Source organism: Oncorhynchus keta, chromosome 29 (assembly GCF_023373465.1).
Source record: "Oncorhynchus keta strain PuntledgeMale-10-30-2019 chromosome 29, Oket_V2, whole genome shotgun sequence".
Classification (NCBI taxonomy): domain Eukaryota; kingdom Metazoa; phylum Chordata; class Actinopteri; order Salmoniformes; family Salmonidae; genus Oncorhynchus; species Oncorhynchus keta.
Window position 1 is genome coordinate 29,029,907 of NC_068449.1, and position 121,599 is coordinate 29,151,505.

A 121,599-nucleotide genomic window follows, 5' to 3' on the forward strand; every position below is an offset into this window, starting at 1 on the left:
TGCATACCTAAGCTTGTCGCCTGCATTCCCGCTTTTGGTTCCCCTACATGCATTTCAGCCTGCCTCAGCCTCAACACTGAGCACCACATCACTGTCTGGCTCAGTAGTCTACTCTTTGTAAAGCAAAGTTATTATGAGAACTTAGTCGCACATTTGATTTGCTCTCGCTGAGGTAGGCTCCGTTTAACGTTAGCTTGTTACTTCATTCATCCTTCTAGCTGGCTAAGTAATGCTAGCTCTTCAACATTACTGCAATAGAAGTCTCTGCTGGCAGCTAGCCATGGTACCTGACTGACATATCTATAAGCAACTATTTACCAATTGTGCCATCATTTTCTCCGAGCAGGGGTGGATTGGCCATCTGGCAGTTCTGGCAAATCCCAGATGGGTTGCAAATGACTTGCATACAGACCAATTCTTTAATTTCTTCTTTAAGTAGCACTTTATGTATCTAGTCCCCCCATTTGAAGGTGTCATAAGTATTTGGACAAATTCCCTTATAGTGTATATATTTTTTATTTAACTTCTTTTTAACTAGGCAAGTCAGTTAAGAACAAATTCTTATTTAAAATGACGGCCTACCCCGGCCAAACTGTAACGACGCTGAGGCAATTGTGTGCCGCCCTGTGGGACTCCCAATCACAGCAGGTTGTGATACAGCCTGGAATCGAAACAGGGTTTGTAGTGACACCTCTAGCACTGAGATGCAGTGCCTTAGACCGCTGCGCCACTCGGGAGCCCAAAGTCAACAAAAGTTTAGTATTTGGTCCCATATACCTAGCACGCAATGACTACATCAAGCATGTGACTACAAACTTGTTGGATGCATTTTGACTTCAAAACATGCTAACCTCTCACCATTACCAATAAGGGGAGGTGATCATTTTTTTGGGGGGGGTGATATTTATGCTTCTGTAACCTTCTCACTCATCATTGTTGAAGATTCATTCATGATTATCCATAATCATGGTAGCATCCACATTAATGTAGAGGTGTTCAAAAACATTATATTCTGATTTACAAGAAACGTAACTCCAAAATGACACAATACAATATTTTCCATTCACTTCTATTGGGCACAACATAATCCGAAGACCAAAACACAACCATAGCATACTGCAAATGCATCCAACAAGTTGGTAGAGTCACAAGCTTGATGTAGTTACTGCATGCTAGGAATATGGGACCAAATACAAAACTTTTGACTACTTTACTACACTATAAGTGAATTTGTCCAAATACTTATGATCCCTTCAAATGAGGGGACTAAATACACAGTGCTTTCATTTCTAAACGGTAAAACAGATATGTATGAAAATACCCTCAAGTAAAACGTGACATTCTGTACTGCCAACTCATATCAAACATTTGATCTCAAATCAAAATGCTGGAGTATAGGACCAAATTAAAAGTTTGCGCGTCACTGTCCAAATAAATATGCCTGACGACTCCAGCTGAATTCTTCCACTACTCTATGTTCGCTACGTACTTCAGTCTAAGATTGGTTTGTGGTGATGTCAAAATTTGGGTTTTTGTATTGAACAAAGTCATCAGCGATTGGCTCATCTCTAAACAATCAGTGTCATTGTGAATTTCCAAAACGGCGCTTTACCCATTTGTGTTCTGGCTTTGGCCCAACCCATGGTTTCTGGCACTAATCAGATTGGTTAGAATGTGTTTATGTTCTAGATATCATAGGGGAGGTAACCAGACTTACTGCGGAGAATAAACTAATGTCCGTTGGCGTGGCGTAGCTTTTGGTTGGAGCAAGGAGTTTGGTTAGCCAGGCAACAAATACAGTGCCTTTGGAAAGTATTCAGACCCCTTGACTTTTTCCACATTTTGTTATGTTACAGCCTTATTCTAAAATGGATTACAACATTTTTACTCATACATCTACACACAATACCCCACACAATACACACAATGACAAAGTGAAAAACAGGGTTCTAGAAATAAAAACAGAAATACCTATTTACATAAGTATTCAGACCCTTTGCTATGAGACTCAAAATTCAGTAAGGAAGGTGACCAAGAACCATATGGTCACTCTGACAGAGCTCCAGAGTTCCTCTTTAGGGATGGGAGAACCTTCCAGAAGGATAACCATCTCTGCAGCACTCCACCAATCAGACCTTTACGGTAGGGTGGCCAGACGGAAGCCAGTCCTCAGTAAAAGGCACATGATAGCCCGCTTAGTTTGCCAAAAGGCACATAAAGACTCTCAGACCATGAGAAACAAGATTCCCTGGTCTGATGAAACCAAGACTGAACTCTTTGGCCTGAATGCCACGTCTGTAGGAAACCTGGCACCATCCCTATGGTGAAGCATGGTGGCGGCAGCATCATGCTGTGGGGATTTTTTTCACCAGGAGGGATTGGGAGACTAGTAAGGATCAAGGAAAAGATGAACGGAGCAAAGTACAGAGAGATCCTTGATGAAAACCTGCTCCAGAGGGCTCAGGACCTCAGCCTGGTGTGAAGGTTCACCTTGCAACAGGACAGCGACCCTAAACACACATCCAAGACAACGCACCAAAGCACCAAATACAGGTGTGCCAAGCGTGTAGCGTCAACTAAGTACTGAGTAAAGGGTCTGAATACTTATGTATATGTAATAAATCAGATTTTTTTATATACATTTGCAAATAATCTAAAAAACAGTTTTCGCTTTGTGACTATGGGGTATTGTAATCAATTTTAGAATAAGGCTGTAACGTAACTAAATGTGGAATAATTAATGGGGTCTGAAAACTTTCCGAGGGCACTGTACATACGAAAGGGTAGTGTATTTTGTATCAAATGATGTTGACACCCAAGAATCCTGTTCATGAATGCTGGTTAAGAGACAGAGTACAGGAAAATTACATAGGGTTAAGACACATGGGATTGTGAAACATTAGGGAGTGCAGTAGTGCAGAAGTGATAGTGAGTCCATTTATAGCCAGGTGTAAGGTGGATGGATTGCAGGTTATCACAGCCAGGGTGGATGAAGAATGGATGGAGTATGGTTGCTTGATGAAAGGGGAAGCAGCCGGTCAGGTGGGCAGGTCTGTGGGTGGACAGGTATCTGGATCCGGGCCGGGATGGGTGGCTTCACGGGCCGCCAAGAGGAGGAAAGGGAGAGAAGCAGGGAGTTAGAAAAGAAGACGAAGGCATAAAGGATCCAGACATAAACATATTTGGAAAGTTAAAAAAACAACTAAATGTAACAAAGGTTAAAAAGGTGTGTTTTCTGCATATTCTTCAACACTTAGACTGAATCTGCTGCCCAGACAGAGGGATATTGCACTGTAGGAGAAAGCATGCACCTAGCTGTGTTTTCTGATATATGTGGAATAATGAGAAGGCCGGCTTCCTGTGATCTGAGGGATCTGATGGCTTAGTATTGTATTAATATGTCCTTAAGGTAGGTGGTAGCGTGTCTATTTAAGGCTTTATACTTGTGTTAAGAGTTAGACTGTAGGTTGTACCGAACTGGGGAGCCAGTGCAGTTGGGCAAGAATTGGGGTGATGTATTCAGATTTGTTGGTTCCTGTTAGGAATCTGGCAACAACATTCTGTATGAGATGTTTTTATGTCATTTTTCTGTGGCGGTACAGCCTGATAAAAAGGTGATACATTAATCTAGACGGTATGTAATGAAGGCATCAGTAAATGAATGTTTCGACTCATGTTAAGAGTCTTACTGTGTTGCATAACAAACATACTTGCTTTGTTGTATTGATATAATATTATGTCAAAGTAAAATTGTTCAAAAAGAAAAATTCACACATTATTACATTGAAGACGTGAGTCTAATAGGAGTTCAACTCTTCTCCTTGTTTTCTATTTTATTGCCAATTCATAACACTGACTGTTAACCAAGTGGCATACCTTTTGCTGTCGGGTTGTTCTATATGATTTGAATCACTTTCTGACAGCACCCCTTTTGATTTGAATAAAACCTTCCATACATGTTTGCCCAACGTAGAAGTGGTCAGAAAGTGACTTTCCGGACTTGAATTTCATTCAGGAGATAGAGGTGCTCAAAGTTCTGCATTCCCATACTGCCATGAGAATTCCATGTCTTCCTCACTGACAAATATGAACTATTGAGTTTTAGATCATGTGAAGCTTGCAAACAGGTTTGTCAAACTGTTTATGATTTATTGAGAAAACTAAAAAAATGTATGTCATTTTTTAAATCTTGAAGGTCAATTATCTAAAACATACAGTTCATTATCTGTATGTTGTACCTTAGACATGATTCTACATCATCTGAATTGTTTGTGTTGTGCCTGCCATGGATTGAGACACAGCTTACTCTTGAATGCAGGGTGGATATTAGAATAGCCATTCCAATTAAAGTTGGCATTCGACAAGTTAAAGTTTCAATTCAATTTTTAATGTCTATTGTGTACGAGCTAAATTGCAGGGGTCTGAAGGGATAGGTCCATTCTATGAATTATATTTCTATGGTTGAAATGACACCCACTCTGTATTCAAGAGTATGCTGTGTCAATTGATGATGCGCACAACGCAAGTTATTCAGATGATGAAAAATAGGTTCTGAGATACAACAGTTGTGAAAATGAAACAAATCTGAGTTGAAACGTTTTTAGATATTTTATTTCAATAAATCATACAACAGTTTGACAACCCTGCTTGTAAGCTTTCAAATGATATCAAACTCAACTGTTATCTTTTTTTCAGTGATGAAAAAATGGACGTCTTATGTGGGTTATGCGAAATGGGTCAACTTTGGTCACCTCTATATCCTGAATGTTTTGCCATTCAGGTCCAAAAAGTCACTTTCTGACCACTTCCACAATGTGCAAGCGAGCATGTATGAAAGGTTTCGTTCAAATCATAAGGGGTGTAGTCAGAAAGGGATTGAAATATTATGGAATGACCCTGTGTTCAAACTAGGTGACATTTTAACCTCTGGGCAGTAGGTGGTACAGCGAGCTGCATATTAGCACCACAGACAGTTTTGGACACCACAATAAAAGTACAGCAACGCTTCCTATTGGACTATAGTAGGGAGACTGTACTGAACTATGGTTTTATAGACACACAATATATATTTATTTTTCTCCTAAAATATTATCTATTTGGAAAAGATTGAAAGTTTTCAAAATATGTTTTTTGGAGACTGTTATGTAACTAAAATAATTGTGTCTCCTTAATTTGTGATCAGTGGTAAAAATATTTTGAAGTATTATATACTTAAGTAGTTTTGGGGGGTATCTGTACTTTATATTTTTGACATATTTTACTTTTACTCCACTACATTGAAAATAAAATACTCCCATACATTTTCCCTGACACCTAAAAGTACTGGTAATGTTTTGACTGCTTAGCAGGACAGGAAAAGGATCTAATTCACACACCTATCAAGAGAACACGTTTGCCATCCCTAACCCAAATGCTTCTTCTGAACATGATATCTGAATGCTTCAGTATAACCATGGCAACCCATTAATAAATTATTTTTTATGGTGTTGTCTTGTTTTTTTTTTTTTACTACACAAGTCAGTTAAGAACAAATTCTTATTTTCAATGACAGCCTAGGAACAGTGGGTTAACTGCCTGTTCAGGGGCAGAATGACAGATTTGTACCGTGTCAGCTCGGGGGTTGAACTTGCAACCTTCCGGTTACTAGTCCAACGCTCTAATAACTAGGCTACCTTTGTTTGCTTAAAGAATATGAAATTATTTATATATTTTACTTTTGATGCTTAAGTACACTACATGGCCAAAAGTATGTGGACACCTGCTAGAACATCTCATTCCAGAATCAAGGACATTAATGTGGAGTTGGTCCCACCTTTGCTGCTATAACAGCCTCCACTCTTCCACTAGATGTTGGAACATTGCTGCGGGAACTTGCTTCCATTCAGCAAAAAGATCTTTAGTGAGGTCAGGCACTGATGTTGGGCGATAAGTCTTGGCTCACAGTCGGTGTTCCAATTCATCCCAAAGGTATTTGATGGGGTCGAGTTAAGGGCTCTGTGCAGACCAGTCAAGTTCTTCCACACCGATCTCAACAAACCATTTCTGTATGGACCTCGCTTTGTGCACGGGGGCATTGTCATGCTGGAACAGGAAAGGGCCTTCCCCAAACTGTTGCCACAAATTTGGAAGCACAGAATAATCTAGAATGACATTGTATGCTGTAGCGTTAAGATTTTCCTTCAATGGAACTAAGGGGCCTAGTCCGAACCATGAAAAACAGCCCCAGACCATTATTGCTCCTCTCCCAAACTGTACAGTTGGCACTATGCATTCTGGCAGATAGCGTTCTCCTGGCATCGTCCAAACACAGATTTGTCCGTCGGGACTGCCAGATGGTGAGGCGTGATTCATCACTCCAGGGAACGTGTTTCCAATTCTCCGGAGTCCAATGGTGGCGAGCTTTACACCAATCCAGCCGACGCTTGACATTACGCATGGTGATCTTAGGCTTGTGTGCGGCTGCTCAGCCATGGAAACTCATTTCATGAAGCTCCCTATGAACAGACTGGGCAGATCTAGCAGGTAAGACATTTGACAAACTGACTTGTGGCACCGTCATAGGTGGAATCCTATGACGGTGCCACGTTGAAAGTCATTCTACTGCCAATGTTTGTCTATGGAGGTTGCATGGCTGTGTGTTGATTGTAAACACCTGTCAGCAACGGGTATGGCTGAAATAGCCAAATCCAGTCATTTGAAGGGGTGTCCACATACTTTTATATATAGTGTATATTTATTAAACCGGATACTTTTAGACTTTTACTCAAGTGGTATTTTACTGGGTGTTTTTCACTTTTACATTAGTCCTTTTCTATTAAAGGATGACAATTGGGTACTTTCCACCACTACTTGTGATGGTTGAAGACACACCTACATTTTGGGTAAATGTGTGACCAATTCCCATAGGCAACAACTGCAGCTATTGGTTCTAGACAGTGGATGGTGTGTAATTTAAAATATGTAATTTGTATTTCATATTTTTTTCTCTAATTACGTAATCTTGATTTAAACTCAGTTTTCTGGGGTCGTGCATTGGCTGTTCTTTGTTAAGTTTGAGGTCTGATACCAGATTTGATAGGCTATCCACGCTGTCACTCAAGAGCGCTATTGAAGCGGTTACAGGTTGTATGATGCTGTGTGTGAAATAAATAATGTGCGGCAGAGGCAGGCCATGGAGGTGTACAGAACTTGTCGTCGCCGGAAGCATCTGTAACTTTTCTCTTCATGGCCGCGGCAACAATGTTTCTTTTTTGATTACTCTTCTTTTTCGATGTTCTTCCAGTCAGTTTACATGGGCAATGTAGCTTGAACATGTGAACGCGTTTACTTTGTTCTGCTCTTATGGAAGTTTTAGATTAATTTAGTCTAAAACTGCAGTCTGAACGCTATAATAATTACCCCTCAAAAATTGAATCCCTGTGACCTGCACTGGATTTAAATTTTGTCAAATATAAAAGGCACTTTTTTTTTGCGTCTTCGGAATCTATATCGACGTGAAGATTTGTTTTCGCTAGATCCCCAACAACGTGCGGTTTTATGTTCGATGCCTCACGGCATTGTTCTGTCTCGACCAGGCATGTAAGGTCCCTCGAGCTGAGGAATGAGTGGCCGCGAGCAATCGGGCGGTGAACACTATTTTCGGATTTAAGAACTGGGTGGAATATCTGAAGTTTCTGAACATGGATATTACAGTGTCAGAGTTGATGGGAAACTTCATGGATACGCCGCTGGTGGTGTGGGTAAGTGAATGTGCACTCAGCAAGTGCCATGGCGGATAATAATGTAACTCGTTGTCCTGCTAACCTGCTCTTGGCCACTTTCATTTTTTTAAATATCCTTGTCCATCTCCTACTCCTAATGACATTTAAAAAAAAAAATAACGTTTTTTTTTCTTCTTTCAAACATACAGTAGCAGACTGGTAGACCTGTTCGTTTACATGATTTATTTACTGTTTGTTGTTAATCTTTGCTGTAAAGCCAGGATGTCTGACATTTTCCCAACAAGCCAACATATTTTATTGTGTTTTATTCCTATGGTCTGGGTTTGATTGGCATGACCTACTATTATTCCCTAAAACTTGGAACGGACCTTTCATGAAACTGAGCAAGAGCCATGCCAGCTGTTAACACAACCTCTAGCCTGAATGTTGTATCTAGTCCATGAGTGTCAATATTGGTCTATCACAGAGCCATGCCTAGGTCATTGTACTTTGGCTCCATTTTTATCATCACATAAGATGTAAGCTATGCCACAGGGTTTCAGAAGACTAGCCCGATGGTATAACTTTTGACAACTCTCTGTATGTGTATTGCCATACCATGAATGCAATGCAAGGCTACATGGATATATGGCATGACAATGGTAGAAGTTGGCTACAGCACATAGACTGGTGACACTGTATGAAGGCCTATGACTAAAGCACATACAGTATGGCATGAGGCAATGGCTACAACATTGCACAGTGTGTCACCAGTCTATGGATACACTTACACACCATGGTACCAGGCTATGCCTTAAGCACATACAGTATGGCACCAGGCTATGGTGGGGGGGCTGATCCCCTCATCCTGCCCTGATGTCCTGTTTGGCCAGTCGGCTGGACCTCAGCTGCTGGCTGCTTGTTCCGCTCTAACAACTCTCTACCCTCCGGCCTTTGTTTCGGTCACTGGGATTCGTCCTCTCTGCTCGCCCTGACTCACCTCTAGGAGGACCTCCTGGTTCCTCGATCTAGAGCCTAAATATCTTGACATGCTCACAAAGTCATAGACAGTATTAATTGAGAGTGTAAAACTTGCATTGACATCTGTCAGAGCAGGAAACGTCTGTGTATTCTTGGAAACCGAAAGCACTAACACCCAGGTGTGGCCAATCTCTTCATAGGTGAGCTGAGCACTTTAGAGTAATCCAATCTTCTCTGCCCATTTCTCCTCCCTTTTCTCCCTCTCCCCCTCTCTCTTCAGGTGAAGACCTTTGGACCCCTGGGCTCTGGCTCAGAGGACAAACTCTCCATGTTCATGGATCTGGTGGATGGTGTCTTCCTGCACAAGATCATGACACACATGTGAGTGGACATACATGTGTGTGTGTGTGTGTGTGTGTGCGTGCATGTTAATCTGGCAGCTGTTTTGTGGCCTCAATCTATCTCCTTTCGTAACCACATCCTGGCATGGTTTCCCCTACTGGTATCCAACTGTGTTTAGACATCCTCCCCATGCCTTCATGGCTCACTGATTGGACTCTCACTCACTCTTTCAGCTCATTTTCTGGCCCTCATGAGTCAATGTGATCTGACACAGAAAGTCTCTCTTGCTCCTTCCCTCTCACTCGCTTTTTCTCGCGCTCTTGCCTGCCTTTCATGAGTCAATGTGATCCTAAGGCTGCGATTATATCTGCACAATGTGGCTGTCTGTTTGGTTAGTACTGGGAGGCCTCTCAGAGCTCTTGAGCTCAGAGATGCAATTCAGTCTATCTACTGAAAACAGTGAACACAGCCATTATCTCACTGCTGAAAGTTATGTATGTGAAAATATTAAAGAAGTGTATATATTATTTTTTCCATAATGATTGTGATAGTTTGCTCTGACACAGAAAGGGCTGCTCGTCTCACAAAACTAGTGCTCAGAAATCTGACGTGGCTCAGGCTAGGTCTTTCTCTAAACCGTCTCAAGTTTCTGAACCATTTCCTGTGCTCTGTCACTTCAAAGGAAAGTCATGTGCCCTGAATGGCAGGCAATGCAGTCGCAGTCAGTGACTTCTTTTAAGAAACTCCCTGTAATGCTGTGACTTGTTTCTGAAATCAGCTACCAGTTTTCTCTCTCATCTCTTGCACTCCTTCAATTACACTCTTCTCTCCCTCACTCTCTAACTGTGCCTAGCGTCTGTCCCTTTGTGTTGCCCCCAGCTGTGCTAACCATACAGTCCCCTCCCGCTCCCTCCTCCTGCCCCCTCCCTCTCCCAACCCCCTCCTAAGTCCTGTATTTTAACCTACTTCCCCCTGACTAGCTGCTCCTGCTTCCCCTGGCCTATCTGTCTTAATGAGGGGCTTTAAATGCTGTATGCTCCTCCTCAAACAAAGACAATATTATTATGCACACGACAAGGGGACAGAAAACAACCCCCACCAGGACAATGAGGGGTGTAACTCTGCTATGCAGGATTTAGCCATGTAAATAAGTCCATGTGACATCACTGGTATGTCTAGTAATTATCATACGCAATATATAATAAAGTATGTAGACACCACTTCACATTAGTGGATTTGGCTATTTCTGCCACACCCGTTGCTGACAGGTGTATAAAATAGAGCACACAGCCATGCAATCTCAACAGACACACATTGGCATTGGAATGGCCTTACTGAAGAGCTCAGGTACTTTTCAATGTCTCACCGTCATAAAATGTGGCGTTTCCAATAAGTCAGTTTGTCAAATTTCTGCCCTGCTAGAGCTTCCCCGGGTCAAGTGCTGTTATTATGAAGTGGAAAGGAGCAACAACGGAAGTGGTAGGTCACACAAGCTCACAGAACTGGACTGCCGTGTGCTGAAGCGTGTACAGAATCTTCTGTCCTCGGTTGCAACGTCAGCACAAGAACTGTTCGTCGGGAGCTTCATGAAATGGTTTTCCATGACTGAGCAGCCGCACACAAGCCTAAGATCACCATGCGCAATGTCAAGCGTCGGCTGGAGAGGTGTAAAGCTCGCCGCCATTGGACTCTGGAGCAGTGGAAACATGTTCTCTGGAATGATGAATCCCACTTTACCATCTGGCAGTACGACGGCAGAATCTGGGTTTGGTGAATGCCAGGAGCACGCTACCTGCCCGACTGCTTAGTGCCAAATGTAAAGTTAGGGAGAGGAGGAATAATGGTCTGGGGCTGGTTTTCATGGTACGGACCAGGCCCCTTAGTTCCATTGAAGGGAAATCTTAACGCTACAGCATGCAATGGCATTCTAGACGATTCTGTGCTTCCAACTTTGTGGCAACAGTTTGGGGAATGGCCTTTCCTGTTTCTGCATGACAACGCCCCCGTGCACAACGCAAGGTCCATACAGAAATGGTTTGTTTCCGACATCCAATGGAAAGCTTTCCCAGAAGAGTGGAGGCTGTTATAGCTGCAAAGGTGGGACCAACTCCATGTTAATCTCCATGATTTTTGGAATGAAATGTTCGAGCAGTTGTCCACATACTTTTGGTCATGGCATACATGACATGGCATACATGTAGACTGGTGTCATTGTTTTGGCCTTCTTTCATATGGCATAGTTTAAACGTTATTAACTTTGTATTTTTCTTGTTGAGAAAATACACTGGAGTATTTGGAGCTTTTTGGTTACAATCATATAGCCTAGGTCGACTTCTGGCACCTTCTGGCACATGCGCACGCACAGGTGTCTGAGCTGTTTATGTTAAACCTCTACCACAGATGAGTGGATGGCTGAAATCCTCCAGGCCATTAGTGCCAGCAGCAGAAGTCTTTCTCTCTCTCTCTCTCTGTGTCTCTCTCTCTGTGTGTCTCTCTCTTTGAGGGTACACACTGTGGTTAGAGACCCCCCTTCTGCTGTTCTAGATACCCTTTATTATTTTCATGGAAATGTTTCTCTAATACTCAAGCCTGGGCCTGCTTTAGGCATGTATTCTAGTAGTACTGATATAGGATCAGGCTTGACCTTTTTAGATACAGTACATTTGGAAAGTACTCAAACTCCTTGACTTTTTCCACATTTGGTTACGTTACAGCTAGAGGTCGACCAATTTTTAATAGGAATGGATGATTAATTAGGGCCGATTTCTGAATTTTTGGTCACCGATTTGGCCTATTTATTTTATTTTAAAAAAAGAAGAAAAAAAAATATTTTCACACCTTTTTATTTATCCTTTATTTAACTAGGCAAGTCAGTTAACACTTTCTTATTTTCAATGATGGCCTAGGAATGGTGGGTTAACTGCCTCGTTCAGGGCCAGAACAACATATTTTTACCTTGTCCGCTCGGGGGGGATTCAATCTTGCAACCTTACTGTTAACTTGTCCAACGCTTTAACCACCTGGTTACATTACACTCCAGTCTGGAGACTTCCTGTTTTACCTGAATGTTAGCATTAAACTTATCTTATAAAAAACATTCAATCATAATCACTAGTTAACTACACATGGTTGATGATATTACTAGTTTATCTAGCGTGTCCTGCGTTGCATATAATCAATGCGGTGCGTATCGTTGCTCCAATGTGTACCTAACCACAAACATCAATGCCTTTCTTAAAATCAATACACAGTAGTGTATATATTTTTAAACTTGCATATTTAACCTGGATTTATTTTAGCTATCAGGCAATATTAACCATGTGACATTGTCACTTCTCTTGCGTTCATTGCACGCAGAGTCAGTGTATATGCAACAGTTTGGGCTGCCTAATTTGCCAGAATTTTAAGTAATTATGACATAACATTGAAGGTTATGCAATGTAACAGTAATATTGAGACCCAGGTAGGAGCGAGGAGAGGGACGGAAGCTATACTGTTACACTGGCAATACTAAAGTGCCTATAAGAACATCCAATAGTCAAAGGTTAATGAAATACAAATGGTATAGAGAGAAATAGTCCTATAATAACTACAACCTAAAACTTCTTACCTGGGAATATTGAAGATTCATGTTAAAAGGAACCACCAGCTTTCATATGTACTCATGTTCTGAGCAAGGAACTTAAACGTTAGGTTTCTTACATGGCACATATTGCACTTTTACTTCTCCAACACTTTGTTTTTGCATTATTTAAACAAAATTGAAAATTTCATTATTTATTTGAGGCTAAATTGATTTTATTGATGTATTATATTAAGTTAAAATACGTTTTCATTCAGTATTGTTGTAATTGTCATTATTACAAAAACAAAAAAATACCAAAAAAATGTCTGCACCATTTGAAGGTCCCCAAGAACACAGTGGCCTTCATCATTCTTAAATGGAAGATGTTTGGAACCATCAAGACTCTTCCTAGAGCTGGCTGCCCGGCCAAAATGAGCAATTGGGGGAGAAGAGCCTTGGTCAGGGAGGTGGCCAACAACCCGATGATCACTCTGACAGAGCTCCAGAGTTCCTCTAGAGATGGGAGAAACTTCTAGAATGGCAACCATCTCTGCAGCACTCCACCAATCATCCCTAAGTTGAAGCATGGTGGTGGCATCATCATGCTGTGGGGATGTTTTTCAGCGGGAGGGACTGGGAGACTAGTCCGGATCAAAGGAAAGATGAACGGAGCAAAGTACAGAGATAGGTACTTGATGAAAACCTGGTCCATAGCGTTCAGGAGTGGTCCAGCCAGAGCTTGGACTTGAACCCGATCAAACATTTCTGTAGAGATCTGACATTAGATGTGCAGCGACTCTCCCCATCCAACCTGACAGAGCTTGAGAGGATCTACATAGAAGAATGGGAGAAATGCCCCAAATACAGGTGTGCCAAACTTGTAGTGTCATACTCAAGAAGACTCAATGCTGTAATCTCTGCCAAAGGTGCTTCAACAAAGTACTGAGTGAAGGGTCTGAATACTGGAGTATTGTGTCTAGATTGAGGGGGAATAAAATATATATAAAATATATATTTTAACATTTTAGAATAAGGCTGTAATGTAACAATGTGATAGTCAAGGGGTCTGAATACATTCTGAATGCACTGTAATAATGTACCTAGATAATGTACCTAGTTGAACCTAGATCAGCCCTCCTACTCTGAAAGGCTTTTTGGATGCACTCTGCTTTATCAGCCAGCCAGTGAGAACTGGGAATTGCCATGTCAGAAAGCTGTACATTTAGAAACTAAAGGCAGCTAGTACACAAGTTTACTTGAATAAAAAAAACAAACTATTCCTTGTTTCCAAACTAAAGCCCTTTTCACAGACTTACTGAAATACTGGCCCAAGCTTGGCAGCATTTGCATGGTGTGCCCACAAAACATATGTAAATGAGGTTAGCACAAACAACACTTATCCAGACCAGGTCCTCAAAACAGCCAAGGTCTATTTTTGAATTCTGGCTGTAACACAAGAAAATGTGGACTAAGTCAGAGTATGGATACTTTCAGAAGGCAAATGGGGTGTCATTTCAGACGACAACCCGGTCTCAATGCTAACACTCTGGACTCTAGTCAGACTATTACTAGTCAATGTCCACTGACTGTTTACCTAACAAGTACAGCAGTTCTGTGACCAGCATATTTAAATGGCATCCTGTTGATCAGCTCTATGTATTTCAAGCGTGTTTTCACATTTCTGGTTGGCTTTGTAGCTTGAACCCTCTCCTGTGGAGACCTGTGTGTGTGTGTGTGTGCGCTTCCAGCTTGTGTAGGGGGACAATGCTGTTCCTGAAAGCCATTCGCATCCATAATACATCTGTCAACCAAACAATTGGGTGTTCTTGGCCTACTTGTTTGGAGGAAAGAAGGACATTGCGTCTGTGTGTTCTGAATAAGCACCATATTCTATATGCCGTTCCCCTCTAACGTTTAGGCTAATCCCCAACAGTAATCTGTTTTCCTTTTTTTGTGTGTGGATATTTGGTAAAAGCAACTCTTTCACTAGAGTTGGTGTACAGTACATACCAATTTAGCCTAAAATAGGAATTTACAGGATTATGTACATTATAGTTGTATGTCTTGCATGCCAGACTAAACGCTTCCCAACTGAAACAGTTCCTTAGAGTTCATGCATATATTATGTTATCATTTTGTGGTGTTTTGGACTTCGTTGAGTTTTTTTTTTCCGGCTGTATTCGATGAATTATTAGATGAATTATGACTTTTGAGGAATAGGCTACAAAGTCTCAAAATGGACAAACGGTACTATTGCTCCTTTTTTTCCCTCATTTTTCAAGCGACGGTCTTGTAAGGGAGTATACAAGCGCGCTCCTTCGGTCCGGCTAGCAGAGATTGGCTAGGTGCCAGCCGAACTGAAGCATGCTGACACCTTAAGCAGCTGTTCAAAGAAAATATAGTCAATATAATACTCAGTAAAGGAAAAGGCTGCTGTTTCTTAATTTTTTTTTGTAGTTTAGTACTTTACTACAAAAATATATTTTCATGTTATGTCTTTTGTTATCCAGAGACCCCAGCCCCACAAATCAGAGAGTGAATAAGAATGTGAACAATGATGTGAACCTACGAATCCAGAACCTCAACATTGTGATCAGGCACATCAAGAACTACTACCAGGTGAGCTCAGTTCTGTCTATCCACTTCCTGCTCACTCACCTCACGTACTTTTTATATTTAAAATTTACTAACCACTTTTAATGCTGCTCACCATATCAAATTATAGCTACTTACTAATGCACACCTCATACTCATTTACACCCCCTTCACGTGTAGAGCCAGGAGATGTGTGTAGTCTCTGATCTTGGTGATCAGACAGCAGCTGGTGTGTGTGAGCATCCAGAGCATCCTGGGGATTAGACCTGGCTGCTTGGGTGTGGTGGTTATCCCTGGAGTAATGTCTCATTGTTTTGTCTGCTGTCCTTACACTGACATCTTGATTATAAAACAATTACTAATACATGATGTCCTCTGTTTTAATGAGAAATGTTGTGGTGATAATTCTGTCACGATATTTTTGGTAGAGGTAGGTCAGTCATGAATGACAATTGGCCTATATCAGAAACCAACAGTAGTCTTATATTTTCTAGGTTGCTGTAGGTTTCATCTCACAACCTGTAATTATAGTAATCTGGGCAAATGAATGCTTCCCCACAAAAAAACACTATTTTTAAATGGAGCGGGCTAGTAGTCTTTCATTATGAATCATGATCGCTAGTCCTCACGTGGAAAGCTTTAGGAGAAACTATGCCGACCTTGTTATTCCACTGTAATTGAGTTGGTGAAATCCACTACACACACGGTGAGACAGTGGAGAGCGACCCAACTGTTCTGGCTGACCTCTCTCAACACATTCCTTCTCTGTTTCCTCGGTTTCCCAACTACAGACGTCACACACTCCATTCAAATACCGCCCTTGGCTGTAACACACACACAGACACACACTCCATTCAAACACTTCCCGACCCTGCCACTGGCTACCCCGCCAGGTCCAAAGTTTCAAATCTGTGCCCGCTTTGTATGTTTATGGTGTCGCCCGCTTCAGTTGATCACACCGAACTAAGCAGTGTTATCACCCCAAATACTGTATGGAAGTTAGCCTAGTCTCCCTCTTTCAGTTTTACTTTCACACTCTGAATGTAAGAAGCTTTTCCCATTTTGAAGAGCGTTCAATTCACATTAGCAATGGGAATGTCACGAGCTGAGAGACTGTCTTGCTTCGCTGTTAAAATGTACCGTAAATGTCACAATAGCCACTAGCCAGTAGGCTAGCTAAGCATGCAAACTATTAAACTAGCTAACGTTATGCAAGCAACCTTTCATGCATCTACCGTATTCAACTCTTGATTAATGGGACAAAACCATATTACACTCTTCAATAATGCAACAATTCACAAGCACGTGCTAACATTTCAATGGATTATTTTCTCATCCATGCATATTTAATTTAGCTGCAAGGCAAATAGCCAATGGCACAGCTGCTAGCTAGCTAAAGTTAGCTAACATCAAGTAGGCCTAACTTCAGCATGGCAAAAATGTACGTTTACATCTCTGATACGAATATAAAAGTACAGTAACTGTATCGGTGTCATTCATATTATACAGAGCTAGGTAGCAAGATTAACAAAATGTCTACATTCTCCTCACACATAGCTGCACTGTGTTATGCAAGACAGTTTGTTTCCATACTCAATGTTACAGGGTAGCTTATACAAAACGCTGTCATAGTTGAAAAATCCAACCTGCTCTTGGCTATACTTTCTTTTGTTCTCGATTTGTGTAAAAAGCAAATGATGCAACACATTTGAGGTGGCGTTCAAGGTGTTTGAACTTTGCAAGTATTTTAAACTAAGTTGATTTGAAAAGAGCCTCATTCTCTAATTCTTCTGTTTGAAAGTAGATTTTGTTAGCTTAGTGGTTGGTTATAGTTGATAAAGCAATGGGGAAATGTAGATGATGCCTCTGATGCAGTGTTTTTAATTAGTGTGTGTGTTGTGTGACTGAAGAAATTCTAGCCCTCGTGAAGTGCACACATCCATGGCACTGGCAGGGAGGCCCCTTTCATTAGGTAGATAGGCTAGGTCTGAGCCTTGGATACACACAGGGCCAGGAGACGATGCCAGTATCGCATTATTCATTAGTACCGTGGCAAGGAAACAAAACACGACGCAGATTTAACTTCTTTAGGAAAAACGACCTTAATGTTGGAAACAAACATGTTTCCATCCAGAGTCTTATTTATTTCCCAAGCGAAATCATGCACTGTTTGACATACAGCAGGTTTGTAAATAACCAAAGAGTTTGGTCTGCTTCGTGTTTAAATTTTTACACACACACACACACACACACACACACTAGGCTAATGATTAACAGATCTGTGTCTGTTCAGACCTGGGACTGGTCTTCAATGTGAGTAGACTCACCAAGCCACATGGCAACTCAAAGGTTTCCTGTGTAGTTTTGCCATTTTCAGTTAACTTTTTTGCTTTGTATTGAATGTTTAGAGCCAAATCCACGTGGTTGAGTCAACACTATAGGGCTTGATGGAATAGGGTTCATATCTCTCTCCCCTGCTTTCTAGAGGTTTCTATCTGATCTAATAAACGATGTCCAGTGGAGGGGTAGAGAGATGTCTTCCCAGGTCCTGCTCCAACCCTGCTGTGGGAGTCGACAGAGATGGGAGAAAGAGGGAGGCGGGTGGGGAGTTTCACTCTTCACCCCTCCTCTCTCTCCCTTTCCTCCTGATCAAGAACAGATGTGTTGTCTTTGCCTGGCCTGCCCTGTGGTCATCTGCCTCCCCTGTAGCCTACATATGTATAGTGGGGGAGGGGAGGTGGCTGGTGGTGTTTCATACTATAAAGCCCCTCCAGGCGCCTGCTCCCTGAAGGCCTGTTTCACGATTTCCGGCCCGTGCTTACAGAAACAGTTAGCTTTGGTAATGCATTAGGCCTCTCACTTTAGATTAGCCTCGTCTGGTGTTTTGTTTTCTAACTAAGTCACTCCAGTCCTGTCCTGGTTCACTAACCCCTCGGCCCTCTGACCGCTAATGTCTAATTTCCCGTCAATCAGGCAGTTCTTGTTTTAACACAGATATCACTGTCTGTGTGTGTGTGCTCGTAATGAATCTACTCTCCATTTGTTTCAGACGACTGATCGTATTAGTCCCAGTTGTGTTCTGTCCTTAACTCTGTGTGAAAGCAGTTAGCTAAAGAGTAAACTCACTTTGTCAAGCTGGATGGATGGATGGTTGTGTTCTGTTCCTGCCCCCAGGCCAGTAGTGTTGTTTGGTTGTCTTCTGATGCGTTTATTATAGTTTGGTTGATTTGCTATGCAGTATGCGGATTACCATTTTATATTAATGTAGATCGATCAATGTCGTTGACATTTAACCTCAGGTTCCCATCAACCATTGCACAGATCGGTTTGTACTTTACCATGATTCAATTTTGGCCCTGACGTTTGATCTAGATTAATCCATGGCAATCCGCAAACCAACCAAACACTCTTTAGCTACCATTGAATGATCACGCAGCTCTCTGGTTGTAGGTGTCTCCCTCCTTCCCTACCAACCGTTTACCCCCTCAGGGCGCGCATGTTAGTGCAGTAAGGGCTGGACGATGTGATATGATCACACAATTGACCATTGAAAAGAAGTTATGATCACACAAACATGCTCAAAGGCCTGGCTAGATAAGATATGGTGAGCGTTGCAGACTGGCCTGTTGTATGTGTGAGCCACCATCTGAGAGAAACACTATGTAGGGAATAGTGTGCCATTTGAGGCAATGAAGTTGTAGTTAGATCAATCCTCAGCAGGATGTTGCTGTAGGAGGGCAGTAATGGAGCACCCCACAGCTTGGGAACCACTAATCTAAGGCACCAATCGTGTGTGTGTTCGTCACACAGGCAATTAATTTGATATGGAGTTAAACTGAAAACAGTTTCACCACTTTGCTAAACACAGCTCAAAACTGACATGCTTACAGAAAGCATGGCCTAGAAGGCAGTGTTACAGTCCCCCACACCAACCCCCAACTATACAGTACAACCTGGCAACTGGACCAAAACGTCTTCTTTCCTTACCTTTCATCTGGACCCTATGCTGTTATAAAATATTTGAGTTTTGTACCTTAAGGATTGATAATACGTTTAAAACACCAGTTTACAAGTGAAGAGACCAGCCATTTTGTGTGTTTGTAGAACGAATGTGGTGAGACTATTTCTGCGTGTCACAAGGGATGGGGTACTCCTGGTGGCATCCCAACCAGGATTAACAATAACTGCCAAATCTAATACTGGTTTAATACATATACCAGCTTAGCCTGGTTTTCAGTCTAAACCTAAAGCATGTCTCATATTTGCTTGCTTAAGCCACCCAGACTGTTCTGGCAGTGCCCCAATTTCATCCAGGAATGGGAGACTGACGTGACGATATTATGATGACTCGCATCCATCCCATTGAGCCCCAAACACAGAACTACACACTGTAGATCAGAGACAGCAGGCAGGGCCCCTATTCACTCACAGGGATCATCTGTGTCTGCATCCCCCGACTCCCCCCTTATATACTCTCCCCAAATTAGATTAGCTCCCAAATAACAATCTCTGTGCGCTGCACCATAAAGAGCCCCACCAAAACGTGGACAATGGGGACATGGGGGTGACATTTTTTGGTTCCCTCATCCTCACCCCGGCTATTGTCTGGAGAGTCGTGGCACTCCACCCCACCCCCACCTCACTGTAACATGACTCCTTCAGTCTCCGATGTGTTACAGGAGAACTGTGTTGTCAGTCAGCTCTCAGGTCCTGCTGTATTATGCCTCAAGTACTTAAATCCAGAACCTGTGCTTTGTGTAGTTTGGTGTATGTGTGATGCTCTTATCACCCTGCAATTGGACCTATGTATGTCTGTGCCATATCTTTTGAATGCAGCCTAGTCTTGCTTGCAAAGGCATTAAGCAGATGGTTTTTGACTTGGGTCTGTCTGTAGTTTGGGCAGTGTGGAGTCTCTTGCACGGCATTGCAGCTGAAGCTGGGGTACTCTGATTTGGCCTCCTGGCTCTCATTTTTTCTCAGAGGTATTCAGTTTCTTCAATGTTCACTGTTGGCTATGGTATTCAGCTGTAATGCTCTAGAGACCAGCACAAGAGCCACAGGCATTCCCATTCTCCTTTCTTTTATGTTCTCTCATCTCTCCTTTCGTCCTATTCCTTTTCCTACCTAGCACACTTGTATCCTACATAGCACACTCTTGCTCGCTCTCACTCTCCCTGTCCAAGTATGTTCCTCTTTTGTTGTTACCTCTGAAGCCTAGATGTGTGGCTCCCCACCCCCCAGTGCAGGAAACCCCCTCCTGAGACCGCTGCCATGGGAAACAAAAACAAGCCCTCTGACTTATTTAATGTTGAACTCTTGACATTCTCTCTCTGATGCCTGTGCCCTAGATGAGGAGCACCATTCCCAGTCCTAGTGTTTTGGCCATTCTGACCTTTGGCTGGCATGTCGTTTACCTGTATGTGATGGTTGCCCTGTGGTTCAGTGGCTTATGAGCAGAGGAAAGGCTGACCATTGTATATGCTGACCCTCAACACAGAGGCCCCTCAGGGATCTGTGCTTAGTTCCCTCCTGTACTCCCTGTTTACCCACAACTGCGTGGCTGCGCACGACTCCAACACCAACTTTGCTGATGACACGACGCTGTTGGGCCTGATCACCAACTAGACCTGGCAGTGTGGTGCCAGGACAACATCTCCCTCAATGTGGGCAAGACAAATGAGCTTAATGCAGGCCACAGGAAACTGAGGGCCATTCACATCAACAGTGCTGTAGTGGAGTGGGTCGAGAGCTTCACGTTCCTCGTTGTCCACATCGCTAATGACCAATAATGATCCAAACACACCAAGACAGTTGTGAAGAGAGCACAATAGTGGAGAGTCAGGGCACTCCATCTCACCCCCACCTCACTGTAACATGACTCCTTCAGTCTCAGATGTGTTACAGGAGAACTGTGTTGTCTGTCAGGACTCAGCTCTCAGGTCTTGCTGTATTATGCCTCAAGTACCTTCTATCCAGGACCTGTGCTTTGTGTAGTTTGGTGTATGTGTGATGCTCCCATCACCCTGCAAATAGACCCATATATGGCACAGGCATACATATTTTGAATGCAGCCTAGTCTAGCTTGCAAAGGCATTAAGCAGATGGTTTTTGACTTGGGTCTGTCTGTAGATTGGGCAGCCCCCCTCAGGAGGCTGGAAAGATTTGGCATGGGCCCTCAGATCCTCAAAGTTCTACAGCTGCACCATTGAGAGCATCTTTACTGGCTGCATCACCGCTTGGTTTGGTGTCCAACCGCAAGACGCTACAGAGGGTAGTGCGTATAGGTTGACTAATTAATCGCAATGGCAGATTAATTAGGGCCGATTTGTATTTTTTTATTTTTTTAAATGTTTTTTTCCAAGTTTTCATAACAATGGGTAATCTGCATTTTTTGACACCGATTATGGCCGATTAAATTGCACTCCACAAGGAGACTGCGTGGCAGGCTGACTACCTGTTATGAAAGTGCAGCAAGGAGCCAAGGTAAGGTGCTAGCTAGCATCAAACTTATCTTATAAAAACAATCAATCTTAACATAGTCACTAGTTAACTACACATGGTTGATATTACTAGTTTATAACCTCTTTGGGATAGGGGGCTGCCCAATCTACAGACAGACCCAAGTCAAAAATCTGTTCTGCCCCTGAACAGGCAGTTAACCCACTGTTCCTAGGCCATCATTGAAAATAAGAGTGTGTTCTTAACTGACTTGCCTAGTTAAATAATGTGGCATGCGAAACCTGGATGTTTGCCCTCGGGGTTTTCTTTTTTTTGAAGTGACTGTTTTCTATTGGTTTATTATAGGAATCTGCACCTGGTTGCAGTTCCTATGACTTCCACTAGGTGTGAACAGTCTTTAGAAATTGGTTGATGTTTCTCCTTTGAGAAATACGGCTGTTCAGAATGAGTGTCAAGCCAAGTGTACTCTTTTGTTTGGTGCGCGCTCCAGGTCATGCGCTCCACGTTGATTTTTATCAGCTATTGAACACAGTATATTCAGTCTTAAATTTAATCGATTAAAAAAATATGTTTTAGGATACCTAGGGATGGATTAGGAAAGTTTGAAATGTTTGGACCAAGTTTACAGGTAACTTATTAGATAATTTGTAGTCAAGTTGGGCGAGTTGGAACCAGTGTTTTTCTGAATCAAATACGCCAAATAAATGGACACTTTGGGGCTATAAAAAGGAGTTTATCAAACAAAAGGACAATTTTGTGATATTTCTGGGACATTGGAGTGCCAACAAAAGATCTTCAAAGGTAAGGCATTAATTATATCTGTTATTTCTGACTCATGTCGCACCTGCTTGGTTGAAATTGGATTTTCATGTGTTTGCATGGTGGGGTGCTATCCTCAGATAATCGCATGGTTTGCTTTTGCCGTAAAGCCTTTTTGAAATCTGACTGGATTAACAAGAAGTTTAGCTTTAATTTGGTGTATTGCACTTGTGATTTTTATGAAAGTTAAATATTTCTAATAATTGAATCTGAATTTCGCGCTCTGCAATTTCACCGGATGTTGCGGAACGTCTACCCATAACAGATTCTTGCTTGTCCTGCGTTGCATATAATCGATGTGGTGCCTGTTCATTTGTCACAGCCTACTTCGCCAAACAGTATTCGCGAACAAAGCACTGTCGTTGCACCGACGTGTACCTAACCATAAACATCAAGGCCTTTCTTAAAATCAATACATAAGTATATATTTTTAAACCTGCATATTTAGTTAATATTGCCCGCTAACATGAATTTCTTTTAAAAAGGGAAATTGTGTCGTCACTTGCATTCACGTGTAACAACACCGGCACATGATCCGTACATCCGAACATCACCTGCGGGACAGGTACAGGATGGCGGCCCCAACAGCTGCCCGAGTTAGCCCAGGAATGCACAATCCCACCATCAGTGCTCAGACTGTCCGCAACAGGCTGAGAGAGGCTGGACTGAAGGCTTGTAGGCCTGTTGTAAGGCAGATCCTCACCAGATATCACCCGCAACAATGTCGCCTATGGGCACAAACCCACCGTCGCTGGACCAGACAGGACTGGCAAAAAGTGCTCTTCACTGATGATTTGCGTTTGTCGTCGAAGGAATGAGCATTACGCCGAGGCCTGTACACTGGAGGGGGATCAATTTGGAGATGGAGGGTCCGTCATGGTCTGGGGCGGTGTGTCACAGCATCATCAGACTGCGCTTGTTGTCATTGCAGGCAATGACAACTGTGTGCGTTACAGGGAAGACATCCTCATCCCTCATGTGGTACCCTTTCTGATGGCTCATCCTGACATGACCCTCCTGCATGACAATGCCACCAGCCATACTGTTCGTTCTCTGCGTGATTTCCTGCAATACAGGAATGTCAGTTCTCTGCCATGGCCAGCGAAGAGCCCCGATCGCAATCCCATTGAGCACATCTGGGACCTGTTGGATCGGCGGGTGAGTGCTAGGGCCATTCCCCCAGAAGTTTCTGGGAATTAACCACCCTTTGTTCAGGGACACAATTCCATTTCTGTTTGTCACATGTCTGTGGAACTTGTTCAGTTTGTCTGTTGTTGAATCCTATATCTGTACAAATATTTACACATGTTTGCTGAAAATAAATGCAGTTGACAGTGAGGATTTTTTTTTTTTTTTTTTTTTTTTTTTTTTTTTTTGCGGAGTTTACTTACTCAAGAGCACTGGGCCGTGTGCAACAGTGTGTCTCTAAAACACTAATCTGACTTATTCGTGATGGCCTCAGTAAGGAGGCCCCAAGAGCGGTCTGAGACCTGATGTACCCTCTCTAATCTAGATAGTTATGGCTGATCTGACATGTATGAAGAACCCCAGGTCTGACTGTGGCGAACCCTCTCTAGTCTAGATCCAGTCCACATCCTGATTTGGCTGAGTTATTTCACGCCATAGGCAGCCAGTGTGTGTGGGTTTTCTGTTTTTTGGTATTGATTTCAGATTGCTAAAGGTGTCAGCATGCTTCCGTTCAGCTGGTGGCTAGCCAACCCGAACGTGTGTGTGTTCACACACACCCTTGAAAGACCTTCGCTTGAAAAAAATTGAGATGCTGTGTACAGTGCTTCAAATAAAATTTTATTTGTCACATACACATGGTTAACAGATGTTAATGCGAGTGTAGTGAAATGCTTGTGCTTCTAGTTCCAACACTGCAGTAATAACCAATGAGTAACCTAACAATTCCACAACTACTACCTTATACACACAAGTGTAAAGGGATAAAGAATACGTACATAAAGATATATGAGTGATGGTACAGAACGGCATAGGCAAGATGCAGTAGATGGTATAGAGTACAGTATATACATATACATATGAGATGGGTAATGTAGGGTAAGTAAACATATTAAGTGGCATTGTTTAAAGTGGCTAGTTATACACTTTTACATCAATTTCCATTATTAAAGTGGCTGGAGTTGAGTCAGTATGTTGGCAGCAGCCACTCAATGTTAGTGATGGCTGTTTAACAGTCTGATGGCCTTGAGATAGAAGCTGTTTTTCAGTCTCTCTGTCCCTGCTTTGATGCACCTGTACTGACCTCGCCTTCTGGATGATAGCGGGGTCAACAGGCAGTGGCTCGGGTGGTTGTTGTCCTTGATGATCTTTATGGCCTTCCTGTGACATCGGGTGGTGTAGATGTCCTGGAGGGCAGGTAGTTTGCCCCCGGTGATGCGTTGTACAGACCTCACTACCCTCTGGAGAGCCTTACGGTTGTGGGCGGAGCAGTTGCCGTACCAGGCGGTGATACAGCCCGACAGGATGCTCTCGATTGTGCATCTGTAGAAGTTTGAGTGTTTTTGGTGACAAGCTGAATTTCTTCAGCATCCTGAGGTTGAAGTGGCGCTGCTGCGCCTTCTTCACAACGCTGTCTTTATGGGTGGACCAATTCAGTTTGTCCGTGATGTGTACGCCGAGGAACTTAACTTACTACCCTCTCCACTACTGTCCCATCGATGTGGATAGGGGGGTGCTCCCTCTGCTGTTTCCTGAAGTCCACAATCATCTCCTTTGTTTTGTTGACCTTGAGTGTGAGATTAATTTCCTGACACCACACTCCGAGGGCCCTCACCTCCTCCCTGTAGGCCGTCTCAGTGTTGTTGGTAATCAAGCATACAACTGTAGTGTCGTCCGCGAACTTGATGATTGAGTTGGAGGCGTGCATGGCCACGCAGTCGTGGGTGAACAGGGAGTACAGGAGAGGGCTCAGAACGCACCCTTGTGGGTCCCCAGTGTTGAGGCTCAGCAGGGTGATGTTTTTTTTACCTACCCTCACCACCTGGGGGCGGCCCGTCAGGAAGTCCAGTACCCAGTTGCACAGGGCGGGGTCGAGACCCAGGGTCTCGAGCTTGATGACGAGTTTGGAGGGTGCTGTGTTGTAGTTGAACAGCATTCTCACGTAGGTATTCCTCTTGTCCAGACAGGTTAGGGCAGTGTGCAGTGTGGTAGCGATTGCGTCGTCTGTGGGGTGGTAAGCAAATTGGATTGGGTCTAGGGTGCCAGGTAGGGTGGAGGTGATATGGTCCTTGACTAGTCTCTCAAAGCACTTCATGATGACGGAAGTGAGTGCTACGGGGCGGTAGTCGTTTAGCTCCGTTACCTTAGCTTTCTTGGGAACAGGAACAATGGTGGCCCTCTTGAAGCATGTGGGAACAGCAGACTGGGATAGGGATTGATTGAATATGTCCGTAAACACACCAGCCAGCTGTCTGCGCATGCTCTGAGGACGCGTCTGGGCCTGCAGCCTTGCGAGGGTTAACACGTTTAAATGTTTTACTCACGTCGGCTGCAGTGAAGGAGAGCCCGCAGGTTTTGGTAGCGGGCCGTGTCAGTGGCACTGTGTTGTCCTCAAAGCAAGAAAAAAAAGTTTAGTCTATCTGGGAGCATACTTCCTCAAAGTAGTCTCAATTTATCTGAACTTGAGTTCTGTCATTAATTTTGATGTTTTGTCGGAGATCTTAGTTGCGCAATTTTTCATCTAAGATGTTTGATGCAGTATTTCTCCAAAGAATGTGCATGATAACGAGTCGAAGAATCCCTACTGCTGACCAATCACCGACGAAGTGGTGTGAACTTTGGCTACTGATTTCGGCTTGCCTTAAGAAAAACATTTGTTTGCCCGAAGAGCTGAGAAAACCCTCACCAAAGTACAAAATGTCACTAAATGATGTCATAATATATGCACGAACTGTTTCTGCTGAAAAGCATGTGGGCAATGTCTGTCTGCATTTAATTGCCATATGGGCCATTTCTGCCATGCCTATCAAAATACAGTTAACAAACATAGTCATCTGTTTTACTTTAACACAACATTTGCTGCCAACCTGTCCTCTGTGGCACTGGGCCCAAACATTAGAGCAACAAAATCAGGGTCATACACCCTATGGATGGGTGACTTGGCTTCCTCTGTTCATAGCTTCAGGGGTCTGCTGCCACTGGGCTATAGAAGCAACGATGCAGGCACTGACTGGTTGCCAGCAGCCAGGTTGCCCTAGGCTGTAGAGACAGGTGTACTGTACTCTGTAAAGGCACTAGACTAGCATCAGCTCGAGCCCTGCTTGTAGCCCATAGGGGCTTGGTCATCAAGTCATCCCATCCCGGTCAACCCATGACTTATCACACCGACATCCAGACCTCTACACTCTCCACTCATAGGGACAGGATCATGTCAACCAGCTCTGGCCCTCAGACCTTCACAGCACACTCAGCAGAGGAGAATGGAACAGCTGGGGAGGGTTCCACAAGACTGCGTCCCCTCAATGGACACTGGGGGAGGGGGTAGGGGACTTCAGGGGAGGTGTCATTGTACTCGGTCAATAAAGGCGAGCAGGAGTGGGGGGCAGGGTTATCATGGTGGCAGGAATGCCTCTTTCCAGCCTGCTGTTGCATTCACACTGAATGAGGAGTTAGTAGGTGGGTGTATTGGCTCTGAGAGAGAGACGCACACAGTGGGATTTATCAAGTGTGGGGTCTCGGACATTGCTTCAGTCTTATTGTTTGTGTGTCTTTCTTTTCAACTGGGGTGTCCTTGTCCCAGGTCTTTTGACAAGAAGCCTTAATGCAGTCTGGGCTATGAAATATGGCAGACGGCCCAAAATAGTATTTTTTATGTTTATGAATGATTTCTCATTCATTTGTTACAGAGAAAAGTCTTTGAAATGTGAACAGCGGCGAACCTCCCAGTCAACCTAGTGTTTGTTGCTGTCATGTGTCTGGGAAGACTAGGTACCCTATTTACTCACTCTGTCAAGTTTGAGCGTTTCTTTAATCCAGTGTTGAATAAGTTCTATACCAGCTCTGTTCCTTCACTCTGTCGTCTGTTTTCTGTACAGTATATTTGTATCTGCACGGACACTTATTCCCCATCTCTCCGTCTGTACGGTTTTACAAAGTGTATGTGATACTCTGTGGTTAGTGACTTAACTGTAGACTAGACGCCCAGGTGAGAAATAATTCACCACCCTGTGATTAGAATTCTGAAGCTCTGATTGCAGCCACTGAAGCTCGGCTGATGCAATCATCAGTGCAGAGGGAAGCGTTCTGTATTATTTCAGAAGCGTTCACAGAATGACAATGTTAAAATGTATAGATATGAGTGCTTACAGATGTAGTCAGTGCTGTGAGGAAGGCTGTCTTCCCCACAGGGAATATGGTGCAGGGGGTCAATTAGCAAGGGAGATGGGCTGCGTACATTGTGGGAATTTAATTGACAAGTTGTTTCTCTCTCATGTGTGCGTACACACACACACACACACACACACACACACACAAGAGTGTGCTTAGCTGTGTTATTGATCATAGCCTGGGTGAGTGGTCAGACCAAGGGGGGCATAGGGTGTGCACTTTTTAAATAGGTTGCTGGTACATTATGAAATTCTCACTCACCAGGCTGTAATATTCAACAATGGCTATTGATCCACTCTCTGGGATTTTTACTGCACATCCACTCAACCAAATTTGAGATGGAAAAAAAGATTGACATAACATTCTTTATTTGGTATGGAAATGGTATACACATTACTGCACCTTTTTTATACACTATTACACATCCTTTAAAAGTACATCTGAATGATATTGAAGGACCTTTTAAAAAAAAAGAAGCATTTTTCATTCACTGTAATGTGACAACCAACCAAGATAGCCAGTGTGTACCCTGTGACGGAGGCAGGTCCTAATCTGTTTCCGGTGCCGCCTGGTAATATCTTCAGTTATTTTGCTGTTTGTTTAGGTAGGTATGGTGCCAGGTGGCAGCAGTTGGGTGCAGGGTGTTTTGTCACACTGCCAGACTGTTCCTAGTTGTGACACCCTCGAGGGTCTCCGGCTAGTTGATTGTGTCCCTAGGCTATTGCAGAGTTCTGGTGCACAACATTACCAGTTAGCTGCTAGCATACACCTAAAATAAACGTCCCTTTTTCAGGACCCTGTATCAGAGATCATTTGTAAAAATTCAAAACTTCACAGCTCTTCACTGTAAAGTATTTAAATACGGTTTCTCATGCCTTTTCAATGAACCATAAACAATTAATGAACATGCACCTGTGGAACGGTCGTTAAGACACTAACAGATTAGCCGGTAGGCAATTAAGGTCACAGTTATGAAAACTTAGGACACTGAAGAGGCCTTTCAACTGACTGGAAAAATACCAAAAGAAAGATGCCTAGGGTCCATGCTCATCTGCGTGAATGTGCCTTAGGCATGCTGCAAGGAGGCATGAGGACTGCAGATGTGGCCTGGGCAGTAAATTGCAATGTACGTACTGTGAGATGCTTAAGACAGCGAGACAGGACGGACAGCTGATCATCCTCGCTGTGGCAGACCACGTGTAATACATGCACAGGATCTGTACATCCGAACATCACCTGTGGGACAGGTACAGGATGGCAACAACAACTGCCCGAGTTAGCCCACGAACGCACAATCCCTCCATCAGTGCTCAGATTGTCCGCAATAGGCTGAGAGAGGCTGGACTGAGGGCTTGTAGGCCTGATGTAAGGCAGATAGATCCTCACCAGACATCACCGGCAACAACGTCACATGTTCACAAACCCACCTTTGCTGGACCAGACAGGACTGGCAAAAAGTGCTCTTCACTGACGAGTTGCGGTTTTGTCTCACCAGGGGTGATGGTCAGTCGCCTTTATCATCAAAGGAACGAGTGTTACACGGAGGCCTGTACACTGGAGCGAGATCGATTTGGAGATGGGCTGTCATGGTCTTGGGTGGTGTGTCACAGTATCATCGGACTGAGCTTATTGTCATTGCAGGCAATCGCAACGCTGTGCGTTACAGGGAAGACCTCCTCCCTCATGTGGTACCCTTCCTGCAGGCTCATCCTGACATGACCTTCCAGCATGGCAATGCCACCAGCCATACTGCTCGTTCTGTGTGTGTTTTCTGCCATGGCCAACGACGAGGCCGGATCTCAATCGCATTGAGCACGTCTGGGACCTTATGGATAGGAGGGTGAGGGCTAGGGCCAGATACTGACTGTTACTTTTCACCTCCCCCCTAATGTTCAGGGACACATTATTCAATTTCTGTTAGTCACATGCCTGTGGAATTTGTTCAGTTTGTCTGTTGATTCTTATGTTCATACAAATATTTACACATGTTATGTTTGCTGAAAATAAATACAGTTGACAGTTAGAGGATGTTTTTTTTGTTGCTGAGTTTATAATGTGCTTGTGCGGCCTCACCATAGTACAAGAGCTGCACACTTACTGTAGGGCTTCCCTAACGCAGCAGCAGCACTGTTTATAGACTAGTGTCGTCTTCTCCTCAGGAAAACTGTTTTGGGTGTGGTCCCTTCCTCTTATAGTAACCTGGTCATGGAGCTCTGTCTATACCTCCTATTGTTTACAGTGTACAAATACAATACAATACATTGTTTACGGTGTACAACTAAAATACAGTACATTGGAATAGAATGGGGGAAGGGAATTTATTTTAAGTGCTATACCTAAATGTCTCTAAATGTCAACTGAAGGTGTACCTGTGAATGTATTTCAAGGCCTACCTTCAAACTCTGCCTCTTTGCTTGACATCATGGGAAAATCAAAAGACATCAGCCAAGACCTCAGGAGAAAAAAAGAAATTGTAGACCTCCACAAGTCTGGTTCATCCTTGGGAGCAATTTCCAAACGCCTGAAGGTACCATGTTCATCTGTACAAACAGCAGTACGTAAGTATAAACACCATGGTACCACTTAGCCGTCATTCTGCTCAGGAAGGAGATGCGTTCTGTCTCCTAGAGATTAACGTACTTTGGAGCAAAAAGTGCAAATCAATCCCAGAACAGCAACAAAGGACCATGTGACGATGCTGGAGGAAACGGATACAAAAGTATCTATATCCACAATAAAAAGAGTCCTATATCGACATAACCTGAAAGGCCGCTCAGCAAGGAAGAAGCCACTGCTCCAAACCGCCATTAAAAAAAAAAAAAAAAAAAAAAGCCAGCCTACGGTTTGCAGAAATGTCGTCTGATTAAAACAAAAATAGAACTGTTTGGCCATAGTGACCATCGTTATATTTGGAGGAAAAATGGGGAGGCTTGCAAGCCGAAGAACACCATCCCAAGCGTGAAGCACGGGGGTGGCAGCATCATGTTGTGGGGGTGCTTTGCTGCAGGAGGGACTGGTGTACTTCCCAAAATAGATGGCGTCATGAGGTAGGAAAATGATGTGGATATATTGAAGCAACATCTCAAGACGTCTGCCAGGAAGCGAAAGCTTGTTCGTAAATTGTTCTTCCAAATGGACCCAAATGACCCCAAGCATACTACCAACGTTGTGGTAAAATGGCTGAAGGACAACAAAGTCAATGGATTGGAGTGGCCATCACAAAGCCCTGACTTCAATCCTATAGAAAATGTGCTGGCAGAACTGAAAAATCGTGTGTGAGCAAGGAGGCCTACAAACCTGACTCAGTTACACCAGCTCTGTCAGGAGGAATGGGCCAAAATTCACCCAACTTCTTGTGGGAAGCTACCCTAAACATTTGGCCCACGTTAAACAATTGTAAAGGCAAATACTACCAAATACTAATTGAGTGTATGTAAACTTCTGACCCACTGGGAATGTGATGAAATAAAAAAAAAAGCTGAAATAAATCACTATTATTGACATTTCACATTCTTAAAATAGTGATGATCCTAAGACGGGGAATGTTTACTAGGATTTAATGTCAGGAATTGTGAAACTGAGTTAAAATGTATTCGGCTACGGTGTATGTAAACTTCCGACTTCAACTGTGGCAAAGTGAATGGATGCAGTAGTCCTGCTGTTCTCATGGGCTGTCTGTGCTGAGGGGGAGAGTCTTCGTGATTAGGAGAGAGCGAGGCCTGGGGGAACATTCTCTGACTGAAGTTACTGTGTCGAGCCCAGCACTGGTGCGGAGCTACCGAGCCTGCCTCTGCTGTCTCCTTGATCTTGGTTGGTTGGGGAGGAGGAGAGGAGGCTGAAGCTCTCCTCTCTGCTTTTGTCTCAACCTTTCACTTGTGCTTGCTTTCACTTGCTGACTCGTCTCACTCCTAATGACGTACATGTAGAATTTGAAACACTTGGTTTACAGCTCCTTCATCAGCTTTATGTGAACAGGCTAATCGGTCTCCAATGAACCATCTCATTTATGTATAAAGCCCTTCTTACATCAGCTGATATCTCAAAGTGCTGTACAGAAACCCAGCCTAAAACCCTAAACAGCAAGCAATGCAAGTGCAGAAGCACCATCAAGCCAAAGGTCCAGAAAAACAAACAAAAACGCGTGGCCTATGGATATCCTAGATTGCAGAGCTCTGTATTGTTCTGCATAGCAACAGAGGAACAGGAAATGGGGCCCAGGCATTGATTTTCATTTTATTTTAATGTATACTTTTTTTTACCCAACATTTCTGGCTGTTGATCTTTCTTTGACCCTCCCAACACATCTTCAAAGCCATTCCTCCCAATGATGGTTCCATAATGTTACTGAGCTGTAGATGATGATCATGAAGTCCTTTTCTTTCTCCTCCCCACTTCCCTGTTTAAACAAAGGTAGATTTTACAGTGGAGGAGAGGGCTGTTGTCAAGGGACACGTCTACCTATTGCACAATACACACCTGCGCACACGAAGGGATGAGGTCAGCCAAAAACTATTTTCGTTATTGTACTGAAGGAGTTATCATTGTTAGGTGGGTAATGGAGAGAGGGTAGGAGAGGAGAGATTTGACTCCAGTACCTGAACATGACCTCACCTGTTCCCGCAGGCTGAAATCGATCTGCACTTATCAATAATGTAAACCAGACCTCTTTTTGTTAGTGTGTCCCAGCCTGTTTTCCACTAACATGGCTGATAAACCAGCTTTGTGTTCAGTTGGGCCTACCATAGCATCTCCATCACTTTTTTAAACGGTTAACCTGAAAATATAAGTCCATGTAGTCTCTCTCTCCCTATTTGTCATTTCAATTATACACTTTTTTTTTTATTTGTGCCTAATGATTATGACCCAGTACTGGAAAAACAAGGCAAATATCTCCATCAATAAGGTCTAGTTAGAGCCTTGAAGGCACCATCTGCCTGGCTGTTGTCATGTTTAATTTACACTGGTTTGGTTTCTCTTATGCTGATTGAGATGATTTGGACTAGCTGACAGCAGGAGTTGACCAGGCAAAGAGAATATGCTTTCTAAATGACCCTATTCTCTTTATAGTGTGCTACATTTGACCAGAGCCTCGTCAAAAGTAGTGCACTATAAAGGGAATATGGTGCCATTTGGGTCGTAGACCGAGATAGCTAGGGAACTCTATTTAGCTATGCATCATAGCCAACACCTGCAGCTACTGTTAGTGTTCTCACTGGCCCATCCTCCAGAGGGTAAACCGGTAGGCAGCCGGTCTGAGCTGCCGTTCTCCCTCAGGTTCCTCTCGATGATCACCTGCCTGCTGAAACATGATGGCTTGAGCCTGTAACACACTGTAACACCTCTTCAAAGCCCCAGTGCTAGCCATATTATACTAATCTTGTAATGGGACATTGTTTAATGGTGTTGCTTCCCTAAATTGATCTATTTTAAGTAGCCATTCAATTAAGAGGTTTTCTAAAAAGGCCTGAGGGTGTGTGACGGATAGAACGTAAGCCTGTGTTTGAATATTGATGAGGTGTAACAGAATAACAGCCATATGGGGCCCTCTAGTCAGACAGTCTTGTTTTTATGGCCATAAGAGGCTCCAGTCCAGATGCACCATGCTTATTTACTAATGTTTCCCCCAAACCCAAGCATCTGTTAATAACAGAGGTAGTGAAGTGTTATTTAATCGACATCTTTATTGAGCAAGGTAGAGTTCCCACAGTTACGAAACATGCTAGAGTGATCCCTATCCACAAGAAGGGCAGAAACGCCAACAAGGGCAACTATAGATGTGTCTATTTTGAGTGTGCTGGAAAAAGTAATTTATGAATAGAGCAAGACTAATATTCTTTGTCTTGGTCCGGGTTTAGAAAGTCCCACTCCCACTTCACATACTTTGTTAGGGGAGGCGTGAGAGAGAGTGCAAGTGAGGGGGTCAGAACAGCAGTTCTTGGACAAGATGGCACGACCTGTGAACAGGTTAGTGTTCCATAGCCGCAGGCAAAACACCAGAAACTGGATCAGCAGCACAAGAAGGTAGCACGATCGGTGAACAGTTCAGGGTTCCATAGCTGCAGGCAAAACCTCAGACACTGGATCAGCAGCACAACCTGATGGACTGGGGACAGGAACAGCCAGGAGTCATCAGGCCATGTTGTTCTGAGGCATGGTCCTAGGGCTCAGATCCTCCGGGAGGGGGGAGAGTGCCTAAGATTACACAGGACAGACAAGACATGAGAATTGCACCAGATATGACAGACTGATTCTAGCCCCCCCCGGCATATAGACTATTGCAGCATAGATACTGGAGACGGGAGATCGGGGAACACTGTGGCCCTGTCCAATGTTAGCCCCGGACAGGGCCAACCAGGCAAGATAAAAACCCAACCACTTTGCCAAATCACTTTCTCCACACCACTAAAGGGATATCAACAGACCACTAACTTACTACCCTGAGACGAGGCTGAGTATAGACTTGAGTCTGCGTCTCTCACGTGGATCGGCAAGTTGGTGAGATGGGTAGGAGCAAGTCCATAATTTATACTTTAGCAGTAAAACCTTAATCAGCCCTAGCCTTGTTAACAGGAAGCCAGTGTAGAGGCTAGCGCTGAAGTAATGTGATAACATTTTGGGGTTCTAGTCAAGATTCTAGCAGCCATATTGAGCACTAGCTGAAGTTTCAGTGCCTTGTCTGGGTAGCCAGTTATCTAATCTTGATGTCACAAAACTATGGATTAGCTTTAAAAAAAAAAAGTTAGATTTTTGAAATGTTAAAGATGAAATATTTGTTGTTTGTCAAAAGGGAGATCAGGGTCCAGAGTAATGCCCAAGTCCTTCATTTTTATTAGAGATGACTGTACAACCATTGAGATTCATTGTCAGGTCTGACAGCAGATCTTTGTTTCTCGGCACCTAGAACTAGCGTCACTGTTTTGTTTTGAGTTTTACTTTTAAACATTTGCTGTCATCCACTTCCTTATGTCTGGAACACAGGGTAGGCAATTTTGGGGCTTCACCATGTTTGATCGAAATGCACTGCTTGTGTGTCATCTGCATAGCAGTGAATGTTGACATTGTGTTTCCGAATGACATTACCAAGCGGTAAAATGGAGAACAGTAGTGGTCTTAGAAGGGAACCTTGAGGAACACCGAATCATCCACAGAGACTAACTGATATATTTCTGACAGATCAGATCTGAACTTGTCTGCGTAAATCAAATGTGGTTTCCAATCCCTCAAAGAATGTTGGGCTTGAATTGGTGTCGAATGCAGGACTAAGGTCAAGGAGCATGAAGATACACACGTTAACGATATGAGATCAGCCTGCTCTCGTATTTGATTTTGTATGCAGATGACTCTGCTCTACTGGTATCCCATAAGAACAAAGCCTCAGTGGAAAAGATCCTCAGTGGTTACACAAAAAAGCCTCGGTCAGCTACCTTGGGTGTGAATTGAATGGGTACTTGACTGGTGACACTATGGTCGTGAAGGTTTTAATAAAGATAAACCACAAAATTGCATTTCTATCTCGGACCTCAAAATATCTTGATGGTGACAGCCTAAAGACTGGCAGGTGCGCTAGTGCACGCATAATCAAAGTGATACTGAACATCATGGTTCACCAGCATCCCTAAACGGCTAAAAAACAAGCTACAGACCAGCCAAAACAAGCTGGTGGAAACTGTACTTAACTCCCTCCCTTGTACTCATCGAAAGTCGAGCATTTTAAACAGCTAGTCTGGCTATATGTAGAGTATCTGGTAAGATCACCTTTTTTTATATACTGGCAAGGTTGAGTGGAACAAACTACCACAGCAACTCAAAGCAATGCCGAGCATAATAATGTAAAAATCTGGCTAATCAAGGAATAGAACAATTGTTTCAAGTCTGGATCTATGTTATGTATCTATGTTTATGTATTTGCGCCATGGAATTTATGGACTACCAAGGGAACTAAGGACAAGCAACACCTGGTGACATTTTCACTGAGCTGCTGCTAGTGTAAGATGAGGAGCCCAGCAGGCAGTGAGACTCTGCTCTGTTCTGCTGTTTCTTAACCGATCTTGTGCTCTGACTTTCTAGTTCAGTGCATTTGAAACCGAGAAGTGGGGGGTGTTTTTTGGTGTTCGAGGTTTCTCAGGATGACTTGGTTAACAAATAGAATGCCCAACGGTTTTTACCTGACAATAGAGCTGTAGCTAGGCTGGGGCCTCTGCCAAGGGTCTGCTGCAATGTAATGGAGGGAGAGTGAAAGTGGTCATTACCCCACACCACCACCATCCAGCCCCTCTATACAGAAGGCCCCTCCCTTGTAGTGGCGGCTGGCCCTTTGATTCTCCCCCAGGCCGGTCTGATCTAATTCCTCCAGAGTCCAGTGAAACCTCTATGGGAAGGAAAAGGAGTAAAGATGTCATAGTAACTTCGGTGCCAATGCTCTCTTGCTATCGCTCTCACTCTTTTTCTCTCGCTCTCTCTCTCTCACATTGAGGCTAACCTGACCCTAATCTTTCAGTTTTCCATTTTTACATATCCTGCAGTATTACCTGAAGACTGTTTTTAATTCAAGCAGACTTCAGTTAAATTCTCCAACAAGAGTCAAGTTGTTCACTTTACTACAATGAGTTGTTTGAAGCACGTGCCTGGGGTTTACGGCTATAACCATTACAGGTGACCTACCAGTGTCAAGTTGTGCGGGTGTAAATGTTTTCTATGTAGGTGTGTGTTTGAACGAGGAGCTAAGGTCATTTGGACGTGTTGGGTCTGGTTTACTGTGTCTGTGTGAGGTGTTATAGCTTGTTACCAAGGTGTCCATTGTTCTTCTGGTCCATTCTCACACAGACCGACATTGAGCATTTCATTTGTTACCCATGTGACTGTGACAAACGAGAGAACAAACAGTACGTATATGCAAGCACATGTATGTATGCGATTGTGTTCCTTCCTGATTCCAAACATGTACCCTTCTGTGATTTAAAAAAATAATAATTTGTAAATATTTTTTTTGTATGTTATTACAACCCTGCCCATATTCTTTCTCACTAGGAGATTGTTACAGCTAGGCACTGCATTGGTTACCATATGAACTCCCCTCCTCCCCAAACGTGTTCTCTACAAACTGAAAATGGTCCTTCTTTCCATCAATATTTCCTGTCTGTGTTTAATACGTTTCCCTTTCCCACCTTGCTGTTCAAGCTCTGTTAGCGACTTCACCCTTCAAATTCATGCTGGTGGAAGCTTCCTGTTCTGTTCTAGCTGGAGTCTGTGGCTTTATTAGTTAGCCTAGTTAACCCCTGCACTGCGTTACAAGTCAATACAGGACTTCTGCTGCAATGTTTTCCTTCCTCTGGTCCTGCTCTTACTTAATCCGGTATGTTCTCCTCTGTGTTTTCAGGACTGTCTCCAGCAGCTCATCCTGATGACCCTGCCTAATGTGCTGACCATCGCGAAGGACCCCCTCTCAGGTACTGTGGTGCTCATTCTCTTGTTCACAAACTCACAACAATCCTCAGGTAGCTATGCCTCTAAATCCAGTTGGCCAACTGGCTAGTGCAATATTTAAGGTAGGGGTCCCCATCTCTTGTTCACACTCACAATAAGTGCTTACAAATGCCTTAAGTATTCCCTTGTAAATCTCGGTCCAGATACTGTACTGTATGAGGGCGTGTTGGGGTGGAAAGGATGCACATGTTGTGGCCTTTTACTGGGGTCAGTCAGGAAGTGGGAAAGGCAGGAAAAGTCTGCTGGAGCCCTTCTATCTGTAGGAGGATAATCAGGCTATGGAGAGTGCTGAGTGTGTGGGCTCTCCGGTCTGGTGTCGACAACCTCGCCAGGATAGACCTGATGTGGCTATGGAGACAGTCAGACCTTATATAGTGGTGTGGAAAGGTCAGAGGCCTGCTGTCTGCAAGATACAGGTATAGCTGGGGATAGTTCACCTAAGGCTACTATGGTATATTGAGCCTTGATGGGACCAACTAATCTTTTATGAGAAGGAAGAGTTGTTTTTGTTTCCTCATCTAATTTTAATCTCTGAACCCAGAACCGTATATTGTGTACACTACTGTCATGAGAGTTTAAATCTAGCTAGTGTGGTTCATGCCGTCTCTGTCCCTTGTGACTTTTTTGAAACTCTACCTAGCTAGATGACTCCATAAAGCAAGTTCACACATACTGTATGTAGTTCACACACATACTGAATGTAGTTCATGCATGTACTTGCAGTGCGCTACTGTATGCATGACTGAATAAAAGGAGCACCAGACCAGTTATTTCTATGGCTTTTGTAACGGCTGGCGTGAGAGTAGAGTATCTTCAGGATAATGACGTCATGTTTGAAGTGTTCAGCTTCACCGCCAGACATTGTTGTTCCTTCTCCTCCCGGTGGCGAGGCCTTTCATGGGCTGGGCCACTACCATGCCGCTCGCACGCTTGTTTTGCATGTTGGTTCCTGCAACTGTCTGTCAGACACACAAATAACTTATCAGGACCCATGTGGCTTGTTTTTTTTTTTTTCTTCTCTTCCTGCCGGGAGCAAAGTTATCTAGATCTAGGCCTCTTGATTGGTTCCGTATGAAAACGTGTTTAGCAATCAAGGACAATAGTGATCTAACATTGAGTGGATGGAGTTGTAGGGAGGCTTTAGCTGTAAGCCAGCCTCTGTATGTGAACTGAATCTCAATATTGCTTAATGGGGTATGTGTTAATATTATTGTGTGGATTGATGTGGACTATCTTATGGAATGGCCTCAGGAAGTTAGGAAGTCACGGAAAAGCTATGTTAAGTGTAGATTAGAAACAGTGAAAAGCTTCTCTCAGGGTTACACCACTGCCTGCCCTGTGTACCTCCTTTGTCTTTTTAGTTGGTCTCAATGGAATAAGGGCAGAGCTGGGTTGCAGACAGGGTCTCCATGGCAACAGTGTTGCCCTTTCCCCAGAGTGTTGATCAAGCTTTTTTGAAGTCCCTTCCAGGCCCAAGGACACACACACACACACACACACAGCTGATCCCAGACAAACCCTGCACAAAACAACATGGTAAATCGTTTTTTTTACAATCATATGAGTCTTTTAAAAAGGAAGGGCTTGCTAGATCCACAAAAACACCCAAACCTAATCCTGAGCTGTGGCAGATTTTAATGATTGACCCACTAACTGATGGCTCCTAACCATCAGTGATGGGAGAGATCTTCCAGCCCACTGGTGTAAGAACTGGGGGGGATGGGAGAGGTCCACAACTCTCATTTGGGATTTGCTGCCTGCCTGGCAGGTTGACATTTATTGGGATGACGCTTGTCATTTCCCTTATGATTGGGGACCTTCATATTGCAAATGGACGGTCCCTTACTGGACGTCTGCAAGTGTTATTAAAATAGGCCAAAGTCCTCAGGTCGTCCCCCTGGGCCCGGTGTTCCGGGAAGTAAAAAAGAAAAATGCGTTTCCTGGACAATTGGTTTCAGCAATATCAAATTGTCATAAAAAATAATTCTGCCCTTCTGGAAAATTCCACCAGCTGGCTGTATATGGCAAATGGACATTTCCTCACCAAATGGACATGGCCGTTTCTCGTAAACAACAGACTTCAAACGAAACTATGTGAGCACAGAGGTGGCCAAATGTACTTTTAGCCCAGAAACAATATGGCATCGAGGCACTCTGAGTTAATGGACATTTTGTAGGATTAAATATTGAAGACAGTGCAAGTTTGACCGCTTCACGTCAAAGTATATACACCTACGGTGTAAGGAAAAATACAGTTGAAGTCGGAAGTTTACATACACCTTATCCAAATATATTTAAACTCAGTTTTACAAAATGCTGACATTTAATCCTTGTAAAAAATTCCTGTCTTAGGTCAGATACGATCACTACTTTATTTTAAGAATGTGAAATGTCAGAATAATAGTGGAGTGATGTATTTCAGCTGTTATTTCTTCCATCACATTCCCAGTGGGTCAGAAGTTTACATACACTCTTAGTATTTGGTAGGATTGCCTTTAAATTGTTTAACTTGAGTCAAATGTTTTGGGTAGCCTTCCACAAGCTTCCCACAAGAGGTTGGGTGAATTTTGGCCCATTCCCCCGGAAGTGCTGGTGTAACTGAGTCAGGTTTGTAGGCCTCCTTGGTCGCACAAGAAACATGTTGGTATTACAGACTCCGACAGGTTGAAAATGTCAGTGAAGACATTTGCCAGTTGGTCAGCGCATGCTCGGAGCACACGTCCTGGTAATCCATCTGGTTGGGGTTTGTACGTACGGTGACATCATCTTTGCCAGTGACTGGTGTGGTGTACTTCTCAATGCCATCAGAAGAATCCCTGAACATTTTCCAGTCTGTGCTAGCAAAACAGTTCTGTAGCTTAGCATCTGCTTCATCTGACCACTTTCTTATTGACCGAGTCGCTGGTGCTTCTTGCTTTAGTTTTTGCTTGTAAGCAGGAATCGGGAGGATATAATTGTGGTCAGATTTGCCAAATGGAGGGCGAGGGAGAGCTTTGCATGAGTCTGTGGAGTAAAGGTGGTCGAGTTTATTTTTATAAAAAATAAATCAATTCTTCCTCTGGTTGCACATGTAAAGTGCTGGTAGAAATTCGGTGAAACTGATTTAAGTTTCCCGGCGTTAGTCACTGGCCACTAGGAGCGCCGCCTCCTGGGTGAGAGTTTTCTTGCTTATGGCCTTATACCGCTAATTGAATGCTGTCTTAGTGCCAGCATCGGTTTGTGGTAGTAAATAGACAGCTACGAAGAATATAGATGAAAATGCTCTTTGTAAATAGTGTGGTCTACAGCGAAGGTAAAAAAATGTAATAAAAATGGGACCTATGGTAAAGTGAGATTACCCACTTGCCGTCGGATCCTTACAAGGCACCCAGACCTTCGCCTTCGATGTCTCTTTCTCCTGCAAATTACTTGTCGGGCATCTGAAGTAAATCCTTTCCGCCCGACTCGCTAAAGAAAAAGTATTCCTCCAGTACGGGGTGAGTAATCGCTGTCTTGTTATCTAGAAGCTATTTTCGGTCATACGATATTGTACAAAATAAGTTACAAATAACGTGAAAAAACACACAATAGCACTTGGTGAGGGGATCGTAAAACGCCAGCCATCTCCTCTGGCTCCATCGTAGTGTTAAATTAGACTGGGGTGCCACTAAGGTTAGGGAAAGGGTTAGATTTAAAATGATCAGAGTGTGTCAGATAGTGACTGACCTGCAGAGTTGTGGGATGTAAACCAAAATCGAATCTGAGATCAAAATCAATTGGCTATAAGGAAAGGGTGTTTTAATCAGTTATATCTTCATCTTCAACAGGCAAGGGCATGGAGGAGGTGAAGAGACTGCTGCTGTTGATCCTAGGCTGTGCTGTACAGGTAACATAGCCTTTTCTAACATATTAAACAGATTTTAAACAGATTTTCTTTCTTGCAAAATTGATTTGATCTCAATGATAATCTGAATGAATAAAGTTAAAATTACAAAACATTAACAAACCCTTTTAATTGAGCCAATCAGTTAGGCCTACTTTAGAATTAGATTCTCATTTGAAGACTGAGTCGGTATAGAAGCAGTCAGTCATATCCTTTTATTATACTGTAAACTATCGGCTTTGGCAAACTTTATACATATTGTGTGTGTTCAGTACCAGTCAAAAGTTTGGACACAACTACTCATTCAAGGGTTTTTCTTTATTTGTACTATTTTCTACATTGTAGAATAATAGTGAAGACAACTACACATATGGAATCATTGTTGTAACCAAAAAAAGTGTTAAACAAATCAAAATATATTTGAGATTTTTCAAAGTAGCCACCCTTTGCCACGATGACAGCTTTGCACACTCTTGGTATTCTCTCAACCAGCTTCATGAGGAATGCTTTTCTAATGGTCTTGAAGGAATTCTCACATGCTGAGCACTTGTTGGCTGATTTTCCTTCACTCTGCGGTCTAACTAATCCCAAACCATCTCATTTGGGTTGAGGTCGGGGGTTTGTGGCCAGGTCATCTGATGCAGCACTCCTCACTCTCCTTTTTGGTCAAATTGCCCTTACATAACTTGGAGATGTGTTTTGGGTCATTGTTCTGTTGGAAAATAAATTATAGTCCCACTAAGCGCAAACCAGATGGGATGGCGTATATCTGCAGAATGCTGTGGTAGCCATGCTGGTTAAGTGTGCCTTGAATTCTAAATAAATCCGTGTCAACAGCAAAGAACCATCACACCACTTCCTCCATGCTTCAGACCAAAGGACATATTTCCACTGGTCTAATGTGTTTCTTGGCTCGTGTTTCTTGGCTCGTGTTTTCTTTGCAGCAATTCGACCATGAAGGCCTGAATCACGCAGTCTCATCTGAACAGTTGATGTTGAATTGTCTGTTACTTGAACTCTGATGCATTTATTTGGGCTAAAATTTCTGAGGCTGGTAACTCCTAATGAACTTATCCTCTGCAGCAGAGGTAACTCTGGGTCTTTCTTTCCTGTGGTGGTCCTCATGAGAGCCAGTTTCATAATAGCGCTTGATGATTTTTGCAAATGCACTTGAAGAAACTGTCAAAGTTCTTGAAATGTTCCAGATTGACTGACCCTTAATGTCTTAAAGTAATAATGGACTATTGTTTCTCTTTGCTTTTTTGAGCTGTTCTTGCCATAATATGGACTTGGCCTTTTACCAAATAGAGCTATCTTCTGTATACTACCCCTATCTTGTCACAACACAACTGATTGTCTCAAACGCATTAAGAAAGCAAATCCACAATTTAACTTTTAACACTGCACACCTGTTAATTGAAATGCATTCCAGATAACTACCCCATGAAGCTGGTTGAGAGTGTGCAACGGGTGGCTACTTTGAAGAATTTCAAATATATTTTGATTTTCTGAACACTTTTTTTTGGTTACTACATGATTCCATGTGTTATTTCATAGTTCTGATGTCTTCACTATTATTCTACAATGTAGAAAATAGTCAAAATAAAGAAACCCTGGAATGAGCTGCTGTCCAAACTTTTGACTGGTACTGAATGTGTATAAATGTATACGTTTTGTCACATATACCGGATGTGAAATGTGCTGTTTTACAGGGTCAGCCATAGTAGTATGGTGCCCCATCAGGCAAATTAGGGTTAAGTGCCTATATTTATTTTCACGTTGTTGACTCAGGTATTTGAACCAGCTACATTTCGGTTGGCCCAGCGCTCTAACTGCTCGTCTACCTGGTGCCCCACCTTGCACCTGATCACACCAGGAAGTAAAGCTGCATTGGCATAACTTTACATGTTAGAACGCATCCCTGTATTAACTGAAACAGATAACATTAAACATTAGTGCAACAGCAACGGCCTGTTATCTTATCAGCATTTTAGAAATCAATTCAAAATGGCCCTCAAAAGTTTTGAGATTAATTTCTCTTTTGAAGTCAACATGTCCAATGTAGCACCAGTATACCAGAGCATGTAAGAGGCTCATAGAGATAAAGGGTTAAATAGTGCAGGGCCCACCCACCTGTACCTATACCAGAGGCTGTACTGTTCCATTCCCTTGGCTCTATCTCTCTACCTTCAGTTCTGTACACTATTGTTTTCATTCCCTCCAATCACCTGGCCTCTCCCCCTCTTTTTTTTTCTCTTTGTTACACTGCCCTGGTTTTTCTTGTTCCTGGGGAAAAAGCAGGATAGAGATGAAGTGTTGAATAGTTGTTGACTTTTCCTCAGTTATTTTTCCGAAAAAAATGTCAACGTCATGCATAGATGTAATACATTTTCAAAGTTCATGTATCATCTATACCTTTTTAATTGTTTTCTCCCCTTTGAATGGTAATTACTCAAGTCTGTGCTTCCTCAAGTCCTCCACATTAACTGTATTTCTATACGATTTAGAACATTCTTTTCAAATGGCTTATTCATATTTATGACCATTCAAACACCCATTCCTTTGTGTTCAATAGAGAATGTGAAAACCTGATTTTAGTTTATAGTCGCGACCTATAGGTATCTAATAGAAATGCCTGCCATTGTTACTTCCTCTGCAGTGTGAGAGGAAAGAAGAGATCATTGAGAAAATCAAACTGCTCGACATCGAGAAGCAGGCAGCCATCGTCTCCCACATTCAAGAGGTGAGTAGTGCAGGTGTTCAAGTCAAAGCAGGCACACATGTTCATGTGCATCAGCCCTTTTTTTGTAGTGAATTTTTCTTCTCATGTTATCTTCAGGTACGCATCTGGCTAAATCTGGCACATTTACAGAGACCTTGATTGATGTGCACTGTCCCTGTCAAATAAATCTAATGATGTAAAGACATATTCAGGTTTTACTCCTAGGCCTACACTTTAACAGTATGGCATTTCCTTTGACATTTCATGTTCATGCGTGCCTGTCAATTTGATTATTGAGAATATTTTATCACATCTACTTTACATCTTCACATAGACACATTAAAGTCTTATTCCCAGGCCTACAGTAATATATTTCTTTTGACAATATTGTTATTTTTTTGCTTCACAGACACAGAAATACAAGGGAGGGGGCACTGTTACTACACATGTATTGGGTTTCAATGTAGAACTAATGGCATTCCTGTTTACATTTGTTATATTGTCTGTCTACCCCTTCAGGTGACCCATAACCAGGAGAATGTGTTGGACATGCAGTGGCTGGAGCTGCCAGACATGCCCCCTGAGGAGCTCAACCCCCTGTCCCGTAACATGGCGCTGCACCTCCGCAAACTCATAGATGAACGAGATGAATGTGCAGAGGTTGGCATCTAAGACGGAACAAGTCTGAAACGTGTCCAAATCGACTGTATTACCCACAATAAATGTACTGTCATTCAGACATGATTTGTGCCCTTTCTATACACGGTCAATAGACTGACAGAATTATTCTCCACCATCCTCCAGGTGATCGTGGAGCTGACCCAGGAGAAGGACTACCTCCAGTCCCAGCAGCCCTCCAATCACATGGGTTACCCCTGTCCTGAGAGGAATGTGTTGGGCCTGGACGGACCCGTCTCACTGCTGTCCAAAGAGGACCGGCAGCACCTGGCTGTGGAGCTGGCCGACACTAAAGCCAAACTGAGACGCTCACGGCAGGAACTGTGAGTCAGAATAGGGGAGAGGATAGTCGGGGATAACATTTTAGTACATTTTAGACAAATATTCCCAAAGATGTTAACTTCAGAAACACTGCAAGCCCTCAGAAAATATATTGACTCTAAATAAGCTACACTTAACATGATTACAAAAATGTATATATGTCTGAATAAATGTATTTGCCAACCTAATGTGTGCTGTCCCTCTCCCAGGGAGGAGAAGACTGAGCATCTGATGGATACCAAACATGAGGTGGAGAGGCTGGACCTGGAGATGCAGAAACTCAAGCAAGAGGTGTGGATTTCCTCTTAGATTTAGAACCCCCCCCCCTTTTCTCTCCCTGTTTCTCAGTTTCCTCCAAATCTTGACCACAAATGACATGTTAGAAAAGTTTTGAAATTCCATCTTCAGAAGTTTCACAGTAGTGAACATTTTAGCTGATGTCACATTCTCAAAGCCATTACAATTTTTGGATATTCATATGAGACTAGGAAATTCTGAAATGGAAAGATCTGTTATTTTGCCGTAACCTCCAGTCCATCTAGTTTGTTGTATAATTCATGTGCCTTTACTTTGTAACAACCAAACAGAGGCAGTATACAATTACTGCAATTATAACCTCCAGACCAGATCCATAGTGTGCTTTTATGCCCTGTGCAGAACATGCAGGTGCTGGCGGAGGCACGGTCGGTGCGTGCCTACAGGGATGAGGTGGATGCTCTGAGGGAGAAGGCAGCCAAGGTGGACAGACTGGACACAGAGCTGTCACGCTGCAAGGAGAGGCTACACGACGTCCACTTCTACAAGACACGAGTCGAGGTGAGAGACACTGAGCATTGAATTTAATTGATTTAAACTCGCCAACATCAATTTCATGAAAGCTAGAATAAAATACAATACTGTACATTGACAACACATGTAAAAGGAAAATACCTTTGTTTGCTCCACTGTTCACGCACCTTTGTTTGAAAGTGAGGTAGGGACAGCATTTATTTTTCTCATTATCAACACACATCCGCATGTATAGCCCATCTCATCTGTCAAGACAAATTAATATTGGTTGTGCATATTAAGACCCATAATCCTTAGCAGCACGTCTTTCATGTCTCTGGGTCAAATCAGTTCCACTTCATTGACTAGAACCCCTGCTGTCTCTGTCACAGGGGAACAATGGCACCTCCTGATCAGCAGAATTGAGTTTGTCCAGGAAAGGAGCTCCACAGCTGTTAGTGGCAGGCCTTTGAATCACTATTTCCTATTGTCTCCATCTATGCCTCATTTATATTTCACTGTCTCCTTACTGAGATTTAAACATCTATGGATGTATTTGCTACATTGCAGTCCGACTGAACAGAATTACAAATCACCTTGTTTCCCAAATAACTACTCATTATGTGATCATGATTAGAAAACCTGCACAGCGTCTCAGGCCAATCCCCTTCAACACGCTGTATATGTCCCTCTGTTTTAGGGCTGTCCCTAAAATCTCCAACCAATCAATTGGTCAAAAATTGTAAACATGTATTTTCCATATATAGACACACCCTGTGTGTTTAATAAAATAAACTATATATACTGAACTTGTCTGATGCTTTAAGCATGCTGTCAACAGAAATAAGAAATAGCATTATAAATATTCACTTTGATCTTCATCAGAATGCACTCCCAGGAATCCCAGTTCCACAATAAATGTTTGTTTTGTTCGATAAAGTCCATAATTTATGTCCAAATACCTCCTTTTTGTTCGCGTACACAATCCAAACTCACGAGGCGCGGGCAAGGCCAGGCGAAAGTTCAGACGGTCATATTACAGTTCGTAGAAACATGTCAAACGAAGTATAGAATCAATCTTTAGGATGTTTTTATCAATAATCTTCAATAATGATACTGGTAATAGGGTATGTTAGCGGTCGGCAACCTTTTCGATTTGGAGTACCAATTTACTCTTACCATTTCTACCGATCTGCTTGCCAGTTATGATTTTCGTGTAAAGGTTTCATTTAATTTATAATAGTCTCAATCATTGTCATGTGTTTAATCTGAATTATATCAAAATTTAAATTATACATCTAAAAGCAGGTAGAAAATATCCCGATTTTAAAAATGTATATAAATCGCATTGACTATCATGGCCTGTCTGCAATGAACTTGTATCAACTATCGACTGTGTCCGGCCCGACGCTCACGCTAGCAAACATCCAACATTGTATCAAATATTCTGGGCCCTCAGTTTCCTGCGCAAGTGAGCTCAGGACAGACAGCTGTAGGCTATTTGTGCAAGGAATAAGAAGTAATTGGGTGTTTTTATGTTTTCACTGGATCTGAGCATTACATCTTTCCCATTCATGCCGAGTGGTTATCGATAAGGGAGAGAGCTGGAAAATGTTTCAAATAGTTTGAGGAACTCATTCTCATTGGATAATAAAAATACTTTGTTTACTTGCTGTTTTAGGTGAAGAAAAAATAATTCTATGCGTAATCAGGTGTGCGTACTTACTCAACGTTGACAGGAGGGCTCCAAACAAGAGGCGATTTAATAAATTGGCAAAACTCGTAAATGGAATGAAATAAACCAAAACTTGTTTCTCACAGGTGTTGTGAGCATTGCAAACATGTCCATGGTGATATAAGTAATGGGGAATTGATAGACGCAAACAATTGACACAATTAAGTTATGAAACCATGAATTTGCAAGAGAGAGCACATTCTGGAGAGATGCTGTAAGTGCCTTTTGCATCTTAGCCACACACCCCTTTTTCTTGGACTGCGGCATCTCCGCGACCTCAATGGATTAGTCCACTGAGATGGCCGTGAATCAGACGGGTGTCTCGTGTGCCATTAAGGATTTAAAAAAAAAATGTAGATATTAAACTAAAAACTAAAAAAATCTTAGTCAACCAACAGCCTATCGACCAAACAATCGACCAGTCGACTAAATGGGGTTAACGCTACTTTGTTTCCATCTGACAGTTTGTCTGTTTTTCTTCTGTGTGTATTTCCAGGAGCTGAGAGAGGACAACGTGACTCTGATTGATACCAAAGCCATGCTGGAAGAGCAGCTGGGGGCTGCCAGGGGGCGCTGTGACAAACTACATGAGTTGGAGAAGGAGAACCTGCAGCTGCGCTCCAAACTCCATGACATGGAGATGGTAAGAAATGCAGTAGGGATTGGTCCATCTGTCTGTTTGCCTGTCCATCTGTGTGTGCTATATGTCAGTGTATGTTATGTCAATGCAGTGTTTGTGTATACAGTGCATCTGGAAATTATTCAGACCCCTTAACCTTTTCCACATTTTATGTTAGCCTTTTTCTATTTTTATTTTTAAAATTCCCTCATCAATCTACACACAATGCCCAATAATGACAAAGCAAAAACAGGTTTTTAGAAATTTCTGAAAATATATTTTGAGTTTCTCCCATTTTTCTCTGCAGATCCTCTCAAGCTCTGTCAGGTTGGATGGGAAGTGTTGTTGCACAGCTGTTTTCAGGTCTCTCCAGTTCAAGTCCAGGCTCTGGCTGGGCCACTCAAGGATATTCAGAGACTTGTCCCAAGCCTCTCCTGCATTGTCTTGGCTGTGTGCTTAAGGTCATTGCCCTGTTGGAAGGTGAACCTTCGCCCCAGTCTGAGGTCTTGAGATCTCTGGAGCAGGTTTTCATCAAGCATCAGGTTTCTTCCAGACATGACACTTGGCATTCAGGCCAAAGATATCAGTCTTGGTTTCATCAGACCAGAGAATCTTGTTTCTCATTGGCTGAAGTGTCCTTTAGGTGCCTTTTGTCAAACTCCAAGCGGGCTGTCATGTGCATTTTATTGAGGATAAGCTTTCGTCTGGCCACTCTACAATAAAGGCCTGATTGGTGGAGTGCTGCAGAGATGGTTGTCCTTCTGGAAGGTTCTCCCATCTCCACAGAGGAACTCTGGAGCTCTCTGAGTGACCATATGGTTGTTGGTCACCTCCCTGACCAAGGCCCTTCTCCCACGATTGCTCCGTTTGGCTGGAAGGCCAGCTCTAGGAATAGTCTTGGTGGTTCCCAAACTTCTTCCATTTAAGAATGATGAGGCCAATATGTTCTTGGGGACATTCAATGCTGCAAGACATTTTTTGGTACCCTTCCCCAGATCTGTGCCTCGACACTATCCTGCCTCTGAGCTCTACAGACATTCCTTTGACCTCATTGCTTGGTTTTTGCTCTTACATACAATGTCAACGGTGGGACCTTATATAGACAAGTGTGTGCCTTTCTAAATCATGTCCAATCAATTGAATTTACCACAGGTGGACTATAATCAAGTTGAAAAACATCTCAAGGATGATCAATGGAAACAGGATGCACATGAGCTACATTTTGAGTCTCATAGCAAATAAATGTGATACCATTTCTAAATCTTTTTTAGCTTTGTTATTATGGGGCATTGTGTGTAGATTGACGAGGGGAACAAATTAATTGAATCCGTTTTAGAATAAGGCTGTAATGTAACAAAATGTGGGGAAAAAATCAAGGGGTCCGAATGCTCTGTTAACTGTGTATATGTTGGTGTGTGTGTCTGACTCACCCTGCTGTCCCTCTCAGGACCGGGTCACAGATAAGAAGCGCCTGGAGGAGTTGATAGAGGAGAACATGCTGCTGGAGATCTCTCAGAAACAGAGCATGAACGAGTCTACCCACCTTGGCTGGGAGCTGGAGCAGCTTGCTAAGAACAATGACAACAGCGACAGTAAAGGCGCACACACATGCTTTTTCACTCACTCACTCACTCACTCACTCACTCACTCACTCACTCACTCACTCACTCACTCACTCACTCACTCACTCACTCTAAACATGTGTAGGTTTTTTCCCCAGCTACATCACTGAGTAGTGGGCCTGTACTGTTCAGTTCATAGGTTTGTTTTCCGGGGCCACACATACGTAACATGTCTGCACGCATGTAGTCACTGTAGGGTCTGCTAAATGGCACGTATATTATTCTGCTGACAGCCAACATGTATAAATCAGCTTTGATTAGTGGCTGATGGAGATTTTGGTTGAAAAATGCTGAAAATCAAAGATTCTCAGTGAATCCTGCCAGAACTTGTGGCGCAACCTAAAATAAAAAATTAAGTTCAGACACTATGCTGTTGATACTTGAATTAGACAATTGAATTGTATCATAATTTCAGTTTTTTTATTAGAGAGGTTGAACATCACTGTAGATTTACACAACATGTCTTTGCAGTGGTGTGTGTGAGGGGTTCTATTTTGGCCTCTGTTGAAGTTAATATTTAACTCTGTATTGTCAGAAAGGTAATCTAGTAACTCAGCAGCTGGCTCAGCTGTTTCCCTCGGCCCCACATGTATCACTGTGCCTGGTCCTCTAACTGTCAACACATACAGATGTGCTCATATTTGTTGGTACCCCTCCACAAAAAAAACGAAGAATGCACACTTTTCTCTGAAATAACTTGAAACTGACAAGCAATTGGCATCCACCATTGTTTATTCCATATTTAATAGAAATCAGTCTTTGCTTTAGATTTTTATTCAACATAATATTGTGAATAAGAAAACAAATGAAAATGGCATGGACAAAATTATGGGACCCGTAACCTAATATTTTGTTGCACAACCTTTCGAGGCAATCAAATGTTTTCTGTAGTTCTCAACGAGACTTCTGCACCTGTTAACAGGTAGCTTGGCCCACACTTCCTGAGAGAACTGCTCCAGCTGTCTCCGGTTTGGTGGGTGCCTTCTCCAGACTGCAAGTTTCATCTCTTTCCATAGATGTTCGATAGGATTGCGATCAGGACTCATAGAAGGCCACTTCAGAATTGTCCTATGTTTTGTTCTTATCCGTCATTGGGTGCTTTTAGCTGTGTGTTTTGGGTCATTATCCTGTTGGAGGACCCATGACCTGCGATTGAGACCGAGCTTTCTGACACCGGGCAGAACATTTAGCTCCAGAATGCCTTGATAGTCTTGATTTCATTGTGCCCTACACAGATTCAAGGCACCCTGTGTCAGGCGCAGCAAAGCAGCCCCGAAACAGAACCGAGCCTCCATGTTTCACTGTCCGTATGGTGTTCTTTTCTTAAAAAGTTTCATTTTTTCCATCTGTGAACAGAGAGCTGATGTGACTTGCCAAAAAGCTCCAGTTTTGACTCATTTGTCCGAAAGGCATACTCCCAGAAGGATTGTGGCTTGTCAATGTGCATTTTAGCAAATTCCTTTCTGGCTTTTATGTTTTTCTTTCAAAAGTGGAGTCCTCTTGGGTCTTCTTCCATGGAGCCTGTTTTCGCTCAAAACGCGACAGATGGTGCGTTCTGAAACTGACGTACCTTCACCTTGGAGTTCAGCTTGTATCTCTTTGGCAGTTATCCTTGGTTCTTTTCCAACCATTTGCACTCTCCTTCTGTTCAATCTGGGGTCGATGTTCCTCTTGCGGCCGCACCCAGGGAGGTTGGCTACAGTTCCACGGACCTTAAACTTCTTAATAATATTTGCAACTGTTGTCACAGCAACATCAAGCTGCTAGGAGATAGTCATGTTCAGTGTGGTGCACACAATGATCCCAAACAGCTCAGTGACTACTTTCCTCTGGTCCATGTTCAGTGTGGTGTACACAATGATCCCAAACAGCTCAGTGACTACTTTACTCTGGTCCATGTTCAGTGTGGTGTACACAATGATCCCAAACAGCTCAGTGACTACTTTCCTCTGGTCCATGTTCAGTGTGGTGCACACAATGATCCCAAACAGCTCAGTGACTACTTTACTCTGGTCCATGTTCAGTGTGGTGTACACAATGATCCCAAACAGCTCAGTGACTACTTTACTCTGGTCCATGTTCAGTGTGGTGCACACAATGATCCCAAACAGCTCAGTGACTACTTTACTCTGGTCCATGTTCAGTGTGGTGCACACAATGATACCAAACAGCTCAGTGACTACTTTACTCTGGTCCATGTTCAGTGTGGTGCACACAATGATCCCAAACAGCTCAGTGACTACTTTACTCTGGTCCATGTTCAGTGTGGTGCACACAATGATCCCAAACAGCTCAGTGACTACTTTACTCTGGTCCATGTTCAGTGTGGTGCACACAATGATACCAAACAGCTCAGTGACTACTTTACTCTGGTCCATGTTCAGTGTGGTGCACACAATGATACCAAACAGCTCAGTGACTACTTTACTCTGGTCCATGTTCAGTGTGGTGTACACAATGATCCCAAACAGCTCAGTGACTACTTTCCTCTGGTCCATGTTCAGTGTGGTGCACACAATGATCCCAAACAGCTCAGTGACTACTTTACTCTATTTAAATAGGCTGAATGACTGATTACAAGATTGGAGACGTGTGATACTAATTAAACAAATTGGGTTGAAATATCACTATAATCCAATGATTTATCTTTTCTAGAGGGTACCAACATGTCCAGGACATTTTAGAATATCTTTGTAGAATAAGCAATAAATGAATCTTTTCACAGCTTCTTTGCTTTATTCTATGACATACCTAAGGCATGCAAGTATACATGATAAAATAGCTTTTAATTTCATCACTTCTTTCATGACGAATGAAGCATTATTTCAATGAGCTGTGAGGGTACCAACAAATTTGAGCACGACTGTATGTATTCTGTAAATCTACACGCAATACTTATAATATAGAAATCCACAGTGTGCTATAAATGTGGTTGACTCAAACTTCCCACACTGATTCAGTCAAAACAAAAAAATATCCATTATGCAAGCAACCAAAGCTGCTCTCTCAATCACTTCCACACACTATTCTAAATAAATAGACATGCATATGATCCCAATGTCATACTGTACAGTACACAAATGCATTGGATTAATCAACACCCCTCTTGTGCAGCGCGCAAATCGTTTGTGTTTGAGCTGAACGAGTCTACGTCGAGCCGTCTGCTGAAGCTGGAGAAAGAGAACCAGGTTCTACAGACCACCATACAGGAGCTCAGAGAGGCTTCCCTAAGTCTAGAGGAGGGCCAGCTACATACCTTGGAGCTGGAGAGTGAGAACCAGGGCCTCTGCAAGAAGGTACTGTACAGACACACACTGATCGCGCAAAGACACACACATACTAGAGACAGACTTGCGTACATGCACGTTCAGCCACTCTTGTGCACAGAGATGGAGGCCACACACCTTGAATACAGAAAAGAAGCATGCAGAAGGTAATGTATGCGGGTCCCACATTCTTTTATAGATTGACAGTCTGTGTGTTGTGGGATACTGTATGCTGGTCCCACATTTCCTATAAAGTTGGTCTGCAGTATGCATTGCAGTATGTTTTGTGGTGCAGTTAAAGCATGCGGGTGGGAGCAGAGCAGCATGTACCGGATTAATGCAATATTTCTCGATTCTTTGGCTTTGGCCCAGCACCGGTGTGGATGTTTTTAATGTACAGGGCATTCGGGAAAGTATTCGGACCCCTTGACTTTTTCCATGTGTTGTCACTGTCACGTTGGTCTTATTTTCTAAAATGGATTCAATTGTTTTTTCCCCCCCTCATCAATCTACACCCAATACCCCACATAATAACATAATAACGAAGTGAAATATCACAATTACACAAGTATTCAGATCCTTTTACTCAGTACTTTGTTGAAGCTTATTTGGCAGATATTACAGCCTCAAGTCTTCTTGGGTATGACCCTACAAGCTTGGAACGCCTGTATTTGGAGAGTTTCTCCCATTCTTCACTGCAGATCCTCTCAATCGCTGTCAGGTTGGATGGGGATTGTTGCTGCACAACTATTTTCAGGTCTCTCCGTAGATGTTCAAGTCCAGGCTCTCTCTGGGCCACTCAAGGACATTGAGACTTGTCCCAAAGCCACTCCTGCGTTGTCTTGGCTGTGTGCTTAGGGTCATTGTCCTGTTGGAAGGTGAACATTCGCCACAGTCTGAGGTTCTGAGCACTCTGGAGCATGTTATCATCAAGGATTTCTCTGTACTTTTCTCTGTTCATCTTTCCCTCAGTCCTGACTGGTCTCCCAGTCCCTGCCGCTGAAAAACATGCCCAAAACATGATGCTACCACCCACCATGCTTCACCATAGGGATGGTGCCAGGTTTCCTCCAGACGTGTGACACTTGGCATTCAGGCCAAAGAGTTCAATCTTGGTTTCATCAGACCAGAGAATCTTGTTTCTCATGGTCTGAGTGTCCTTTAGGTGCCATTTGGCAAACTCCAAGCGGCATGTCATGTGCCTTTTGTACTACCATTTAAGGCCTGATTTGTGAGGTGCTGAAGAGATGGTTGTCCTTCTGGAAGGTTCTTCCATCTCCACAGAGAACTCTGGAGCTCTGTCAGTGACCATTGGGTTCTTGGTCCCGTCTCAGACCAAGGCCCTTCTCCCACGATTGCTCATTTTGGCCGGCCGGCCAGCTCTAGGAAGAGTCTTGGTGGTTCCAAACTTCTTCCATGGAGTTGACTGTGTTCTTGGGCATCTTCAATAGATCGATTTTTGGTACCCTTCCCCAGATCTGTGCCTCGAAACAATCCTGTCTCGGATCTCTACAGACAATTGCTTTGACCTCATTGTTATGACCTCTTTGCTCTGGCTTGATGAATTTGTTTGTGCTTTCTATCATGATTGTCATCCATCATCCATTCCTTCCCTAGCTGGAGCATCTGCAGACCCTGCTGGACCAGGAGAAGCAGACAACCCAGGACATGGAGGGTCTCGGGGAAGATCTACTCAAAGACAAGCAGAAACTGGATAAGGCTCTGGAGACACTGCAGGAAGACAAGGACAGACAGGTACACACTACTTCTAACCTTGCGCATGCTAAATGCACCACTGATTGTGTATGTCATCTGGTCCCGCTTATGTCACTGTTGTCCCACCTGACTGTCTTTGTGTGTTCTCCAGATCTCTGAGCTGGAGCAGGAGAAGGAGCACCTGAGCCAGGCGGTGAGCTCCCTACGTCAGCGCGCCCAAGCCAACAGTGAGGCTCGGGTCAGGGAGGTGGAGACGGAGAACCGCGTCCTCCACCAGACCATCACGGACACCGGGTCCAAGCTGGCCCGACTAGAGGCCCAGGGCAAGCAGTCGACTAAGGAGCTGGAGACACTGAGGGAGAGGGGGGAGCGCTGTGAGGAGCTGGAGAGGGAGACTGCACATCTTGGGAGGAGCAAAGAGCAGCTTCAGAGGGAGGTGAGAGAGGTCATTCTTGTGCTCACACTTGTTTTGCCATATCTGCAGAGGTCTTTGAAGAATGCGATCCACAATCACTGCAAGTAAAACAATCAGTGTATTCAACTTAGGTAAAACAATCACATATCACAATGATTTCAACATGACTACTGTAACTGTAAACATAGGTGGCGTCGCTGATTATTACGTGTGACCGGGCCGAGGCCCTGGAGAGAGACAATGCCAGCCTGGAGCAGGACAACCGGAGGCTGAAGAAGCAGGCGGACACGGCCCAGAACACCAGCCTGCGCCTGACTACTCTGGAGAAGGACCACAGCCTCCTGGACCAGGAGAACCTGGAGCTCCGCCGCACTGTGGAATCTCTTCGGCCGGCCGCCGCGCGCCTGGCCCAGCTCCAGCAGGAGAATGGGGAGCTAGAGCGGGACAGGGAGGAGCTGGCCCGGTCTGTGGAGGAGCTGAGGTCCCAGGGGAAAAGGGCAGAGAGGCTGGAGATGAGCATCAGCAGCCTGGGTCAGGAGAACCAGAGGCTCCAGCAGAGCCTGGACAACAGCTCCACAAAGATCCAGGGGCTGGAAAGGGAGCTAAGGCAGGCCGAGGCTGAGACAGGGGGGCTAAGAAGGGAGCTGGAGGAGGTGTGCCTGGTGGCGAAACGCCTGGAGGCAGTGGAGAAGGAGAAGAGGGGGCTGGAGCAAGAACTGGGCCAGTCAGAGAAGGTATGTCTGTGTGTTATGTGTAAACTGTAGTTGCTTTGTCTTAAGTACTCCTGATTTCAATTAAATTAAATTGCAGGAGAGTAAGCAGCTGGAGAAGGAGGCACGGAGGCTGTGGCAGCAGCTGGAGGTGAAGGAGAGGGTGCTGGAGGAGAGTGCTCTGAGGCTGGCCTCCCTGGAGAAGGAGGGCATCACCAAGGAGAAAGAGCTGGAGAGGTTAAAGGAGGCGACTGGGAAGGTCAAAGAGCTAGAGCGGGAGAGCAAGGAGCTGCAGAAACAGGCCACGATTGACAAGAGGACCCTGGCCACACTCCGAGAGGTATGTATGGGGAAGGTCTGAGGGTAATATAGGCTACAGTAGATTGTAGAGAAGTATGTGTACTATGCAGTATATAATGTGCCTTCGGAAAGTATTCAGACCCCTTGACTTTTTCCACATTCTGTCACGTTACAGCCTTATTATAAAATTGATTAAAACATTTTTTCAGCAATCTGAAAATACCCCATAATGACAAAGCGAAAACATGTTTTAGAAATCTTTGCAAATGTATTAAAAATGAACTAAACAGATACTGTTTCCATTGATCATCCTTGATGTTACTTCAACTTGATTGAAGTCCACCTGTGGTGAATTCTATTGATTGGACATGATTTGGAAAGGCACACACTTGTCTATGTAAGGTCTCACAGTTGACAATGCCAGAGCAAAAACCATGCTATGAGGTCGAAGGAATTGTCCGTAGAGCTCCGAGACAGGATTGTGTCGAATCACAGATCTGGGGAAGGGTACCAAAAAAATTCTGCAGCATTGAATGTCCCCAAGAACACAGTGGCCTCATCATTCTTAAATGGAAGAAGTTTGGGACCACCAAGATTCTTCCTAGAGCTGGCCAAACGGCGCAATCGTGGGAGAAGGGCCTTGGTCAGGGAGGTGACCAGGAACCCGATGGTCACTCTGACAGAGCTCCAGAGTTCCTCTGTGTAGATAGGAGAACCTTCCAGAAAGACAACCATCTCTATAGCACTCCACCAATCAGGCCATTATGGTACAGTGGCTAGACTGAAGCCACTCCTCAATAAAAGGCATATAACAGCCCGCTTGGAGTTTGCCAAAAGGCACCTTAAAGACCCTCAGCCTGAATGCCAAGCGTTGCATCTGGAGGAATCCTGGCACCATCCCTATGGTTAAGTATATTGGTGGCATTATCATGCTGTGGGGATGTTTTTTGGCTGCAGGGACAAGGAGACCAGTCAGGATCGAGACAAAGAGCAACGGTGCAATGTACATAGAAATCCTTGATGAAAACCTGCTCCCGAGCGTTCAGGACCTGACTGGGGTGAAGGGTCACCTTCCAACAGTACAACGACCCTAAAAACACAGCCAAGACAATGCAGGAGTGGCTTTGGGACACATCTCTGAATGTCCTTGAGTAGCCCAGCCAGAGCCCCGACTGGAACCTGATCGAACATCTCTGGAGAAAAAGAATAGCTGTGTAGCTCCCCATCCAATGTGACAGAGCTTGAGAGGATCTGCAGAGAAGAATGTGAGAAACTCTCCAAATACAGGTGTGCCAAGCTTGTAGCGTCATACCAAAGAAGACTCGAGACTGTAATCGCTGCCAAAGGTGCTTCAGCAAAGTACAGAGTAAAGGGTCTGAATACTTATGTAAATGTAATATTTCAGTTTTTTAATTTTTATAAATTATCAAAAATGTCTAAACCAGTTTTTGCTTTGTCATTGTCAAATTGATGATAGGGGAAAAAAATAATATAATCAATTTTAGAATAAGGCTGTAACGTAACAAAAGGTGGAAAAGGTCAAAGGGTATACTGTATACTGAACACAAATCTAAATGCAACATGTAAAGTTTTGGTCCCATGTTTCATGAGCTGAAATAACAGATCCAAGAAATGGTCAATCTGCACAAAATGCTTATTTCTCTCAAATCCTGTTCACAAATTTGTTTACATCCCTGTTAGTGATAATTTTTCCTTTGGCAAGATAATCCATCCACCTGACATGTGTGGCAAATTAAGAAGCTGATTAAACAGCATAATCATTAGAGGTACACCTACTCAGGGCAATAAAAGGCCACTCTCTAAAATGTGCAATCTTCACACAACACAATGCCACAGATGTCTGAAGTGATGAGGGGGCGTTAAATTGCTGACTGCAAGAATGTCCACCAAAAGTGTTTCCAGATAATTGAATGTTCATTTCTCTACTATAAGCCGCATCCAATGTCGTTTTAGAAAATGTGGCAGTACGTCCAACCGGCCTCACATGAGGCAAATGGTGGTCACACCAGATATTGACTGGCTTTCTGATCCTCGCCCTTACCTTTTCTTGTAAGGTATTAGTGACCAACCGATGCATATCTGTATTCCAAGCCATGTGAAATCCATAGATTTGGGCCTAATGAATTCATTTGAATTGACAGAATTTCTTATATGAACTGTAACTCAGTAAAATCTTTGAAATTGTTAAATTTTGCCTTTCATATTTTTGTTCGGTGTAGATGTACCATACAGCACATAGAGTTCAAGTAGAAAAAGAAATGCAGGGTGCCGATGAATGGATAAAGATTTAGTTTTTTATATATAAATTATGTATCACACCATGAGAGATTAGTATTCTGTGCATACTCTGCTTATGTCAATGCGCCTCTAAAACTGCAGTAAGGGTTACAGTAGCCTCTCTGTAAACTGAATGTGCAGCGTGTTTCAAGTCTGTTTCTAGATCTGCATTTCTGCTACAACTGCCTCTCTAAAACTGTTTGGTGGACAGCTCAGTAGAATCAGCGTTATATTGTGTGTGTTCTGTCCAGGACCTGGTGAATGAGAAGCTAAAGGTGCAGCAGCAATGGAACGAGTTGGAGACACTGAGCCATGAGCTGGAGAAGATTGGCCTGAACAGAGAGAAACTACTGCAGGAGGAGCACAGCTGTGAAGACAAGTAAGAGGCTTTTCACTGTCTACTAGCATGCATCACACTAACTACATCTACACTGTACCAACATGCCATCACACTACCGGTGTCTCAGACCCATGTCTCAGACTCAATACCTTACCCTCATAATACTGCAGCCATTTTTTGTATTAAAAAAGGGAGTGTACTAATATTTTGTAACTGGTATTTATAGCATTTGTGTGTGCTGAAGTGCTTGTGAAAATGTGTGCCCAATGTCTACTTTAATATAATAATAATATATAATATAATAATATATGCCATTTAGCAGACGCTTTTATCCAAAGCGACTTACAGACTTACAGTCATGTGTGCATACATTCTACGTATGGGTGGTCCCGGGGATTGAACCCACTGCCCTGGCGTTACAAGCGCCATGCTCTACCAACTGAGCTACAGAAGGACCACAGAGGGTACAGGGGACATGTTGGTTTTGAGTTGTAAAGGGGCTTTTCATGTTTAACAAGTTATTTGCTTTAATGGATTCTGCCCTACCTCCTGTGCCAGGTATAGTGGGTGAGTCCTGGTTTCTGTTCAAACCTGTGTTGAAAGCGTTTAATTTCTTTCTCTACAGATTTAATGTGACATTTTGTTTAGGCTCTTTTTTAAAAAATTGTTTGGTGCAGTTGGTGGCATGAACACGTGTTTCACTCAAAAGTGTATGTGTTTGAGTGATCTCCAGCAGCAGGTGTGCAATGTTCTATTACAACCAATTTCAAAAGACTGTATGGGAAAATTACAGGGGAAAGATTGTTTCCTTTCCTCTGTGTCTTGCAACAGTTTAATTTTCTCTGGAATTTTCCCTGGAGAGCGAAGGTGTTCTAGAATCTAGTCCTGCTGGGTGAGGTAATGTACAGTGACCGGGAGCACCTTACCTGGGTTCAAATATGTTCAAATATTTCCTTCAAATATTTTGAGTATTTGAGCCTGCCTGCCTGGGGTGCCAGATGAGTGAGGTTTTGGGACAATTCCATTGGTTCAATTGTATCAGACAAGTTTAAAAAAAAACTAAAGTATTTGAAAGAAAAAAACAAATACTATTTGAACCCCAGGTCCGGTGAGGCAAGCAGCAGGACAGCGCTGTGGGAATAGCTGAACTGTACACTCCTGAACTCCAGCCTTTCTGAAGGGAAAATATATGAAATAAGACACTTTGGAAAAACTTGTATTGCCTGAAAGGGGAGGGCCTCTACTTGAGGGGTTTTTCTTCATTCTCTGAGGATGTGTTAAGAGGCACCTCTCAGGGTAAGACTTAGAGACACAGCTGGGTGTCACCCAGGGTGATTGGATTAAAAACAAAGACATTCCTTCCCCAGCTATTTGTGCTCAATGAAACCCAAGCTGCCAGTAATCAGTTAATGTCAAATAAATTCACCACCCAGAGTTACATTTCTACAGCACTTAGTAATCTCGTGTGCTCTGCACTCTGATATTTATTTTTATTTAACTATTAGGTTCAACTGCTTGTGGCTATGGTTTTTCATATTCTTCCGTCATAGTTGTCTTCGTGCAAAGCTAATACAGGGACTCCTTAGTACAGATGAAAGTCATATGGTTGGAAAACTTTTCAGATTACCTCAGCAAGCAAACCTCTGTCTCAAACTTGATATCCTGTAGTATTACTCTAGTCTGTCCTAAGTGAAGGCTTGATATCTGCCACACATGCGGTCTCCCTCTTGGTTTTACAAATAAGGTACAATAAATAGCACATTCAGCCTCAAACATAGATGAGTAAATGCACATCGTTCTACAGGAATTTCCATTATGTTTGCTCATCATCGGACTTAAATAAAAGCCCCACGTTGCTGATAAATTTGAATCCCAATGAATTCATTCTTCTGGGACTTTCTATTGGCCTTCATGACATTTAGACATATTGTTTGCCTGTCTCTTTGCCCCCTCAGTAAGTTCAAGATCTTGGAGAGTAAGATCGAGTCAACACTGAAGAAGACTCTGGAGATCCGTGAGGAGAAGATTCAGGGGCTGGAGTCCCGGCTGGAGGAGTCTAGTAGTCTCAACCAGCAGCTACGCACTGAACTCAGCACCGTACGTACCTATCCTCCTCTCTCATTCATTCACACACACAGACGTGTGTGTGTGTACACACACAGTCTACTAATCATACTCTTGCACATACTCAATCTTTCTCACACAAACACTTTCACTCTTATTTCTACTCTTATGTAACTTATTCACTTACAATCCTTTTTACTCACACTGTTGCCCTCTTGTGTTGCGGTGATTAGGTGAAGAAGACTCTAGAGGCTCTGCGACAGAGGCAGGAGGAAGAGGATGCCCACTCCCAGACCCAGAGCTCCACACTGCAGGCTGTAGGTCAGGGCCAGGGCAGGCCTGGCCAGAAGGAGAAGTGGGAGACGGAGACTAGAGAGGCCACCGCGGAGCTCCTCAAACTCAAGGACCGCCTCATCGACATAGAGAAGAATGTGAGTGGGGATGGAATTTTAAAAGTGTTGAAAGTTTAGTTGACCATTGACAAGGACTTCTTCCTGTAGAGCCCTCAACCCTTGCTGTGAATGCTTAGAACATACATAGCAAAACAGCTACTACAGTAACGGTCACAACATACTGGCCAATACAAGTATCAGGCAATTGTTATACAAATGGTATATTGTGCATGTTTAATCTTACCTGGATGCCTTTCCCTTCAGAATGCAACCCTGCAGACAGAGAAGCACCTTCTGAAGGAGCAGCTGAGACAGCTGGACACCCAGAACAGTCAGCTGAATGCCCAGACTGTGGCCGTACAGAGGCAGTCTGCAGTACTGCAAGAGCACAACACGGCCCTGCACACACAGACAGCCAAGCTACAGGTACGACAATACATACTACAGTGGCTCTGCTCCACCATGTTCACACAGCTACTGTGCTTCTCTCTCTCTGAGCTTGGTTGTGTGTCGGTCTGGCAGTTGTTCCTCACCCCCTTGTTTCCTTTTTAGTTACTCACCCCCTTGTTTGCATTCCTAGTAGGGCTGTCCCTGACTAAAAAAGATCTTGGTCAACCGACAGTCCTCTGTTCATTCGTCCAATCGATCGGTCCAAATTTTTAAACATGTATTTTTCCATATAGACACCCTATGTCCCACTGACTCTGACTTTATAAGTCATCAATATATCTACAGAAATAAGATAGTCAGTTGCCTGTTTGAGTGTTTGTTTACAATTTTTTCATGAGAACAGCCTCTTTGGTATTATAATTTATTTGGTGTTTACACTTCCAAATTGTCCGAGACATTGTATTTCGAATAACAAATCAAATTTATTTATATAGCCCTTACATCAGCTGATATCTTAAAGTGCTGTATAGAAACCCAGTCTAAAACCCCAAACAGCAAGCAATGCAGGTGTAGACTCACAGTGGCTAGGAAGAACTGCCTAGAAAGTTCAAAACCTAGGAAGAAACCAGGCTATGAGGGGTGGCCAGTCCTCTGGCTGTGCCGGATGGAGATTATAACAGAACATGGTCAAGATGTTCAAATGTTCATAAGTGACCAGTATGGTCTCATAATAATAATCACAGTAGTTGTCGAGGGTGCAACAAGTCAGCACCTCAGGAGTAAATGTCAGTTGGCTTTTCATAGCCGATCATAAAAAGTATCTCTACCGCTCCTGCTGTCTCTAGAGAGTTGAAAACAGCAGGTCAGGGACAGGTAGCACGTCTGGTGAACAGGTCAGGGTTCCATAGCAGCAGGCAGAACAGTTGAAACTGCAGCAAGGCCAGGTCCTCCGAGAGAGAGAAAGAGAGAGCATACTTAAATTCACACAGGACACCGGATAAGACAGGAGAAGTACTCCAGATATAACAGACTGACCCTAGCTCCCCGACACATAAACTACTGCAGCATAAATACTGGAGGCTGAGACAGGAGGGGTCAGGATAATGCTCCTTTTTCTTGATCTCCTTCTTATTGGTGTTATTATTATGATCATAAGTAATGTCATTATCATTAGTAGGCTTAGTATAGCAGCCTTGTATAGCCACCATTTTGAGATTCAGGCATAAAAGCACATCTGTTTTACTTTGGCCTATATTTCAATACTTTTTTAGACTACTGTATCAATCAATTGTTCATGTCATCACACAGTGTTCATGATTTGAAATGCAGTCAAGCATTTTAGTTGTAAAAAAATATATAAAATTAAGCAAGCCTTGAATAATTACCTTAAACAATAAATAAACCGGTGTAATATTTGGTCTCACCTGTGCCGGCAGAAAGGCGAGGACCAACCCTGTCTATAGGTCAGGCCCTATTCGGACAGTATTAGTTTTACTGGGGAGGTCGGGGAAATGTGGCGTTTTGTGCTCAGGCACATAATTACATCTGTAATATTAGTCCTGGCCATGTCAGTCATTTTTACATTGCAGGAGAGTAACAATTCCAGCCAGAATAACATACTGTTTTTTGGCAAACTCCAAGGTCCTCTGATAATTCTAGTCCCGTGCAAAATCGACATCCCTGTGTTTTGAGGGAAATGTCTGCGTTTGACCTTCATAACTGTGTAAATGTATATAAAATTGCAGGGGGCAGTTTGGGGAAAACATTATCCCATCCAAACCGTCCTCTGGAATAACGGGCATTCTGGAGTAATAATTACATTACATAACCAACGTTCTCCAGTAATACTTGTCCTGTGCGAACAGGTCTTTGCTCATGTGCATGTGAAGCATACATGTGTCACGTAAAGAGCGCAAAGGCTGAGGGAATATGAGGTTTTTCCTAAACAAATGATGGATTCCGGTAACAGCTCTTTTCAGTCAGAAATGGCTGTAATTATGTTGCAGCTTCAGCAACACAGACCGCTCGATAAACACTTTGATGTTCTGTGGTAGACGATGCATCCGGGAGGAGAGACAGACAACGTCGCTGTCTTTTTTGTTGTTCACACAGAGCAGCAAGTCTGAGTCGGCCCCGGCACAATCAAATCAATTGCTGGTCAGACTCCCTCTGGTCATTTCTGTGTCCTAATTATTTCATCAGACTGTGTGCTTAAAGCATCAGACAAGCTAATATAGTGGATTTGATTAAAACACATAGGATGTGTCAATATGGAAAAATACACATTTAAAAATGTCAACTAATTGAGTGGTTTAAAGAACAGACAACACTTTTTTTGTCTGTCAGCCCTAGACATGTGCCATGGAAAAAATATATGTATATTTGTGACCTCGACAACAAAAAATCCTCTGTCGACCAACAGCCTATCGACCAAACAATCGACCAATTGACTAAATGGGGTCAGCCCTAATTCCTAGTTAGACTAGCTGTGTCAGTTGTTGCCAACATATAGATGTTGTAAAACAAAAGAAATGTCTCCCTCTTTTAGGTGGAGAACTCCACCCTCAACTCCCAGAGTGCATCTCTCATGGCCCAGAATGCTGTGCTACAGGGCCAGGTGGGGGCGCTGGAGAGTGAGTCAGAGGCGTGGCAGCGGCAGCGGGAGGAGGCGCGGGTGGGTAGGGAGAGCGTGCTGCAGGATCACGAGCGCCTGCTGAGTGTGCATGAGAGACAGGCAGCGGAGTACGAGCAGCTCATCGCCCAACACGCCACCCTGAAGGGCAACCAGAGAGCTCTGGAGCAAGAGCACCGCACACTGGAGAACAAGTGGGTAACACACATGGGGCACACGCACAGGGGTTACACAAACCACCTGGCACACACACACCAAGTGGTAATACCCTAAGGCAGGGCTATTCAACTATATTTTTACTGGGGACATATGTAAAAAAAAAAAAAAAAAAATGTTTTAAGTTCATTGCAGGGGTGCTGGATATTTTCCACATTATTCTTCAGAAGAACTGACTCTCTCTCCAGCACAACTGCCAATAAATCACTTTTCTTAAAATGGAATGTTGCTTAAAGTAATTATTAAAGAAGTGGAGTACACTCAACTTGTGTGAGTCAAAGTGCAACCAAAAAATGTTAGCATCGTTGAAAAGGCTCAACGCTATTAAAATCACACCACCATTTCCTGGTTGCTAAAATTAGAATAGTTTGCCTAATTTCAGTTTGACAAAACAAGCAAGTATAGTGTAGTCATTGTAATCAAATCACATTTTATTTGTCACATGCCAAATACAACAGGTGCCGAATACAACATGCTTACTTACAAGCCCTTAAGCAACAATGCAGTTTTAAGAAAATATTTACTATGTCAACAAAAGTTTAAAAAAATAAAAGAGCAACAATAAAATAACTAAGGCTATTTCTATGTGAATTTGGTCAGGTTGCCCAAAAAGTTACATATTGCGTCTTTAAAAGAAATTAGGTATTTTTTTTAAATCGTCTGAAAACTAGGCATCTCAATAAATGACAATCAGCTAATGCCAAATTCCAGTCTGAATGAGGTATGCTTTGAATTAATTTCCCTCAGTCATTAGGTGTGTTTTTTTTGTCATACACAATGAGTCCTTGTGAGTATCAGAGAGGGAAACAGGAGGCATGCACTTGTTCCTTGGTCTTAACTTTCAGGAATGGGGTCATAATATTTTGTGGCTTAAACGCTAGAGCCAAAGTCATAGGAAAAAAAAATAAAAATCAACATGGCGCTAGAAATCACACTATAGACAACCACCATAGTACTTGTCATTTTGACTGATGATTTCTGAACATTAATAAAAGGTCTGTAAAAAAATCACAAAGGGCGCGGGATAAATAAAGTGACTATGGTCACACATACATGTCATAATCCACAGGTTCACACCTAAATATAATAATAATAATAATAATATATGCCATTTAGCTGACGCTTTTATCCAAAGCGACTTACAGTCATGTGTGCATACATTCTACGTATGGGTGGTCCCGGGAATCGAACCCACTACCCTGGCGTTACAAGCGCCATGCTCTACCAACTGAGCCACACACACACACACACACACCAAGTGATTGAACACACATGGAAGAGTCTGCAATGGGTCATACACACCAAGCGGTCAACTACCATGGTCACAAATACACTCACCAAGATGTTACACTGAGAAGGTGTAATATAAAAGGTCAGATTCGTTTAAAATAAATGTATATCATTATTATTATTATTACAGAGTGGTCATATTCCATGGTTGTTCATGTCCATGTCATGTGTATTGACATCGGTGAGTCTGCGTAAAATATGAGTTGTTTACATGTCATCAAGAGAACTGTGTTAATATATTTCTCTGAAGTTAATTTTCCAATAACAGACTTCCTCATTTGATAAGACACATATAAACAGCCATAGGCTAGAGAAAGTATGTCCTTCCAGACTGGCTTGGCACTGGGACATTGAGAGACCGCCCTAAGGAAGTGACCTAGGGGATGTGTTGCGTACCCTTCCTGCCTCTCCCCTTCTCTCTCCTGACCACTCCATGCCACGGGGCTGGAACAGTACAGCAGTAACAGACTGGGTGTGATTTCACTCAGACACCCTGGCTGGAGCTGGGAGAAACTGCTGACACCGAAACGGTCGGGTTGGGTGGAGACAGGTAGCCTATCACTAGGGCTAGGGAGGGACTGGACAACAAGTTAACATCAGGCCAGAACTATGACTGGTCAATAACTCTGGGAGACTAATTTCATTCAGTTGGTGTTCAGATAGGGTTTTTGGATGTCAGTGGAGCTCTTCTAGTCTGCTGCTTTTATTGTTTTACAGTGGAACCTTATAACCTGTACTGCTTCAGGCAGGTCACTCCTGAGGGGAGGGCTGGAGGGTGACACGTGTCACAAGTACATCACTCCTCTACCTATGGCGACTGTTCTCTTTGTTTGTTTGCTGTGGTTATATTTGTACTTGGTTAGATTATGTACGTATATCTCATAGGGCTGAGCGGTATACCTTATTTTATGACATGTATTGATGCAGGGACCATTTAGTTTTTTACTTCTATACCATTATTTTAATGTTTGGTTTGTTTTAAATGTGATATGCCATCTGTAATGTTTACTTTACTTCGCTACTTGAGTCATCTCTGTCCACTCTCTCTCCGTGCCACTTTTCACAGACCTAGCCATGCCCCCTGCCACTCAAGGAGCTCATTGGATGTTCCTCAACCACGAGACACTTTCGTTCAGTCTGTATGGTCAATGCAGCACACGCAACAATGTTGATGACACCGATGCTGTTTTCACTTTGCTTCTTAATATAAACCCACCAGCGTTCTTAATATAAACCCACCAGCGTTCTATAATCACACTATTAGTTTTTGTTTCTTACATCAGCAAACAGATAGTTTGTCTTTTCTTAGCAAGTTGCCCTAAATCTTGACATGCCAATTGTTAGACGCTAATGTTAATAGCTAGCTAATAAATGTACTGAGTAAGAGAACGTAACTAGCTAATACAGCCTGATAATACCAGTGATGGTGTAGACTTAAATCACCATGTTGTTTGTGCAACATTATCTTCTAAATCAAAGAGGAATATTCCAAGCAAAAATATGTTAACTACATGAAGTAGCTAAGAGAGACCATGCAATGTAGCCAAAGCTTATAGGGTCCCCTAGGAAACACATATCAACACTTTAGTTCCTACCCTGTCACAATAACTCTTTCCTGACATTTTAATTCGTTGTCATCTCAAACACTGTTCTATTCTAACTATTGAATTAGAATAGTCATTCCTATTCCCATTATTCCAACAGTTTTACTCTAATTCGCAATTGCAACATTTGGTTAAAAATAAATCCTAGATTATTTTCCTGTAGTGTGCATCCCTACTCGGCAGTGTGCAGCTCTACGTGGCCGTGTGGAAATTCTCAATTGAGCAGTGGTGTAAAGTACTTAAGTAAAAATACTTTTGGTAGTCCATTTTTTTTGTCTGTACTTTACTATTTTTTTATTTTTGAAAAATTTTGCTTCACTACATTCCTAAAGAAAATACTGTACTTTTTACTCCATAGATTTTCCCTGACACCTAAAAGTACTCGTTACATTTTGAATGCTTCGCAGGACAGGAAAATGGTCCAATTCACGCACTTGCCAAGAGAACATCTCTGGTTATCTATTGCCTCTGATCTGGAGGACTCACGAAACATAAATGCTTTGTTTGTAAATTGTGTTGGAGTGTGCCCCTGGCTATCCGATAATATATATTTTTTAAATGGTGCCATCTGGTTTGCGTAATATAAGTCATTTGAAATTATTTTTACTTTTATACTTAAATGTATACTTAAAATACTGTGATATAATATTTTGGACATATCGCCCAGCCCTAATATCGCATACACACAGACATGAGAACCCACACACTGTCCTGTACTGGAAAAATGGTCCTATTGGGAAGCTTACTATCACATCAGTCTAAATGGAGTAATGTGAGATGTGACGTGGCTGAGCTGGCTAACTAAAAATCTCTCCTTATCTACTTTTTTAAATAATGGAGCAGGGTCCCTTGGGGCCCGGGGTTGAGGCCCAGGGATTAGAAGAGTCTGCCTGCTGTGCCGTCAAGGACCTAATCAGGCTGAATATCAGATGGTCCATATATGCCTCAAAGGCCTGGGTTGTGTTCATTAGGGTACACCGTAGAAAAACATTTTGAAAATGTTTTTCAACACAACTAAAATGAGAGGTTCTAATTGGACAGGCTGAGGTAGTCCCTCCCTTTTCCAGTCAGTTTCTTTAATTTTGGGGAAATTATGAAAGAATCAAGACAAACCTGATGGGATTGCTTTGATCTGTGATCTTAGCAGCTCTTTGAAAACACCACCACATATATCATGGATGCTCAATACTTCATGACTTTTCCATCCAGCTCTTGTCGGACCCAGTATCGATATTGTTATTTCGGTGGTAATAGGAATCTATATGGGATGGGATTGCCATGGCCTATTTTTTTTAGATGTAACACAATACAAAACCTGGGGACAGTTAATTAGGCACCATACACTGCCTTGCAAAAGTATTCAGACCCCTTGGATTTCCCCCCCCCACATTTTGTTACAAAGTGGGATTAAAATGTATTTGTCATTTAACTGCCTCCTTATTTTCAAGCATGGTGGTGGCTGCATCATGGTACGACTGCTTGACATAAGCAAATACTGAGGAGTTTTTCAGAATTAAAAGAAAAGGGATAGTGCTAAGCACAGGAAAATCCTGGAGCAAAACCTGCTTTACACCAGACACTGGGAGAGGACACCTTTCAACAGTACAATAACCTTCAATACATGGCCACATCAACACTTGAGTTGTTTACCAAGAAGACTGTGAATGTTCCTAAATGGCCAAGTTACACTTTTGACTTAAATTCGCTTGAAATACTATAGAAATTACTGTCATGATCCCCAACATCTTGAAGAATTTTGAAAAGAATAATGGCCAAATATTTCACAATCCAGGTGAGCAAAGCTCTAGAGACTTACCCAAGAAGACTCACTGCTGGAATTGCTGCCAAAGGTGTTTCTAACATGTATGGACTCAGAGAGCTGAATATTTATGCAATGACTATTTTATTTATGCAAAGGTTCTTCCACTGTGACAATGGCATATAGATTGTTGACAAAATGACAATTCAATCCATTTTAATCCCACAATAAGATTAAATCCAAGGGATACTTTGACCTCCGAGGAGAAATTGTCTTTTAACCTAGTCTTGGTTTCTGTTTTTCTGTCTGGGTCTCTGTGTGCAGGTACATAGTGCTCCTGAAGCAGAAAGATGCCATGGAGGCGCTGGAGTCCACCCTCCAGAAGGAGAGGGAGAGTCTAGGAGAGGAGATCCACAAAAACGCCCTGATCCTGGGGGAGAACCAAAGCCTGAGGGGGGAAGTGGACAGGTGAGCTCAGTCAGCACAGCAGCACCTGAATACAGCACCAACAACCTACTCCAGCTTTTCAAAGCACCACATAGAGAACAGCCTGACCCTGGCACCCTCTGGTGGTTACATACTGTAATGGCTGTTTCTAACTTTCTTTCTCCAGCTACACACACTTGGCCATGTTTTTTAACACTACAGTTAGATTAAACTGGCTTTTGTTGCCAAGTTGGCAGAAAAAATAAGTATGGCTAAACTCACCTCAACAAAAATCTAACAATTAACTAACTACAACACTGACTAGCTGACCCTACAATTGGTATTTTGAAGATGAATTTGTTTTGCAAAGCACCAGGAACTCATGTCTCTCCATACGGTCTCTCCACACCCCCTGAAGGTTGACCCAGACACATACCCAGCTACGTGCCGAGTATGATGGGCTGCAGGTGCAGACCAAGGAGCTGAAGACTAGTCTGAATGGAGCTCAGTTGGAGGTGAACCGCTGGCAGGCCAGATACGACTCAATGAAGGAGCAGCACCAGGGCCTGGACATCTCCATGACCAAGCTGGACAACCACTGTGAGGTACAGAGACGACTGAAAGACCACACCAGGACCTCAATGAGCTACTGCACAAGGGACTGTCTATGTCTAAGATAAAACAGCTCATCTCTATTGTGTGTTCTGTCCCAGTTACTGACGCGTCTGAAGGGGAACCTGGAGGAGGAGAACCACCACCTGCTGAGTCAGATCCAGATGTTGAGCCAACAGAACCAGACCCTTCTGGAGAGAACCATGGAGAGCAAGGAGCTTTACCACGAAGAGCAAAAACAGTACATGTGAGTAGTTGTGTGTGTGTGCGTGCGGGTATATAGAGGGAGATATTTTCTACTGGAATTTGATTTGTTTAATGTCATAAATAAATCGAACAAATCCTGTGTTTCCAGTGACAAGTTGAACTCACTCCGGAGGCAGAAAGAGAAGCTGGAGGAGAAGATCATGGACCAGTACAAGTTCTATGATCCAACCCCTAAAAAGTAAGTTTTGTTACAGTTTGACTTGCTAATCTAAGTCAATGGAATAGGATGACAAATGGATGCATTTAGCAAGCCCGAGGTCCCTGAGTTGTTCCTGGTCAGGTCACATGGTCCGTAAACCCTCCTGACCCTAGCTATGCTACTTGTGGAGAGCTTACTTTGTGGGCCCTAGAGCATACATAGACAGGAAAGAAATATGACGCAAGTGAAGATGACCTATGGCCTGAGGATAGATGGATGTCTGAGTGAAACTGTGATTTCCTGTCTGTCAGGAAGAACCACTGGGCCGGGGCAAAGGCCTTGGCCAAACTCATCAAGCCCAAGAACAGACAGGACAGCTCGAGGGAGAGGGTGCGGAGCGCCCCAGACATCCCCCTGCCTGAACCTCCCACCCTGGACTTCCCTGACATACCTCCCCCCTGCCTCCCCCTCCTCTACCCCCCCGCCAGTCCCGCCTCAGCCTGGACTCTGTGGGGAACCACTCTCAGGAGGAGAACCACCACGGACAGGGGCACTCCCCTACCCTCACCCCCACCCACTCCAGCAGAGGTAAGACTGACACGCGGGTGGGGGGTGGGTTGGGGAACTAAAGGGAAATGCAGTGTATTTTCGTCTACTCATCCAGGATTGTTCTTAACTGAATAAGCAAAGGTGTCAAGGCCATACAGTTCTATTTACCACAAGAGGGAGCTCTAGCTACACACAATCTCACATTTCCTCCCCCTCCAACTCATCTAGCATGTTCTTCATTATCTACTACTTCATTGAGGATCTATTGCATGCCTAAACATTTTAATACTTTAACTCTTCATCTTCTCTGTTGGACTATTTTGGACTCTGTTCATAATGCATGTAGTTAACTACTTTCTTTCACTCACTCATCTCTCTTTCTCCCCCTTCTCTTTGTCATTGTGTGTATAACATAATCCCCTATCATTCAGCACCCCCAGCCCTGCCAGCGGTACTCCCTGTCACAGCAGCCAAGCGGTTTGGTTTTCTGAGGAGTAAGAGCCAGGAGAAAATGAAGGTTCCCAAGACGCCTCTCTCACGGCATTCTCTCTCTAGACAACTTCGCTTCTGGTCCTCCTCTGACATCTCCACCTGTACCACCGAGCCTCTCTTGCCCATCATTGGACAGTTCTAATACCACCACCACCACCACCATCTTTGTCATCTTCATGTTCACCCCCCTTTTTTTATCTGCAACATCTTAACTTTTTGGCCCTCTGTCATAATTTACTTACAGAAAACTGACCTCTTAATGCACACGTTCCTCCCATCACAACATACACTATCACACATACCAACACACACAAACTGAACTCTGAACTGAACCTTTTGAGGCCTCTAGCCTCATACCCTGCACACTCCACTCTGGACTCTGGTTTGACCCTGCAGTAAGTAGCCCTGTTTTGGATTAGAGCCCTCCCCTACTTCAGCCAGCCCTTACTGCAGCTAGCAGCTTTGCCTCTCTCTGTGAAAATGAGATCTGTGTGTCTGTCAACTGATGTTTAATCATGTAAAGTGGGCAACTGAAGAGCGATGACACCAGCCCAATGAAGGCAATTACTCTGTCTGCTGTGTCTCTTAGTCTGGCAGCTGGTATAAATCTCATGTTGCACATGGCTGGATGGGTGATGAGAGGAGAACTTGTTACAGGGGCAATCTGCAATATTTACTGCTGTTTAAAGGGTTGTGCTTTTAATCCCAGTGCAAAGAAAATGCGACATTGGGGAGTGATGTGTGCACATGCTGTCTGTGCTGCGTTGTGTTAGCTTGTGTCACGTTGCTGATAATACGAATGCCTCCAGCTAGCATCACACTGACTCTCCTTGTCAAACGCGCACCACAGTCTAACATTATCCTATCCTTTATTCCATATCCTGTACTCTTATCTGTCTGTCACTCTCTGCCATGCATTTTAGCCTCGCTCTCTGTCCACCTCGTTTCCCTCCACACCATTCATGTTATCCCTTTGCAAAAATACAGAATAGCTGTTCTATTGGATCTATTGATGTCTGAGACTACTAACACTGATGTTTGCATGAATGACCAATCCAATGCTGGACTGAGAGAGGGAGCAGGGAACGCAGTAAGACTAAGGTTTAGAACCAGACCCTGCCGGAGCCAGTAGCCTACCAGACACCCTGCTGTCTGAGACACCACTGTCTTGTAGGCTACCCACACACTCTTTCTCTCTCTCACTTTCTTCCTTTCTCGAGAGTTAGAATCAGACAGGAAACTGCCAAAGCCTTCACTTCCTATAGAATAGTACAACTGCCAGTGTTCTATTCTGTCTCAGCAGTCCAGGGTTCAGTCTGACTTACTTTAAAGGGATTTAGCTTTTTATTCTTTGGTGAAAAGGAAAAGTCTGATCAGATAGAAACATTTTGTAGGTCCAAAATGCATCTAAAAACCATTGATGTGCGTACAGTATCTTGCCATTTGGAATGTGGTCTGACTGAAGAAATGCTAGTTGAGACTATTGTATATCATTGTGTCCTGTAGCAAATGTGCAAATGGAGTCAACTTGTGTCCTTTGAAAGCTTTTGCTGACACTTGCGCTTCACTGCTCTAGCACGCACTTGTCTACCTGCCCTAACTGTCCACTGTCCAGCAGCCTCCAGCTCACCTGCCTCTGCTGTGTGGAGAATGGGGTTGTTTGTTTGGACGGATGTGGTACCATCAGAGATACGAACTGCTCTGTTATTGTTCCCCTAGCACTAAACGACAGTGGAGTGTCCCGAGGCAGGGAGCTGTACCGAATTCCAGGGGGTAGCGGTGAGAGTGTCAATGGCACAGAAGAGCTCTACGCCAGAAGAAGAGGTGTGGAGCTAGGGGGTGCTGCTCACTCCACCCTCGCCAACCACACCTCCACTTCAGGCCTGACGCTCAACTCGAGCTCCAGGCCTGGACGCAGACCCAAAGGTACGGTAGGCCCCAATGCCCATTTACTGACTAGCTGCCATCTTCACTGTTAAGATGTCGTGATGTAGTGTAGATCTGCAGTATGTTCTTTCTATGAAACTACACGTTTGCTTATGTCTCTTCTTAAAGTCAGTAATTAAGTTTCCATTCACAGTTAAGTGAAGTCATTCCGTTAAATCAAGATGGATGTGATGGAAAAACGATGTCTGTACAATGTCATACATGTTGACAGACAATTTGTTTGTTTGACATGGTGTGATGTTTTTGAGTCGGTAAAATGTATTATGCGGTGGAAAGTCCTTTATGCCCACGAGTCACGTGATGATATGCTATGTTGTACTACCACAACAACGTGGAAAAGCGTTGCGTTTGTAGGCAGATTAAATAAGTTCAACTTCATGGTGGTTAACTGATGGATGGTGATGAGCTTGATGCAAATTTACAATAAATATCAAGGGTATTATTTTGAATGCTGGTGACATGATGATCGACTCTTGGCTGCGAATGATCAAATACATAATAATGCTCTTATCCATATCTCTTCATAACCTATCCCGTCGACTTTTATTAGCGACCTGTTGTCTAGAGAGAATGTCCCAAAACCGGATGGGGCAAGCTTGCAATTTATAGCAACCGTTTTTGTGACAACGCCATCGGTAGAGTTTAAAATGTGATGGAACCCCATTCAATGAATCAAATGTGTTCATAAAAGCCCTTTTTACGTCACCAGTTGTCACAAAGTGCTTATACAGAAACTCAGCCTAATACCCCAAAGAGTGAGCTATGCAGATGTAGAAGCATGGTGGCGAGGAAAAACTCATTAAAAAAGGCAGGAACCTAGGAAGAAACCTAGAGGAACTAGGCTCTGAGAGGTGGCCAGTCCTCTTCTGGCTGTGCCTGGTGGAGATTATAAGAGTACATGGCCATTAAGGCCAGATCGTTCTTCAAGATGTTCAAACGTTCATAGATGACCAGCAGGGTCAAATAATAATCAGTGGTTGTAGATGGTGCAACAGGTCAGAAGTTAATGTCAGTTGGCTTTTCATAGCCAAGCATTCATTCAGAGTGTGAGACGGCAAGTGCGGTAGAGGGGGTCGAAACGGCATTGAACTTTAAATTCAGTGCATGGAAACTTCACCGCCAAAGTGATTTATGTGCACTGCGTTATTACACACAGCATTTTATCCACAAGAAATCAGTTTGATGGACGAGTACCTCCAGTGAGAGAACATGCATTTTTTTTTATGCAGGTTTTAGAATATTTGCATGAAAATCTGTCGCCAATTGGATGGAAACCCATCTAGTGTTCCAGAATAACACCAAACGGGTGACTTAAATCCCTAATCTCCCAGAGCGCAGTGCTGAAAATTGACACGTCACTTAGTCTACCAAGAGGTCAGTTATCAGTGTTTTGGAATAATTCTGCCATCCTTTGTCAATCACAGTCGGAACATTTAGTTTACTTTCCTTGAAACCTTGTGGTCCAATCTCAGAACTTTGTCCCATCAACTGGAGAATAGTTACACAAACACTTACAGGAAGGAGCCTTGTGGCTCAAGGAGACATCATCGTACCGAGCCAGTTGTTACATTATGTTAATCAGTAGCAACATTTTAATTCAGTATGTAGAAGTGTGAAGTGGATTATCTATAGTTGATATACTGTGTATAAACATGGGGTTTTCCTACAGCTTAGAAATATCCCCTTAATCATCCTTAAACACTACTGCCCTTTTAGTGTGCACAGTTTTAATTGTAAAGTTTTAATTGTAAAGTGGGACAGTATCAGCATGTGTGGTTACCTGTCTGTTGGGACAAATGACTCGTAACACACATACCTTCATCTCTCGTATCAATATGAGAGATGACGTGGCGGAGTAACTCACTTCCCTCTGTGCTCTGCAGGTTTTATCCACGAGGACGACCCTCGGGTTCACTCCCCCGACGCCCTGTTTGGGAGCAGTATCCATGGAAACGCAGGTAAAAGACCAGGCTGATCAATACAAGTTCAGACGGCTGCTGGACCCTTGGGCTCCCTTTCACTCTCTGTCCCGCTCTCTGTTTCATTCTTTCTTGCTCTCTTTCCCGCCTCTGTCTTTTTCTCTGCAGGTTATCGACCAGGTTCTGCTGAGCTCAGCCGCAACACCTCCAGCAGCAACTCTCCTGTTAACTGCAAAGGTACAACCAACATTATGCCTATCTGCAAACCCTGCAAATTACTTCAATAGATGCCATTTTATGTTTAACTGATTTCTATACCAGATTTGTCATTATATTGGGCATGTCTCAGGGCCATTGTTTTAGCCTGCTTTCTAGTACTATTCCCCCACTGTGGATTTAAGTCGTTTTCAGCGTTTAGTTGACTAAAAAGCAATACTGTATCTCTTATCCTGATTGTTTATCTTTACCTCTTTACCTCCCTCTGTCCATCTAGATTCCCTGGAGCGCCTGCAGGGCCGTTCTGCCAGCCTGTCCAGTGATGACGTAGTGGGCGTTAGTCACGACGTCTCCCACTCCCTGTCTCTCCCCCGGAGCTCCACGGTTCCCTACGACGCCCATACACACACCCCGACCAAGAGGAGTGCACCCCGGCCGGGCCGCCACCGAACCTCCTCCCCTGGCAGCGATATGGTCACCTTGGAAGAGTTCCTGGAGGAGAGCAACACCCTCTCACCACCAACTGTAAGAATAGAGGGATAATGTGTCATAGGGAGATGGATGAATGGTTTGGGATGTGGATGTTTTCTCTATATACACACAATACCCCATAATGATGATGTAAAATTGTTTTTTTTAATGTATAAAAAATAAACTGATTACATGTAGGTATTCAGACACTTTTCTCAGTACTTTGTTGATTCTGTAATTGCTGCCAAAGGTGCTTCGAGTCTTCTTGGGTGTGACGCTACAAGTTTGGCACACCTGTATTTGGGGAGTTTCTCCCATTCTTCTCTGCAGATCCTCTCAAGCGCTGTCAGGTTGGATGAGGAGTGTTGCTGCACAGCTATGTTCAGGTCTCTTCAGAGATGGTAGATCGGGTACAAGTCCGGGCTGTGGCTGGGCCACTCAAGGACGTAGAGACTTGTCCCGAAGCCACTCCTGCATTGTCTTGGTTGTGTTCTTAGGGTCGTTGTCTGTTGGAAGATGAACCGTCACCCCAGTCTGACGTCCTGAATGCTCTGGAGCAGGTTTTCATCAAGGATCTTTCTGTACTTTGCTCCATTCATCTTTCCCTCGATCCTGACTGGTCTCCCAGTCCCTGCTGCTGAAAAACATCCCTACATCATGATGCTGTTACCACCATGCTTCACTGTAGGGATGGTGCCAGGTTTCCTCCAGACATGATGCTTGGCATTCAGGCTAAAGATTTCAATCAAACCAGAGAATCTTGTTTCTCATGGTCTGAGAGTCATTTAGGTGCCTTTTGGCAAACTCCAAGCGGGCGGTCGTGTTCCTTTACGGAGGAGTGGCTTCCACCTGGCCACTCTACTATAAACGCCTGATTGGTGGAGTGCTGAAGAGATGGTTGTCCCTCTGGAAATGTATTTTATCTCCACAGAGGAACTCTGGAGCACTGTCAGATTAACCATTGGGTTCTTGGTCACCTCCCTGACCAAGGCCCTTCTCTCCCAATTGCTCCATTTGGCTGGACGGCCAGCTCTATAGAGAGTCTTGGTGGTTCCAAACTTCTTCAATTTAAGAATGATGGCAGCCACCGTGTTCATCGGGACCTTCAATGCTGCAGACATTTTTTGGTACCCTTCCCCAGATCTGTGCCTCTACACGTTCCTGCCTTGGAGCTCTACGGACAGTTCCTTCAACCTCATGGCTTGGTTTTGTTCTGACATGCACTGTCAACTGTGGAACCTTATATAGACGGGTGTGTGCCTTTCCAAATCATGTCCAATCAATTGACTTGACCACAGGTGGACTCCAATCAAGTTGTAGAAACATCTCAAGAATGATCAATGGAAACAGGGATACATCTGAGCTCAGTTTCGAGTCTCATAAGCAAAGGGTCTGAATACTTATGTAAATAAGGTATTTCTGTTTTTTTTTTTTTAATACATTTGCAAAGATAATCTAAAACCGGTTTTCGCTTTGTTATTATGGGGTGTTGTGTGTAGATTGATGAAACAAATACAGATATTTCATTGATTGTAGAAGAAGGATGTAATGTTACAAAATGTGGAAAAAGTCAAGGGGCCTGAATAATTTCTGAATGCACTGTACATCAACCACTGTACGAACTTGCACGTTATATGCCATAAAGTGATGTATGGTGGTTTGGCATGGATGGACTCGTGGATATAGCTTCTAGTTTAATATGACACATTCTGAGTTCATTTTCCCAACCAGCTATAAGCATATAGTGTCATAGAGAAATGGATGAAAGGTGTGGGAAGGCGTTGTGGCTTCAATTGAAGTGATGCTACATAAAGCACAGCTTCCCTCTCTCCAGCCCCTCTGCAGGAGAACTCCTCTCCACCAACAGCTCCTCTGACTGAGGCTCTGTATTTGTACCACCAGGCCAGGGTGATGGATGGGTGGCACTGTTAGTTTTTGGTCATTCACCTCACTTGACAGGCTTTTGTAGATGAAATGTTAGGACGTGCACATCTACACACTCTCCATTCACCTCACTTCCTAACTCACACAGTAAATAAAATGGTCATCACCTAGCGGGCATACTGTGGCAACAGGGGGGGGGGTTCAACACCACACAATGTACATTTTTCTTTCTCGCTCTTTTTCGCCATGTCTCTTGTTCTCTTCCCACCTCTGTTTTAAAGAATGTAGAGATCAATCATTTTCACTTCCCTGACTAACCACCTAAATCAGTGTAAAATGGGTTAACACGCCTAAAGTGTTTGCCTACAAACCTGACTAAATGTGATTTGAGATGTGTTCATGCCTAAACACACTCACATTTACCTGCATCCCAAAGTGCTGTATCAATCAACATCTGAGCAGTGGTGTTACCTCCCATAGTCCCTCTATTTTTAATGGTGCAGGTAGATGAGACCAAATCAATACTTCTCTTTGTTTATGAAGGCATTTCTTCTTCCTCATTAGATTAGCTTTGTTTTCTCATGTCGTTGGCTGTTAGCCTTTGTGAGCAGCGGGCCGCTCTGCTTGTCTTTCCATTAATGTAATATCATTTATATAGTGCTGCAGTGAGATGTGTATGGTCCCTGGTGTTGTAAACACATTCCCTAATGAATCTGCATCATAGAGGCATAGGCAGACAGACCCATGGGCCATATTTCCAGGAATCTTTATACTGTTTAACAATAGACAATCTAAACAAGCACTTCACTGATTGGATCAGTCCTGAGTCCCATGTTGTCTGTACAGTAGTCCAGGTAGTTGAACATGGACAATAATAGCTTTGGATGGATTCCCTCTGTGTGGTAAGGGTTTGGTGTTGAAGTCTACTTCCTTGATTCATCTAAGTGCTGTGTGTCCGTCGCCCTCATCCCTCCCCTCAGGTGCAGACAGGCAGTCAGGAGGACCTGATGGAGGACTACTTCAGCAGAACAGGAGAGCGGGAGAGATCCACCTCCGGCCGGCCTGCTCTGAGAGATGGAGCCAAGACCCCAACCAGCTATGTCACACCCACCGTGAAGAGAGACACAGACCTCCAACGGGCCGGCGAGGTGCCAGGCAGGAACTCTAAACCAGGCCAGAGCGTCAGGCCCATCGTCCGGCTCCCTGAGGGATCCACCTCCACACCCCAGTCCCAGACCCTACCCAACCGGGCCAGCAACGGGTTAGGGACAGGGGGGCGGCCCTCACCCCTGGGACCTCCTACACCCCGTGGAGGTGGTCTGGGCAGCAGCAGTCTGTCTCGGACCTTCAGCCTGGCCTCTGCTGACCTGCTGCGCTCAAACGGTCCAGATAGCTACCGGACAGACAGGGAGGCAGGTTGCTCACCCAGCCAGAGTGGAGGTGGTGGAAGTGTGGACGGGGTGGTCAGGAGGCCTGGGGCTGGAGCCATGGCCAGGGAGCGCCCCCACTCTGCCAGGCTAGCAGGACCCTCGGACATAGACCCCCGCAGGCTACCTCTGACTCCACCCAAAGAGGAACCACTCAGCCTGACCCTTCCCCAGCACCTCTCCTCCTCCCTATCCTTGCAGCCCGAGCGATACGGAGGAAGAACAACACCAGGCTCCGCCCCCAGGAACAATGGACCCAGCACCGGACAACAACAGGGACGACCCAACCCCCAGCAGAATCAGCAGAACCATCGTGGGGAGGTTGCCATGGTGACACCAGTTAGGGCAGTGCCGGCTCTGAGACTGGAGGAGGCACAGGAGGAAGAGGTGCAGCGCAGAGAGGCGCGGCTACAGGCGAACTCCCCGTTACTGAAGAAACCGGAGGTGGGAGGAGGAGGGGGGCTGAGCTGTGGCACAGGGGAGCCCCCCACGAGCACCCCTGCCTCCCCAGACCCCAATAATGACCCCCAGACTGTGTGGTATGAATATGGCTGTGTCTAGGAGCCATTAGTGTAGTTACAGACCACAGCCCCAGTACTGTACAAACACTGTTCTTCCTGCTAAACCACAGGATGTCTGGCCTGGTCTTGTCTGGCACTCCTAGGCTGGTCCTTACTGTACTGGATATATCCTTTATGATTCGGACTGTTTGAAACTTCCTAACTGTAATCTTTAATGGTGAAACCGCCAACAACAAAGAAGTTACTGCACACAACGAACACTGTTTTTCCCCTCAGACATTATTACACGCACGACAGGAGAGCAAAATATGTACTGCTTGTTTGTTTTTTTTACCATGCTGCGCAACGTCTTCTCAGCTCGGCATCAAAAACAATAACGGCGTTGCTGTGGCGGCCAGTGGCGCTGTTTCCCCCTACTGCGGATTCTATCTTTAAAGCTTCATAAAGAAGATGCAGCCACACAGAGACCACCTCAATCAACACACAACCGGGGCCTGTCCCCGCTGGAAAAACACATGGTTGATTTGATTTGCATGACCAAGGGACCACCAGTATCGCAGTTACATTAGCACATGAATGTTTTGAGGAAGACAAAAGGCACTAGGGAGCGACGAATGTATTTTAATATTTTTCTATTGGACACCACTGATTCCCCTCAGCTCTCTGTGCATTGTGTATACAACCTTGGCCTTGTCCAAGAAGTTATATTCTGAATCTGAAAAACAAACATTTTGGGGAAGGAGAAAAGAACCACTCCCAGAGTAATTGCATGGTAATTTCTGTCCTCCATCTTTAGGAGCTTAAGGACAGACAGTGTTTGATTGTCTCAACACAGCCTCGGAGTAACACATTACTGGAAAAAGGTCTGCTCCAACTTTGAACATACTGTTTTCTGTTGTGGCCTGTGGGTGACCAAACTATGGGCTTTGTGAAACTGGCTTGTGGGGAGCATGTAATTCATCCCATATCTGTCCTTGTGCACGCGAGGCAGGACGAGAAAGTAGAGTGAGAGAGCACCGCACTGACCAACTTCCGAAAAGAGAAAAAGCAGGGATTTTGTAGCAAGAGAGGGCATACTTTTTAAATGAAAGGAGTGAAGGAGGATTGAGAAAGTGATGGAGATGGAGTGAAAGTGAGTAAAAAAAAAAAAAAAAAAAAAGATGGACAAAGATGGAAATGGTGACATGATGATTAAAACGGATGAAGATGAGTTAGAGATTGGTCAGGTTGAGAAATAAAACGGTGAAATATTTCATACTGTCCATGACTGAGCACCGTGAATGCCCCCAGAAACTAGTGTCTATACCAGAGCTCTCCAACCCTGTTCCCGGAGAGATACCCTTATGTAGGTTTTCACTCCAACCCCAGTTGTAACTAACCTGATTCAGCTAATTATTAGAATCTGGTGCACTAGATTGGAGTTAAAGTGAAAATGTACAGGACGGTTGGAGAGCCCTGCTATATACAGTAGAACACTGTCAGTTTTGATGTTTTCTATATGCATATGATGAATATTATTTTCCAAAATCATTCCAAAAAGCACTATACAATGAAGTAGATAATGAGTCTGAACACTGGATACATTTTTACTACAGAAAACGAGTACATTGTCGACCAAGGGGTAAGGGTTTGTCTTTTTCATTTTGAGTTCTTGATAGTGTTAAATGTATGTTTGTTTTTTTAGACTGTCTGCTACCCAGCTATAAAATGGCAATTAAGACTCAATGTATTTATGTTCCCCTCGATGATAAAACTACAGTTTATCTGCATGTTTTTTCTTTCTCACCTAAATGCGTTTGTTGTGAAGTGAACAGTGTGTGTTTCATTGTAAGGGTGGTGGTGTTTGAATTGTGCACAACTTCATTAATTCAAAAAGTAGCGATGCGTTTTCTGTATTCGTAAAAAGTCAGTGGATAAAATTCTAATTAGACTCCTGTATTAGGTGGATGATTAGTCTGCCTGTTACAGTGTAACAATGCATCAGATGACTATATAGAGCGTGAAAATTGACCATATTTGGCACTTTTCTCTACTAAATCAAATTTCCCTTCCACAGCTGTTCTCTTCAGATTGATGAAAGGTTGGTATGGTTGGCATTCCCAAGAGAAATATCATCTGTTTTGCATTGAATCTCGTGTGTGTGTGTGTGTGTGTGTGTGTGTGTGTGTGTGTGTGCGCACACACACCTATGCACAATATGTGTGCCATCACCATGTGTACAGGTGTCTAAGGTCTTGTCTAACTGGTGCACAGTTCCTGTGTGTAATGTACAGTAGGTTAGAGATTTGATTTTGATAATCATGACCAAACACTACTAAAAAATGACTGGAGTTCTAAAAGACACACCTACCAACATGCACAGATACTGAAATGAAAATATTGCAAATGTTTTCATCGCTTAATGTAGATACATAGACCTTTTCTGTCCAAAAACAATGGAAACCTTTTTTAAATAAAGATTTGTAAAATGATGATTCTCCTGACTCACTTTTGTATATGTAGTGTAGCCCTACAAAGAATGTGGACACCCCCTGAAATTAGTGTATTTGCCTATTTTAGCCACACCTGTTTCTGACAATGTAAAATTTAGCATACATGCAGTCTCCATAGACAAACATTGGCAGTAGAATGGCCTTACTGAAGAGCTCAGTGACTTTCAACATGGCACTGTCATAGGATACAACCTTTCCAAGTCAGTTAGTCAAACTTCTGCCCTGCTAGAGCTTCCCCGGTCAACTGTAAGAGCTGTTACTTTGCGTAAAAGTCTAGGAGCAACAGCAGCTCCGTCTCAAAGTGGTAGGTCGCACAATCTCACATAACGGGATCGGCGAGTACTGAAGAACGCAAAAATCACCGGCCCTCGGTTGCAACACTCACTAAGGAGTTCCAAACTGCCTTTGGAAGCAACGTTAGCACAATAACTGTTTGTCGGGAGCTTCATGAAATGGGTTTCCATGGCCAAGCAGCCGCACACAAGCCTAAGATCATCATGCACCATGTCAAGCATCTGCTGGAGTGGTGTAAAGCTCGCCGCCATTGGACTCTGGAGCAGTGGAAACGCGTTCTCTGGAGTGATGAATCACGCTTCACCATCTGGCAGTCCGACAGACAAATCTGGGATTGGCGGATGCCAGGAGAACACTACCTGCCTGAATGCATTGTGCCAACGTTAGGTGGAGGAGGAATAATGGTCTGGGGCTGTGTTTCATGGTATGGACCAGGCCCCTTAGTTCTAGTGAAGGGAAATCTTATCTCTACAGCATACACTGACATTCTTGACGCTTCTGTGCTTCCAACTTTGTGGCAACAGTTTGGAAAGGCCCTTTCCTGTTTCAGCATGACAATGCCCCTGTGCATAAAGCGAGATCCATACATAAATGGCTTGTTGAGATTGATGTGGAAGAACTTGACAGGCCTGCACAGAGCCTTGACCTCAACCCCATCAAACACCATTGGGATGAATTGGAATGTCGACTGCAAGCAAGGCCTAATCGCCCAACATCAGTGCCCAACCTCATTAATGGTCTTGTGGCTAAATGGAAGCAAGTCCCCTCAGCAATGTTCATTCATCTAGTGGAAAGCCTTCCAAGAAGAGTGGAGGCTGTCATAGCAGCAAACGCAGAGACCAACTCCATATTAATGCCCATGCTTTTGGAATGAGATGTTCGACGAGCAGGTGTCCACATACTTCTGGTCATGTAGTGCATTTCTGTTACTGTGTTACTATGGTTTGACCATTGTCAAGGTAATATGTCACCATCAGGTTTTTAAGAGATGACTGTCATGTCATTGTATTATGGGCAGTTACACTTTGCAATCAAATGGCTCTTGCTTGGCATACATTCTAAAGTGATTATTACCGTGTATCAAACTACACACTATATGCAGAAGTCTAACTTTTGTCACTGAAAATGTTACTAAAACACATTTTACTTGAGTAACAGTCCAGATGCAACGTTTCATAACAGAATGACAGTAAAACCTGGTAACAGGACATCATGGGTCGTTGATCTGTTCTCTATAGAAATGAATAACTATGAATGTCCCTCCCTTCGTTATATTTAAATGTTTGGGTATTATTCTACACACAAGCTATTATTATAATGAGCTCGATCTCCAAACAAGACCAAATTTGGTTGGTCCAAGCCAGACTAAATCTGTACCAATCATAGATGTCTATATTTCACAAGTTTGGACATCACAGAACAGCACAGTACATTACAGTAGAGTTCAGTACAGTAGAGCACAGTAAAGAGTGTAGTTCAGTTGAATATTACATACTGTACACTACTCATGTGTTCTACTGAACTGTAATGCACTGAACTATACTCTACTGTGCTGGACTATGCACTACTGCAACGTGGTTTGTGACTATTATGAAGGCAAATCATTAATGCAAAATTAAATATAAATGTTAATGTTAGTTTTCAAGGGCCTTTAGTTAAACATTGTGTTTTGATGCATTTCTAATACTTTTAAATACTTTTTCTAGTCGTTTTTTTAGACCCCTTTTCCATCGGTGTGCCCAGAAATCAAAGCCTTTGTCAACCATTTTTCATCCTAAATATTAAGAATAAGCAAACGTATCTATGCCTTCATTTCACAAAAATATAGACACTTTGATTTGAGACCAAATTTGATATACTCATATAAACTTGGTGCTCTTTGGTACCTTTACATGAAAATGACCTTATCCTTTAACCATACATCCACTGCTGAATAAGAGCAAGACCCACCCATACTGTGCAACTGACTCAAGTTTAAATATTACCAGAGGGTCGTTTCTAACATTACTCGCATGAATAGGCACACAGGCGAGGGTTATAATGTACTGGGAAGGGGGAAGGAAATTACTCTGATATAGTTCAAGAAGATATGCTGACAAAATAAGGCACTAGCGAAACCAGCATTCTTATAATGAAAGTAGGGTTTCTCAGAATCTGTTGGTCTGTGGCACTGAGCCCTATAAAGCTCGTAACCACCGTGCCCTCCCGTCTCTAACGCCAGATGTGAGCAGTGCCTCTTTCGCGCTACAGCAGCCTTACTTTCGGATTGGTCAGTAACCAAGCGCTTGGTTCTTCAAAGCACTGAGAGAGTTACTGCCGAGAAACCTAGCGACTCTCACCATCAAAGACCGCGAACAGCCTATTTCAAGGCGCGTGGATAAGGTAAAATCATATCTTTAGTATATCGCTAATTATTGGCGTTTGTGGCTTAAGTAGTCTACTGTATAGTGCAATATAGCCTGTTCATTGCGGCACTACCATAGCATTTCGAGTTTTTGAATAATGTATAGGCTAAGCCTTGGTGGATCTAATTGGTTTTTAAAAGTATTGTTTGAAATGCACTTATATTTTCTCAGTGCGCTTATTTATCTTTGCAAATAATCCCTAAATGTTGTGCTGTTTACAATTGTACAATAGGCTTTCCTGTGTTTGGTGTCTGAGGGAAGTAGTCTAGATTATATGTATCCTAAGTAGCCTGCATTTGTATGTATCCTATTAACGCCTTCTAAAAACAGTTATCCTATTGAACATCTTTACAGTAGCTTACTTAATGGGAAGTGCATGGTGCTGTGGTGTGGACCGTAGGTTAGCCAGTGGACAAGAGTTCTGCATGGAGACCAATGCGATTAACAGGTGCAAGATTTTGGAAAGGATTTAGCATATTGTTGAGTGAGTAATATCAATAACAGTAATGTATTTTCTAGCTTAAAAAATAAATGAACATAGGCTACTATCCTCGTTGGGGACATTCTAACGTATTTTTTATTCTGGGTGGTATTAGGCTATATATATTTTTTTTTATCATTGTCCGATATTGGAGTATGCATTAAATTCTGCTCAACTGGTGGTGGAATAAGTATTGTTTGGGAGTTTAGCACAAGAGTACTACGTAGGTTAAGAAGTCAAACAAAGAGGACAAGAAAATATGCCGATGCATATTGGAGCTTCTCAGTGGGCCAAACCATGTTCTCAGTCTCTCTTAGTGGACCAAGCAATGCCCTCCGGTGACAAAAGTTGGGTACCACAGAGCTGCCAGCCTTCATCCCCTGTGGCATTAGTCTATGAATGAATAGCTTGGCTGGCATTGAGCTATGAATTGATTCAGACTTTGTCTCCTACACACACAATCCCCAAATGACTATTTAGAAAGGAAAGTAGAAACTGCTGAAATTAACCAGACATGAAGTGGATCTCTACTCGTTGGCAACTTACGGTAGTGCTTTTGTAACAGACTTCAGAACGCACCGTAAACTCACTCCACAGCTTGCTTGAAATGTCACCGATGGAGCTATCCTATTTGGATAACTCGAACGTTGTCAAGGAGGGTGGTAACTTGTGTTAGCGAAGCAGAGGTCCGAAGCAGAGGTCCTAGGTTCAAGCGTCGGTGTGCGCCGAATCAGGAGGAAGCAGTGCTCTCTAAGTAAGTAATGTGCGGTCATTTATTTACAGGGGTGCTGTGACCGAGATCTACAGTTGCACTCAGTTCAACGCTGGGGTCACTGTTAAGGAAGTTTGAGGGATGAATGTAGCACATGGGGATGTGTGAAACTTAATCGTCAGCCTGAAGTGTCCTCACCCGCTCCAGCGAATAGCTAGCTTTTCGTGAGACCCAGACTGGTAAGAAGCTTCAGGAGAGCAGTCACTTGTTCTTGCAAGGCAGAGGGCCTGGGTTGGAGCTTCGGTGTTAGTCAGGAGGAAGTGGGACTTCCTAAGCAAGCAGCGTGACATCCTTTAAACTTTCAGTAAGATATTAGCTCAAGGTATGATTGTGCTGTGATGTTTGTATTCTGCTGATTTATTGTTCAGTCTTTATTGGTCTGGTGCTGGTAGAGAAAGTTATGGTATGCACTGACTCCTCTTTATGACCATAATGTCAGCCACATCCTGCAGAAAGGACAGGGAATGTTGTTATTGATCTAAAATATTCATACTAGAAATCATCCTAATACAATATCAATCAGTAGCTAATGTCCTCGTAAACCAATTATGATTTGGTACTGTACTTTTGCCCAATGGGATCACACAACAAAGGACTAATGTGAGTGAGTGTACATTATGATTATAATGAGGATGTGGTGGTTATAATGACCAACTTGCTGCCTGGTACACCTGTTGCTCTCTCTGCTTCTCCTCCACGGCTCTGTAATTGCCCCTGATGGGACAAATATCCCTGATGGGATATATAAATCTGTATTTAATTGAACTGAATAGAACCAGAGAAGGACGTAAGCCTGTGGAGCAGGCATGTTCCAATATCCACACCTGCATAACACTTGAAATTAGAACGCATTACCAGTACATTGCTTTTTTCAAGTGGTATGCTGGTGTGGGTATTGGAAGAACTGTTTTTGGTTCCGGGTAGAACCCTTTTGGGTTCCATGTAGAACCATTTCCACAGATGGCTCTACATGGAACCCAAAATGGTTCTACCTGGAACCAAAAAGGGTTATCCTATGGGGACAGCCGAAGAACCCTTTTGGAAATATTTTTTTCTCAGTGTATAGTCTTGCGTGTGACAATACAGAATGACCACATGTTGATGCGTGACTTGAGTTCTCATGGTTTGTGTCTGAAATGGGACCCAATAGGACTCTGGTCAAAAGTATTGCACTATAGATGGAATAAGGTACTATATAGGAAATATAATACATTATATAGGGAATACGGTGCTATTTCAGACACGTACATAATTCCATGTCAGACGTGATTAGACTGAATTAGCCCAGATAGGACAGATTTGTTATTCTAGGCTTGTCTTTATTGGAAAGAGATGCTCATTACATGCTAAGGGTCCACTGGGAATTCCAGGACTTGCTGTCCTGGACCTGCCTGTCAACAACATCATCAGCCTCAGCCTGAGCACCTCTAGGGGTTGGCTGTTCCTCGACTACAGAGATCTGCTGTGTGAAATAGGGGGCACAGTTTAAACAAATATTTGTTGTGTTCAGCACAACGTAGTTAAGCGTTTTTGCAACCAAATGTGTGTTCTAAATGGTTTCACATTTCCTGCCTACTGAACACGCCCGTGGCTACACATCAGTTTCAGTGGGGATGGTTTATGTCTTTGTGTTGATCCAAATCTCCATCTGCACATGGGCATGGGCATATTTAGACAGGTTATATGAGGACAGAAGTTAGCGCAGAGTAACTCATGGACGTGTTCATTTTGGAATAATGTCACAGTGTAGGAAGGACCTGAGGCTAATGATGCGTTTTAATATTTCATCACATCATTCTTGAAAAGTAATGTTGATTTGAGACAAACTCCTTGTCCTTCAGCAGCACGTGTTACTACTCCAGGCATGAGTACAGTGCATCTTGGCCACAGGGGGAACTTTTATCAAATGTTGGTCATGTGACATACACTATCTTGCTTGTCCTGTTTCCATGGTTACCGTGCTGTCCTCCCTCTGTGTTGACTATCTTGTATTTCTGATATAAAGCCACAGTAGTTCCAATTTAGTTTGCCACGGTAAAATGCTTAGGGCTGTTGGCAGACTCACTAATCACCTGGTAGCAAGGCCTGGCCAATCAATACATGTAGTTAAGGCCAGCTAGTAGAGTGCAGACCTCACTGATCTCTGCCTGTGTGATAAAGCAGAGGATCATTTCACATAGAACAGCAAAAGCTCTTGGGAAATCACACCAGCTAGTGTGTGTAATTTATCATGCCTTAACAGAGCAATGCCCTGTATTTTAATGCTCACACACTGAATGTTTGAGTGTTGTTACTAGTGTAATAAACTGTTACTACACAGGCATAATATAAGTTTTCATTAGGTTTGTCATTCATGTGTTAATGGTTTACAAAATAGCATATGGCTTCCCTGAGAAGCTGTGAAGTTTTGACTGGGTCTAAGTTATGATGAGATCTTCTCTCTGTCCTGCAGGCCTTTTTGTGGAGGGCTAGTCTAAGATAAAGTTGGGCAAACTGTTCCCTGTACTCTCCTCTGTCCTCCTGAGGTCACTCACAGCAGCACAGAAGAATCACTCCAATTGGAGGTCTGGAGTTATTAAGTAAAGCTTGCAAATAGTTGCATCTGTAACAGGATACTGGTATGCTATTTGTGACCGACCGCCTTGATTCGGTCTTATGTAGCAACATTTTAAATTGTGTTTTTTACATTGGATAAAATCCGAGACTATAAAATGGTATATCATACACTACAGTTGAGGAAGAATGGGGAAAGTATTTTTTGAGAAAATGTCCCTTGAATGCTGTGGTACCTAGTGGAGAGCTCTTCTTTGTCTACACCCATTCAGCATTGTTCACACCCTCTTAAACCAGCCCCACCCATCTCTTTAAGGATTCACATGTGAGGTCATGTGCTAAACAGTGAGTAGTGTAGTAAAGTTTACTACCAAAAGTGGTAAAAGTAGAAGCCTAAAATAAGGTAAACAGAAAGTGTCCAAATATTAGATGACACTTACCCAGACTCTTGCTAAGTGGGTGTGTCTCTACAGCGAAATGGTTACTTGCATTCTAGCAATATCAACAATAGATGGTGTCAATTCTTAGAGAGAGAGAACAAAATAATATACTGTGTTTACAAGAACAATATCAATATCAATGACAGTTACAGTTGAAGTCGGAAGTTTACATACACCTTAGCCCAATTCATTTAAACTCAGTTTTTCACAATCCTGACATTTAATCCTAGTAGAAATGCCCTGTCTTAGGTCAGTTAGGATCACCACTTTATTTTAAGAATGTGAAATGTCAGAACAATAGTAAAGTGAATTATTTCTTTCCGCTTTTATTTCTTTCATCACATTCCCAGTGGGTCAGAAGTTTACATACACTCAATTATTATTTGGTAGCATTGCCTTTAAATTGCTTAACTTGGGTCAAACGTTTCGGATAGCCTTCCACAAGCTTCCCACAATAAGTTGGGGGAATTTTGGCCCATTCCTCCTGACAGAGCTGGTGTAACTGAGTCAGGTTTGTAGGCCTCCTTGCTCGCACATGCTTTTTCAGTTCTGCCCACAAGTTTTCTATAGGATTGAGGTCAGAGCTTTGTGATGGCCACTCCAATACCTTGACTTTGTTGTCCTTAAGCCATTTTGCCACAACTTTGAAAGTATGCTTGGGGTCATTGTTCATTTGGAAGACCCATTTGTGACCAAGCTTTAACTTTCTGACGGATGTCTTGAGATGTTGCTTCAATATATCCATATCAATTTCCTACCTCATGATGCCATCTATTTTGTGAAGTGCACCACTCCCTCCTGTAGCAAAGCACCCCCACAACATGATGCTGCCATCCCATGTGCTTCATGGTTGGGATGGTGTTCTTCGGCTTGCAAGTCCCCCCTTTATTCTCATTTACATTACATTTAAGTCATTTAGCAGACGCTCTTATCCAGAGCGACTTACAAATTTACAAATTGGAAATTGGATTCTCGAAACATAATGATGGTCATTATGGCCAAACATTTCAATTTTTGTTTCATCAGACCAGAGGACATTTCTCCAAAAAGTATGATCTTTGTCCCCATGTGCAGTTGCAAACTGTAGTCTGACTTTTTTATGGTGGTTTTGGAGCAGTGGCTTCTTCCTTGCTGAGCGGCCTTTCAGGTTATGTCAATATAGGACTCGTTACACTGTGGATATAGATACTTTTGTACCTGTTTCCTCCAGCATCTTCACAAGGTCCTTTGCTGGTGTTCTGGGATTGATTTGCACTTTTCGCACCAAAGTACATCTCTAGGAGACAGAAAGCGTCTCTGGTGTTTATACTTGCGTACTATTGTTTGTACAGATGAACGTGGTACCTTCAGGCATTTATACATTGCTCCCAAGGATGAACCAGACTTGTGGAGGTCTACAATTATTTTTCTGAGGTCTTGGCTGATTTCTTTCGATTTCCCCATGATGTCACGCAAACAGGCACTGAGTTTGAAGGTAGGCCTTGAAATACATCCACAGGTACACCTTCTAAAGCCATGACATACTTTTCTGGAACTTTACATGACAACTTAGTGTATGTAAACTTCTGACCCACTGGAATTGTGATACAGTGAAATAATCTGTCTGCAAACAATAGTTGGAAACATTACTCGTGTCATGCACAAAGTAGGTGTCCTAACCGACTTGCCAAAACTATAGTTTGTTAACAATACATTCGTGGAGTGGTTGAAAATGACTCCAACCTAAGTGTATGTAAACTTCCGACTTCAACTGTAAGCTGTATGCATACAATAAGGGGTAAAGTGGCAGAGCAGCAGGATAAAGAAATAAATAGTAGCAGCAACATATGGTGTGTGTTAGGAGAGAGTAATGTGAATAGAGGCACTGCAGATAGTGCTGATGACTGAACTCACCGCCAGTGATGAACTTGTCTGTCCGAACCACGCATGAACAAGGGAATCTATTCGGAGAGCCTGTTTCTGTCCTGCCCTTGACTTTGGTGTAGGTCATCTGATGTCCATAGTCTCTTCGTCGCAAAGCTCCCTGATCTTCTCAAAAATAGACGTTTGTCAAGCTGTGTCCAGTCCAAGTGGTGCTTGTACAGGCAGACCATCTATGGGAGGAAGAATGTCAGCGTTGCTCAGCAGTTGAAACCTGGTCCCAACTGAGTCCGAATGCTCCTTGGCGACCACACCAGGCTCCAGTGCATCTTTATTTTACCTTTATTTAACTAGGCAAGTCAGTTAAGAACAAATTCTTATTTTCAGTGACGGCCTAGGAACAGTGGGTTAACTGCCTGTTCAGGGGCAGAACAACAGATTTGTACCTTGTCAGCAACCTTTCGGTTACTAGTCCAATGCTCTAACCACTAGGCTACCCTGCAGCCCCATATCTGCATCTAAGCTGTAAAACAGGATTGAAAACAAAACAAATTGAAAATACATTACAACCTTGCATGACATCAATTCACATCCCAAGTTTAGATAACAGGAATAACCTCATGCAATGAAAATGATATTCACCTGAAGTGCTGGTACTGCTTGATCTGTGGCAGCAGCCTGAAGTACGGAGTCAGGTGTTGTTGCCGGCCATAGCTTTCCACCAGCACAGTACCATCCTCCAGTCCAACCAGCTGTGGGATGTTGACCCCTGTCATAGTGCTGTCCTTCACTACACCAGCAATCTCAGGCAAAAGTGTTCACTCTGGTCTTTCTAGAAATGTATAATATCTGAAACTATAGCTAGACTCATAACCGGCCATGATTGGGAGTCCCATAGGGTGGTGCACAATTGGCCCAGCGTCATCCGGGTTAGGGTTTGGCTGGGGTAGGACGTCATTGTAAATAAGAATTTGTTCTTAACTAAAATGATGAAATAAAAATGAACACTTCACGGCATAAGACGTCGTTTGAGTTTTGTTTGTACAGCTTACTTGGTCTGTTGTGTCAAGTCACTCTGGTTCACACTGACCGTGTGCAAATGGCATAAGAATCGTCCTCCTGAAAGTAGTCCATCACAACTCTTTCCCACTGACCTCCATGGCTAACGTTATATCTTTAGAAAAAAACTGCAGTAGAAATAATTGCACATAGCGAGCAGCTCATTTTATAGACAGAAGATGCTACACAGCAGACCAATCTGAAACTCATCTCTCAGGATGTCCAGCCCATTCGTTATCTCAACCGATCACGGCTAGCGGGAAGGTTCCTGTCTTTTTTTCTGTGGCTAAACCAACTGGGCTTGTAATTGAAGTGTTTTCGTATTTACACATGACATACACTTTTGTTATTAAGGCACATGGTTAAATAAAACACGAAAGCTCAAATGTTTCCTGAAACTAGTCACATTTTAGGATGTGAGTAGCTATCTCAGATTGTCCCAGTCTGCTGCTAAAGCCTTGTTCTTATATTACTCTGTCAAAGGACTCTCATTGTATCATTTTGATTTCAGGAACACAATGACAAAACATAAATCCTCGTGACATTTTGTTGTTTCTTCTTCCAGACACTACGGTGTCCCCATACCGGGACGGTTGTTGCTCACGTGCGCTAATGTGACTATAAGGACGTTGTAAGTAACAGCAAACTTTCCAGGACATACACATGTCTTTATATGGGCAGAAAGCTTACATTCCTGTTAATCTAACTGCACTGTCCAATTTACAGTAGCTATTACAGTGAAAAAAATACCATGTTATTGTTTGAGGGGAGTGCACAACAACAAAACACTTTTACCACGGCAACTGGTTTGATATATTCACCTCTGAAGGTAAATAATGTACTTACATTCAGTAATCTTGCTCTGATTTGTCACCCTGAGGGTCCCAGAGATGAAACGTAGCATAGTTTGATCAAATCATTTTTTATAATTCAAATGTAGGAAGAGGGTTCTACAGTTTAAACACATGCCTTCTCTGGGTCCGCACCCACACTGCCCGGCCATCTTGATGTGTGAAAGTTCATGTATAAGCTAATGATCCATCATGTATCACATTCCTGGTTAGTGTATAAGCTTCAATTTTGTATTACCATATCATTTTTGTATGTTTCTGTAGTTATGTACTTGAAAATGTATCAATTGACCAGTTCGGCACATTTGGGCAGACTTAATACAAAATACTGTGCAGTATTGCAATGCTTCACTGGGTCAGTCTGAAACTTTGCACATGCACTGCTGCCATCTAATGGACAAAGTCTAAATTGCTCCTAAACCCCTATATTACATTATGGCCTTTCTCTTGCATTTTAAAGATGATGGAATTTTTTTTAAATAGAAAATGCATGGGTTTTTTGTATTGTTTTTGTATTATCCTTTACCAGATCTATTGTGTTATATTCTCCTACATTCATTTCACATTTACACAAACTTCAACGTGTTTCCTTTCAAATGGTATCAAGAATATGCATATCCTTCCTTTCTGTCCTGAGCTACAGGCAGTTAGTCATTTTGGGTGAAAATTGGAAAACAAAATGTCAGATTGTCACAGTCTGCTGCTAAAGCCTTGTTCTTAGTCCGTGCATTATTATATTACTCTATCAAAGGACTCTCATTGTATCATTTTCATTTCAGGAACTCAATGACAAAACAAAAATCTTTTCCTCGTGACATTTTGTTGTTTCTTCTTCTTCCAGAGCTGAGTGAGTGGAATGGCCGGGACAGTCGTTGTTTTGAGTCAAACTCACTGTGCTGGGCCCCACAGCCTGGTACTGTGTGGGTGCTAACAGACAGGAACAAAGCATGTGGACCACGTCTGCTATGACAGTCAACATGTCTGAGGCTGAGCCAGACCACATTAACTGCACCATCAGCCATGAGATCCACCAGTACCTGTTCTCTGTGGCCTACATCCTGGTTCTTTTGATTGGCGTTCCCACCAACGCCTTCTCCCTCTACCACGCCTGGCTTCAGCTGAGAGACAAGAACGAACTGGGGATCTACCTGCTCAACCTGACCGTGTCAGACCTCCTCTACCTGGCCTCTCTGCCTCTCTGGCTGCAGTACATCTTCCAGGGAGATGACTGGAGACAAACTGAGTGGCTTTGCCAGCTGTGTGGCTTCCTGCTCTATGAAAACATTTATGTTAGTATCGGATTCTTATGTTGTATCTCTATAGACCGTTACCTGGCCGTAGTGTACCCATTCCGCTTCACAGCTTTTCGAAGCATGCGGGCAGCCACGTTGGCCAGCGCCTTCATCTGGCTGAAAGAGATTGCTGTGGGTGTTGTCTTTTTCAGACACAAGGAGCTAAGCAGGGACAGCACCAACCAATCGGTGTGCTTTGAGCACTACCCCATGCAGCCGTGGGAGTACCCAATCAACTACTACCGTTTCGCTGTTGGCTTCCTGTTCCCACTAGGCATCCTGTCCGTGTCGTATCTCCGCGTCCTGCGGGCGGTCGGAAAAAGCGTAGGCACGCAAAGCACCCAGAAAACGCGCATCAAGAACCTGGTGACCAGCACCATTGTCATTTTCCTGGTGTGTTTCTCTCCATACCACGTGTTCCTGCTGGTGCGTACCATCTTAGAAAGAGACTGCCCCTTCATAATCAACATCTTCAACTACTACCACGTCTCCCTGCTGCTCACCAGCTTCAACTGCGTGGCCGACCCAGCGCTGTACTGTTTCGTCAGTGAGAGGGCCCAGCAGGGGATCCAACAAGCCCAGGAGGCCTGTAGGCAGGCCCTCTGCTGCTGCTGCCACAGGGGACAGCACAGCCCCGTCACAGCCACAGGTACAGACTCCGAGGTGGCCACCTCCAACGAGAACAGAAAAGTCTCAGTCACACTGCTGACGTCTAGTAGTAATATTAATAATACATGGGTTTTATGAAGCTCTTTTGAAGGACCTAAAGACACTTGAATAGTAGACTAGGAGCTAGGGTCGTATTTGGATGAGAGAGAAGGTCGGGGGAAAAATACATACAGTGACAGGACATTGGACATGAGACATTATGGGCAGCCCCATGAGCAGTAACATGTGAAGTTCATCGGAGCCCATCAAATTTGCTGTCAAATGAAAGCTAAGAGTCTATATTTTTGAGAAATTAACTTATATATACATTTTTCAACCATTTCCAATGCAAAACATGTGGAATAAGCAAAGGCTTTGATTTCTGTTCAACCAGATAGAAAAGGGGTCTTATAAAACATCTACCAGAAAAAGTCTTAAAGGTATTAGAAATACATCAAAACCCAGTAATGTTGAAGTAAAGACCCTTCCAAGTAATATCTATATATTTATATTTAGTTTTGCAGAAATGTTTTGGCATCTGTAAGTTTAAGGAATATTGCCTAGTGTCTCGTCATTCTCTTACCAGAAACATATCTTCAAGATATCTTCTAATTTCTCTCCCTCGTGAGGAGGGAGGATAATGAAAGTTCACATAAGTAGCAATTAAAGGTAGACCTACCGATTTGAGTGTTTTTACTGATAACAATTTGGTTTATGATTTATTAAGTGATTTAAAACGTGTCATTTTGTTACCAAATTGGTAACGGAATGACTTCTCCAGTTGAAATCCCTTCTCCTGGTTCTTATTGTCACCTTGCCATGACTCTCATGAGCCCTCTCTATTTCCATTTACTGTAACCAGCCCTCTCACCCACTGAGCACCGACGGACACCGCACGTCCATGGACGTGGAAAAGTAGTTTACATTTTGTCAGTCCAAATCTAAACCAATCATAGATGTCTGTTTCTACTGTACTGTACTGACCTTTACTATGCTGAACTATACTGTGCTGTACTGACATGTACTTTTCTGAACTATACTGTACTGTACTGACCTTTACTGTACTCTGCTCTATTGTGCTTCATTTTGGTGCTGTACTTTGTTGTGAAACAATGACGTCTATGATTGGTACAGATTGGGTCCGAACCGGACCAACCAAATTTAATAGCCATCGTGTAGAATAATGCATTACATTTGTTCTACCTTTGTGTACCTTTTCAGGATACATCACAATGAGGAGAAGGACATTCATAATTATGCACTTCTGTATAGTACAGATCATGGTCTCATGATGTGACCATCTGTTTCCGGGTGTTAATCCACTTCACTTACTGTATGTAGTTCAATAACCAAAGTAGATTTTTCTTTTCAAACTCAAGTTGTCAAATCATAGCTTGACACCGATTCTTTCTGCAAACATCTTTGAATCTTAATTTGGAGTAAAACGTGGTCCAAAAAAAGTGAGGGAGATTATATTGGCATTCTGTTACCAAACTTTACATCTGTACTGTTCTTCGAGTCAATGTTTTTGTCAAATATTCAGTGGAAATTGTTAAAAGTAGTCCTTGTGCATAGAGCTGTATGCTTTGTTGAACTTTGCAATCAATGGTTTTTGTCTGGCATACAGTCTGTGTCATTCTGTTACAGTGGCCTTGGACATATGACATAGTAAAAGTGTTATAATTAAGGTAGTAACATATGAATATGAAGCTTTTTGTTTTTAAAAATAATGTTTTATACTTTCTTTAACACGTGCAGGACACTTGCACAGGTGATGCTGCCTTGTGTATAAGCCTGAGTTGAAAACTATCTTCAATACCAAGTTCTTTCTGCAACATTGTCAGCTTTTAATCTTTCATCACATTCTGTACTATTCATTGTGTGTTTTTGGTTTTGAGAGTGACTCTGAATTCATACGACATATCAGCACAGATACGACATATCAACACAGATACGACATATCAGCACAGATACGACATATCAACACAGATACGACATATCAACACAGATACGACATATCAACACAGATACGACATATCAACACAGATACGACATATCAGCACAGATACGACATATCAACACAGATACGACATATCAACACAGATACGACATATCAACACAGATACGACATATCAACACAGATACGACATATCAGCACAGATACGACATATCAACACAGATACGACATATCAACACAGATACGACATATCAACACAGATACGACATATCAACACAGATACGACATATCAACACAGATACGACATATCAACACAGATACGACATATCAGCACAGATACGACATATCAGCACAGATACGACATATCAGCACAGATACGACATATCAACACAGATACGACATATCAACACAGATACGACATATCAACACAGATACGACATATCAACACAGATACGACATATCAACACAGATACGACATATCAGCACAGATACGACATATCAGCACAGATACGACATATCAACACAGATACGACATATCAACACAGATACGACATATCAGCACAGATACGACATATCAGCACAGATACGACATATCAGCACAGATACGACATATCAGCACAGATACGACATATCAACACAGATACATATCAGCACATACGACATATCAGCACAGATACGACATATCAACACAGATACGACATATCAGCACAGATACGACATATCAGCACAGATACGACATATCAGCACAGATACGACATATCAGCACAGATACGACATATCAACACAGATACGACATATCAGCACAGATACGACATATCAGCACAGATACGACATATCAGCACAGATACGACATATCAACACAGATACGACATATCAACACAGATACGACATATCAGCACAGATACGACATATCAACACAGATACGACATATCAGCACAGATACGACATATCAACACAGATACGACATATCAACACAGATACGACATATCAGCACAGATACGACATATCAACACAGATACGACATATCAACACAGATACGACATATCAGCACAGATACGACATATCAACACAGATACGACATATCAACACAGATACGACATATCAACATAGCCTCTTGACCAAACTTATCTCTATTTCCTGATTGTTTCTTTTTAAGTACACTGAACAAAAATATATAAAGTTTTGGTTTCAAGACCTGAAATAAAATATCCCAGAAATGTTTCATACACACAATAGTTTATTTCTCTTAAATGTTGTGCACACATTTGTTTACATCCCTGTTGGTGAGCAGTTCTCCTTTGCCAAGATAATAATCCACCTGGCAGGTGTGGCATAACAAGAAGCTGATTAAACAGCATGATCATTACACCTTGTGCTGGGGACAATAAAAAGTCACTCTAAAATGTGCAGTTTTGTCACACAACCCAATGCCACAGATGTCTCAAGTTTTGAGGGAGCGTGCAATTGGCATGCTGACTGCAGGAATGTCAACCAGAGCTGTCATTTTAGAGAATTTGGCAGTACTTCCAACCGGCCTCACAACTGCAGACCACGTGTAACCATGCCAGTCCAGGATCTCCAGTACCGGCTTCTTCACCTGCGGTGTTGTCTGAGACCAGCCACTCGGACAGTTGATGAAACTGTGGCTTTGCACAACCAAAGAATTTCTGCACAAACTGTCAGAAACCATCTCAGGGCAGCTCATTTGTGTGCTCTGCGTCCTCACTAGGGTATTGACCTGACTGCAGTTCTGCGTCGTAATCGACTTCACTAACACGCTGGAGAAGTTTACTCTTCACGGATGACTCCCAGTTTCAACTGTACAGGGCACATGGCAGACAGCGTTTATGGCGTTGTATGGGTGAACGGTTTGCTGATGTCAACGTTGTGAACAGAGTTCCCCATGGTGGCAGTGGGGTTATGGTGTGGGCAGGCATAAGCTACGAGCAACGAACACAATTGTATTTTATCGATGGCAATTTAAATGCACAGAGATACCGTGACGAGATCCTGAGGCCCATTGTCGTGCCATTCATCCGCCGCCATCACATCATGTTTCAGCATGGCAATGCACGGCCCCATGTCGCAAGGATCTATACACAATTCCTGGAGTTGTGAAAATGTCCCAGTCCTTCCATGGCATGCATACTCACCACAAGTCACCGATTTGAGTCACCGATGTTTGGGATGCTCTGGGTCGACGTGTACGACAGTTTTTCTAATCCACACCCCTACCTTGTTCTCTTTAAGGTATTTATGAGCAACACATGCATAGCTGTATTCCCAGTCATTTAAAGATTAGGGCCAATTTAATTTATTTCAATTGACTGAATTCCTTATACATAATGTAACTCAGTAAAATGTTTGAAATTGTTGCATGTTTAGTTTATGTTCAATGTACAAGTAGTTATCTTAATAGGTCCTCTGGTATTCTTGCTGCTCAATATATGTGAATTGCTTCCAGTTTCAGGGGTATGTAAGGATTCCTCAGCTCAGATTCATAACTGAAGGTGTGTGGAGAGAATAGGCATACTGTATATACATACATCATTGGTTGAGAGCATTCAGGGAAGCATCAGCACGGGGTCAAGCTCAGTAGTAACCCAGAGGTCTTGACTTACTTGACTTCTGTGTTTAGCATAAGTTGTTCACAGTGTTCTCTACTGCACTCTCTTTCCCAGGGGTTTGCCCTGCCCATCTTAAGGATGTCTTAGTTGGAACTGGCCCATAATGCCCCCATCCCTTTTCCCGTACCCATGTCTTCCCAGGCCATGTCCTGGCCACACAGCCTGAGTATTTCCAGGTTAAACGACCCACATGGGAACTAACGTATCTGACCTTTCACACACTGCACAGATTATTTTCTGCTGCATGTTTTCCCTCCTTGCATTAGGAGTTTGGTTTTAAAGTACCACATCTCCCCAGAACAGAGAGAGAGAGAGAGCGAGAAATAGGCTTTTCTATTGTGAATTATGCAGTTGTAAATCAATGAAAGATGGACTGGTTGTTCTAAGCGGTCAAACATTGAGACATTCAGAGTTCATAAATCAAAGTATTTCAAAGCAGAACAAGAACCCAGGGGTCAAATCAATTCACACCGAAGGAGCCAATGTAACAATACTGCTGACTCTTTATATAACATTTCACAGGGGCTCTAATGGGATCAAATGTAATTTGTTTAAATGTTTTATGTTTAACCACATCATGAAAATATGAACATAAATCTGTAGAGCAAGTACTGTAACCAATTCATTGGTTTAATGTTATTTTCTCTTGCTGTTTGGGAGATTAGCTTTGTGACCAATGCAGTCATGCCTGACGTTAGCAGTGACACACTGTACTCAGTGATGCATGAAATGCCTTCTCGCTGCGTGTTTTTCTTCTTCTGCTGAAGTTATGACCTCTTGCTGTTTCCTTTCATATCAGTTTGGTCTAATCGGAAATGTTTTCTTCACATCTGTCTCATATATCCGGCAATACCTCTGGTAACCCGGCACATAGTGGTTAGCTCGACAAGGTGAAGGAAGTAGAGACGCTGTTGCACCCTCTTGCCAAGGGTGGTGATGGTGTTGGTTCATGACAATGTGGACACAGAGGAACTCTCTGAAAAAGTCCCATTGATCTGGATCGGGGCATGTTCCCTCCAATGCTTCCTGAAGTCAACAATCAACTCCTTTGTTTTCTGACGATGAGGGAGAGGTTGTTGTCATGATGCCACAATGCCAGTTCACTTACCTCCTCACTATAGGCTGACTTGTCGTGGTTGGTTATCAGGCCTACAATCGTGGTGTCGTCAGCAAACTTGAGGGAGTTGGTGTCGTGCAAAGCCACGCAGTCGTGGGGTGAACGGGGAGTACTGATGACATACCGCTGCGTTGAGTCAGTGTGGAGGAGGTGTTGTTGCCAATCCTCACAGCTTGCGGTCTGCCTGTCAGGAAGTCCAGGATCCAGTTGCAGAGTGTGTCCAGACTCAGGGCTCTGAGCTTGGTGTCGAGCTTGGAGGGAACAATAGTGTTGATTGCTGAACTGCAGTCAATGAACAGCATTCTCACATAGGTGTTCCTCGTGTCCAGATGTGTTATGGCTGTGTGAATAGTGATAGAAATGGCATCTTCAGTGGATCTGTTGTGGCTGTAGGCAAATTGGAGTGCCAGTGTACCTGGCATGCGGGCCTTGATATGGGCCATGACCAGCCTCCCGAAGCACTTCAGGATCACATAGGTGAGCACGATGGGACAATAGTCATTTGCGCATGTCACGTAGTTATTTTTGGGCACTGGGACGATGGGGGTCTCCTTAAAGCATGTAGGGACTACAACCTGGGACAGGAACAGGTAAAAGATTTCAGAGAAGACGCCCGCTAGCTGGTCAGCACACACTCTGAGGACACAGCCTGGGAGACCATCTGGGCCGGCTGCTTTGTGAGTGTTTACTCTATTGAGAGTTTTCCTCACGTCAGGCTCAGAGAGCAAAAGCACCTGGTGGGCGATAGGTTCAGTACGCATCACTGTATTTTGTATCAGAACGTAGGCTTGCACTCTTTGAAGTATTGTAGATTGATGCATTGCACTCTTTGTTTATAAATCCCTCCTGCATAAGCTTCCACCGTCCCTTACTTCATTGTTAACAGATGTACGAGATGCCAGACCCTGTCTCATGGATGGTTAACTCTGGAGATCTCTTCAGTTGGGTTGATCTGCTTTTAGTTTTTATGGAAGAACTTAATTATTTTTACCTAAGTTCTACTCGACTTGTTTTTGGGGATATCTGTACTTTACTATTTATATTTTTAACAACTTTTACTTTTACTCCACTATATTCCTAAAGAAAATTTGACTCAAAGACCGATAAGGGCCATCAGAATAGATTGTCTTCCAACATTTTGGAAAACCATATAATACCAAATTCAGTATGTAGGCCCATGCTACATATCTTAAGTTAGTTTGAGAAAAGCTAAAGGATTTGTTAAGAGATGGCTGAGTTAGTGATAAAGCAGGAAATCAGATGTTATGTGTCCATTTAAATCCTTTGTGAATCCACTTCACAATGGCATAACAGCTTGAAACTGTTTGGGGTTATCGGAGACATTAAGTTTGTGTTGACATCTTAAAAAATAAGGAAACTATTAATAGTTGACTTTTGACGATGTAACGCTAATACTTCACTCTGAATTTAATCTTTGTCAATAGTCCCTAAAGAGTTTGAGAAAATAACATCGATGCATTCAAAGATGCTAAAAATACTAAAGAAATCTTCTTCTCATGAACCATAGGACCAAATGACACCACATTTGGAATGTAGGCCTATCGTATGTCTTAACTTAGCTAAGGAATTGGTCAGATTTTACGTGTCCATTTTAAACCACTGTAAATCCACTCTGATCTTGTCCTTTCTGTCATCCTGTGAACCCCATTCATTGCTGCTTCCAGCTATATTTTATGACTGTGTTTTGCTTTTCATGTATTGTTGTGTATTATAACATGCATTTTAATGTGTGTGTGGATGTGTTGTTTATGTGTATGTTGTATTTTGATGTGTATTGTTGTACTAAACAGGACTCATCTGGAAAAGAGTCCTTGGTCTCAGCATTGACTCCCTGTCAAAATAAAGTGGCAAAACATTTGTCATGATGGTTGATGTATGGAGTTGTGTGGATTCCTCTGTAGAGTTGTTCTCTGGAAGAAAGGGCTTTCATGTCATTTTATCTTATTCAGATCTAGGGTTACAAAAGATGGGTATATCACTTGAAACTTACTAAGTTTACTAGTATAATACCCAAATGTTTGACTTTTTTAAGGATTTAAGACATCTAGTGGCCCTTTTGGGTACTTCAAGTTTTTACAGGTGTCTAGGATTATCTCTGTCCCTCTGTGTGGCCTTATCACATGTAAAATGCATTAAATAATTCAATAAGATTTTCCAAAAAACAAAACAATGTTAACTATAAACCATCAACTTAGTGAATACCGTTGTTTGGTATTAGGGTTTCAGCATGAAATATCTATATTTTACACACTTGTTTATTTTACGATGTCAGTATATATTTGTTGTCAATGTTTTGGAGTCAAACTGGTAGCAGTTTTGAAAAACATAAATAGTTGGAAAAGTTGCAGAGTTAATTGAAAATAATGCCGTTGTTGATTACAAAAACGAGTTGAATCAACTTTGTTTCCATGTAATTTCAACCCCAAAATACTTCTGGACTTGCCAAAAGTTATCAAAATAAGCTAATTTTGTATTTTTTTTCACCCAACTTTTAACCTAAATCCAATGATAGGGTTACATTTTTGGTTGATTCCACGTTGCATGCACGTTAGTTGACATCTCAACCAAATGTAAATCAAAACTAAACTTTGAACTGACGTCTGTGCCCAGTGGGGAGATTTTTTATTAGTTAGGCTATTTTCTCTTATGAACTCGGTGGTTCAAGCCCTGAATACCAATTGGCTGACAGCCATGGTATAACAGACCGTACCACGGGTATGACAAAACATTTTATTTTTACTGCTCTAATTACATTGGTAACCAGTTTATAATAGCAATAAGGCACCTCGGGGGTTTGTGATATATGGCCAATAAACCACGGCTAAGGGCTGTGTTCCGACACTCTGCGTTGCGTCGTGCATAAGAACAGCCCTTAGCTGTGGTATATTGGCCATATACCACACCTCCTAGGGCCTTATTACTAATTGAACCATATGGTCTATCTACTAGACACTCATGGACAATGTGGAGACCGATATAAAAAAAAGTTATACTCTCTCTCATATATACGTTATTCAAGTATAACTTTGATAAACTACCGGTAGCTTTTTCAACCCTATTCAGATCTCTGCTCTGGCATATTATAAGAGTAAAACAAACCGTCTTGTATGTTCTCATATTTCACCCTTTCTATCTCTTTCACCTGTGAAGGAGTGGTGCCTTGGCAGTTTGGGTTTGATTCAAAATACAACTACACACTTCAAAGCACATTCCAACAGACTAATGCATCTCACTCCAAACACACTTGTTAGGGTACGACGGACAGAGACCGAATCAGAAATGCACGCACACACATGGCTCGGTGGAACTAGGGTTAAATTCACACTGTAATTTGAGCAACTAAGCAACTAATTCCATCATCGAATAATACTTAACATTCTCAGGTGTAGCCAGTAGCTAACTAGCTAATGAATATCCTGGGTTTATTTATTTCCCTAGCAACAGAAGCTTCCTTGGACGATATCATCTTGACTTTGAGTGAACCTAAAGGAAAGGACTTCATTTGGAAAGGTCACACCGAATGTCTTCGCTTTCTATTAATCCATGTTAGCTAAGATAATAACAGATGAACTAGCTGTGTGACTATGTGTGAGCATAATCATTTTTTGGGGCTGGAGAATACAGTATGTCCACTCTCTTTGCAAGGTTGCCTGAAACCATACCATGTGTTTATCAGACTGTGTTGACTGTATGAAGTGTGTGTGGAAGATTGTTTTAGACAGATCTGTGTCTGACTTGGCTCAGTTGGCTCGGGAGATGAGGGATGGAAAGTCAGGGAGGGTGGCCCTAGCATGGCACACACTGACACTGGTATTGACAGTTGAGGAGATCATGTTAGAGTTCAGGCAGTGGGGCTCTGATTCATGTATTAAAATACACTGCATCAGCTGGTACATTATAAACATAAATCAGTATTACAACAGTCAATCGCATACAAGTGAGTTATCATTTCCAATACAACATTTCATATTTACACCATTAATATGACTAAGGAAATGTGTGTTTAAAAAAATCTAGATACAGTTGAAGTCGGAAGTTTACATACACCTTAGCCAACATTTACATTTAAACTCTGGTTTTCACAATTCCTGACATTTAATCCTAGTACAAATTCCAATTCCCTGTCTTTGGTCAGTTACAATCACCACTTTATTTTAGAAAATGTAAAATGTCAGAATAATAGTAGAGAGAATTATTTATTTCAGCTTTAATTTCTTTCATCACATTCCCAGTGGATAAGAAGTTTACTACACTCAATTAATATTTGGTAGCATTGCATTTAAATTGTTTAACTTGGGTCAAACGTTTCAGGTAGCCTTCCACAAGCATCGCACAATAAGTTGAGTGAATTTTGGCCCATTCCTCCTGACAGAGCTGGTGTAACTGTGTCAGGTTTGTAGGCCTCCTTGCTCGCACACAATTTTTCAGTTCTGCCCACAGATTTTCTATAGGATTGAGGTCAGGGCTTTGTGATGGCCACTCCAATACCTTGACTTTGTTGTCCTTAAGCCATTTTGCCACAACTTTGAAAGTATGTTTGGGGTCATTGTCCATTTGGAAGACCCATTTAACCCAACCTTTAACTTCCTGACTGATGTCTTGAGATGTTGCTTCAATATATCCACATAATTTTTTCCCCTCATGATGCCATATATTTTGTGAAGTGCACCACTTCCTCCTGCAGCAAAGCACCCCCACAACATGATGCTGCCACCCCCGTGCTTCACGGTTGGGATGGTGTTCTTCTGCTTTTTTAAAAATGTATTTTATTTCACCTTTATTTAACCAGGTAGGCAAGTTGAGAAAAGTTCTCATTTACAATTGCGACCTGGCCAAGATAAAGCAAAGCAGTTCGACACATACAATGACACAGAGTTACACACAAAACAAACATACAGTCAATAATACAGTATAAACAAGTCTATATACGATGTGAGCAAATGAGGTGAGATAAGGGTGGTAAAGGCAAAAAAAAGGCCATGGTGGCAAAGTAAATACAATATAGCAAGTAAAACACTGGAATGGTAGATTTGCAGTGGAAGAATGTGCAAAGTAGAAATAAAAATAATGGGGAGCAAAATAAATAAATAAATAAAATAAATACAGTAGGGAAAGAGGTAGTTGTTTGGGCCAAATTATAGGTGGGCTATACACAGGTGCAGTAATCTGTGAGCTGCTCTGACATTTGGTGCTTAAAGCTAGTGAGGGAGATAAGTGTTTCCAGTTTCAGAGATTTTTGTAGTTCGTTCCAGTCATTGGCAGCAGAGAACTGGAAGGAGAGGCGGCCAAAGAAAGAATTGGTTTTGGGGGTGACCAGATTTTGCAGCTCTTTCAGAACATCAGCTGACTGGATTTGGGAGAAGGAGAAATGGGGAAGGCTTGGGCGAGTTGCTGTGGGGGGTGCAGTGCTGTTGACCGGGGTAGGAGTAGCCAGGTGGAAAGCATGGCCAGCCGTAGAAAAATGCTTATTGAAATTCTCAATTATAGTGGATGTATCAGTGGTGACAGTGTTTCCTATCTTCAGTGCAGTGGGCAGCTGGGAGGAGGTGTTCTTATTCTCCATGGACTTTACAGTGTCCCAGAACCTTTTTGAGTTAGTGTTGCAGGAAGCAATTCTCTGCTTGAAAAAGCTAGCCTTGGCTTTTCTAACTGCCTGTGTATAATGGTTTCTAGCTTCCCTGAACAGCTGCATATCACGGGGGCTGTTTGATGCTAATGCAGAACGCCATAGGATGTTTTTGTGTGGGTTAAGGGCAGTCAGGTCTGGGGAGAACCAAGGACTATATCTGTTCCTGGTTCTAAATTTCTTGAATGGGGCTTGCTTATTTAAGATGGTTAGGAAGGCATTTAAAAAAAATAACCAGGCATCCTCTACTGACGGGATGAGATCAATATCCTTCCAGGATACCCCGGCCAGGTCGATTAGAAAGGCCTGCTTGCTGAAGTGTTTCAGGGAGCGTTTGACAGTGATGAGTGGAGGTCATTTGACCGCTGACCCATTACGGATGCAGGCAATGAGGCAGTGATCGCTGAGATCTTGGTTGAAGACAGCAGAGGTGTATTTAGAGGGCAAGTTGGTTAGGATGATATCTATGAGGGTGTCCGTGTTTAAGGCTTTGGGGAGGTACCTGGTAGGTTCATTGATAATTTGTGTGAGATTGAGGGCATCAAGCTTAGATTGTAGGATGGCTGGGGTGTTAAGCATGTTCAAGTTTAGGTCACCTAGCAGCACGAGCTCTGAAGATAGATGGGGGGGCAATCAGTTCACAAATGGTGTCCAGAGCACAGCTGGGGGCAACGGTGAGAGACTTGTTTTTAGAGAGGTGGATTTTTAAAAGTAGAAGTTCAAATTGTTTGGGTACAGACCTGGATAGTAGGACAGAACTCTGCAGGCTATCTTTGTAGTAGATTGAAACACCGCCCCCTTTGGCAGTTCTATCTTGTCTGAAAATGTTGTAGTTTGGGATGAACATTTCAGAATTTTTGGTGGTCTTCCTAAGCCAGGATTCAGACACAGCTAGAACATCCGGGTTGGCAGAGTGTGCTAAAGCAGTGAATAAAACAAACTTAGGGATGAGGCTTCTAATGTTAACATGCATGAAACCAAGGCTATTACGGTTACAGAAGTCATCAAAAGAGAGCACCTGGGGAATAGGAGTGGAGCTGGGCACTGCAGGGCCTGGATTCACCTCTACATCGCCAGAAGAACAGAGGAGGAGTAGGATAAGGGTACGGCTAAAAGCAATAAGAATTGGTCGTCTAGAACGTCTGGAACAGAGAGTAAAAGGAGGTTTCTGGGGAAATAAAATAGCTTCAAGGTATAATGTACAGATGAAGGTATGGTAGGATGTGAATACAGTGGAGGTAAACCTAGGTATTGAGTGATGATGAGAGAGATATTGTCTCTAGAAACATCATTGAAACCAGGAGATGTCATCGCATGTGTGGGTGGTGTAACTAATAGGTTGGATAAGGTATAGTGAGCAGGACTAGAGGCTCTACAGTGAAATAAGCCAATAAACACTAACCAGCACAGCAATGGACAAGGCATATTGACATTAAGGGGAGGTATGCTTAGTCGAGTGATCAAAAGGGTCCAGTGAGTAGAGAGGTTGGTTGGGGTCACTGCGATTCAGACAGCTAGCCGGGCCATCGGCAGCAAGCTAGCATAGGATGGAGGTCTGTTTTTAGCCACCTCGTGCGCCTCCGTCGGCAGGATTCGTGGGGTTCCGTGTGGTAGAGGGGATCAATCCAATTTGCAAAAAAAAACAATATATATAGTTATAGAGGCCCAATATTATTTTTTTTTTAAGTGTCCGATAGGTCTATTCAGATAGCAGCCGATAAGACAGCTAACGATTAGCGGACCGCAGATGGGCGTTCAGGTAACGTCGCGATGGAGGAGCCAGCCGGATAACTCCCTCGGGTAGATAACGTCGGTAGTCCAGTTGTGAAGGCCCGGTGGGGCTCCACGTTGCCAGCAAAACGGGTCCGGATAGGTGATTGTAGCCCAGAAGTGACCGATGGAACTCTTCAGCTGGCTAGCTCCGGAACAATTGATGTTTGCTCCGGAATCGACGTACGCTGATAGTCACACGGATAGCAGCTATATATATATATATATATATATATACGGGACACGACAAGACGAGGACAAAGACGTCTGACTGCTATGCCATCTTGGAGCAAAAAATTGACAAGCCTCCCCCTTTTTCCTCTAAGCATAACGATGGTCATTATGGCCAAACAGTTCTATTTTTGTTTCATCAGACCAGAGGACATTTCTCCAAAAAGTATGTTCTTTGTCCACATGTGCATTTGCAAACCATAGTCTGGCTTTTTGGTTTTGGAGCAGTTGCTTCTTCCTTGCTGAGCGGCCTTTCAGGTTATGTCGCTATAGGACTCGTTTTACTGTGGATATAGATACTTTTGTACCTGTTTTCCCTAGCATCTTCACAAGGTCCTTTGCTGTTGTTCTGAGATTGATTTGCACTTTTCGCACCAAAGTACGTTCATCTCTAGGAGACAGAACGCGTCTCCTTCCTGAGCAGAAGGACGGCTGCATGTTCCCATGGTGTTTATACTTGCATACTATTGTTTGTACAGATGAACGTGGTACCTTCAGGCATTTGGAATTTGTTGCCAAGGATGAACCAGACTTGTGGAGGTCTACATTTTTTTTCTGAGGTCTTGGCTGATTTCTTTTGATTTTCCCATGATGTCAAGCAAAGAGGCACTGCGTTTGTAGATAGGCCTTGAAATACATACACAGGTACACCTCCAATTGACTCAAATTATGTCAATTAGCCTATCAGAAGCTTCTAAAGCCATGGCATACTTTTCGGGACTTTCCAAGCTGTTTAAAGGCACAGTCAACTTAGTGTATGTAATCTTCTGACCCACTGGAATTGTGATACAGTGAATTATAAGTGAATTTATCACTCTGTAAACAATTGTTGGAAAAATTACTTGTGTCATGCACAAAGTAGATGTCCTATCCGACTTGCCAAAACTATAGTTTGTTAACAATACATTTGTGGAGTTGTTGAAAGTGAGTTTGAATGACTCCAACCTAAGTGTTTGTAAACTTCTGACTGCAACTGTATATGATGAATTACAGAAGAGGGTTTTAGGACAAGTGTTTTGCACATTGACTCATAGCTAAGGAAGGAATATTACCAAGGCAGTGTTTCTGGTTTGAAATGCATGTACACATTCACATACACACACTCCGTTTTCTGTTTTTTTTTTTATCTAGAAGAAGAGTGGTAGCGGCAGGAGCAGAGCTCAGTCGGCAGCTTGCCACAAAGGCAGTTAACTGTCCCTCAGTGCACTCTGCCTTCTATGTGTCTGCTCTGTGTGTGTGTGTGTGTGTGTGTGTGTGTGTGTGTGTGTGTGTGTGTGTGTGTGTGTGTGTGTGTGTGTGTGTGTGTGTGTGTGTGTGTGTGTGTGTGTGTGTGTGTGTGTGTGTGTGTCCGTGTGTTTGTCTGCCAATTTTGCATGACTGATTCTTTATTTGGTCCTACTAACTGAAGATGAGACATGAAATGTCCGTTGGGAGTTCTTAAGATTGGGAGAATTTGATTCGTTTTCGAATGTAAGAAAACATATCGAGGCAGGTTTTTGCTCTAACCCTCCCCTCCCCCTCCCTTCATGCCAAACTTCAGTCTGTGGTTAGAAACTGAATCTACCGGGAGGCGGATGCAACAGTGTACTCTGACCTCAAGTCTCAATATTACCATAATAGTTTTAATAATTTTACCTAAGAAGAAAACCAAAACTTTTCATATTGAGTAATTAGGGATTGGGATGTTCAATGTCTATCACAAACTAAAACCAGTTTGTATTTTGTTCTATTCGAGTGCCTTGTTTATTCTAGATGAGATCACAGAGCTACGTAAACAACTTGATTTATGGCATTTTTCATATCAGGCTTTAGCTTCAATCATGGGATAATGGTTTATAATCTATTACATTTCTAATAAACACACATTCGGGAGGAAAATGGAGAGCAATGAAATGCATAGCTGCAGCCAACTGCACATTCTCACAACATGTACATCAGGCACATATCTCAGTTCTTGGTTTGATCCAAGCATGACAGTCTACAGTGCATTCTAAAAGTATTCAGACCCCTTCACTTTTTCCACATTTTGTTACGTTACAGCCTTATTCTAAAATTAATTCAAACATTTTTCCCTCATCAATCTACACACAATACCCTGTAATGACGAAGCAAACACATCCTCTCAAGCTCTTTCAGGTGGGATGGGGAGCATCACTGCACAGGTGTTTTCAGGTCTCTCCAGAGATGTTCAATCGTGTTCAAGTTCGGGCTCTGGCTGGGCCACTCAAGGACATTCAACGACTTGTCTCGAAGTCAGTCCTATGTTGTCCTGGATGTGTGCTTAGGGTCGTTGTCCTGCTGGAAGGTGAACGTTTGCGCCAGTCTGAGGTCCTGAACGCTCTGGAGCAGGTTTTCATCAAGGATGTTGCTCCATTCATCTTTCCCACGATTTTGACTAGTCTCCCAGTCTCTGCCCCACAGCATGATGCTTCCACCAACATATTTCACCGTAGGGATGGTGCCAGGTTTCCTCCAGATGTGACGCTTGCATTCAGGCCAAAGAGTTCAATCTTGGTTTCTTCAGACCATAGAATCTTGTTTCTCATGGTCTGAGAGGCTTTAGGTGCCTTTTGGCAAACTCCAAACACAAGCAGGCTGTCATGTGCCTTTTACTGAAGAGTGGCTTCCATCTGGTCCCTCTACCATGAAGGCCTGATTGGCAGAGATGGTTGTTCTTCTGGAAGGTTCTCCCATCTCAAAAGAGGAACTCTGGAGCTCTATCAGAGAGACCATCATGTTCTCCTCCCTGACCAAGGCCCTTCTCCCCTGATTGCTCAGTTAGACTGGGCTGCCAGCTCTAGGAATAGTCTTGGTGGTTCCAAACTTCTTCCATTTAAGAATGAAGGAGGCCACTGTGTTCTTGGGGACCTTCAATGCTGCAGAAACATTTTGGTACCCTTCCCCAGAGCTGTGCCTGAACACAATCCTGTCTCGAAGCTCTACTGACAATTCATTTGACCTCATGGCTTGGTTTTTGCTCTGACATGCATTGTCAACTGTGTGACCTTATATAGACAGGTGTGTGCCTTTCTAAATCATGTCCAATCAATTGAATTTACCACAGGTGGACTCCAATCAAGGATGATCAATGGAAACAGGATGCACCTGAGCTCAATTTTGAGTCTCATATCAAAGGGTCTGAATACTTATGTAAATATGGTATTTCTGTTTATTTTTAATACATTTGCAGAAATAAGAAAAACAAATGTTTTGTCATTATGGGGTATTGTGTGTAGGTATGATGAGGATTTTAAAAATTTATTTAATACATTTTAGAATTTTGTTATGCTTTAATGTAACAAAATGTGGAAAAAATGAAGTGGTCTGAATACTTTCCTAATGCACTGTATATAGAGCTCAATCCTTAAAGAGCGACTGCCACTAAAAAGCAACTTCTGGTTTTGAAAATGGCCTATGTGGCATCGATATGAGCCAGAAGCATTTATTCTAGTGTCAAAATTGACGACACAGTGTAAGAAGTATAATTTTGGTCATAAAGTCAGTCTCATCCAAAACCTGAGATTTGCGAGATGATAGGACAAAATGGAATGACATGGAATGAAAGGCACCGTAACAGTTTTCAATGGGTTGGGTTTCAAATGTTTAATCGTGCTCACATCCTGTCTGTGCCTCCCTATAGTATTCTGTCTTACTGTAACAGTGGAGGGCCTCAGCTCTGGCCCCATGCCTAAGATCTGCATGTGATGAAGCATAGACATACACAGAAAACTAGTGTAGTCTAGGGCTGGGGCCTAGACATTCTTACCTTTGCTACATTCCTGGCCCAGGCCTTTGTGGAGGTACCTACAGTACCGCTAGTGGATGGGACCGAGACTGAGGATGTACAGAGCACAAGCCACACTGTAGCCTCCCCAGTTAGACACTTCTACAACACAGAGAGAGACCGGGGTAAAGAGGATGAGTAGGATGAGATTCAAAACACTATTTACTACAATGTTTCTCACAGTCTCCCTCATACACTCTTTTAGTAATGCGATCTCATGATCTAATTCAATTTTCGAAGATGACAAAACACAAATGGTAATAGGCTGGGACCATGAGGTAATTAAACCTGCTTCTGTCTTTGCTGTGAGAGTAAACCAATATCCCGTAAACCTGGGTCACTAAATCACGTTTCCAGTTCAAGTTTCAGGAACCAGCTTTGAGATCTCTTTCTGTTATGAAAAGCGCTATACAAGTTAAATTATCATCATTAAGTGTCATGCGTAATGAATTCATTGGAAATCTCACTTGAGCTGTGTGTACGGAGGACAGGGTGTCAGGACAGCGGAGGTGTGGGGTCACAGATATGGTCAGGGGTCACATAATGATCAAACAGAGGAGAGGACACAACACACATATGGAAACTACTTCTGCTCTGGTCTCAATTAATCATGGTGAGAGGATGTCTGACTCTCTGCTTCAGCGAGCAACACACTTCCTGGCTACATGGAATGCAGTTAGTAATACACAACCCTTGCGTCAAACCTGAGTCAACCACCCTTCTGCCTGTAAGGGGCACTGGAGAATGTGAGCGCTCCAATCTGCTCATAGGAAATCTAAAAGCGGTATCTAATAATATGATACAGTAATCATGTAAGAATGGATCGCTAAAGGCGACTTCGCATGTAAATACATGTTTAAATGAATACATTCATCCCCAACCTGCTGTGAAGGTGAAGTCAGCAGCCATGTCACAGGTTATCAGGCTCCCGTTGGGCATGTGTTCCCTCACTGCCTCCTTCAACTTGCCCACGTCCACCTCGTTCCCTCCATCCCCTATCCCTGTACACACACACACACACACACACACACACACACACACACACACACACACACACACACACACACACACACACACACACACACACACACACACACACACACATTTAAGTCTATATTGAGACAGGCATATTCTCGTAAAGATCTGTGTGCATACTTGGTGGACCTGTCGGTAACTGAATACCGGACTCCATAACATCTGTGCTGATGCCCTGGATGGTGCTGGCTGTGGTGAACAGGTCATATAGTCTCCACCAGGTGCTTGATGTTCACTCCTTTCATGCAGTTTCCCATTGATGCTCTGCCACTGCTTTCTATCGCCACCAAGTGGTCAAACCTGAGCATAAAAGACTAAATTGACCCTCATGAATAGGATGGCGTGAGAGGTTGGCTGATATGGGTTTGGGTGTTGTTAAGAATGTGTGTGTGTGTGTTGAAATCTGAGCTTCTTAGGGTCTCCATCACGACACAGGCATTGCTGTGTCTGGGCTGTTGCCTTGGTAACTGAGCAGTGGTACGACTGTCTTTATCTTACCTTGTAACACACAGGTCAGACTTTAGAGGTCAGCCAAACATACTGTTTCCATTGTATCTACAACTTGATTGGAGTCCACCTGTGGTAAATTCAATTGATTGGACATGATTCTGGAAAGGCACACACCAGTCTATATAAGGTCCCACAGTTGACTGTCATGTCAGAGCAAAAACCAAGCCATGAGGTCCAAGGAATTGTCAGTAGAGATTCGAGACAGGATTGTGTCGAGGCACAGATCTGGAGAAGGGTACCAAAACGTTTCTGCAGCATTGAAGGTCCCCAAGAACACAGTGGCCTCCATCATTCTTAAATAGAAGAAGTTTGGAACCACCAAGACTATTTCATAGAAATGGCCGCCCGGCCAAACTGAGCAATCGGGGAGAATGGCCTTGGTCAGGGAAGTGACCAAGAACCCGATAGTCACTCTGACAGAACTCAAGAGTTCCTCTTTGGAGATGGGAGAATCTTCCAGAAGGACAACCATCTCTGCAGCTCTCCAACAATCAGGCCTTTATGGTAGAGGGACCAGACGGAAGCCACTCCTCAGTACAGCCTGCTTGGAGTTTGCCAAAAGGCACCGAAAGAAACAAAGTTCTCTGGTCAGATGAAACCAAGATTTAACTCTTTGGCCTGAATGCCAAGCGTCACATCTGGAGGAAACCTGGCACCATCAGCATCATGCTGTGGGGATGTTTTTCAGCGGCAGGGACTGGCAGACTAGACAGGATCGAGGGAAAGATGAACGGAGCAAAGTACAGATTGATCCTTGTTGAAAACCTGCTCCAGAGCGCTCAGCACCTCAGACTGGGGCGAAGGTTCACCTTCCAACGGGACAATAACCCTAAGCACACAGACAAGACAACGCAGGAGTGACTTCTGGACAAGTCTCTGAATGCCCTTGAATGGCCCAGCCAGAGCCCGGACTTGAACCTGATCGAACATCTCTGGAGAAACCTGAAAGTATCTTTGCAGCGATGCTCCCCATCCAACCTGACAGAGCTTGAGGGGATCTGCAGAGAAGAATGGGAGAATCTCCCAAATACAGGTGTGCCAAGCTTGTAGCATCATAACCAATAAGACTCAAGGCTGTAATCACTGCCAAAGGTGCTTCAACAAAGAGTGAAGGGTCTGAATGCTTTTGTAAATGTGATATTTCCTTTTTATTATTATTTGTAATACATTTGCAGAAATGCCCAAACCTGTTTTGCTTTGTCATTATGGGGTATTGTGTGTATATTGATGAGGGAAAAAACTATTTCATCCATCGTAGAATAAGGCAGTAACAAAATGTGGAAAAAGTCAAAGGGTCTGAATACTTTCCAAATGCACTGGATATATATACTTTTGTATATATATATATATATATATACAAAAGTATGTGGACACCCCTTCTTAGTGGATTGGGCTATTTAAGCCATATCCATTGCTGACAGGTATATACAAATTAGCACACCGCCATGCAATCTCCATAGACAAACATTGTGAAGTGGAAATGTCTATGAGCAACAACGGCTCAGCCGCGAAGTGGTACGTCACACAAGCTCACAGAACGGGACTGCCGAGTGCTGAAGTGCGTATCGTGTATAAATTGTCGTCCCTAGGTTGCAACACTCACTACCGAGTTCCAAACTGCCTCTGGAACCAATGTCAGCAAGGAAACCGTTCGTCGGGAGCCGACGCACGCAGGCCTAAGTTCACCATGTGCAATGCTAGGTGATGGCTGGAGTGGTGTAAAGCTCGCATTGGACTCTGGAGCAGCGGAAACAGCAACAATTCACCCTGGACAAACAGTGCACAGATGGATACCCCTCTACCCTTGAAGCTACAGCCCATGTAGAAGCTGACCATGTCCTGTAGCTGACCGCTGTAGGACATCAGGCTGGACACGCTGGATACCAGCAGGCTGTCCTCAAACACACACAGTACTGGGGACATAGAAATGCTTTTGATATTGTACTCTATCGTTTTGTAAAGCAACAGACAGACAGGCAGAGTGCTAGGAATACTCTGGAGAGGCTGTTTGAATGCTATTACTGTTGATCAAACAGAAACAGCTCTCTCCTTGCCTACTGAATATCAATTGGAAACTCAGTGGAAAATACCCTTACCTAGTTCCCTTTCCTGAGAACATGGACTGGAGCCCAAATTCCCACAATGCAGCCTTGATTTATTGAAAGTCTCTGCACACAGTGAAACAACAACAGTACTTTTATTCCAGTGTGAAATGTCGGAAAACAAAGGGGGAGGAGGGTAGAGTTAGTGATTACAAAACATATTTTAAACGCAGGGTCATGTCCTGGAAATCACTACATGAATACAAGACAGATTATCCTCATGTTAAATCTGCATGGTCACTCAGAGCATTTATTTTGTCTGGCCTGAACTGCTACAGTATATTCTAAGCAAAGGCTGTTGTTCAATAATTGACCATGTTACATACATCCAGGGAATATTTGAAGGGATGCACATTTAAGTAAATGTCTGCACATACAAGAACCCTACATGGGTAGTCAAGTGATTGTTTCAAGACATAAACATCACCATCCAAGTTACATAACACTGTCTGGGGTTATCACATGACATTGATTGTTTCTTAGTCTCAAAACTACATTTGACTCGTCTATATTGTGTTTTTACTTTTTTTATCTGTATTTTGCGTGGTTGTATCATTGTGTAGTGACACATAAATACATTTTTCTAACTATAACTCGGTTAGCTTTTTGTACGGTGCATGTTATTGTGTTATTTCTATTGTGATGCTTGTCGGATTAGGTGTTTCAGGCAGTACCTGATGTCTTCTTCTGTAGCGAGAGGTGGACAGCCCCACTCCCCAGGGTGACTCCTGTACAGCAGGGGCAGAGGGCTTGAGTTGGCATTTCAGAACGCCTCAGACATCCGATAGGCACTTATGGAGCATCACCACATTGGCCTGCTGGTCGCCTGTCAACCAGACGCATGGAAATAGATGAGTCAGATTAGTCACTGAATTGTATTGTTTTTATTCAATAAAGTTGATTTTTAAAATGTGCCTCTATAAAGATAGAGAAAAAGTGATTCATTAAATGTTTGAGCTCCTAACATGCACCAGGTTGCATTCAATAATTAACCATTGTATTAAAACACTAACTGTACGTAATCCATTATACTGCACAGTAGGTCTAGAGAACAACTTGTTACTTTCTTATCCTTTGTTGCCATGCTAAATGTAAAATTTCACAGCTGGTTGAAAATAGAGGATAACTGTCATTGGCTGAAAATACCATTGTCTTTTGCCTGTTTTGTCATTGATTGGATTAGACAGATTTACAGTACCAGTCAAATGTTTGGACACCTACCCATTCAAGGGTTTTTCTTTATTTTTTACTATTTTCTACATTGTAGAATAATAGTGAAGACATCAAAAATATGAAATAACACATATGGAATCATGTAGTAACCAAAAAAGTGTTAAACAAATTTGATATTTTAGATTCTTCAAAATAGCCACCCTTTGCCTTGGCATTCTCTCAACCAGCTTCACCTGGAATGCTTTTACAACAGTCTTGAGTTCCCACATATGCTGTGTACTTGCTGCTTTTCCTTCACACTGTGGTCCAACTCATCCCAAACCATCTCAATTGGGTTGAGGTCAGGTGATTGTGAAGGGCAGGTCATTTGATGCAGCACTCCATCACTCTCCTTCTTGGTCAAATAGCCCTTACATTGCCTGGAGGTGTGTTGAAACATTGTCCTATTGAAAAACAAAAAACAAATGATAGTCCCACTAAGCGTAAACCAGATGGCATGGAGTATCACTGCAGGATGCTGTGGTAGCCATGCTGGTTAAGTGTGCCTTGAATTCTAAATAAAACATTGAAAGTGTCACCAGCAAAGCTCCCCCACACCATCACACCTCCTCCTCCATGCTTCACGGTGGGAACCACACATGCAGAGATCACCCGTTCACCTACTCTGTGTCTCACAAAGACACGGCGGTTGGAACCAAAAATCTCAAATTTGGACTCATCAGACCAAAAGGACAGATTTCCTTCCACCGTTCTAATGTCCATTGCAAGTTTCTTTGCAGTAATTCAACCATGAAGACCTGATTCACGCAGTCTCCTCTGAACAGTTGAGATGTTTCTGTTACTTGAACTCTGTGAAGCATTTATTTGGGCTGCAATATCTTAGGTTGCTAACTCTAATGAACATATCCTCTGCAGCAGAGGTAACTCTGGGACTCCTTTCCTGTGGTCAGCCAGTTTCATCATAATGCTTGATGGTTTTTGCGTCTGCACTTGAAGAAACTTTCAAAGTTCTTGAAATGTTCCGGATTGACTGACCATCATGTCTTAAAGTAATGATGGACTGTCGTTTCTCTTTTCTTTTTTGAGCTGTTCTTGCCATAATATGAACTTGCTCTTTTACCAAATAGGGCTATCTTCTGTATATCACACCTACCTTGTCACAACACAACTGATTGGCTCAAATGCATTAAGAAGGAAAGAAATTCCACAATTAACTTTTGACAATTGCGTTCCAGGTGACTACCTCATGAAGCTGGTTAAGAGAATGCCAAGAGTGTGCAAAGCTGTCATCAAGGCAAAGGGTGGCTACTCTGAAGAACCTCAAGTATAACATATATTTTTATTTGTTTTTTTTGGTTACTAGATTATTTCATATGTGTTATTTCATAGATTTGATGTCTTCATAATTATTCTACAATGTAGAAAATAGTAAAAATAAAGAAAACCCCTGTAATGATTAGGTTTGTCCAAACTTTTGACTGGTACTGTAGGTGATCATCATATGAAGCTCTATGTCTCTGTTCTGTAACTAAGATGAAAGTGGAAGTGGTGTTACCTGGATGTCTTACCTGAGCACATTCTAGTGGTGGTGGCCTTGCACAAACTCGTCTTTGCACTGAATACAGTCTGAGTCGGTGAGTGACCTTGTTATTTCAGGTGTGAAACATGCTCACACCTGAAATGAGAGATAGACAACAATCATATACACTGAGTAACTCTACCTACTGTGCATGTACAGTTGAAGTCAGAAGTTTACATACTCCTTAGCCAAATACATTTAAACTCAGGTTTTCACATTTCCTGACATTTAATCCTAGTAACAATTCCATGTCTTAGGTCAGTTAGGATCACCAATTTATTTTAGAATGTGAAATGTCAGAATAATAGTAGAGCGAATGATTTATTTCAGCTTTAATTTCTTTCATCACATTCCCAGTGGGTCAGAAGTTTACATACACTCAATTAGTATTTGGTAGCGTTGCCTTTAAATTGTTTAACTTGGGTCAAGCCTCCCCTTCTCCTCCAAACATAACGATGGTCATTATGGCCAAACAGTTCTATTGCTGTTTCATCAGACCAGAGGACATTTCTCCAAAAAGTACGATCTTTGTCCCCATGTGCAGTTGCAAACCGTAGTCTGGCTTTTTTTATAGAGGTTTTGGAGCAGTGTCTTCTTCCTTGCTGAGCGGCCTTTCATGTTATGTTGATATAGGACTCGTTTTACTGTGGATATAGATACCTTTGTACCTGTTTCCTACAGCATCTTCACAAGGTCCTTTGCTGTTGTTCTGGGATTGATTTGCACTTTTCTCACCAAAGTGCGTTCATCTCTAGGAGACAGAATACATCTCCTTCCTGAGTGGTATGACGGCTATTTTTTTTACCTTTATTTAACTAGGCAAGTGAGTTAAGAACAAATTCTTATTTTCAATGACGGCCTAGGAACAGTGGGTTAACTGCCTGTTCAGGGACAGAACGACAGATTTGTACCTTGTCAGCTCGGGGATTCGAACTTGCAACCTTTCGGTTATTAGTCGAACGCTCTAACCACTAGGCTACCCTGCCGGTCTCATGGTGTTTATAATTGCACACTATTGTTTGTACAGATTAACGTGGTACCTTCAGGCGTTTGGAAATTGCTCCCAAGAATGAACCAGACTTATGGAGGTCCACAATTTCTTTCCGGTCTTGGCTGACTTCTTTTGATTTTCCCATGACGTCAAGCAAAGAGGCACTGGGAAATACATCCACAGGTACACCTCCAATTGACTCAAATTATGTAAATTAGCCTATCAGAAGCTTCTAACACCATGACATCATTTTCTGGAATGTTCCAAACTGTTTAAAGGCACAGTCAACTTAGTGAATGTAAACTTCTGACCCACTGGAATTTTGATACAGTGAATTATAAGTGAAATAATCTGTCTGTAAACAATTGTTGGAAAAATTACTTGTCATGCATAAAGTAGACATCCTAACCGACTTGCCAAAACTAGTTTCTTAACAAGACATTTGTGGAGTGGTTGAAACACTTTAATGACTTGGAGTCATTAAAACTTGTTTATGTAAACTTCAGACTTCAGCTGTATATACCCTGGATTTCTGATGCTATGTATTGGCCAATGAGAGGCTTTGAAGCCACCGGTCGGCCATATTGGCCCTCCTCAGAAGAAGCAGTCCTCCGCAGGAATGAATGGAAGTCTACAGTATTTCAATTAAATGTTTCAAGGACAGAAGGACATGCATGTATTTAAGTATGTTTTTGTTGTATTGGGAATAGCATACTTCCTAAAAAATGATACTTTAAGGAAAACATTTTAAAAACCTATTTGCATATTTAGCTCGTATAATATAATTGAAAAGTATGCATAAAGGTGTCTGTTATAGAATAAACGTGGCAAAAACAAATGTAGACATTCATTTATTTATTATTGACAATGGTTGGGGAGTGCAAAGATGGAGGCGCAGTGGCTGCAAAACAGTGCCCGATCAGTCATCTAATCTGCGTTATGAATCATTGTCACTTACCTTGGATGTTTTATATTTGGGTTTTCTTTTTGTGAGAATAAAGACAATACTGGATCAGAAATCTCACCACAGATTTTCTAAACCATCTTTGACCTCACAGTGGAGTCAATTCCATAACAATACAATACCATTCAAGCCATCAACCATACAATAAGTGTGCATTACGGGATCAAAGAAATACATTTAGAGAGAACCATAGGCATTTATGAACAGTATTATTTAATGTGTCCACCATATGATTCTTTAGATAATCATGATTCATATAACAATATACAGAATTATTTTAAAATATTTTGATGATTATTGCTTTACAGTAAAATGCATTGGTTGGATACATCCACTTATAGCAAGACAAATACATTCAAGTTTACACACCAATGTCTTAAATGTAAGTTGTTTTCTTAATAACTCCATACCAAAAGGTCTTTATCAATTTGGATGAATGACCTTATGACCCTTCGCTCACAGTGAACCAGGTCACATTTACTCAAGAGGTTTTACATAATTGTGTATGTAACAACAGAAACAAAGAGTGTGTGTGTGTGTGTGTGAGAGTGCGATGAACAAGTGAACGTATGTGTGTGTGTTGTGTTCATGCATGCTCTGCGGTGCAGTCAAGTTTGTGGTCTCTTCCACTCAAGTTCTCTTTGACAAAGGTAAACAACAGCAGTGGCTATCTAGTGAGATATGACGCTGTATGCATACAGAGCTATAATCAACATCAGTATAGTGCAGTGCAGTGCTTACTGACAACATGGATCTGACCCTACAGGAGAGCCTCATCCCCACCTAGTGATAATACATTTTGAAACTTAAAAGATATCGACTATTCCGTTCATTTCAAAATGTATTGTTAATAAAATGACACAATACACATCCCTTAGTTAATATGTAATAACAACAACTAAAACCCATGGCAAACAAAAATGATATTGCCACGACATGAATAGAATAACGTTTTAGGAATGGAATAAATGAAGAGAGATTTAAAAGTGAATGATATGGCCACTTTCTCCATGACTACTTTTCAAAATGTCCTTGGAGTTCAGAAGAGTTGCACAAGACAAATACAGGTGTAGAGCTCCC

General features: G+C 42.9%; 2 protein-coding genes across 2 annotated transcripts; both read left to right on the top strand.

Moving 5' to 3' along the window:
- The first annotated feature begins 7,133 nt into the window (after positions 1-7,133).
- On the top strand, positions 7,134-82,356 carry LOC118362681 (protein Daple-like). The gene is made up of 33 exons (XM_052485221.1): positions 7,134-7,739; positions 8,962-9,062; positions 15,099-15,207; positions 37,190-37,259; positions 41,103-41,161; positions 43,818-43,901; positions 44,400-44,540; positions 44,685-44,881; positions 45,089-45,170; positions 45,537-45,695; positions 47,879-48,025; positions 49,449-49,593; positions 52,738-52,919; positions 54,507-54,644; positions 54,757-55,041; positions 55,209-55,754; positions 55,831-56,070; positions 58,580-58,707; positions 60,624-60,765; positions 60,966-61,163; positions 61,389-61,550; positions 64,063-64,340; positions 69,340-69,483; positions 69,860-70,046; positions 70,155-70,300; positions 70,409-70,498; positions 70,771-71,047; positions 71,440-71,485; positions 73,220-73,426; positions 75,331-75,405; positions 75,535-75,603; positions 75,860-76,107; positions 78,918-82,356. The coding sequence occupies exons 1-33, from the start codon at positions 7,680-7,682 to the stop codon at positions 79,923-79,925; spliced, it is 6,150 nt and encodes a 2,049-aa protein (XP_052341181.1). The 5' UTR covers positions 7,134-7,679; the 3' UTR covers positions 79,926-82,356.
- Positions 82,357-84,780: 2,424 nt separating this feature from the next.
- LOC118362682 (ovarian cancer G-protein coupled receptor 1-like) lies at positions 84,781-96,626 on the top strand. Its single transcript, XM_035743221.2, has 2 exons — positions 84,781-85,053; positions 93,934-96,626. Exon 2 carries the CDS (start codon positions 94,040-94,042, stop codon positions 95,129-95,131), a length of 1,092 nt encoding a protein of 363 aa, XP_035599114.1. The 5' UTR covers positions 84,781-85,053; positions 93,934-94,039; the 3' UTR covers positions 95,132-96,626.
- Positions 96,627-121,599: the final 24,973 nt, after the last annotated feature.

Coding starts and splice junctions, on each gene's coding strand:
- LOC118362681 (XM_052485221.1), top strand. CDS start 7,680: ATGGATATTACAGTGTCAGAGTTGATGGGAAACTTCATGGATACGCCG. Junction 61,551..64,062: donor CACAGACAGCCAAGCTACAG/GTACGACAATAC, acceptor TCCCTCTTTTAG/GTGGAGAACTCCACCCTCAA. Junction 70,301..70,408: donor GAAGAGCAAAAACAGTACAT/GTGAGTAGTTGT, acceptor CTGTGTTTCCAG/TGACAAGTTGAACTCACTCC.
- LOC118362682 (XM_035743221.2), top strand. CDS start 94,040: ATGTGGACCACGTCTGCTATGACAGTCAACATGTCTGAGGCTGAGCCA.